The following is a 144,179-nucleotide window of genomic DNA, read 5'->3' on the forward strand; positions in this document are numbered from 1 at the left end:
CTTTAGCCTCTCTCTGTAATATCAGAATAAAAAAGGACAGTAAGAAACTTTCCCTTGTTTTTATACTTTCCTGGGCAACCAGCCAAAAGCCGCTGACAGCATCCTGACCACCACACAAAAATGGCCCAGGTGCAAACTCACAGGTGAAGGGTAACGGAACCAGCACTCCTGAAGGTGAGGCAGGTAGACGAGGAAGCGACCACAGCTCAGTGCCTACTTTTTACATAGAAGGTTTGAAATTGTGCCATGCTGAATCCTTCCTGTCCGTTTCTACATCAGGGTGGCCAGTGATTTGCATGGACTGAGGTTGTGTTGCACGCCTAAAGTCCCAGGTTCAGGGCTCAGAATTGCCAGGTGGGGCTGAGAATGTCCTCAGCCTGAAACCACAAAGACCTGCTGCCTAAACAAGGTAGACCAATGGTCTAAGCAATGGTCTAAGCAACGGGACTCTGTCACGTTCTCTGGTGCTGATGGGGGTCCAGCAACATCAGCAGAGCACCAGGTTTCCAATTCTTGTTCCAGATCATCTTCATCCCATGTGAAAAAGGCTAGTTATCTTCTGACTCTTTCTGATGACACTTGAGGTTGGGGCTGTTTGGTTTTTACAGTTTTGGTTTAGCGGAGTTTGCACTTATCTTACTTACGAGGTGGCCGAGATGTGTCAGGAAGATGTCCTCTTCCATTGCTGGATGAACATCTTTTGATGTCCTGCCGCAACACTCAGCCACAGCTTCCACTAAAGACCCATGAGGTCCTTAGCAACACTTTCCAGAAAGCATGGGCCCTTGCGGTAAAGGTTCAAGAGCCCCAGAGAGATGGCCTGAAGAATGCAAGGATGTCAGCAAAAATGACCTCAGCCACCTTGAATGAAAAATGCAACCGTGACAAAAAAAAGCAACCATCAAATGCAACCATCCCTGAGAATTCCACTGGAATCTGCCCCCTTCCAAAAAAAATTTTCTTATCAATGGAATATTTTTAAAAAGCAGAAGCTACTCTGAAGTTCAACTCCTGGCACCTCCAGAATGAACTTACTCAGGAAGCATCTGATGGGAAGGACTGGATCTGAGATGGAGATCCCAGAAAGCTGCTACCCACTGGACGATCCTGGGCCAGGTAGACCAACGGTCTGAGCTGGTGACGAAGGCAGATCTAGGGGAGCACAGCTGGTTTGGTTGCACTGGGCACAGAGCTTCCGAGACACCATTTCTGTCTGAGAGAAGTGGAGGGGGCGCCATTTTGTCCTTTGTCTTGAGCCAGCTATGGCGGCCTGAAGTCAATATAGGCCATATCATCCAATCAAAACATTGCCACTCTGGGGAAGTCGTGGCTTCCCCTAAAGAGTTCTGGGAGCTGTAGTTAAGGGTGCTGAGACTGCGAGCAGACCCCCTATTCCCCTCCCACAGCTACAATTGCCATAGCTTCCTGGGAAGAGGCATCAAGCCACTCTGGAAATTGTAGCTCTATGAGGGGAATACGGTCCGCCTAACAACTCTCAACACCCTTCACAAACCACAACCCCCAGAATTCATTGGGGGAATCCATGACTGTTTAAAGGGGCATCGTAGTACTTTAAATGATTGTGAACGTGGCTACTACAGCATGGCCCCCCATAACACCTAACCAATGCTTTTGTGATATGGGTTTTTTTTGTTTTCAAGTTTCAACACAGGTATAAGACCTAAGAAGTATGAAAATGTTGGATATCCCTACAGATGCATGCCGGGCCTGAAGCCACAGCGAGCATGACCTGGGAGATTTCAGGTGGGCATTTTGACGGTGCCGCCACCAACAAGTCCAAGCTAAAGGAGAGGGCTTTGGGGAGAACTAGCTCAACCAGCAAGGAAACCTCTCGAGTGCCAGATAAGCCACATGGCGCTGCCCCCATTTCGCCGAAGCTTCTGGGTCAAGCTTGCTCTTTGCTGTGCACAAGAAGGGCCCTGCACAAATATTGCAAATGCACCACCGCTCCAAGCTGCCTCTATCTCTGAACGTCTGAACCTTAGATTCTGGGTGTGCTCCAAAAACAGTAGGGCATGGTCAATGGGAACACCTCCTGGAACTTCCATGTATCATTGGACTCCAGATCCCATCATCCCTGACCATCGGGCCAAGCTGGCTTCTAGGGCTCATGAGAGTTGGACAACACCTGGAGGGCACCAGAGCAGTAACAGCTATCCTAGACAGGCAGCTGTCCTAGACAGGCTCCATTAACATGAACAGGACTTTGTCCAACAGCACCACACAGTGGGTGGGAGCAGAAGCACAGCATAATTTCTTTTTTTTAACTGGCCATTCAGCCCACGTAGTTGCCAAACCGGGAAGGAGGAAGGTGGTTCTTAAAAGTATCCGAGGTGGCACCTTGCACGCTGCTGCAGAAATGAATCTTGGCGGAATTACGTCTATGGCGGGTCGCGGAAAAAGGCGAGAGACCAAAGTGCGGCTAAGAGTCGGAAGCCCAAGCTTTCTACAGCGCAGGCGTTGGGTTTCCGAAAGACTTGCGCTATCTGGCTGGTTTGGTCTGGTTTCGTTTCAGCCGCCCCACATGCTCGGAGCAGCCGGATCAAAAAACCGTAGCCGTGCATTTTCCCATGAGCGATGCACAGAGTAGTTCAGGTGTGCAAAGAGGAGGTGAATGAATGCAACCTTCCACATGCCCAGGTGGAGACTGGAGGAAGGTGGGCAAGGAGGTCAATTCAAGGGCACTTAAGAGTACAAAGAGCTTTTCAACAGGTCAGGGAGAAGCACGGCGAGGTCGGGTCAGGTCAGGTGGGTGGGTGTCATTTAGCTGTCAGGATAAGCAGAGGCCAAACATAAAATATTTCCAGTGCTGGGCTATTGCTTGAAAAAGTCTATACATCAATGCACCCACGGCAGGAGAAGGTGGCGGTGGCAGGAATGGGTCACGATACAAAACATAAAAGAGAACCGTTATCCTTGGCGTGGAGAATAGAGGAGAAGAAGGAGAGAAGTTGCTTCCCAGAAGGAGGCAGACAAAGAAAGGGAAGGAAGAGAGAGAGAGAGAGAGAGGCGAAGGGAGGAGGAGCTGCTCCCTGAAGGAGGCAGGAGACGATGGAGAAGAAGAAGGAAAACAAGAAGAGAAGGGAGGTGATTAAGGAGGAGGAGGCGAAAGAGGCAGGAGACGAGAGGGGGAATCTTTTCCCCAGGAGTGAAAGAAAGACGTCTGGGAATCTACAAGGAGTTGGGTGGAGGAGGGTTCAGGTACGGTGGGGTGGGGGGCGGTTTCTCCTAATCGCTGGCCACGTGGTTCTCGTTCTGTAAGGCGTGCCAGCGCTCTATCTTCTTGTCCTTGTTCTTCAGACACTCATACCAGTGTTTCAAGCGCTCGCCTTTGGCTGTGATGCCCAGCTGGCACCCACCTGTAAGAGACAGAAAGGCAGCTGCAGAGAGAGGCGTTCTGTGCATCATAAGGTACCCCTGCCCGTACGGGCCAGTCGTGTCCGACTCTAGGGTTGTGCGCCCATCTCACTTAAGAGGCCGGGGGCCAGCGCTGTCCGGAGACACTTCCGGGTCACGTGGCCAGTGTGACGAAGCTGCTCTGGCGAGCCGGCACCAGCGCAGCACACGGAAACGCCGTTTACCTTCCCGCTATAAAGCAGAAACTATTTATCTACTTGCACTTAGGGGTGCTTTCGAACTGCTAGGTGGGCAGGCGCTGGGACCGAAAGACGGGAGCTCACCCCGCCGCGGGGATTCGAACCGCCGACCATGCGATCGGCAAGTCCTAGGCACTGAGGTTTTACCCACAGCGCCACCCGCGTCCCTCCGTGCATCATGGCAGGCCTCAAACCGGGACCCCACTTCCAGGTTATCTTTTTTCCCCTTAAATCTGACAGTTCGCATCTCATTCAACCAAAACTCAACAGTTGCCCTGGGTAACCTGGCTGAGATGAACCCCTGCAATGCCCACGGTCCCATCAAATATCCTGCGCCACCTACCCTAACCGGGTCTCCCCCCAGGGGCTTTGGACTGCAACTCCCATCAGTCCCCAGCCAGCAAGGGCTGAGTGGGGCTGATAGGAGTTGTAGTCCAAAAGCATCATTGGGTGGAGGAGGACCAGGAAGACCTTGCACTGAGGATACTGCAAAGCACCTCTTGAGATTGGTCTCAACTAGGGCCAGGGCCTTTTCAGTAGTGGCCCCGACTTGGTGGAACGCTCTGTCACAAGAGACTAGGGCCCTGCGGGACTTGACATCTTTCCGCAGGGCCTGCAAGACAGAGCTGTTCCGCCTGTCCTTTGTTTGGACTCAGTCTGACCCTTATGTTTCCCTGCCCTTATGGTTTTGATTTATGGGCTGCTATTAAAACGAGGCTGCATTTTAAATTATATTTTACACTGTATTTTAAATCGGTTCCCCCCACCCCTGCTGCCATTATGTTTTTATTGTAATTTTACTGGTGTTAACCACCCTGAGCCCGGCTCTGGCCAGGGAGGACGGGGTATAAATAAAAAATTATTACCGTATTTTTCGCTCTATAGGACGCACTTTCTCCCCTCCAAAAATTAAGGGGAAATGTGTGTGCGTCCTATGGAGCAAATGCAGGCTCCCTGGCTTCAGCGATAGCAACGTGAAGCCTCCGAAGCCTGCGCTCCGGAGGCTTCGCGTTGCTTTCTCTGAAGCCAGGAGAGTCTGGTCTTTGAGGCTGGCGGTGGGGGAAAGCAGTGCTTCTCCCCACCGCCAGCCCCACAAGCTCGGTCGAAAAGCCCGCAGGAGCCGAGCGCCCTTTAAAGGGTGAGCGGCTCCTGTGGGCTTTTGTGGGAGATGGGGGAATTCCCCCACCTCCTGCAAAAGCACGCAAAAGCCGTGCGCTATTTAAAGGCTGCCCGGCATCTGCGGGCTTTTCTACGAGGTGGGGGAATTCCCCCACCTCCAAAAAAGCCCTCAGGAGCTGCGCAGCCTTTAAAGAGCGCGCGCCACTCTTGGGGGCTTTTCCCCAAGGAGGGAGAAGGGACTGACTGGCCGAGTCAGTCCCTTCTCCCTCCTGTGGGCTTTTGCGGGAGATGGGGGAATTCCCCCACCTCCCGCAATAGCAGGGAGAAGGTCTGGGAGCAGTGCACAGGCTGCGTGCAGCCTGTCCGCTGCTCCCAGAACTGAGGGGGGGGATTATATTTTTTTCCTTGATTTCCCCCTCTGAAAACTAGGTGCGCCCTATGGTCAGGTGCGCCCTATAGAGCGAAAAATACGGTATTTTATTATTATTATTATTGAGAAAGAAACCTGATTAACAACGAATTCCTGGATATCCTAAGAACCTAAAATTCATTTTTTTTACACACCCACACACGACACCATGGTTTAAAAAAACCTAATTAAGCAAGCCTGTTGTTTCTGATAGCACTCACCAATATAGTCATTGGATTTCCCAATGTCGTAGTCCCAAACCGATATGTCGAGCTGCTTCTTAGCTAGGTCGCTGTGTTTGATATCGTAGAAAAACTCCTGCCAAAAAGATAACACTCTCCATCAGGGATCAAGTGGTGGGGCTTTGGGGAGGGGGCAGACAAGGCCTTCGTCCGCTAGCCTCCCCCTCCTTGCTCAAAGCAGCCTTCTGTCGATAACCAGGAAGTCAAACTTCGTTCAGACGAAGCGAGGAGGGGGTTCAGTTCTAGGGACGGATGGAACTGAGCATAGATGGGTTGAGGTGAAGGCAGCCCAGCATTCACTATCTACAATATATACACCACAAACTCATCTCTGCTTCATCACTGCCCCTTTCTGGGGATGCCTCTAAAGTATTGACTTCCTGACCACTGGCTATGTTGACTAGGGCTGATGGAAGCTAGAATCCTATCTGGGCCGGGCTGCAGCCCGGACTTTGGTGGCAAAGGGGTGGAAGGAAGAAGGAAGCTCCGACAATAACGGACTAACATAATAAACTACAAGAATTTGCTGAAATGGCGCAGTTGACAAATAGCCTGAGAGGCAATTCAAAACAAAAATTTATGGGGAAATGGGATAGATATAAGATATATGTTCAAAAATATAGTAAAGGTTCACTATCAATGCTAGCGTTCGTTTGACGTTGGAGAGAAACGTTGAGTTGAGAAACAAGATTAAGGGTACATATTGATATAGGAATGTATTAGATAAAATGTAAAGAAATATACAATAATAAGAGTACATTCATTTGTAAAAAAAGAATATACAACGAGATTGACAGGAAATCTGTAGTGCTGGTACAAATATTATTTTGAAATGGCTTTATGTCTTTTTCCCCTTTTTTTTTCTTTCTTTAGGTACATAAATTTGGTATATAAACTTTAGGTACATAAATTTGGTATATAAGCTTTGTATACACGTTGGAAATTATATTATAATATGCCCTGTAATGTAATATGATAATGTATATATATGTGACATAAGAACGTTAATAATAATAATAATAATGGAATCCTATCTGGGCCTTTTCAGTGGTGGCTCCTGGCTGTGCAATGCCTTCCCGAGTGAGGTGCACTGGTACCTCCCTCTTTATTGGCTTTCAGGAGGAATCTGACAACATTCCTGTTTTCACCCAGGCGTTTGGTGGCTGAAAAAGTACTGGATGGAAGAATGTTTTTGAACTTTGCAGAAACTGATTTTAGATGTTTTTAACAGTGTTTTTAGAATGTGTTAAACTGTTTGCTTTGTTTGTTTGTTTTTTTAATGGTACATCTGTTTGTCACCCGACTCCTTGGGGAGGAAGAACGGGAGGTTAATACAGCACATAAATAATAATGATGAATAAATATTCTGGAGAGCATCAGGCTGGGGAAAACTGGCGTGTGTGGCAAGCAGGCTCTGAAAATCTCAGAGATTCACGAACGCACCACATGGAATGTGAGAAGAGGCCTTAGAATCATAGCATCGTGGAGTTGGAAGGGACCACAAGGATCATCTAGTCCAACCCCCTGAAACACAGGAATCTTAGCCTTGCCTCACCTCATTAAACTCCGGGTTCAACGTCTTCTTTTTAATCTGCGTCTTCTGTTTCGCTTTCTTCCCCATGTCTGGCTTTAAGCATCTGGAAAGAAGAAGATGTGAGCGTTTTTCTCCAGAACGTGGAGGATTGTGAAAGACAGCTGAACAGCTAAAAGGGGCAAGTATCAGTCCACACGGAAGGAAAAAGGGTCTCTCTTCTGACCAAGTTTTTGGAATGTAACGGTGATGCATAATCGTGGAAAGAGAGAGCAGGGAGGTGGTTTGCTGAACTGTCAAGCTACCGTATTTTTCGCTCCATAAGACACACTTTTTCCCTTCTAAAAAGTAAGGGGAAATGTGTGTGCGTCTTATGGAGCGAATGCAGGCTGCGTGGCTAAGCCAGAAGCCAGAACAGGGAGAGGGAGCGCTGCGCAGCGCTCCGTCTCGCTGTTCTAGCTTCGGGGTTAGCGGTGCAAAGCCTCCGCAGGGCAGCGGGGTGCCTTCATCCTGCTGCCCTCTGGAGGCTTCACGGACTGTCCCACAAGCCTCCGCAGGGCACAGGGATGAAGGCTCCCCGTGCCCTACGGAGGCTTCGAACAAAGCTAGACCAGCTATCCCAGCGGCTATCCCAGAAGCCAGAACAGCAAGAGGTTATCCCAGAAGCCAGATCCCTCTTGCCGTACTGGCTTCTGGGATTCAGAACTTTTTCCCCCTTATTTCCTCCCCCCAAAACTAGGTGCGTCCTTTCATCTGGTGCGTCCTATAGAGCGAAAAATACGGTAATTCTTTTTTTTGGGGGGGAATATGAACAGAAAAACAGATTATCCCAGAGGTGAGGAATCTGTGACTCTCCACAGGTGACAAAGATGTTGGGCCACCGCTCCCACCATAGAAGGAGCAACTGCTAGGCATGTAGAAGGTTCAACACTCCTGCCTGAAACCCTGAAGAGCTGCTGTCGTTCAGTGTAGACAATACTGAGCTCATGCTGCTGCTTCCCCTCTGCTACTCCTCCTCCTTCTGGCTCCATCTCCTCCCAACAAGGATGGGGCAGAAAGTTGGTCCAGTCTGCCTTTTAACCAACCCCATTCACAGTTCCCAAAGCAATATGCGAACCAGAACACAGCCAAGCCCAAAAATGTGCACTTTCCCATATTTTGTGAGGCATCCCTCCAGCCAAAACAAATAAATGAATGTTTGCAAACATGGGTATTTAGAGGAAAGCGTGCATATAAATGCATATAAATCAGGGGGGGGACCCAACATTACTATGCATTCTGCTTGGAGAAATTCAGCTTTTCCTATTCTAAAAAGTCCCAAACACTGAAGCCTTTCTTCGTAAGGGAGCCACACCCTTGCCTGCCACTTCCGTCCTGGAAACATGGGGTTGGAGAGCAATATTTGCCAAGAGTTGCATTATCTCACGCTGGTGCCAGCTGAACTGGACGATTTGGTAAAGCGACGAGATTTAGTAGGAATAGGGAAGGTCCTGTGAGATTACATGGCAAAGCACCGAAATCTCGGGGAAAGAGGCACACTTTTCCTGAGCACTCTCAGAATTGCAAGCGACTAAGTAATTAACAGGGATCCGGGTGGCACTGTGGGTTATGCCATGGAGCCTAGGACTTGCCAATCAGAAGGTCAGCGGTTCGAATCCTCGCGACAGGGTGAGCTCCCATCGCTCAGTCCCTGCTCCTGCCAACCTAGCAGTTCGAGAGCACGTCAAAGTGCAAGTAGATAAATAGGTACCGCTCCAGCGGGAAGGTAAATGGTGTTTCCGTGCGCCCCCAGAAGCAGCTTAGTCATGCTGGGCACATGACCAGGAAGCTGTACGCCGGCTCCCTTGGCCAATAAAGCGAGATGAGCGCCGCAACCCCAGAGTCGGCCGCAACTGGACCTAATGATCAGGGGTCCCTTTACCCTTTACCTTTACTAAGTAATTGACAGGGACTGGCACTGTGGGTTAAACCACAGAGTCTAGGACTTGCCGATCAGAAGGTCAGCGGTTCGAATCCCTGCGACGGGGTGAGCTCCCGTTGCTCGGTCCCTGCTCCTGCCAACCTAGCAGTTCGAAAGCACATCAAAACGCAAGTAGATAAATAGGTACCGCTCCGGCGGGAAGGTAAACGGCGTTTCCATGCGCTGCTCTGGTTCGCCATGTGGTTGGCCACATGACCCAGAAGCTGTACGCCGGCTCCCTCGGCCAGTAAAGTGAGATGAGCGCCGCAACCCCAGAGTCGGTCACGACTGGACCTAATGGTCAGGGGTCCCTTTACCTAAGTAAATGACAAAGCCGGCCGCCAACAAAGCCCAGGAGTTTGTGCCCAGGACGTACATTTTCACAAAAGGGTCGGAGTAGCCGTTGGCGTCCATGGCCGCTAAATGGACGCAACGCACGATGCCGACAACGAGGCCTCCTTTCGGGGTGCTGTACATGAGGGACACCAGGATTTTGCCCCGTTCCTCTACGTCACCCGCTTGACCCATCTGTGGGGGACAAAGAGAGAGTCTGTATTTTGGGATAGAGTCATAGAATCACAGAATTGTAGAGTTGTATGGTCATCATCCGAAGCCCCTGCAATGCAGAAATCACCGCTAAACCATCCCTGACTGGAGGCTTGCCTATGTCAGTCTGCATTTCTTAGTGCAGAAAGTATTGATCTGATGTGCAGAGATCTTTCCTATTCTGATTACTTCAAGAGGGTTCTGGAAGCTTCTGGAAGTTTCTCTGTGTGAAACCAACAAGCAGAAGCTTCATGATGTTTGGGTTATTGCTTCAGAGAAGCTGAGTACAGCTGGTTTAAACTGGTTCTCTTATCTCTTTCTGTCAAGGTGATACTGGCTATAAAAGTAAGGCCAGATGGAGCCTGGGTTTCGCTTTCTCTTTCTATCTCTTTTTCTTCTGGTGTGGTGCTCTGTATACGGTGGTACCTCGGGTTACAGACCCTTCAAGTTACAGACGCTTCAGGTTACAGACTCTGCTAACCCAGAAATAGTATCTCGGGTTAAGAACTTTACCTCAGGATGAGAACAGAAATTGTGCGGTGGCAGCGGGAGGCCCCATTAGCTAAAGTGGTGTCTCAGGTTAAGAACAGTTTCAGGTTAAGAACGGACCTCCAGAACGAATTAAGTTCTTAACCCGAGGTACCACTGTATAGTGTTAAGGTTTAGACTTATTATAAGTTATTGTAAGTTTTAAGTTGTCTGCTGCTACTGGATTTCTTATAATACAGTGCCAATCCTGAATGTATTTGATTTGTTGACCCTTAGGCTCATTTGCCTTCAGTAGAAATAAAGCTCTGCTGGATGAAATATTAATTGCCTCTGGCCACATGACCCGGAAGCTGTACGCTGGCTCCCTCGGCCAGTAAAGCGAGATGAGCGCCACAACCCCAGAGTCGGTCACGACTGGACCTAATGGTCAGGGGTCCCTTTACCTTTATAAGCATGTGCTTAGAGCATCAAGGGGTTGGGGGGCACCACAGAAATTTTCCATTGTCGGATTTATCATGGACCATACGGTGCAGCTGAACAACGTTCCACAAAAAAGGCTCCCACAATAAATGAAAAAAATACATACATAATTACATTAATAATAATAATAAAATAGCAACAATAAAATACAGTCAAACCTCGGGCTGAATGTGCTTCAGGTTTGGCGTTTTCAGGTTGCGCTCCGCAGCAACCCGGACGTAACGGAGCGCGTTACTTCCGGGTTTCGCCACTCACGCATGCGCAGACACTCAAAATGACATCATGCGCATGCACAAAAGCGGCAAAACGCAACCTACGCATGCGTAGACGCGCCGTCGTGTCTTACGTTCCATTCAGGATGAGAATAGGGCTCCAGAACGGATCCCGTTTGCATCCTGAGGTACCACTGTAGTGACAACGATATTAATGATATACATTAATCTTGGGGATACAACAAAATTAGAATCTGGTAACTGGTAAACTGCCAGTCGGTCCACTGAGGCTCACATGATCATTCCAGATCTCCCAGGTCCAGATCTAACCACTGAACCATCACTGCCTTCCCCTGCCCTGCACTAACAGTCTGATAAAGGCACTGGAACTAAAAAATATGCTTTACTCTAAGAGGGCATCTGCTCAGAAAATAATTTAGCATTTCTCCTCAGCTGCTTAGCTGTGGCCATGGAAAACGAGGCAAAAGCTCCCGTCAGTCTAGATAATGTCTTACCTCATCTTCGTACAACGCCATCCCTCTCGATGATCCAGTTGTACCTCCACGCTTCATCTTGGGGTTAGCGGCGAGTGAAAGATGGGGGGAGGAAAAAAAGGGCTTAATATTGTCTAGAAGGTAGCTTGAGAGTCCCTGGGAAACCTGAATTAAAGGGGTCCTAGACCACTTTTTCCTCCTCAAATGTATCTCTGCCTTTCTCTCCCCCCCCCAACAACCCCCCACAACCTGTGTTTGAATGAAAGCAGGTTTATTAAATGCGCAGGCTGCTGCCCCAAACATTATCTCCCCAGAGGTATTTTCCCACTGAGTGCAATGAGGCTTTCCCCCCTACGTTTGTGTAACGGAAGATTCCTGCCTTGGCCAATTAATGGTACAACTTTCACAGCACACGCGTTCGCTCACAAGGAAATCCCACGTGTTTCAATGCACAGAGCCACTACGTAAAGGTGCTGAAGACCGCATCCTGAAAACATAGTGTCAGAAGACCTCCCTGTAGCTGGATCAGGCCCCAGGGGTCTAGAATTCTGTTCCCACAGTAGCCAACCAGATGCCACAATGGGAAGCCCAGGAGCAGGACCCAAACACAAGAGTCCTCTCCCCAACTCATATTCAGACTGGGTACAGTACGCCATGATCATGTCTAACAGCATTCTCCTCCATGAACTTGCCTAAACCACTTTTAAGGCCGGCAAAGTTGGCAGCCATTGGCACATCCTGTGAGAGTGAGTTCCATAGTTGAACTACCGTATTTTTCGCTCTATAAGATGCACCAGACCACAAGACGCACCTAGTTTTTGGAGGAGGAAAACAAGAAAAGAAATATTCTGAATTTCAGAAGCCAGAACAGCAAGAGGGATCGCTACGCAGTGAAAGCAGCAATCCCTCTTGCTGTTCTGGCTTCTGGGATAGCTGTGCAGCCTGCATTCACTCCATAAGACGCACACACATTTCCCCTTACTTTTTAGGAGGGAAAAAGTGAGTCTTATACAGCAAAAAAGACGGTCTGTGTTGTGTGAAGACTCCTTCCTTTTGTCTGCCCTGAGTCTTCTGGCCCCCAAATTCTACATTATAAGAGAGGGGTTTTCTCATGCATTTTTTTCCACACCGTGCAAGGATCACATCACCTTTACCCGACCCAGGGGATGGATCAAGGCTGCAGCGTTTACTCCAGAGAAAAGGCAAGTGAACAGGTGATAGCAAAGACGCTTATAAAATTATACACGCCATGGAGAAAGAGTAAAGAGAGAGAGAAAATGTTTTCTCCCCCTTTCACGGTGCTGCAAGCCACAGGCATGCAATGAAGCTGAATGTTAGAAGATTCAGGAAGGGCAAAAGAAACGAACTCTTCACACAGCACAAAGTTAAACTATGGAACGCACTGCCACAGGAGGCCATGATGACGGCGACAAACTTGGACGGCTTTAAAGGAGGACCGGGGAAATTCATGGAGAAGAAAGCTATCTAACTCTGATGGCTAAGCCTCCACAGTTTTGTTTGTTTGCTTGCTTGCTTGCTTGCTTGCTTGTTGATTGAATTTATATATTGCCCTATACCCAGGAGTCTCAGGGCGGTTCACAGAATAAAATCAAGATATAATACCACAAAATACATAATAATATTTTTTTTTAAATAAAAAGGGCATAGGAAGTAAATCAGATCAACTAAAGGCCTGGTTAAAAAGGAACGTTTTTGCCTGGCGCCTAAAGGTGTATAATGAAGGCGCCAGGCGAACTTCCCTGGCGAGAGCATTCCACAGACGGGGAGCCACTGCAGAGAAGGCCCCGTTCTCGTGTGGCCACCCTCTGGACCTCTTGAAGAGGAGGCGCTTGAAGGAGGGCCTCAGAAGATGACCTCAGGGTCTGGGTGGGTTCATATGGAAAGAGGTGGTCCTTGAGGTATGGCGGACCTGAGTTGCTGGAAACCACAGGGGGGTAGAGGGTTCCTGTGCTCGGATCCTGCTCATGGGCGTCTCAGTGAGGCGTCTCATTGGCCACTGTGAGAACAGGATGCTAAAATAGATGGGCCATTGGCCTGATCCCAGCAGGGTCTGCTTATGCTCTTATCTGTCTTTAAAACCAGAGGTGCCCAGTGTTGAAACCGTGGGTAGCATTTGCTTCCTTCTCCTTAACCCGCCGTGTTGATTCTTAGTTGGAAAAAGTCATCCTTCCAACTGTCTGCCCTGCAGACAACCTCTCCTACTATTCCCAACTCAGCTTCCCATCCCCTCTGTGCTACAGAGCAGGTCCACACATGTTCACGTAAGAAAAGACACACAAAAAATCACAATGAGTGGGACGAGAACATAAGAAGACGGTGAAATGTACCGGGATGACTCTTTCCAGACAGATGTTGAAATTCTTCTTCTGGTTGGCCTTCACTTTCTTCAGGGCCACCCTCGTCTCACCTATGAACTCGTTGTGGCCAAATTTGTCCTCGTCACACACAGAGATCCTGAAAGGAACAAACATGCATGCTCTGGTTAACTCCCACTTGGACTACTGCAACATGCTCTACGTGGGGGTACCTCTGAAGGTGACTCGGAAACTGCAATTAATCCAGAATGCGGCAGAGAGACTGGTGACTGGGAGCGGCCGCCAAGACCACATAACACCAGTCTTGTCAAAGACCTACATTGGCTACCAGTACGTTTCCGAGCACAATTCAAAGTGTTGGTGCTGACCTTTAAAGCCCTAAATGGCCTCTGCCCAGTATACCTGAAGGAGCGTCTCCACCCCCATCATCCAGCCCGGACACTGAGGTCCAGCGCCGAGGGCCTTCTGGTGGTTCCCTCACTGCGAGAAGTGAGGTAACAGGAAACTAGGCAGAGGGCCTTCTCGGTAGTAGCGCCCAACCTCTGGAACACCCTCCCATCAGATGTCAAACAACTATCTAATGTTTAGAAGACATCTGAAAGCAGCCCTGTTTGGGGAAAGTTTTTAATGTTTTTAATGACTGATGTTTTAATGTATTTTCAATCTTTTGTTGGAAGTCGCCCAGATTGGGGAAAGCCAGCCAGATGGGTGGGGTAGAAATAATAAATTATTATTATTATAAACAGCTATGACTGGTAGCAGCTCTCCAGGGTCATAGAATGATAGGACTGTAGAGTCGGAAAAGACCTCAAAGAGTCATCGAGCCCAACCCTCTGCAATGCAGGAATCTCAACCAAAGGATCCATGACAGGTGGCCATCCAACCTCTGCTTAAAAACCTCCAAGGATGGAGTGTCCACTGTTAGAATTCCTGCTCCATGATTGCAGTCATGGGATTGTTGTCTTTCACATGACGGTATATGTTTTGACTCCGCACAGTGGGAAGTGACGGAGACAGGATGTTTGTGTTCCTGTGTTCCATGAAGTGGGACTATTGTCCTTTGTTCATTTGTTGTCTGATGCTAGAGAGATTGGGAGCCATGTTGCAGTGCTCCGTGTGTGTTTATATGTAAATAAAGTAGATTAGCCAAAATGCTGAGCCGCTGAGGTCTGTCACGCTCATGATGCGCAAACTCTGCGGATCTTTAAGTGTGCCGGTATCGGTTGGCATCGGTCGCTGTGATGTTCGGGCTGAAGAAAGCTTATGAAGTTCCTGAACGATCGACCAGGAGGGAGGGAACATGCCAGTCAGGCATGTGTCTCTGCCAGAGTCCTACTCGAGTGTAGGCTGAACTCCTGAACCTCCAGAGGGAGACCGATCCTACTGTCACAACAGCCCTAGCTCCCGCCCAGCCCCATCTCAGAAGGACCTTTGAAGACGCTTTGCATCAGGTCTCCAGAGGTAACTTTGTGGATGTAAGCAGGAATGATCCTATCATGTTTGATTCAAAGTTTGATGCTTAACCCTTTGACTTGCCTCAATGTCTTCCTCTGCATGTCCTCATCCGTGATGCCATGGTACACCAGGGTCTCATTCCATGCAGGGTTCCGGGTGTTCCTCAAAGTCTTGGTCCTCAGCTTGTTTGACTGGAAAACAAGCAGAGCTATTAAAACATGCATGAGTCCTTACAAACCTCCCTGATCTGGTGGAAAGTATAAGAGCTTCGGAATGACGCAGTTAAAAATACCGTCGCCATGTTGGCAAGTTCTGTCGGAGGACTTGAGTCTGGGAGGAGGAATAGAGCTGCTTTTATATTGTGGGTGAGACTCCTCAGAGGGACTTAAGAACAACAGATTGTGAGATTAATGATGGAAAGAGCGATGTTATTTATGAAAGCAATGATATATGGAAACCATCTCGATATGAGGATTGGACGAACGGAAAAATTCACACAGGATTATAATTGGTGTTTATCTGCTTAAGGAGATTATCAGAAGAGATCATAAAGGAAAAAAGGAAAAAGATATATGAACAAGAAGAGATGTGGAAACAGCAAGATAAGACTGGATAGAGTTATGAACTTTATTTGGACTGATTTGGATATTAACGTAGTAGCAAGAAGATGATCGGAATCCCCCTTTGGAACTTGAAATATGGGTCCCCTCAAGAAAAATTTAAAATTCGGCTTTGTAATTCGGAATTTATGTGATGTGATTTGATTTGATTGGTCGGTTAATAAAAATTATTTTTTTAAAAAATACATACCTCCCTGATCTGAACGCCTTTGAATGGGCCATCGTGCCTGATGGACTATATCAAGCCACATTGGAGTGGTTTGGGTTTGTTTTTGCATACAAATGCACTATATTTTAACAGGTACCTTTATTCTGCAGGATTTATCAAGGCGGTCTGAGTAAGACACCAGAAGGAAACTTGCAAAAAACCTTGATCAATTGACCCAGCTGAGGTCTTATCCCCATTTAACTTTCCCCTGCTCAGTCCATGATTTAAAGCTCTGTGTCTGAGCATTTCAGAAAACTCGCTGACATTTCCTGTGGGTGGACAAAAAGTTTAAATTTGTTTGGCAAAGGGAAACGCCTCCTTGGTTCAGAATGGAGCAATCCTGTCCTCCCCAGAACTTTGTTGCATAGAATTCCCCTTGCCCCACAGAGCACAGCTTGGCAGAGCTGCTCTTTGATAGAGCAAAGAGGAAGAAAATCCATTAGAGGAGTTGAGTCACTCATCAGCAGGTGCTCCTTTTTTCCAAGGTACCAATTAGACCCGGATAAAAACCTTTGCAGCAAACCAATCTTTTTACACCCCCGGTAATAATTAGATTTTCGAGCAGAGGCTTCACCTTGCGGTAACAATGCCACTTTCTAGACCCGCCATTCTCATTAACCTGTTTCCCCCCACAGAGTGCAGCTACGAGCTTTGACAAAGGCTGTGGAACAGGCACGGAAAACTTCAGCCCCCAAAAACTGGGGATGGGGAAAGGTGTTGAAGGGGGGGAAAGGAACTACATTTAATTTGACCATGAACAAGAGTCAGTGGGTGGATATTCTGGGTTAATTAACACAGATGAAATAAGAAGAGACTGCTGCTTCAGGTCTATGGGGTCTCATCCAGTCCAGTATCCTGTTTTCAACAGGATAGCCAAACAGATGCCTATGACAGAAGAAGAAGAAGAAGAAGAAGAAGAAGAAGAAGAAGAAGAAGAAGAAGAAGAGGGAGGAGGAGGAGGAGGAGGAGGAGGAGGAGGAGGGGGAGAAGGGGAAGAGTTTGGATTTGATATCCCGCTTTATCACTACCCAAAGGAGTCTCAAAGCGGCTAACATTCTCCTTTCCCTTCCTCCCCCATAACAAACACTCTGTGAGTTGAGTGGGGCTGAGAGACTTCAGAGAAGTGTGACTAGCCCAAGGTCACCCAGGAGCTGCATGTGGAGGAGCGGAGATGCGAACCCGGTTCCCCAGATTACAAGTCCACCGCTCTTAACCATTACACCACACTGGCTCTTATAGGAAACTTGAAGGCAGGACCCAAACACCAGAGCCCTCTCCCATCCTGCGTTTTCCAGAAACTGGGATTTGGAAGCATTCTCTAGTTATCTTCAGCTTGGACTACTGCAATGCGCTCTCCGTGGGGCTACCTTTGAAGGTGACCTGGAAACTACAACTAATCCAGAATGCGGCAGCTAGACTGGTGACTGGGGGCAGCCGCTGAGACCACATAACACAGGTCTTGAAAGACCTACATTGGCTCCCAGTACGTTTCCGAGCACATTTCAAAGTGTTGGTGCTGACCTTGAAAGCCCTAAATTGCCTCAGCCCAGTATATCTGAAGGAGCGTCTCCACCCCCATCGTTCAGCCCGGACACTGAGGTCCAGCTCTAAGGGCCTCCTGGCGGTTCCCTCACTGCGAGAAGTGAGGTTACAGGGAACCTGGCAGAGGGCCGTCTCGGTAGTGGCGCCTGCCCTGTGGAACACCCTCCCATCAAATGTCAAAGAGATAAACAACTACCTAACATTTAGAAGACATCTGAAGTTCAGGGAAGTTTTTAATGTGTGACCTTTTAATGTATTTTTCATCTTTGTTGGAAGCTGCCCAGAGTGGCTGGTGAGACCCAGCTAGATGAGCGGGGTACAAATAATATATTATTATTATTATTATTATTATTATTATTATTATTATTATTATTATTTTCCTGTCTGCAGCTGCGGAGGCAGAGCACAGCTTCTATCGTGACTAGTAACCACCGAGGGCTTTCTCCTCTGTGAATTGGTCCAATTGCATTTTAATGGCTTCCAAGTTGTTGTTGTTTATTGAATTTATATACCGCCCTATACCCAGGGGTCTCAGGGCAGTTCACAGAATAAAGATATAAAAATACCTCATAAAAATAAAAACAACAACCCAATAGCCCCCCCAAAAATTTTTTTATAAAGGGGCATAGGATGTAAATCGGATCAACCAAAGGCCTGGTTTAAAAGGAACATTTTTGCCTGGCGCCTAAAAGTGTATAATGAAGGTGCCAGGCGAACTTCCCTGCGGAGAGCATTCCACAGACGGGGAGCCACTGCAGAGAAGGCCCCGTTCTCGTGTTGCCACCCGCCAAACCTCTCAAGGAGGAGGCACACGAAGGAGAGTCTCAGAAGATGATCTCAGGGTCATCTCGGTTGGTTATCGCTATTTCCCGTGGGAGCCGTTTCCACGGTTTAACTATGCGACGGGTGGAAAGGTCTTTTCTTTTATCCGTCCTGGACGTTCTAAGATTCGGGTTCGAGTTCTAGCCTTATGAGAGAAGGAGAAAGGAAGCTTCCCTTGTGTCTGTCTCTAAACCCTTTATCTGCCCCCACCTCACCAGCTCTTGAAATGTAAAAGCTGAAAACATGGTGGCATAGATTTGTGTTCTCCAAGGGGAACAGAGTAATCTGACAGGCGGTTAAGCTCGTTCTGGAGGTCAGGTGAGACGGGAGGAATGCCCTCCCTGGTCAGGGTCAGCTGACATCTCTGCTGATCAGGGTCATGTGCCCCGTCAAAAGTGTGTTATTTGCTCGGGCTTTTAAAAGCCGGTTTTAGTACTACCCTCAAGATTTCCTTTATTGCTATGGTGTGTCACTGTGACACTGTGTGCTGCTGTTTGGCTGACTCGACTAAGTTCATAAGTGCTGTAATTACATCGCGGTTGCATGTGCTGTGTTCTGATTTTGGAAAGGAGGGAGGATATTGGTTCATGTCTGCTGCTGCTTTAGGCCTTGGAGATATCCTTCTCTAAATCTCCGCTGAGACAGGAGTTCGTGCATTTCCCCTTAATTCCTCAAAATGTCACACCACTGTTTTCATACAGTCAGGGACGGATTTAGGTTTGATGAGGCCCTAAGCTACTGAAGGTAACGGGGCCCTTTATATGTCCAGCTGTCCTTTGTCAACAACAAACCATAGATGTTTTTTGTGTTGCATATATGCCATATGGTAATTTATGGACATAAAGCCATTTGCAAATAACAAAATATGTATTTTATCAAAGTAATTGTTGAACTGAAATACAATTAAGAAGTATATTTATAGTGAAATACAATTAAGAAGAAGTATATTAATAGTGAAATAATTATTAAGCTCTAACTGTATACTTTATTTTATTTGTTTTTTATCTTGTATTTTGGAAATGTACATCCAGGGTGCTTTTATCCTTTACAATTTTTGGGGGGGCCTCAAAAGAGTGGGGCCCTAAGCTATAGCTTGTTTACCTTATCTTCTTCTTCTTCTTCTTTGGCGATCCCTCACAGCCGAGTAAGATTGTCTTCCATAAACATGGTTTTACCAATGAGTCCGTAAGTGACTGTGGAGGCCAATTTTGGATCCACACGTCCTTCCACAGTGGGGACACTGGTTTCCAGGCGGGAGTTGATCACAGTGAGGGTTTGCCAAGCGTGCCTTCCTCTTAACATGTTTCTCCCTTGCGTCCTGAGTGTCTTCAAAGCCCATGACACCTTTTTGTTTTTTATCTTATATTTTGGAAATGTACATCCAGGGTTTTTTCCTTAAAATTATTTTGGGGTCCCCAAGAGAGTGGGGCCCTAAACTATAGCTTGTTTAGCTTATACATAAATCCAGCACTGCATACAATCATAGAGCTGGATGTGATCCATAGCTGTCAAGTGTCCCTTATTTGAAGGGACAGTCCCTTATTCCAGCACCATGTCCTGCTGCTGTCCCTTAAATGTCCCTTAAACGATGTCCCTTAAATTTCAAAGGAAGCAGCTCCTCTCCCTCCCTCCCTGCCGGCCAGGGAGGAGGGAGGCTCTAACTGTGTTGCTTGGCTGTGTTGCTCACCCAATAAGTAGTCTAAGAATGACTGGGGGGTGGAGCTTGCATGCCTTGTGTGTGGCTAGTTAATGCAAGCTGAGGGGGTTTTTGAATGCTGGACGCCATTTTGTTGCATGTGCTGCTGCAAACTTTGCAGTGCAAAGCCAGGCCGGGGAGCCATCTTAAGTTGAGGCTGCATAGGCCTTGTGATTCAGATTCTATTCAGCTGAACCTCTGGTTACAAAGTTGGTTGGACAGTGTTCTCGAAGCTACCAGCATGAGTTTGACCAGACTGCAGGAGGACAGGAAGACTGGAGTGCCTGGAAGAGGTGAGGCTGCAGGTCCCTTATGTTGGCTGCTGGTCCCTTATTTTCAAATCTGTAAGTTGACAGCTATGATGTGATCCCTCGAGTTATTTAGTCCAACCCCCTGAAAAGCAGGAATCACAGCTAAAGAAACTCTGGCAGATGGCCATCCAACCTGTGCTTCAAAGGCTTGGTTTCCAGACCCTTGACCATCTTGTTTGTCCTCCCCTGCACACCTCCCAGCTTGTTGTCCTGGAGACAGTTGCCTCTTATCAAAGGAGGAGGATGAAGGGACAAAATTAGCTTACCTTACTGGCCCCTGGCAAAAGGTGCAGCTTCACATAAGGGTCTGCCAACCCATTGGAGTCCATCGGTTTCAAGCCCTGGACAGGAATAAAATCAAGGCAGGCTCATTAACTCTGCCAGAGGCCAAGTTGTCTTACCATATTTTTCGCTCCATAAGAGGCACCTGACCATAAGATGCACCTAGTTTTTAAAGGGGGAAAGCCCCGTTTTTGGGGGGATCAGCTCAAGGTTGTGCAGCTTTTTGCAAAGGGGAAAACCTCATTTTTTGGGGGGGATCAGCTCACAGTTATGCAGCTGCTTTTGCAAAGGGAAAAGTCCCGGTTTTTTGAGGATCAGCTCAAAGTTGTTGAGCTTACTTTGCAAAGGGAAAAAATCCTGCTTTCATGGGGTTCAACTCACAGTTCTGCAGCTTCTTTAGGAAAGGAAAGGGAGCCCTTTCTACAGTTTCCAGACAGATAATCTAATCAGCCAGTCACACGTCGCTGGGGGAAAAAACAGCCTCCGTCTGCAGAACATTCAACAATGGAGGCCTGGGCAAGGGGGCGGGGGCGGAAAGGGAGCCAGCGATCGACCACACATTTGCTCCATAAGACGCACAGACATTTCCCCTTACTTTTTAGGAGGAAAAAAGTATGTCTTATGGAGCAAAAAATACGGTAACTCATGCAATGATCAAACAAGGATGGAATATGACGGGGTGGGGAATCCTTTCGGCTCTGTGGGCCAGATCTTTATCAGGATCTGCGTAATGGGCCACATTTGACGCTGTGATGGGGCACCCACCTATTAATCGCATGACTTAATGTGATTGACAGGTGGGCAGGGCTTTTTGCTCCAGTCTTAATGGCGTGGGGCTGCTTTAAAGCGCTTCTTCTGCGAGCTGGAGGGCAGGGGCAGAGGGGAAATCTTCTCTCGCTGCCCTCCGCTGCTGCTAGGGATAGGGTAGAAATTCAATTCAGTTTGCACTGGAAGGCAGATCTATCAAATCTGCACTTTCCAAAATAAGTAGCAAACTGAAACAAGGCTACCCTTCGAGATTCGCACACCCCCGTAGAACAACTGGAAAGGTTTGTGCAGAAGGAGAATAATATGCATTGCGGGCTCCCTCCGAGCCTGATAATCTTCCAGTTCTCCAGCTGATTTCCTCTTGAAGGACCCAAAGGGTGGTGCCAGCCCTGTGGAACACCCTCCCATCAGATGTCAAAGAAATTAACAACTATCCAACTTTTAGAAGACATCTGAAGGGAGCCCTGTTGAGGGAAGCTTTTAACATCTGGTAAATTATTGTATTTTAATGTTTGGTTGGAAGCCGCCAAGAGTGGCTGGGGAAACCCAGCCAGATGGGCAGGGTATAACTAATAAATTATTATTATTATTATTATTATTATTATTATTATTATTATTATTTTATTTACCTTTGCCTTGATGAGGGTGCAGTGCAAAGAGCTGTTCTCCTGGTCGTACAAAAGGCTGAATTCCAGAGCACCAAGAGTAGCTGGGGAGAGAGAAAGGTTAATGGTGACAACATGGTTGGGCCCGTGGTGTTGCAGGAAGGTTAGAGGGAAACAATTCTAGCATTTGTTTTCCAGGAAAAAACGACTTTGGTGGTGGGTGTTCCACTCAAAAACACATACAGTGGTACCTTGGTACTCGAACGGCTTGGCTCCCGAACGCTGCAAACCTGGAAGTGAATGTTCCAGTTTGCAAATGTTTTTCAGAAGCCAAATGTCCGGCGCGGCTTCCGATTGAGCACTGGAAGCTCCTGCAGCCAATTGGAAGCCGCGCCTTGGTTTTAGAACCATTTCGAGAGTCGAACGGACTCCCAGAACGGATTAAGTTCGAGAACCAAGGTACCACTGTAGTTGGGAACAGTTCACCTGTGAGATCACCTTACCCCAAGTATGCCCTCTCAACCGCTCCAGTCTGCAGAACTGGCACTATTACAAGGGGCACATAACACCCGTTCTGCACTGGTAAGAAATCAGTCTTTTAGTATGCTTCCCACAGCCTGGATCTCCCTGCATACCCACTTCTGTCTGCTCCATGTGCCTTTGCATCTGCCACTTCACCCTGCCCAATGGTAGAGCCGGCCCCGAACAAGAGGCTGAGCCAAAGGCTGTGCAAGAGAGATGCGTTTCGGGGGATGTGACACAACTCTGCAGGTGATTCACATCTCTTAGGTAAGTCCAAAGATGGAAGATTCCAGTTTTTGCCTTTCACCTCATGGGGCTCCCCACCCCCACCCCACGAAAGAGAAGAACTGCATAAGAATGCCTGCGGGCTCCTGCATCTTGGATGAATAATTGAAATCTTCCAGCGTGGGTGGGTGTTTTTTGTGGGTGTGGGCTGAGATGGGGTTGTCATCTTCCACCAGAGGAGAAAAACGGTTGCACTCCACCGTTCCTCTCCCCGATTACTTATTTACTAACCATTAAAAGCACTTAGGGAGGCTCTGGTACAATGTCACGAGCCCCCGGGATGGCAGCGACCATTACTTTGAAAAGGACAGCGGCCCGAGAAAATCTAGCACACTTTAAAAGTATAATCCTGCCATGAAAAATGCAGGAGACAAAACCAGGGAGAGAAACATGGGACTTCTGCAATGGCATCTTCCATTGCATCACAAAAACAAGGCAGTTCAGAATCTTGCACTGAATGATGGAAACACAACCACCAACTTCGGCTTCTGTTCTTCATTCTGCAGAAATAAACTTTAAAAGCCTATTGGTAGGAGGCTTGGGGAAAGCTACCAGGGCAGAGAGGCCTGGACATTGAGGGATCTAAGAGCTGCAGGATCCCTCTCTGATCCCACCCACCACATCTACAAAAGAAATCAAAAGAAGTGATTCATGTTGAGACAACCAGGATTGCATCTTATATGGGGGTTCGGGTCCAAGGCTCCCATGTATATGCAAAAACGTGTACTGTATTTTTCGCTCTATAAGACGCACCAGAACATAAGACGCACCTAGTTTTTGGAGGAGGAAAACAAGAAAAAAAATATATTCTGAATCCCAGAAGCCAGAACAGCATGAGGGATCGCTGCACAGCAATCCCTCTTGCTGTTCTGGCTTCAGCGATAGCTGCACAGCCTGCATTCGCTCCATAAGACGCACACACATTTCCCCTCACTTTTCCCCTCCTAAAAAGTGTGTCTTATAGAGCGAAAAATACAGTATATGCAAATACTCCATGGGGGTATATATTCGAACTGCCCCCTATGTAAGCATCCCTAGCCTTCCCGAGCAGGTGCTCTGAAGGGGCCTTGCCCCCTTGCAAGGCAGAGAGCTTAAAAGCTCCAGGCAAAAAGAGCTTTTGAGCTTTCTGCCTTGAGTTTAACTTGTGGGATTTCAGCCGGCCAGCCTTCAACCTTATGCAGTTGAAATCCCAGGAGTTAGATGCGTATAAGAGGCAATGGGACGTGGGTGGCGCTGTGGGTGGCGCTGTGGGTTAAACCACAGAGCCTAGGACTTGCTAATCAGAAGGTCAGCGGTTCAAATCCCCACGACAGGGTGAGCTCCCGTTGCTCTGTCCCAGCTCCTGCCAACCTAGCAGTTCAAAAGCACGTCAAAATGCAAGTAAATAAATAGGTACCACTCCGGTGGGAAGGTAAACAGCGTTTCCGGGCGCTGCTCTGGTTCGCCAGAAGCGGCTTAGTCATGCTGGCCACATGACCCGGAAGCTGTACGCCGGCTCCCTCAGCCAATAAAGCGAGATGAGCGCCACAACCCCAGAGTCGGTCACGACTGGACCTAATGGTCAGGGGTCCCTTTACCTTTTTAAGAGGCAATCAGACTGTATGCTCAGGCGTCTGTGTTTGCAAGGCATACATTCCTGGCCACTTCAGAAGGAGGCACTTCCCTGTAGGCTAAGGAAGAGCTGGATCAGGTGAAGCACCTTGGGCTTAGAGTCATGCAGCCCATTTTATGTGCCCTGCAGAGATAGGGTGCAGGGACAAAGAAAGGAGGTGGCATGGTGGATCCCTGCCATGTTGCAAATTCTATCCTCTGCGACTCTGGTCCCACTCACAGCCAATGTGCACCCACACACCCCAAAGCTAGTGGCCCTTGGCAGAAATCAGGTCAGCTGACACAAAAGTTGCTCATTCCTGCAATTTTCTTCTCCAGTTTTAAATTACCGTGTTTTTCGCTCTATAAGATGCACCCGACCATAAGACGCACCTAGTTTTTTGTAATGGTTATAGGGGTTGCTCGTGCGTAAGTTGCCGCCACTCCTGGCTAGGTTACCTGGTTGAACCCTTTCTGTCTGGACAGCCCTTCACTTCGTGGCTGTTTCAGTCGCTGGCAGAATCCGTCAGTGGGCGTTTCTTGAACTTCTTCCAGCAAAGAAGTTCTTTGACGCCAAGTCTCCTCCTACTCTCCCTGCGCGGAAGCCTTCTGCGCAGGGCAGGTGTGGGCAGCGGAGCACCCGTGCTCTCTCCACTGGTCTCCGGTGAAGAGTCCTCTCCGATTCCCCCATCTGCCCCCCTTCTCCACTGGTGTTACGCTGATTTCCTTCCCCAGCAGATGGGCTGCCTCTCTGCCTGCTGGGACCCTCTCCGGCATCCCTCTGGAGCCCTCCCTCCGCCTCTGGCTCCGATGGCAGTTCCCTGACATTTTTAGAGGAGGAAAACAAGAAAAAATATATTCTGAATCTCTAGCAAAGTGGGAGGAGAAATGGGCCTCCGTTTCTCCTCCCGCTTCGCTGAAGGGGTGCTGCGCAGTTTTCCCTCTCTGCACAGTGCCTCTCCAGCGAAGCGAAGTCAGAACAGCAAGAGGGACCGCTGCACAGCGAAAGCAGCGATCCCTCTTGTTGTTCTGGCTTCTGGGATAGCTGCGCAGCCTGCATTCGCTCCATAACACACACACACACACTTCCCCTTACTTTTTAGGAGGGAAAAGGTGCGTCTTATAGAGCGAAAAATACGGTATAAATTTCCCGAATAAAAAAGAAAGAGTCAAGCCATATCCTTGAAGCTTGAGTTGCTTAAGGAAGCAATCTTCTATCAATTGGAAATCACTAGAGACTAATCAGTGGGGACAGGTAAAAGTAAAAGATAAAAGACCCCTGGGTGGTTAAGTCCAGTCAAAGGCGACTATGGGGATGCGGCACTCATCTCGCTTTCAGGCTGAGGGAGCCCACATTTGTCCACAGACAGATTTCAGGGTCATGTAGCCAGCATGGCTAAACCGCTTCTTGCGCAATGGGACACTGTGATGGAAACCAGAGCACACGGAAATGCTGTTTACCTTCCCGCCGCAGTGGTACCTATTTATCTACTTGCACTGGCATGCTTTGGAACTGCTAGGTTGGCCGAAGCTGAGACAGAGCAACGAGAGCTCACCCAATCGCGGGGATTCGAACCGCCGACCTTCCGATCGGCAAGCTCAAGAGGCTCAGTGGTTTAGACCACAGTGCCACCTGTGTCCCTAATCAGCGGGGACAATTCTTAATTGGTAGGTCAAAGACTAGAGCACTTCCTTATCTTCGAAGCCGTGTGCCTCTTATGGGTTCCTCTTATAAAGTCATGGATAAGAAAGAAGAAAGAAAGAAAGAAAGAAAGAAAGAAAGAAAGAACGGGAAATGGCCTCTTTGCAACAAGAAGAAATGGCCTTAGCTCAGTCGTTGGAACTACAACCTACTTGCTTCATCCGAGTCGTAGCTGTTGGCCTCGTCTTCCTCCTCCTCTGGAGGAGGCTGCCGCTGGGGTGCAGGTGCAGCTGGAGGGGCACCAGTTTGGCTGTAGGGAGCCACCTGGCGCATAGGTCTCTCCCCTGCGGGTGACGGATATCCAGAGGCAGCTTTCTCATCCCTCGATGTCCCAGCTGCAGAGATGGGGGGATCGGCTTGGGGTGGAGCCATTGAAAGACTTCCTATGCAAGCAGAGAGAAAGACAGCGAGAGGAAGAAGGCTGGTCAAGGGTAAGAGTTCTAGGGTAGATTTATTTCCTTTTTTCTAAAAAATATATAGTATAGTATAGTATAGTATAGTATAGTATAGTATAGTATAGTACAGTGGTACCTTGGGTTACATATGCTTCAGGTTACATACACTTCAGGTTACAGACTCCACTAACCCAGAAATAGTACCTCGGGTTAAGAGGCCCCATTAGCTAAAGTGGTGCTTCAGGTTAAGAACGGACCTCCGGAACAAATTAAGTACTTAACCCGAGGTACCACAGTATAGTATAGTATAGTATAGTATAGTATAGTATAGTATAGTATAGTATAGTATAGTATAGACAGAATCCAAAAGGAAAAAGGGAAAGGAAAAACAAGATATGGTCAGGTTAACAAATATAGTCATACCTCATGTTATGTTTGCTTCATGTTACGTTCTTTCAGGTTACGTCCTGCGGCGACCCGGAAGTACCGGAAAGGGTTACTTCCGGGTTTCGCCGCTCATGCATGCCCAGAAGCGCTAAATCACGCTTCGTGCATGCGCACAAGCGCCAAATCGCGCCGTGCACCTGCGCAGATGCGGTGCTTCAGGTTGCGCTCTTTTCATGTTGCGAACGGGCCTCCGGAACGGATCCCGTTCACAACCAGAGGTACCACTGTACTCAAGACGGCTCGCGCACAGATAAAGTAGAACTAGCTAAAAACATAGAAAAGATCTTTAAAATGTAAACAAACATCAATAGTATTCAAATAATATAAACAGGTCCGTTAAAAACACAGGCAACAATTTAAAAAACCATCGCAGCATCAACCCTTTCCTCAAAAACATTCAGTCCCTAGAGCAACGTTACCCAAGCCTGGGTCTCCAGCTGTTTTTGGACTACAACTCCCATTATCCATAGCTAGCAAGACCAGTGATCAGAGATGATGGGAATTATGGTCTGAAAACAGCTGGAGATCTTGGGTAACACTGCCGTAGAGGCCAGATGGAATAAGAAAGTCTTCACCTGCTGGCAAAAGGACAGCAAGGAGGGAGCCAGTCTAACTTCTCCAGAGAAGGAGTTCCAAAGTCTCATCCCTCCCCTGATGATCCTGTAACCCCACCCCCTTGTTAATATACAAATCAGACACTTTGTACCTTGTCTTTCTGGAAAGCGACCTCCAGGGCCTGTCCCTGGCCTCCCCGCAGCAGCTGGGCCTGCAAAGCAAAAGTCTGCACTGAACTATAGGTATTCCCAACAAGGCACTTCTATTTCTCGCTCTTTACATCTTATATTTCAAAAGCAAAGAGGTGCATTTAGGAATATCCTAAGGCATGCCCGGGGAAAGGGGGTCCATCTTCTATGGGACAGCCCTTAAGATATTTGAATATGGCTCATATCTCCTCTTTGTCTCCTCCGTCTTCCAGGCTAAACATACCCAACTCCGCATCTTTTATGATGAACCAAATCTTTTACATCTCCATTGTGTCCAGAATTCACCCTTAAACTACAAGTGATATTCCAATCCTACTAGAAATTTTAACTGTTTACAATGGTCTTTAAGATAAGTTCTAAATTTCCCCCATTCCTTATTAAAATGTTGGTCTTCCTGATTTCTGACTCTTCTGGCCATTTCAGCCAGTCCATCAACTTCATCTGCCATTCTTCTCTGGTAGGAACGTTACCTTCTTTCCATCTCTGGGCCAATAACATCCATGCAGCTGTGGTCGAATACATAAATAGTCTTTTCTGCTCCCTTGATGACCCTTGATCATCCTGTCCACCCTGCTCTGCACACCTTCCAGCTTGTCAACATCCTTGCTGACAAACTGCTCTCTGTCCTTCCTCCATCCAGGTGACCAGAGCTCAAGGGTACATTTCAGCTGGGCAAAAACACTAAAGCAGGAAGGGAAGGCCAAGAAGGGAGGCAGTTTGGGGTGGGAATGGCCTCCAGAGTGCCCCAGGGGGCAGACAGAGAGGCCAAGGGGGCAGATTTGATCCTCCACTCCTATCCTAAGACCAAGGTCTCAAAGGGGCATTTCAGCTGGTCAAGGGAATGGGGGTGAATTTCAAGGGGCCTGCGTGTGCTGCCTCATGAAGCCACCTTGCCCCAGGGCGTTTGTAGAGATTCAAAATGGCAGCCAGCAACAGGAGAAGAAGAGGCCGCGCCAATGAGTTCACCTGCCTGCCCTCAAGATTCAGCCCCAGCACCCCAAAAAAAATACCAAGAGGGCAGGAGATCTTAGCCTCTGTTTCCTTCTGGAAACCCAGCCAGATGGGCAGGGTACAAATAAATTATTATTATTATTATTATTATTATTATTATTATTATTATTATTACAGACACACACACATATATCAGGGCATTCAGCCTGGCAGTGAAAACGAGAGACTCTACCTCCGGCTTCCTCAACCTCAGCCCTCCAGATGTTTTTGGCCTACAACTCCCATGATCCCTAGCTAGCAGGACCAGTGGTCAGGGATGATGGGAACTGTAGTCTCAAAATATCTGGAGGGCCAAGGTTGAGGAAGGCTGCTCTACCCCTTGTCCGATACTGTAAGGAAAATCAGCACAAGGTCTCTTGTTCCCATTATTCTGGTTTTAAAAGGCACTGTTGGAAGGGGAGAAATACCCTGGAACTCAACCATCACCAGGCATACCTTGTTCTGCCACCTGGGCAGGTGGATTCTGGTTAGAAGCCAAAGGCCTAGCACCTGCAGCCTGGGCAGAAGCGGGTTGCTTCACACCTTAAAAAAAGAAGAAAGTATCATTGTCAGCATATCACAAAGTCCCCAGAGCTTTTGTTACTGAATCTGTATTTAAATGAGAACCAGGACCTGGCAGATAAACCATTTTTGGGGATTCTCTTAATGGCAGCACGAAGGGTTAAAAAGGGTCACTTTTTTTTTCTTACTAACTGTTGACATTTTTTAAAACAATTACTAAGCATATAGTGTTGCCTTCCAGGACAGATTTTAAGCCTTGTGTGCAAATCATCCACATGGGAATCAACATGGAAAACCTTGAACATCTGCAAACTTGAACACTTGGTTCAGGAGAGTATGAGCCATTGCCGTTAATGGGGAAATTGACCCACAAATGAAGACTGGCGATGGGAACAAAGCACAAAGGTTGCCTTTAACAGTGAAGCTTTATTTCGTTCACAAATTCTCCAGAAAACCCACAGGATTAAACTAGCTTCTGGGTCACTTAGTAAGAATGTGTTTTACAGGTGTACATGGCTATAAGTTGTGGTGCATGTACAGGAACACAGGTTTTTATAATGTATTGGGGGGGTGACTGGGGAAATCTAAAGAATAAAAACTTTTTTAAAAAAAAGTGGGGGGAGAAAGCAGAGATCAGGGAGGAGCATCACATGTCTCAGGCGGAATAGTCTAAGTGCCACAGCTAAAGGGGCTGTTTCGAATCCATTACACCTTGGAGCCATAATACATAATACATAGTTGTATCAGTAGAGGTGTCCTCAGTTTTGTTACCAGAAAACCAACCATTGCCTGTACACTCCTCCATTAATGTGCCATCTTTGTTCTGCTCAGACTCCTCTGCGATGCGCGTCAATGAGTGCATCCAATTGTAGTCTCAAAGCACCAGGGCCATCTTTAGCATATGCGGCGCCAAGGTGCAAAGATCTGCCCAGCACCCCCAAATTACCATATTTCCCTGTGTATTAGACGAGGTCGTCCTATACACAGATAGTGGCATGGGGAGCTGCACACTGCCAGCCATCTGTCATGCCATTGCGAGAGGAGAGCATTTCCCACAGAGGCTTGGGAGGGAAGCTGCGTGCGCGCCAGCCATCTGGCGCCCCCCAGAATTCGGCACCGGGGTGCCCTGCACCCCTTGCACCCCCGGTTGAAGACAGCCCTGCAAAGCACTACGCCAGAGCTTTCCAAACTCCTTATGTCGGTGACACACTTTTTAGACATGCGTTATTTTGCGACGCAGGGGACACAGGTGGTGCTGTGGGTTAAACCACAGAGCCTAGGACTTGCTGATCAGAAGGTGGCGGTTCAAATCCCCGTGACGGGGTGAGCTCCTGTTGCTCGGTCCCTGCTCCTGCCCACCTAGCAGTTCGAAAGCACTTCAAAGTGCAAGTAGATAAATAGGTACCACTCCAGCGGGAAGGTAAATGGCGTTTCCGTGCACTGCTCTGGTTCGCCAGAAGCGGCTTAGTCATGCTGGCCACATGACCCGGAAGCTGTACGCCGGCTCCCTCAGCCAGTAAAGCGAGATGAGCGCCGCAAGCCCAGAGTCGGCCACGACTGGACCTAATGGTCAGGGGTCCCTTTACCTTTTTATTTTGCATCGCAGTAATTCAGTTTCACTAGCAAGGTGAAACGAACCCCTTAGAAGAGATACGGACCCATATCGTGCGACACACCTGCACACTGCGGCCGACACACTAAAGTGTCGCGACACACAGTTTGGAAAGTTCTGCACTACACACACCCAACCCCCTGCCATCCAATCTGCCTGCTATACCCAGTTATTTCCTTCAATAAAGGCTTGCGCCCCAGTTTCCCTTCTCATCTATCCAAAGCCACTCGCTCCACAGCCATTTAAAACTTTAATTCCCTCAGCGCCTCCAGCAGCCAGAAAAAGCAAGCAGCAGGCAATCGCAGCTCTATCCAATAGGAACCAGATGCATTATATTTAGGCCTTTAAAGCAAGGAAAGCTTGTTTTTCTCAATGAAACTTGTCAGGGAACTGCCATCGGAGCCAAGAGTGGAGGTAAGGCTCCCCAACGATGCAGCAGAATGGACCAGCAGGGAGAGAGAGAACATTTCCTTTGGGGAAGGAAATCGGCGTGACACCAGGAAGAAAGGGGAGCAGGGAAGGACTTCGGAGAGATGGCTCCCAGACTCTTCCACAGAGACGAGCGGGGAGAGCCCAGGACCTCCGCTGGCCACGCCCACTCTGCGCAGAAGACTTCCGCGCAGGGAGGCTAGGAGGAGACTTGGCGTCAAAGAGCTTCTATGTTGGAAGAAGTTCAGAAAACGCCCACTGACGGATTCTGCCAGTGACTGAGACAGCCATGGAGAAAGGGCTGTCCAGCCAGGGAAAGGTTTAGCCAGACAACGTTGCCTAGAGCTGCAGCACCCTTACGCAAGAGCAACCCCAATTCCCTTTACAGAAACCATGGATAAAACCGTTTGTAAATGTAGGATTCTTGCTTTTGGAACTTGAAAAGCTTGTGTGCCCCCTTGCATTATGGGAAACCTGATGTCTGCATGGTCTTTTTACCTTTACCTCAAAGTGTGAGACCACGTAGGCCAATACCCATCAGGGGAAGCACCTAAAGGGTTCTCCTTTCTTTTCCTTTTGATCAATGACCCTAGATAGTGTCAACGGTCCCCAAATATTCTACTGTTTGCCCAGGTGCGCTGCCTAAAGGGATCATCAAGGCCCTGCCAGACATCACAGTTGTCATGTCAACAAAACCCAGCAAAAACCTATTTCTAATGCCAATGCTTTGTGTAAACTCCGTCTGGAACTACAGTGGTACCTCGGGTTACATACGCTTCAGGTTACAGACTCTGCTAACCCAGAAATAGTGCTTCAGGTTAAGAACTTTGCTTCAGGATGAGAATAGAAATTGTGCTCCGGTGGCGCGGCAGCAGCAGGAGGCCCCATTAGCTAAAGTGGTGCTTCAGGTTAAGAACAGTTTCAGGTTAAGTACAGACCTCCAGAACGAATTAAGAAGAAGAAGAAGAAGAGTTTGGATTTGATATCCCGCCTTTCACTCCCCTTCAGGAGTCTCAAAGCGGCTAACAATCTCCTTTCCCTTCCTCCCCCACAACAAACACTCTGTGAGGTAAGTGGGGCTGAGAGACTTCAAAGAAGTGTGACTGGCCCAAGGTCACCCAGCAGCTGCATGTGGAGGAGCGGAGACGCGAACCCGGTTCCCCAGATTACGTGACTACCGCTCTTAACCACTACACCACACTGGCTCTTAAGTACTTAACCCGAGGTACCACTGTATGTAAATCTTGCTAATAATCAGGAACGTGACACACCTTGACCTGCCTGGCCCACTGTAACTCCACCAAATGTGTGGTGTAATTTTGACATTTACCCAATGACTCTGACTGCTTTCTTGTAACATCTCCTCATGTTGTCTTATGAGGAAAGCGACCCCAGACTCAGTGGGAGTTCTCCAAGTTGCCAATCTAGTCACTTAAAAATGGAAACTGATTATCCCTGATCTGTCTGTACCCACTGAGACTTTGGTCTCATCCACAGATGCCTAGAAAGCACTTTTGCTTTTCCTGAGCTTTCTTCGGCACGAGACCAAGTGGTTTTGAATTTGCTCCGCCACTTTCCCCTGGAAAACCCATTCTTTAGCGCTAATCGGAACAAACAGCAATCTGTAGGAGACCCAATTGCCATTTGTTCTGATTCAGCACTAAAGATCAGGTTTCCCCAGGGGAAATCAGCAGGGGAAATGGAGGTGTGGTTTAGCCCTCTCTCAGTACCAACGGGGCTATACCTGATGTGACTACAATTGGATTAAGTCCCAGACCCTTTGGGGGGGGGGAATGGATAGCTGGGTGCGGTTACCTGTGGAAGGTGGGGGGGACACTTAACACAATCTCAGAGGCAGTCATGTTTTGCCTATTCTAAAGGCTGACTCGTGGAAATATAAAATACTAGGTTTTGGAGCACAATATTAAGCCCCGGGACTTAGCTACAAAACTGTGCAGTTTTACTCCTAAAGAAGGCAGAAAATAATCTCTCGCTTCCCCCACCAGATAAATAACTCAAGTGGGTCAGCTATATTTAGGATAAAAGGAATAGAAACACATCCAGCGATCAGAAACGAGGAAGCGGATGAGAGAAACCCTGATCAAAAACACCTTTTTAGGTTGTTGTTGTTTTAAAAAAAAATCTGCATCCATTACTCTGAAAATCCCTGAAGAAAAGATTGAGAGGTGAGATGAGAGCTGTGATGGCCTGGGCCTCGGGCTTGGACTCGGAACCAGAGGAGACTCAGTCTGCACCGGATCCTTTGCCTCAGGCATCATCTGGACCAAGTCGGGGGCCTGATCCTGAAGAGTCCCAGTCTGCACAGGTTCCTCTGCAACAAACACCAGCTGGGCCGAGTCAGGGGCCTGAGCCTGTCCTGGCTCCAGATGCGGGGATGACCTCATTGCCTTCAGCTGTGCCATCACTTACAGCTGCTCCATTACCAGTTTGGTCAGGGGAGGCTGAGGCGGCCCCTGGGTCTAGTAACCCACCCACATCTCCCAAGCTACAGAAACTATGGTCTGAGAGAAGGAGAGACTTGAGTACTCACAGGAGGAGTGCTCGCCTTCGGGCGGGACAGGGAGGTGAGTCACCGGGGGATCAGGACCAGCTGTTACCCCAACACATAAAAGGCTGTCGGACCCCGCCCCAGGTTGCGGGAGCAACATTGCTGTATGCCAGATCCTGTACCTGTCCTTGCCTGGCTTCCTGTCTTGGCCCTGTCAGACTGACTCCTAGCAGAACCTTCGGATTCTGGACTGGTCCTGGATTGTGTTTCTCAGGTTACCCCCGGGCCCAGCACAAGAGCCATCTTCAAATATCTGAAGGGCTTTCTCATGGAAGATGGAGCAATCTTGTTTTCTCCTGCTCCAGAGTCTAGGACTCGCAACAGCGGACTCAAGTTGCAAGGAAAGAGATTCTGACTAAACCTTAGCAAGAACTTTCTGGCGTTAAGAGATGTTCAACGTTGGAATGGTCCAACTCAGAAGGTGATGGACTCTCCTTCTTTGGAGGTTTCAAAGCAGAGGTTGGATGGCCACCTGTCATGGATATTTTAGTTGTGATTCCTCTCTTGCAGGGAGTTGGACTAGATATCTCCTTGGGGGTCCCTTCCAACTCTGCAATTCTGAGTCTAAACAGAAACCCCATCAAAGGAAAGGAAAGAATTGCCCAACAGTTTGGTTGTTTTCTCCACCCACCCACCCATAGCTGTCAAGTGTCCCTTATTTGAAGGGACAGTCCCTTATTCCAGTGCCATGTCCCGCTGCAGTCCCTTATTGATGGATGTCCCTTAAATGTCCCTTAAATGATGTCCCTTAAATTTCAAAGGAAGCAGCTCCTCTCCCTCCCTCCCTGCCGGCCAGGGAGGAGGGAGGCTCCAACTGTGTTGCTTGGCTGTGTTGCTCACCCAATAAGGAGTCTAAGAACGACTGGGGGGTGGAGCTTGCATGCCCTGTGTGTGGCTAGTTAATGCAAGCTGAGGAGGGTTTTGAATGCTGGACGCCATTTTGTTGCACGTGCTGCTGCAAACTTTGCAGTGCAAAGCCAGGCTGGGAAGCCATCTTAAATTGAGGCTGCATTGTGGTGCATGTGATTCAGATTCTATTCAGTTGAACCTCTGGTTACAAAGTTGGTTGGACAGTGTTCTCGAAGCTACCAGCATGAGTTTGACCAGACTGCAGGAGGACAGGAAGACTGGAGTGCCTGGAACAGGTGAGGCTGCAGGTCCCTTATTTTGGCTGCTGGTCCCTTATGTTCAAATCTGTAAGTTGACAGCTATGCACCCACCCACTTTCTCAAACCTTCTCGATGCTCACCTGCCTCAAACAAACTTGAACGTGTTCTTATCACAGCTAATGAATCCCTGACAGGCGGCCACCCATCCAGCTTAAAAACCTGCAATGAACAAGGTGTAACGGAATGCAATTAAAAGGATTGATGGACCAGATCTGTAGAGAGGGAGAAAGGTGCCAAAGTGGATTATCTGGGGAAAGACTTGATGTCAAGAAAAAAGGCACTGTTTTCAGCCCGCAAGCAAGATGCTGTGGAATGTGATCATGTAAAAACAGCAAAAAAAAGGGAACAAGAAAAGGGACCCAATATCCCTCCGCAACAGGTCTGAGAACATGGATTTGAATGACTACACATGTGAAAATAAATTAGGCTTGATTTGTATCAATTTAGAAAACCAATAAAAATTATTCATTTTTTAAAGTAAACTGCAGCTCTTACTGTCATAAACGTCTTCCTGGTATTTAGTCAGAATCTCATTTCCTGTCACTGGAATCCATCAGTTCGGGTCCTGCCCTCTGGAGCAGCAGGAAAAAAAGTTTGCTCCATCTATTATGGGCCAGCCCTTCAGATCATTGAAGATAGCTCTCTGAGATACCTCTCAGTCTTCTCTTCTCCAAGCTAAAGAAACCCAACTCCCTATACCACTGTTTATCCAAAGAGAAGCCCCTGCGGAACTCAAGAGAACTTTTTATCCCCCAACGGACAGATGCAGGATTGTACTTTAATTGAGTTTGCACTGTGGCAAGATTTGGACAGGAGAGATCCTGGCACACAGTCAGCCAGTTTGCTGCCCCAGATCTTGAGATAATGAGATCAAACATTGCAGCATCGTTTTTTGCAATTCAGCCAAGATGAAAGCCAGCAGTCCATATGGCAGGAGACGAGGGGATTACATGATGGGTATATCTCTTCTGCGGCAGGCTGTTTAAACATTCCCTGCATAGCGGAGGAATCTTGGGTCCTTTCCAGTTTGTGTTTAGCTCACAGGGCAAAAACCTAGCCGCTTGGCTCCCCTAGCTAAGACCCCATCAAAAGACCCCGTCATCCTACAGTCCCCATCTAGGGAGACTCGCTCCTTGACAGATGCTGTCCATCATCTGTTAGCTTTTTGTCGTACCAGGGCAATTTCCAAGGCCGTATTACACCAAAGTCTAAAGGGACAACGCAGCTGCGAAGCAGGGAAACACAACTGACAGCATCACAAACACAGCAGCTGTGTTAATGTCAACTTGTGAAGCTGCAGTCAGTGCAGAATGCTGCAGCAAGATTGCTGGCAGGAGTGAGACCCCAACAGTATAGAACACCTGTGCTCAGAGAGCAGCGCTGGCTGCCAATTTGCTACTGGGCCAAGTCCAAGGTGTTTATATTGGTACATAAAACCTTTAACAACTTGGGACCAGCTTACCTGTGAGAACACCTTGCCTCATACACGCTCCCTCGACTGCTTTGATCTGCAAAGTTGGCATTGCTACAGAAGAGTTTGGATTTGAGTTTGGATTTGATATCCCACTTTATCACTACCCGAAGGAGTCTCAAAGCGGCTAACATTCTCCTTTCCCTTCCTCCCCCACAACAAACACTCTGTGAGGTGAGTGGGGCTGAGAGACTTCAGAGAAGCGTGACTAACCCAAGGTCACCCAGCAGCTGCATGTGGAGGAGCGGAGACGCGAACCCGGTTCACCAGATTACGAATCTACCGCTCTTAACCACTACACCACACTGGCTCTCAGGTGCCACATAATCCTTGTTACACATTTATAAGAAATCAGTCTTTCAGTATGGCACAAACTTTGGAACTCCCTACATATTGACATCAAGCAATCACTTCTTTTGGCACCTGCTAAAAATCTTTTTCTTTATACACGTCTACTCAGGTTTTTACAAAGTTGACGAGAGTTTTAATGTTTTTAGCTTCCTGCTGATGTTAAAAACCCTTTTCCCCTGTTTTTCAAATAGCTGTTTTTAACTGCATTTACTGTTTCGTTGTTTCTGTAAATTGCTTTGAAATTTGTTTGGGGTTTTCTTTTGCAAACAAGTGGCATATCAATTTATTAAATAAAAATAAATTAAGGCGTTATAAAGGCATTTTTCCTAAAAATCGTAGAACTGTAGAGTTGGAAAGGACCCAGAGAGGTAGAATGTGAACCTGTGTTTTCATCAGTTTAGGGCTTCCTGTTGGTTTTAATTATTACAGTGGTACCTCGGGTTACATACGCTTCAGGTTACAGATACGATACGATATCTTTATTGTCATTGTCCCATACAGAACAATGAAACTGAAAAATCTACTTAAGACATTCAAAACCCCTAAAAACTCTGAAACCCCATTTTAAAATACAATATACTATAGAGACTCCTTATGATGCGTTTAGAACCAGAATTGCATTTGGATAGAAACTGTTTCTCAGGCGGCTAGTCCTGGTCTTTATAACCCTGTACCTTCTTCCAGAAGGCAGAAGCTGAAAGCGATCATTTCCGGGGTGCGCACTGTCATGCGCTATCTCTGCAGCTTTCTTGTGACACCTGGCAGCATAAATTTGATCCAAGGTGGGAAGAGTGCACCCAATTATTCTCTCCGCAGTCTTTACAACCCTGGACAGCATTGTTTTTTTCCCTGGCCGTACAGCTCCCAAACCACAGACACAGAAATATTACCTCGGGTTAAGAACTTTGCTTCAGGATGAGAACAGAAATCGCATGGTGGCGGCAGCGGGAGGCCCCATTAGTGGGTGCTTCAGGTTAAGAACGGTTTCAGGTTACGAACGGACCTTCGGAACGAATTAAGTACTTAACCCGAGGTACCACTGTATCTGAATGTTTTAAATAGCTGTTTTTAAGATGGTGACAACTTTTGCCGGCCTCCACTCTGCAAGGATCTCACTGGTTCTCCCAGGTGAGCGGCATGGGGCTTGGCTTGAGGCACTAGAATATATTATAGGTGGAACATTCTCACATGAGTGCAGGTAGTTCTCTGCCTGCTTTTCTCTCACCTCCAGGGCTTTGACCAGCTTCATTCTCCCTAGTGTGTTCCCAGTTTTGGTTGTCCTCACTAATATATTCGCTGCCACCAGGTGCCATCTTGGCCTCGGAAGGTTTGCGGCTAATTTGTGGATAATTTCTCCGACTGGAAGCAGCTGTGGTTGGCTCAGCGCCTGCATAGACATCAGAAAAAGAGGGGCAGGGGCACAAACAGTAGGGAGGTTACTTTCCCATCGGAAGAGCAGATGCAAAGAAATTCAGCTGGAAGTCATGACAACTGCAAACAAGAAGGAAATGCTAAAAAGCTGCAGACTGCAGGAAGGAGGGCTATTTGCTTCCTGAAAGCTCACCGACTGACCTGTGGTGAAATCACAGAGAGGGCTTAGCATCCAGTGATGAAGGGAAAGTGTTAAGTTGAGGGTGAACATATCAGACGACGCAGCGATTCTTCAAACAGCTCTTGTTTATTCACAGGCCAGAACAGAACTGAACTGAAGGGTTCAGCCAGCCTGCTTATATAGAGCTCCACTACAATGCAACTGTAACACTTTCTGTAACTATCCAATCACTGAACGTCACTTTCAATCCCTTATTTGCATATGTGGACCTGAGTGAAAACTATCTACAGTATCCCCCTGCTGGCCCAGGGTGAGAACTTCAGTACATAACAGAAAGGATCAGTTGCAGAATGCTGACAACAAACATGACTCCAGTGCAGTGCAAATGGACAATATTTGGGCCGGGGGAATATCTTCATATAACCCTGTTCTAAAACTGTTCACTTTGCATATTGCTCAGCTTGAAATTTAGCATACAGAATAAGAGAACAGGAAGAACATAAGTTTAGAGAAGACTCGAAAACGTTTATTGAATATATGGGAAATAACTGTGTACAGCTGAAAACGTGGGCAACATTAAGATAAATTCAACAGCATTGATAAGTTTTGATGGATGTAATGGGGGAATACTGAATGGTTTAGCTTTTGTAAAACGTGCAGGGATTTATGCTATGCAAAACGAACCATGGAAAGAGAAGAAGGAAAGTCACTGATATTTTAAGGATGTAAAAGTGAGTGTTTTAAATTGTATCACAGAAAATTTAATAAAAATTATATTAAAAATTTAAAAAGCAAAACTGTTTATTTTGGCCCATGAATATACAAGTGTGAGTTGACCTCCTGTGCTGTTTCCCAGCTTGGCATGTAGTGTATCTTAAAGTCATTGCCTGTTTTGTAGGATCCCTTACCCCCAACCTGCAAACTGCCGATTCTGTAGAGGTTGCTTGTGGCTTTTAAGTTCTACGTGCAAGGAACTCTGCATAGGCCCAGAGGCTCAGCTCTGGCGCTGAAAACAGGTTCTAGGGCTAGAGCACTTGGGACCTCTAAGTTCTCTTAAAATCTCTTTTCTGATGAGAGCAGCTTTTGCATCTCATTTGGAAACCAAGGACCCAGAGTCTGGAGGAAGAATGGGAAGGGACACAATGCCAGATGCTTGAAGTCCAGTGTAAAGTTTCCACAGTCTGTGTTGATTTGGGGAGCCATGTCATCAGCTGGTGTTGGTCCACTGTGCTTCATTAAGTCCAGGGTCAACACAGCTGTCTACCAGGAGATTTTGGAGCACTTCATGTTTCCTTCTGCAGATGAGCTTTATGGGGATGCTAACTTCATTTTCCAGCAGGAGTTTGGCACCTGCCCACACTGCCAAAAGTACCAAAACCTGGTTCATTGCCCATGGGATTACTGTGCTTGATTGGCCAGCAAACTCGCCTGACCTGAACCCCATAGAGAATCTATGGGGCATTGCCAAGAGAAAGATGAGAGACATGAGACTAAGCAATGCAGAAGAGCTGGAGGCTGCTATTGAAGCTTCCTGGTCTTCCATAACACCTCAGCAGTGCCACAGGCTGATAGCATCCATGCCACGCCGCACTGAGGCAGTAATTGATGCAAAAGGGGCCCAAACCAAGTACTGAGTACATATGCATGCTTCTACTTCTCAGAGGTCCAATATTGCTCTATTTGCAGTCCTTGTTTTGCTGATTTCATTTAGTATTCTAATTTTCTGAGATTGTTACGTTTGGGGTTTTCATCAGCTGTACGCCATGATCATCACAATTATAACAAATAAAGTCTTGACATATCTCGCTTTGCATGTCATGAGTCTATCTCATATATTTGTTTCACCTTTTAAGTTGAATTACTGAAATAAATGAACTTTTCCATGCTATTCTAATTTTCCGAGTTTCACCTGTAAGAAACTGGGGGGAGCAGTTACCCTTTATTCCACATGGGAAGGAGGGAGGGAATTTGCAATAGACTGACTTTTTATAGATTTTTTTAATATTTATTTTTATATTTTTAGATTCTTACATCAAGCGAATGGCAATTTTACTGGCTCGCTGTGCCAAGGGGGAAGGAGATTCTTTGCAATTAGGAAAAGAGACTTGGCTCTCCAGCTGACAGCTAAGAGCCAGGCCACAATTGCAGTGTGCCAGCGCTTGCGTGCATCATCTGCCGCCAGAACGAACAAACTAATGACTGTCCTGACAGCATCAATCACCCAGCCAACGCCTGGCATTCCCGTGCGTGCCAGGCTCTTCCCTGCGATTTGCAGGCTGATCCAGATTTTAATAATGGGGCAATCACTCAAGATTAGCACCTCCTGATGAACAGCTGACAGCCCCTCAGAATGACAGCGGAAGACAAAAGCTCATCAGTCTCTCAGGCCCAAATGGTGGGAAGAAGGAAGAACCAGGGAACTCGCCTCCGGTAGAACAGTTGTGTAAGGCCAAACTGCCCCGGCTACTGGTTAGTTTACAAGGAGAAAGAGGTGCAGGGGCTGAAAGCTGCCGAGAAGTCAGGCTTTCACCCACTGAAGCCAGTAGCGAAAATTCACTGCACAGAGGGAGGGAGGGATCGGACAAGTTCAGTTCCTGATTCTTATTTTTCTGGTCTTAAGCTAGGTTCTCAACATTTTTGCATCAGTTTGTTAAAAAAAAAACCGAGTCCTCACAAAAATTTGCCACTCTTTTAGTGCACTTTTCTCCTAATACAGTGGTACCTTGGTTCTCAAACTTAATCCGTTCCAAAAGCAAAGCGTTCCAAAACCAAGGCGCGCTTTCCCATAGAAAGTAATGCAAAATGGATTAATCCGTTCCAGACTTTTAAAAATAACCCCTAAAACAGCAATTTAACATGAATTTTACTACCTAACAAGACCCTTGATCCATAAAATGAAAGCAATAAACAATGTACTGCAGTCACACAATCAATCCATCAATCAGTAGCTGAACTGGGTTCCACACAGTCACAGAAACAAAACAAAAAAGCCACAAAAACAAAAAAAGCAAAATAAATAGCAAAATAATAATAATAATAATAATAATAATAATAATAATAATAATAATAATAATAATAATTTATTTATATCCCGCCCTCCCCAGCCGAAGCCGGGCTCAGGGCGGCTAACAACAATAAAACAGTACAAAAGTACAACACAAACAACACTCTAAAATCATTCATTATAAAATTAATTAAATTCAAGCCACTGGCCACCATTGGGCCAGAGCTCCGCGAAGATTGCCGAGGGAGGGAGTCAGGCTGTGCCCTGGCCAAAGGCCTGGCGGAACAGCTCTGTCTTGCAGGCCCTGCGGAAAAATGTCAAGTCCCGCAGGGCCCTAGTCTCTTGTGACAGAGTGTTCCACCAAGTCGGAGCTCTAGTTGAGGCCAGCCTAACCTCTCTGTGGCCTGGGACCTTCAAGGTGTTTTTAAAAAAACAGACAGACCTCAGCGTAGCACTCAAAACGGAAGTGTGGCACTCAAAACGGAGCACATTCGGCTTCCAAAACATGTTTGCAAACCGGGACACTTACTTCCAGGTTTACAGTGTTTGGGTTCCAAGTTGTTTGAGTACCAAAGCGTTTGAGAACCAAGGTATATGCATTTTTGAAAGCAATTTCCCCTAATAGAATACAATGGAGAAGATACAAATGCAATGAAGAGGAATAAATATTCCAGAGAAGAAAGATTTCTTACCATAGGATTCCTGCTCGATGGGGGCAGCTGCCTCAGCTTGACCTTGGAAGCAAAAGGAAGGGATTGTTTATTGAAAGGAAGTGAACAGGGCTGTCTTAAGCTTATGCGGTGCCGGGGTGCAAAGCTCCACCTGGCGCCCGTCCCCCCTCCCCGGTTGCCCAGTCCCAGGCGCGCAGGAGGGCGGAACCAGCCAGCCGGCCACCTCAGCGTCTCGCTGGCTCGGTCGCCCCCGAACTTGTGGCACAGAAGAGCCCTGGACTCTTGGCCTGGTGCCCCTGAAATCCTGGCGCCCTGCACCCCTAGCCCTTATGGGTAAGACAGCACTGGAAGCGAATTCATGCAACAAAAAGGGAGTTTCAGTCCTGACCAGGTGCTATTGGAGGCAGAGCAAACACTGCTAAGGGATGCCCAAAGGTACCATCTGTAACTAAGCAGAGCCAGCACACTCTTTGAATGCTGTCAATCTGATCTTTTAAAATTATTGAAAAGTCAATGTAAGCAAACTACTGCATTTGTTCATTTATTTTTCTGAACACATTGATAGATTGCCTTCCATTTTGGAACAACACCGTGGTTTCCAGAATGAAATCAGTAAAAACTGCAAGAAACTAAAAGCAAATATTACAGATATACAACATTTTCAATAGCCAGTACAGTGGTACCTCAGGTTACATACGCTTCAGGTTACATACGCTTCAGGTTACATACTCCACTAACCCAGAAATAGTGCTTCAGGTTAAGAACTTTGCTTCAGGTTGAGAACAGAAATCGTGCTCCAGCGGCATGGCAGCACCAGGAGGCCCCATTAGCTAAAGTGGTGCTTCAGGTTAAGAACAGTTTCAGGTTAAGTACAGACCTCCAGAACGAATTAAGTACTTAACCCGAGGTACCACTGTACTAGAGAACGTCATGGCAGGTAAAGGTAAAGGACCCCGAACAGTTAAGTCCAGTCAAAGGCAACTACAGAACTCATCTCGTTTTCAGGCCGGGGGAGCCAGCGTTTGTCCACAGACAGCTTTCTGGGTCATATGGACTAAACCGCTTCTGGCGCAATGGAACACCATGATGGAAACCAGAGTGCATGGAAACTCTGTTTACCTTCCTGCCACAGTGGTACCTATTTATCTAGTTGCACTGGCGTGCTTTGGAACTGCTAGGTTGGCAGGAGCTGGGACCGAGCAACGGGAGCTCACCCTGTTGCGGGGATTCGAACTGCCGACCTTCTGATCGGCAAGCCCCAGAGGCTCAGTGGTTTAGACCACAGCGCCACCCGCTCCCTGCATGGCAGAACACTATTATTATAGGCACCACAGAATCTCATGCCACTGCATGGGGGCCACTGCAGAGAAGGTGCTCTGGCAATGCAACACCAGGTGAATCTCTGCCAGGAAATGACTAGAAGGGCCTTCTCCAGCAATCTCAGGCTGGATCTACACTGATCTGGAAAACGCTATAAAAAAATATAGCTCTCAATGCCATTTCCCATTGGTGACAGATCACTGCTCTACACTGCCCTCTGGTGTCACATTTTTATAACACATTTTTAACATTATAACTCACGAGTGTAGATTAGTCCTCAGTGAATGGGCTAGGCCAGGGTTTCCCAGACTTGCGTCTCCAACTGTTGTTGGACTCCAACTCCCACCATCCCTAGCTAGCAGGACCAGTGGTCAAGGATGATGGGAATTGTAGTCTATCAACGGTTTGAGACCCAAGTTTGGGAAACCCTGGGCTAGACTAAACAACAAGTGTACAATGTGCAAATCATCAAAACATGTGCAGCAATTTTATAAGCAAGGCTGAACATTTTCAGGAAAGGGAGGATCTTAATATCGAGCCAATTTCAAATCAAGCAGGGCGGGGCACCACAATTTTTAACCATTGCATCTCCCATGCCTCTCTTCTTTCTTACTGCATAAGCTTGCACTGTAAACTCCTTGCAGCAGAGACCTATTATTTTGGAGTTTTTGTTTTTTAACCTATGCTGAAACCTAATCTAATAATGTTGTATATTATCAGCGGTGCAATAATCAGCAGCACATTTTGCCTACCACGATTCTGGGGGCGAGGATACGGCTTCGAGTCCTGAGCAGGGACAGCTGCCTCGCTGGGCAGCGGCTGCTGTTTGCTCTTGCTGATGGGCATCGGTTCGGGGAGCATTTGCTTTGGCACCCCCTTGAAGAACCACGCCCCAGAGCGCTTCCATACCTGAAAACAGAGCAGGACAAAGAGGCGTGAGAACCGTGTGTTCAGAGACGGCTGATGCTGTACAGTTTTCTTCCTGGGAATTGTACCACTGGCAATATGGGTGTTCACCTGATTGAATGCTCTCGATTCCAGCATTGCAGGGGACTCAACAAGATGATTCTTAATCTAGAATGCGGCAGCTAGACTAGTGACTGGGAATGGCTGCCAAGACCTACAGTGGCTCCCAGTACATTTCAAAGTGTTGGTGCTAAATTCAAAGAAAAAGCAGTATTGTGCCTTTAAATGGGCCCCAAATGACAACTAAGGACACTACACTGGCTGGGTTTCATGTGCCCAAAGGAACCATATTGCTCACCAACTTGACCTCAGTGCTCTTTGATGAGGATGAGTGGGAAACACCCAGTATGTTTAATCCAGGCCATTTTCTATTTTTTTTTATAAATATTTATTAAGATTTTCCATTTTATACAAACAAAAAGAAGAAGAAAAAAAGCACAAAGAAAAAAGACAATATTAAAAACACATAGTTTTCAAAACCTAATTTCCAAACCCTTGTCCTTTGACTTCCTCGAACCTCCTCTTCTTGTTTTCTAGATCAGATTATTTATCAGCAAATCCTGATCTCCTAACTTCGCACTTATTTAACCCCTTATTCTCTATTCAACTTCTTAAATTATTGTAACTTAAACCTTATTAAAACAAGAGGAAAAAAAACATTTCTTCCATATTCTTTTACCATAACAGCTAGGAACCATTGATTTCAATCCAACTCCCTTCAAAATTCAGTAATATTACAATATTTCTTTAAATAATCCAGGCCATTTTCTAGAGAACAATCAGTTCTGGAAAAGGGAACCATTCCTGCCATTCTCTGCAGGAAGTTTGTCTTGGAGAACAATTGGCCAGGATTGAGTTTTTTCTTTTCTTCACTGCCCTACTTCAGAAGTTCACTTTCCAGGCTCCAAAAGGTGTGACATTAAGCCTTGACCATCGGTCAGGTCTTACATTATCCCCCCAGCCGTACAGGATATGTGCATTCTCTCACTGAGGGGACTCATTTTATGGCACTGCTCATTAAAAGAAGATGGTGAAGAATTTGGCCAGCACTGCCTCCTTAGTTTCTGTCCTTAGTGACAATCGGTTCCCTAAACTGCAGGGCCATAGCTCTATAATAATGCATGTCCGTTGTACTTAGAAGGCCTCAAGTTCAATTTGCATGACTGCTGTGTGGCTCTTCTCATAAATTATCTCAAGTATGTGACTTCTAAAATTGTCCCGGTGGCAGAGCTAGAGCAATGTCTTATAAGTATCACAATAAAAGAGCTCAGTTGGGGGGGGGGCAGGGTTGGTGCTGACGTTCAAAGCCCTAAACAGCCTCGGCCCAGTATACTTGAAGGAGCGTCTCCATCCCCATCATTCAGCCCGGACACTGAGGTCCAGCTCTGAGGGCCTTCTTGTGGTTCCCTCCCTGAGAGAAGTGAGGTTACAGGGAACCAGGCAGAGGGCCTTCTCAGTAGTGGCGCCCGCGCTGTGGAATGCCCTCCCAGCAGACGTCAAGGAAATAAACAACTATCTGACTTTTAGAAGACATCTGAAGGCAGCTCTGTTTAGGATTTTTTTTTAATGTTTGATGTTTTATCACTGCTAATGATGATGATGATGATGGGAGCCGCCCAGAGTGGCTGAAGAAACCAAGCCAGATGGACGGGGTATAAATAATAAATTATTATTATTACCCTGTTAGAATTCCTGCTCCATGATTGCAGTCATGGGATTGTTGTCTATCACATGACGGTATATGTTTTGACTCCACAGAGTGGAAAGTGACAGAGACAGGATGTTTGTGTTGCTGTCTTCCGTGAAGTGGGACTATTGTCCTTTGTTCTTTTCCTCTTTGCTGTCTGAAGCTAGAGAAAGATGGAGCCATGTTGCAGTGCTCCATGTGTGTTTATATGTAAATAAAGTAGATTAGCCAAAATGCTGAGTTGCTGAGGTCTCTCACACGCATGATGCGCAAACACTGCAGATCCCTAAGTGTGCCGGTGTCGGTTGGCATCGGTCGCTGTGATGTTCGGGCTGAAGAAAGCTCTTGAAGATCCCGAACGAAATACCAGGAGGGAGAGAACATGCCAATCAGGCATGTGTCTCTGCCAGGGTCCTACTCGAGTGTAGGACGAGCTCCTGACAGACCTTTGGGGTCCCTTCCAACTCTACAGTTCTATGATTCTTCCAACGGCAGGGCCAGATCTACATGGGCTTTGCCTTTTTCACAGCCGCCACACACTGGGCCGACATCTACATCTAGCTGTCCATTATGACCCCAAGGTCTCGTTCCTCATCCATCACCTCCAGATCAGACCCCAATGGCATATATGCAAAATTAAGACTTTTCGCCCCCAAATGCGTCACTTTGCAGTTACTTTGAACTGCGTTTGCCATTTTACTGCCCATTCACTCATTTTTGAGAGGATTACAGCCAAGGAAGGCTACTTGCTTGCAAACAGCTGAAGGAGAACAGGGGTGAGGAACCAGTGGTTAATTGCCAGAGTTTTTTCTCATTTGCTATTTTTAAAAAAGGTTTGTTTAAATAAGGGCTATCTAAGGTATCTAACTGTTGGAGATACAATAGGGATAATGCTTCTCTAAAACATATGTTCTTTTCATTGTCCTATATTGGAAGATTTTTGGCAGAAGGTAACTGAAACTATCAACAGAACTGTACGGAACAACCTTACATTTACAGAGCAAAATATCCTTTTGAATTATATGCCCAGCACATGGAACCTCACAAATGGACATTATGAGTGGACTCTCTGTGCCCTTACCACAGCAAAAAGACTGATACTGATGAATTGGAAAAATAAAAATGCGGCTCCCTTCTACGATTGGATTGGAGACTTATATAAACACATATTTGCCATGGACAAACTCAATGACATTTGAAATCCATACTTACAAATACTGTAATAGGTTAAGATCTGGTGAAGTACAATAACAACTTTGTAAAGTAATATAAACAGGTAAAGGGACCCCTGACCATTAGGTCCAGTCGTGGCCAACTCTGGGGTTGTGGCGCTCATCTCGCTTTATTGGCCGAGGGAGTCGGCGTACAGCTTCCGGGTCATGTGGCCAGCATGACTAAGGCACTTCTGGCGAACCAGAGCAGCACACGGAAACGCTGTTTACCTTCCTGCCGGAGCGGTCCCTATTTATCTACTTGCACTTTGAGGTGCTTTTGAACTGCTAGGTTGGCAGGAGCAGGGACCGAGCAACGGGAGCTCAGCCCGTTGCGGGGATTCGAACCACCGACCTTCTGACTGGCAAGTCCTAGGCTCTGTGGTTTAACCCACAGCACCACCCGCGTCCTGTAAATATATATATATATATAATCTCATTTCTCCATATGTTGCAATGCACTTCTCCACCCAAGAACTGTATACAAAAATGCATATCCCAGGGTTAAAGTGTGCCTAAAAATTTGTATGTCACTGAAAACAGCATATTAGAAGAAATCACTTTGCAAAAGATTGTACATATTAGGCAAATTGCTTAAGAAAGTAGGAGAAATTCACACTAAATGCTGGTGAATTTTCATTTAAGAAATCAAAATAAAAAGAATTGCCACAGGTAATAGGAGTTGTAAATCCATTGAAGCTGGGGAGGCCACGAGGTTCTGACTCCTCAAATAGGCATATGAGGATAGACCATCTGAATATACTCTTTGCATCGTTCATATATTTCCCAGGAAAATGCAGGTCTAACAAGCCACTTCCCGACTGACCTCTCTCTGTTCGCAGCAGATCTTACACAACCAGATGGAGTGAGGCCGGTTGTTGCTGGTCTGGGTGCCACATTTAGTGCAGACGTTCTGCATGGGAAAGAAAGATGCAAAACACTGTGAAAACAGCCAGAAAAGCCCTTATCAGAATGAAGATGGACTTCCATTATGTCTGTGTACGGGTGTCTAAACAGCCCACGTTGGTCTCCCAGATATGGCGCTGGAAGACAGACAGTGCCCATAATCACAGCACACATTTCAAATGCTATGGTCCTGCTTTAAGCAGTGATGGCTTCCCCTTAAGAATTCTGGGAGCTGTAGTTTCTTAAGGGCGCTGAGAGCTCCTCTAGAGCTACAGTCACTGTGAAAAGGGATTGATTGTCAAATCACTCTGGGAACTGAAGCTATGGGGGGAGGAATTGGGGGGGTATCCTAACACCTCAGCACCCTTAACAAACCACAGATCCCAGGACTCTTTAAAGTGGAATAAGAGTGCTTTCAGATGGGCCAGATGGCCGGGGTATAAATATTGGCATTTTTATTAGCAGTGCTTTTTTCTGGGGAGGGGGACGCAGGGGTATGCATACGCCTAAACATTTTGTGAATCTATTATTATTATTATTATTATTATTATTATTAAGTACAAATTAGAAAACATACATATTCACAACAAAAGAAAATACAAAAGAAAAAGAAAATACATCTAACCAAGGGGAAAAAATTAGAGAATATTTTGTCTCTTTTCTTATTTACAGTTATTTATACCTCTATAAAGTGCTATTCACAATAAAGCAGTGAAATGAAAGATAAGATATCAGAAAAAAGGAAAAAAGAACAAAGAAAGAATAAAGAAGTAAAAGAAAAAGGTCATAAGTGAAAATTTTTTAAAGTAGATACATTTTTAAAAGTAGATAAGTAGATAAAATCTGGTTGTGTTTAGAATAATCTTGTGCGTAATATAAAAAATACAAAGTGAATCTTTGTACTTCTGTCCATTTACTGCATTTATTTTTCCCAATTTGAACTATAAAATGGTGATTTTGGCAAAATGAACGTACCCCTAAACATTTTTTTTTGGAAAAAGCACTGATTATTATTATTATTATTACTATTATTATAATTATTTGGATGTGGCCTGTCTGAAAGCTGTGCACACGCGCGCGCACACACACACACTTTCCAATAACAACAATCAAGGAGAGTCACGTTTCTGACAGAAACGGCGCCAGACATTTTTTGGCCCGGTTGCAGAAGGTCGACTGCAGCAGATGGGGGAGCCTTCTCATGCCATCTGTGCCACGCAGCCCTGGCGCTGCCACTCGCGCCCTTGAGGGGAGGCTGCCTCCAGCTTAATTAAGGATGTCATCTTTCCACCAAATACCTGGCACAGCGAAGCTTGCTTTCGAGATGGCGGGCAAGCAGGACTGCCTGGCCACCTGAGCGAAGCCGCTCTGAGGCTTTGGTGAGGAATACAGAAGGAACGGTCCAAGGCGCAGGGGGCGCTTCCCCCTCCAAAATAAATAAGAACACAAGGAGAGCACCTGCAGGATCAGGCCAAAGGTCCATCCAGTCCAGCATCCTGTTCTCACAAGCGGGACTGCCTCTGCTCTCTGCCCACCTGTGACTTCCAGCAACTGGTATTCAGAAGTATGACACTTCTGGCAGTGGCGATAGATCTGTCAGTTTGCATTTCTTAGTGCAGAAAGTATTGATCTGATGTGTAGATCCTATTCTAATTAATTCCAGAGGGTTCTGGAAGCTTCTCTGTGCGAAGAAGCAAGCAGAAGCTTCATGATGTTTGGGTTATACTTCCAGAGAAGCTGAGTACAGCTGGTTTAAACTGGTTCTCTTATCTTTTTCTATCAAGGTCACGCTGACTATAAAAGTAGGGCCAGAAGGAGCCTGGGTTTCACTTTCTCTATCTCTCTTTCCTTCTGGTGTAGTGTTCTGTATACAGTCATACTGAGGCAAAGAAGAAGGGCTACCCCTATGCTATCCATATAATCAGTTATCAGTAATCAATATATTCATATATGCTCACACATAATCAGGGCTTACAGTATTTTATAATCCATTTTGAATCAAAGGGAAGCCGTGCCTTAGCTAATTGCATACTGCTTGAAACAGCAAAATTAGGAGCCGACCTTTCCCCTACAAACATCCGTGTACCCTGGACAAGGGGAAGACGTGAATCAGAGACTCTGGTACAAAATCCCCTCAGATACAGGCTAAATTAATCCACAGAACAGGAAGAGCAAAACCACAAAATCTCCAAGCTCCCTGTCCTGTCATAACTAGGGGAGAGGTTAGACAGAGCATCACTGGAAGCATTGGAAAGCAGAACTAGAACTCCATGCTTGACCAGTGCTTGACCAGGAGCTGGTAGCATGGCAAGAAGCTTGCTAATTGGCTAATTTTCGCTGGCAATATCGTGACTGCCTCATGGTTGTCTCATGATCTATGATTTGCTGTGATCTGCTCAGGTATAAAGACCTCTGGATTTCTGTGAATCGGGGTCCCAGTTCCTTTTGGAAGAGATTCCAAACTGGGTCCTTATTGCCTGGCAATAAACTTCACCTTCTTATTCTCCATTGCTGAGTCTGCCTGATCCTTATTTAACACCAAGCGAGTACCTGCTTACGTTCACATGCTTCAATACCTCATGTTACGTTTGCTTCAGGTTGCGCGTTTACAAGTTGCGTCCCGCAGTGACCCGGAAATATCGGAAAGGGTTACTTCCGGGTTTCGCTGCTCGCGCATGCGCAGATGCACAAAATGACGTTGCGCGCATGCACAGAAGCGATGAATCGCGACCCGCAGGTGCAAGTTGCATTCTTTTCAGGTTGCGAACGGGCCTCCGGAACAGATTCACAACCAGAGGTACCACTGTATAGTGTTAAAGTTTAGACCAGGGTAGGTAACCTAAGGTCCGTGGGCCGGATGCGGCCCAATCGCCTTCTAAATCCGGCCCGCGGACGGTCTGGGAATCAGCGTGTTTTTACATGAGTACAATGCGTCCTTTTATTTAAAATGTATCTCTGGGTTATTTGTGGGGCATAGGAATTTGTTCATTTTTTTTCTTCAAAATATAGTCTGGTCCACCACATGGTCTGAGAGATGGTGGACCGGCCCACAGCTGAAAAAGTTTGCTGACCCCTGGTTTAGACTTATTATAAGTTATTCTAAGTTTAAGTTAAGTCTGCTGCAACTGGATTTCTTATGGAGAGTGCCAGTCCTGAATGTATTGGATTTGTGACCATTATACTCATTTGCCTTCAGTAGCAGTAAAAGCTCTGCTGGATGAAATATCAATTGCTTCTGGTCTATTTTTGGGGAATTCCTGCAATGTATTTTAAGTTGTTACTCTGCTAACTATACATTGGAATCTACTCTGGATCAATACTGAGTAGAATTTCATGACAAGATCATCTCCATCCTTAGCGTTTAAAGGCCAAAATGCCACAGGCCCCAAATATTTGACAGGCCGCCTCCTCCCCTCCAGACCCTCTTGGGTGCTGAGGGCGGCTGAGGGTGCCACCTTGGTAGTTCAGTCACCCTCAGAGTCCTGCCCTTTGTCCCAGGAAGCAAAAAAAGCACTGGGCCACCCCTGGAAGAAAGCATGCGAGGGCAAGGGAGGCGGTAAAGGGGGCAGAGATTTGGGATCCTCACCTTTTTGCAATCTTCGCACACCACACAGGCTGACCCCAGGCGCCCCAGCTGTTCGCCGCACAAGATGCAGCGGTTGACCCCGTCACCGGCCACGTTTCGGCGCATGTCTTCCAGGCGGTTCATGAGACGCCTAAAAGCAAGGAGGCAAGGCAGCAGAATCAACAACAACAAAAAAAGGATGCTTTTGGCCAAGTTAATTGATTAAATCAGCCTATTTCCAACCCAGAAGATCCATAGCTGTCAATCGTCCCTTATTTGGCGGGAAACTCCCTTATCCCAGCGCCGTGTCCCACTGCTGTCCCTTATTGATGATGTCCCTTAAATTTCCGGGTTTCAAAGGAAGCAGCTCCTCTCCCTCCCTCCCTGCCAGCCAGGGAGGAGGGAGGCTCCAACTGTGTTGCTTGGCTGCGTTGCTCACCCAATAAGGAGTCTAAGAACGACTGGAGGGTGGAGCTTGCATGCCTTGTGCCGATCAAATCGGCCGCGTTGCCTGGGGACTCGCCCTTGCTCAGCGCTTCCCAGCGGAGAGGTGACGGTGGTTTTCCTTGCTGCATCCCCTTTGCCGGGTTGCTGCGCTGTGGGAACCACCGCTTGAGGCTTTGTTTGGCTGCTGGCTGGGCTTTCTGCCTTTGGCTCGGAGGGGCTCAGAAGCTGAACATACCTGTGCTCTGAAAATCCCTTATTTTGGCTGCTGATCCCTTATTTTCGAGGCTGCTGGTCCCTTATTTTCAAATCTGTAAGTTGACAGCTATGAGAAGATCTTGCTGAACTAGTAACTCCCATCAGCCCAAGGCTGCGCAGCCATGCTCCCACCAGCCTTAAGTCACACGGCTGTGCTCAGAGCGGTCTTTCCCATTGGGTTTACCTGGCGCATTGCGCCAGGGCGCCGGTCTCTCAGGGGCGCCCCAGTGAATGGAGGAGCTGTGCGGCTTTGCCGGCGGCCTCCCCTTTCTTTCCCTCCTGCACACCCACCAGCTGCACCCCATCAACAATATGAGCCAATGTGGTGTAGTGGTTCAGAGAGGTGGACTCGTAATCTGGTGAACCGGGTTCGGGTATAAATAAAACATTATTTTTAATTTATTATTAATGCTATTCTAGGCTGTATCAACAGAAGCCTAGTGTCCAGATCAAGGGGAGTCATAGTACCACTCCATTCTGTCTTGGTCAGAATACTGTGCCCAGTTCTGGGCGCCTTAATTTAAGAAGGATGTTGACAAGCTGGTGTGCAGAGGAGGGCAACCAAGATGATCAAAGGTCTGGAAACCAAGCCTTATGAGGAACGGTTGAAGGAGCTGTGTATGTTTAGCCTGGAAAAGAGGAGACTGAGGGGATATATGGGAGCCAACCTTCAAATATCTCAAGGGCTGTCATATGGAAGGTGGAGCAAGCTTGTTTTCTCCTCTGGAGGGTAGGACCTAAACCAATGGCTTCAAGTTACAAGGAAGGGGATTCCGGCTAAAGATCAGGAATAATTTTCTGACAGTAAGTCCTGTTTGACAGTGGAATGGACTACCTAAGAAGGTAGTGAATTCTCCTTCAATGGAGGTTTTTAAGCAGAGGCTGGATGGCCATTCTGTAGCTGAGATTCCTGCTTTGCAGGGGGTTGGACTAGATGACCCCTGGAACCCTTTCCAACTCTACAATTCTGTGATTCTATTTTTTAAAAATGGCATAACAAGTGGCGTATCAATTTATTTATTGCAAAAAAAAACCTTCAAAGCAATTTAAAGAAACAATGAAACAATAAAATTACAGTGAACAGAGTTAGAAACAGAAAAAAATAGTTAACACCAACAGGAATCTAAAAACAGATTAAAACTCGAACCAACTATGTAAACATCTGAGTAGGCTTGTCTAAACAAAAAGCTTTTTAGCAGGTGCAGAAAACAGTACAGTGAAAACTCCTGCCTGATATCAACAGGCAGGGAGTTCCAAAGTGCATATGCTGCCACACTAAAAGATTGATTTCTTACAAGAAATGTGGAGCAACGATTGTGTGGCACCTGTAACAATGCCAATTCTGCAAATCAAAGCGGTCAAATGAGCATATATGAGGGTAAGAGGGTCTCGCAGGTAAATTCTGCAAGGTGTGCTCCTGAGATCTAGTATGTAGGGGAGCAGAGAATACGCTGTTCATCTTTCCTTGCACCTCTGTGCATTTGTGGCCAACTAGGGATGAGGGTGGCGCTGTGGGTTAAACCACAGAGCCTAGGGCCTGCCAATCAGAAGGTCGGTGGTTCGAATCCCCGCGATGGAGTGAGCTCCCGTTGCTCGGTCCCTGCTCCTGCCAACCTAGCAGTTCGAAAGCGCATCAAAGTGCAAGTAGATAAATAGGTACTGCTCCGGCGGGAAGGTAAACGGCGTTTCCGTGCGCTGCTCTGGTTCGCCAGAAGCGGCTTAGTCTTGTTGGCCACATGACCTGGAAGCTGTCTGTGGACAAACACCGGCTCCCTCGGCCAATAAAGCGAGATGAGTGCTGCAACCCCAGAGTCTGCCATGACAGGACCTAATGGTCAGGGGTCCCTTTATCTTTACGTTACTGCTATGCAGCTTAGACTAGGAGGAAGAATCCTACCAAGGCAGAAGGTTCATTTGCCTTTTTCCATTGAGAAACAAACTAAGTAGGGCTTGCAGGGGGGTTGCAGCCTGCAAAAACCCCTACCCCACCTGTCAATTGCACAGGCAGCCCCCCCCCCTGCCAGCAAGGTAGGAGCTTCACAAACACCCCCAGCAGCCTCTCTCCCTGCAAGTTCAGTTGGGCAGGCATGCTGTGTAAAATCCCAAGCAGATAAAAATAGTGCATGCAATAAAAAATCTATTATTTATTCTGTTCTGAAGGGAATATATAAAGAGAAGGAGGGGGGAGCGGGGAAAAGAGAAGCCCTCTGGAGAGGTTTTCCAGAACATCGAGCCTGCAGGATATTTCATCCCCTCCTGTCGCGGTGTGACCCAAATCTGACAAAACCGTTAAATCAGTGTGCGTTATTTGGGGAAGTGTTGTTAGTGGAGACACACTTGCCTGAGCCAGTCAGCTTATGAAATTAAAACAGGAGCTGCAGGTAAAGGCTTTGCACCAATCCTGACTTTGGGACTGGGCTCCATTCAGCTTATTTCGCAATTCTAGGCACACCCCGCGCTGAGCACATTATTAGCAATAAATGAACAGGTGATTTTTCTCATTATCTGTTCCGCTGATATAGGCGGACCATTTTCAAATAAATCAATTGCAGACTAATTGATTCATCTGAAAAAGGCTTACCTGTATTAGCAGAACGAACGAGGAGGGAAAAGTGGAATGCAGGATGTAAATTAGCTTTTACGTTCATCAAACAGTGAATTTTTAAAATCAAACTCTGAAGTTAAAAGTTTCTGAAGTTTAACATCATTTGAAAAGGTGGTTTTACATACAAAAGAATATACAATAACTTTTTTATCATGTAATTAATGAGTACAGAGGAGTTTAGAGGATAGAACCCTGTGTAACCGCGATGGGAGTCTGATCTGGGGACAGAGATTGCGGAGGTAGATCGGAATAATTTGTGGGCTAAACCCCATCCCACCCTCACTAAAATCAGTATCAACTCGGATATGAGGAAATAAGTTTACATTATTTATTTAAATTATTTAAATACATTTAAAATATTACACCGATGGCACTAGGTTTTCCCAGGAGGCCAGTAAGGGGACCAGTTTCTATCCTCTAGCATCTGTCTATTTTTCTGACTTTTATTATAACACTAGGTCTCGTAAAGGGACGCGGGTGGCGCTGTGGGTTAAACCACAGAGCCTAGGACTTGCCAATCAGAAGGTTGGTGGTTCAAATCCCCGCGATGGGGTGAGCTCCCGTTGCTCGGTCCCTGCTCCTGCCAACCTAGCAGTCCGAAAGCACGTCAAAGTGCAAGTAGATAAATAGGTACTGCTCCAGTAGGAAGGTAAACGGCGTTTCCGTGCGCTGCTCTGGTTCGCCAGAAGCGGCTTAGTCATGCTGGCCACATGACCCGGAAGCTGTACGCCGGCTCCTTCGGCCAATAAAGCGAGATGAGCGCCGCAACCCCAGAGTCGGCCACGACTGGACCTAATGGTCAGGGGTCCCTTTACCTTTACCTTTAGGTCTCGTAGACATCCAACGAAGCTGAAATTTGGAAGATTCAGGACAGAGCAAAGACTATGCAGCGCATAGTTAAACTACGGAACCCCTTGCCACTGGAGGAAGCGACGACCACAAACTAGGGTGGCTTCAAAGGAGGATTAAGCAAATCCGTGCAGAATAAGGCTACTGTAACACGCAAACAGCCCTGAGTGCTCACTGAAAGGACAGATCCTGAAGCTGAGACTCCAATACTTTGGCCACCTCATGAGAAGAGAAGACTCCCTGGAAAAGACCCTGATGTTGGGAAAGATGGAGGGCACAAGAGGAGAAGGGGACGACAGAGGATGAGAGGGTTGGACAGTGTTCTCAAAGCTGCTAACATGAGTTTGGCCAAACTGCAGGAGGCAGTGGAAGACAGGAGTGCCTGGCATGCTCTGGTCCATGGGGTCACGAAGAATCGGACACGACTAAACGACTAAACAACAACAACACGCAAACAAGACCCAAGCACAAGAGCACTTTCTAGCGGTTTCCAGAGACCGGTACTCAGAAGGAGTGCTGAGCTTCAGTTGTGCAACGCTATTTGTGCGAGGCCGACAGCAGGAGAGGGAAGCCGGTTTTAAATCAAACATGTTTGCAAAGAGAACACGTAGCTGGCATTATGTTAAGTTGCAGCAGTGGCGAAATGCCCCCCCTCCAAGAGTCTCCCCACCCCCCCTTTACAAACAATATTTCTTAAGCATCCTGGCAAATTCCCATGCATCCCAGCGAGAAGTTGTTTCCCACTCCCTGCTCCTCGTGAGAAATGGTGCACTGCAGCAGCTTATGGCTGGAAGATAAGTCAAGCGTACCAGCTCCTCCTTGCTGACTGGGCTGCTGGTGAGCAAGGGAGATGGGAGGCCTCTTGCAGAAACACGCACAGAGGTCACTAGTCCCACCTACAAGCTCCCTCAGTGACAAAATTCTATGTCTCCTGGTGGCCTCGTCCTGGGGAGGCAGTGGGGTGGCTTCCAGCACTGACGGGGATGGGAGCTGAGTTCGAGGGCCCCTGAGTTCCCTGTGAAAAGGGACTGGTTGTTGAACCACTCTGGATACTGCAGCTCTCTGGGTTGAAAATAGGAGTTGCACAACCACTCTGGATAAATGACAGGTCCAGGATTCTTTGGGGGAAGCCAATATTTTTTTACAAGTGCTCTCATAGTGCTTGAAATGCATGCATGTGGCCCAACTCTGCATTTTCTTGCTTGCTCCCCTCTCCCATTTTGTTCACATACCTCCTCAAATAATAACAATGGCAATAACAATAATTACAGTGGTAAAGGTAAAGGGACCCCTGACCATTAGGTCCAGTCGTGGCCGACTCTGGGGTTGCGGCGCTCATCTCGCTTTATTAGCCGCGGGAGCCGGCGTACAGCTTCCGGGTCATGAGGCCAGCATGACTAAGCCGCTTCTGGCGAAACAGAGCAGTGCACGGAAACGCCATTTACCTTCCCGCCAGAGCGGCACCTATTTATCTACTTGCACTTTGACGTGCTTTCGAACTGCTAGGTTGGCAGGAGCTGGGACCGAACAACGGGAGCTCACCCCGTCGCGGGGATTCGAACCGCCGACCTTCTGCTCGGCAAGTCTAGGCTCTGTGGTTTAACCCACAGCGCCACCCACGTCCCAATTACAGTGGTACCTTGGGTTAAGTATTTAATTCGTTCTGGAGGTCCGTTCTTAACCTGAAACTGTTCTTAACCTGAAGGACCACTCCCGCTGCCACCGCACCGCTGCTGCACAATTTCTGTTCTCATCCTGAAGCAAAGTTCTTAACCCGAGGTACTATTTCTGGGTTAGCGGAGTCTGTAACCTGAAGTGTATGTAACCCGAGGTACCACAGTAATTTGTATGCTGCCCATCTGACTGGGCCGCCCCAGCCACTCTGGGCGGCTCCCAGCAAAAATAGGGAAAAAACACAATACAACATCAAACACTAAAAACTTTCCTGACCAGGGTTGCCTTGAGATGGCTTTTAAAAATCTGGACTACAGTGCCCATCATTCCTGTCTGCCGTCCATATTGCTAGTAGGGGGTGAGGGGAGACGGAAGACAACGACATCTGGGAGACCCCAGGCCACCCACCCCTGTTTCTGCTTCAGGCAGAATTGGCTTGTGGTCTCCTAGCTCTGGAGCAGAGAAGACCAGGAGTGCAGAACACACAAAGAGAGAGGTGCAAGCCCTCCAACAAAGCAAGCTGCCCAGCACCACGGAAAGGATGTTGGGATGGTAGAACAGTAGAGTTGGAAGGGGTCCCCAGGGGTCATCCAGCCCAACCCCCTGCAGTGCAAAGATGCAAACAAGACCTTATGGCCATCCAGATGTTGATGGAAGAGAACAAACACTGGCCTTGTTGGTTGGGCCTGATGGGACCTGTGTCTGGGAACATCTGGAGGGTAACTTCCACCATACCCAACCACTGGCCATGTTGGTTGGGGCTGATGGGACCTGGTGTCTGGGAACATCTGGAGAATAAGTTCCACCATACCCAACCACTGGCCTTGTTGGTTGGAGCTGATGGGAACATCTGGAGGAATACAGATTTGCTACCTGGAGACAAATGCACACAGAACATGACTCCCAACTCACGTGGCCTCCTTACCCAATGCGTTCCTGCTCCAACTCTTCCATCTTCTCGGCGCGAGCAATGACCCGGTTGATGATCTCCTTCTCCTCATCCGTCAGCTCTTCGTTCTTCCTCCCTCGGTCTGGCTGGGTCCCGTGAGCTGACCAGCTGCCGGGGGCTCTGCAGTGGGCATAGGAAAGAGGGGGATCTGGTCAAGGAGGGCATCTGAGGAGGAGATCAAAGCTGCTGCAAGTGGAACCCAACGCAGCACATGAGCCAAGGCGGACGGTTGCCTTCATAAGGGCATCGAGCCAGCTTTAAAAAATGAAAAAACTTCTCTACCATTTAATAAAATATAAAAATCTCCCAACAGGTCACAGGGAATCCAAGTAGTTGACATTTCTGCTGCTCTGCGTGAAGAAACATATTTGATCCGGAAAGCGGAGGGTTGAAAGGGGCGGTACCTCAAGTGGTCATCTAGTCCAACCCCAGGACAATGCAGGAAATCCACAACTGCACCATCCCTGCGAGGCGGCCACCCAGATTCTGCTTTCATGCACACGCACAGCTATTACAAACTACAGGATAACTTCTAGGACCAAACAAGATGTGACGGCAATGAAGATGTGTCACTGCATTACGGTCTCATTTTATTTTATTATTTTATTTATTTTAGGATATAGTCTATGAGGGAGACGCAGGTGGCGCTGTGCGTTAAACCACAGAGCCAAGGACTTGCCGATCAGAAGGTTGGTGGTTCAAATCCCCACGACGGGGTGAGCTCCCGTTGCTCGGTCCCTGCTCCTGCCAACCTAGCAGTTCAAAAGCACGTCAAAGTGCAAGTAGATAAATAGGTACCACTCTGGCAGGAAGTTACCGTATTTTTTGCACCATAACACTCACTTTTTTCCTCCTAGAAAGTAAGGGGAAATGTCTGTGCGTGTTATGGAGGAAATGCCTACGGGTGGCATGCCTACGAATTTTCCTCCTCTAAAAACTACGTGCGTGTTATGGTCGGGTGCGTGTTATAGAGCGAAAAATACGGTAAATGGCGTTTCCGTCTGCTGCTCTGGTTCGCCAGAAGCAGCTTAGACATGCTGGCCAATGACCCGGAAGCTGTACGCCAACTCCCTCGGACAATAAAGTGAGATGAGCGCCACAACCCCAGAGTCGGTCACAACTGGACCTAATGGTCAGGGGTCCCTTTACCTTTTAGTCTAGGACGGAGGGCTACCCCCCTCCCACACCCTGCACTCCTGGTTCCAGATTGAACCCCCATTCCCCAGCGCCTACTACTGGCACACAAAAATCAAAAGAGAAAGATACCTTTATGCATCTTTGTTGGCAAGGCTTGTGGTGGAGCTAGTGTGTGAGAGACCCAGCGCTACTCAGAGGAGTCTGCCTCAGGTGTTTCTGCATGAGTCCCTGTTCTGGGCCTGCCGCTTCTTTATTACGTGCACTAGAAGCAGGATGAATAACCAAAACGCCCCCAGTGCAGGGAGATGGCAGACCTGCCAGCCCACAGCAGTGGCCGGTCACAAGGAGAGCAGTAACTCATGCAGATCTGCAACAGGCAGCCTCCAGTCCTATGCAGATATATGCCATAAGAGCTTCAGTTACTGAATGCCATACAAAGGACGAACAAGTTAAATCTGTGATGATTCATTGGGAAAGAGATGTTGGACACAATCAAATCAAATATCTTTAATACGGTCAGTGACCAGGAAGCAATTTATAAAAATATGACATTAAAAGTAGTATTGTGCTACAAATAACAGTAGAAATATGGCCAATTCACAGAATTGGTGCTTATATTTATGACCAGGTTTCGACTTTTAAAGTTTTAAAAATTCAATTCAGGTGTCGCTACTGTTTATTATCGTTCCTTCGATGTTTACAATTTGAACTCCGTTGTTGACATCATTGCTCCTCTTATTCTTGTTGCAATGTAACAGTACTTTGCCACGGACCTGTTAATTTCGGGCTCTTTGTCAGCTAAGAGGTGTCTAATATAGGTGTCGTCTGTACTACGAGGTATTTTCCTCAGAATCGGTTCGATCAGCTCTTTTCTTGAGTCTCGATATAATGGGCAGTATAAGATGACATGCCCAATGGTTTCGATTTCATTGCTGTTACAGGGACATAATCTTTGTTCGATCGGTATTTTATTGTATCTTCCCTCTAGGAGAGCTGAAGGGAGAGCGTTAAAGCGGGCCCTGGAAAATGCCCATCGGTGTTTAGCGTTGTCTAGAACTTTAAGGTAGTTTGCTAGATGGGGCCTTTGGGGGTTGTATAGAAGTTTATAAGTTATCGGAAGTTGATTAAAGTCATTTTGGGCTTCAATGTCCCTGAGTCTTTCTTTGATTATGTTCTTGGCCCTTCCCCTTTCTAAACTTAATAGATACTCTGGGGAGAGACCAGATGTGGCCAGTTTTCTGAGAGTGCCCTTCAACCAACTAGATTGGAATTTGTCAAGAAGCATCAGGGAAAGTAGTCCAACCTGCGAGTTGTTAAGTCTTAGCCAAGTGCATAAGGTTCTTATCCATACTTTGGCTTTAATGCTGTATAAGCCCGCTTCCAGTCGTAGGGCGGCGTTTGGGACGCATTTGGGTGTTTGCAGGAGTGATCTAAGGAAACCTGATTGTATCTTTTCATATGGGTCTAGATTAGAGAGGGAGACGAGTGGTGCGCCGTATAGTATTTGTGCTGTTGGTTTTGCAGCGAATAGTTTAATTGTAGCAGGAATGAAATTTCCTCCCGTTGTACGATGGAATCTTAGGATTGCTGTTGTACTTTTTTTGTGCTGTAGAGGAGCTGTAATTTATGTGGGCAGTCTTCTTCCTTTATGCTTGGAATATAACTCCTAGATATTTAAAGCATGTCACTTGTTCAATCTCCTGATTGTCTAAATTCCATCTGTATATTTTCCTTTTGTTAGAGAAAACCATGATTTTTGTTTTTTGGTAGTTCACTGCTAGTTTCTCTTCTCTACAATTTTGGGATAAACTGTTAAGAGCTCTTTTGAGGCCCATCTGAGTCTGGGACAATATAACCCCATCGTCTGCATAGAGTAGGATAGGCAGTTTTTTGTCTACTAATTTTGGGGCGTGTGTATCCGCTCCTTGTAGGTGGTCTATTAGGGAGTTTATATAGATGTTGAACAAAAAGGGGGCCAAAATGCATCCTTGTTTAACTCCCTTTGTTGTTCTAATGAAATTAGAGAGTTGACCTTCTTGGCTGCATCTTATGCGAAGTCGTGTGTTGTTGTACAGTTTGTATATTAGTAGCAGCAGACGTCGGTCTATGGATGATTTGTTAAGTTTGTCCCAGAGTCGGGTTCTTGGGATGGAGTCAAAGGCTGCTTTAAAATCTACAAATGCTGCGAATAGGTGGTGATTGTGGTGCGACGTGTATTTCTCAGCTAGGTGCTGTAAGATCAGGCAGTGATCCATTGTGGATCTCCCCTGTCTAAATCCTGCCTGTGCATCATCAAGAATCTTCGCTCTTTCTATCCATTCGCACAGTTTCTCGCTGAGGTGTTTAGCGTATAATTTACTTATTATATTCAGGAGGCTTATAGGTCTATAGTTGGAGGGATCGTCCCTTGAGCCTTTCTTGTAAATGGGAATAATGATGGAAGTCCCCCAGTCGTATGGAATCTGTGCAGTTCTATCTATATATGTGAACAGAGAGGCTAGCAAGGGGGCCCACCAGTTCGCATTGGTTTTAAAAAGTTTCGCTGGTATACAGTCAATTCCGGGGGCTTTCCCGTTCTTTAGTTGGTCAATCAGCAGATGAGTCTCTGTTATTGAGACTGCTGGCCATGGCTGTATCTGATCTTCCGGTATGTCTAATGCATAGGACTCATCGCTAGATTCCTCGTAAAGATTATGGAAGTGTGTTTCCCAGGCTTTCATTGATATGCAGCAGGATAGTTGTGATAGGCCCCTATCCGGCTGTACATCTATGATTCTCCAGAATAATGGTGGGTTACTTGATTTGGAGGCCTCTATTAGTTGCTGCCATAATAACTTCATTGCGTATCTTTTCTTTTGTGTCAGGAGTTTTTTGTAACTTCTTTTGGCTTCAAGCATCTTTTGTCTGTTATCCTCTGTTGGATTATCCTTATGGCAGATGAAGGAGTGGATCAATGATTTCTTGGAGGTTATACACTCATGATCGAACCACTCCCTGGAAGTTTTCCTATGGTGGGGAGACTTGGAATTCGGTTTTACAACAAACTCTTGAATTTTTTGTATAAGCATTTCATATGTTGTCATCATGTTCAGGGCGCTCTCCTCTATTTCTAAGCACCCTTTCATAATTGCTTTTGAGAGACGGTAGCTCTCCTCAGATTTGTACCAGTTAGATATCCGCTCGCTCACTTGTCCATTCCATCTGATTTTCTTGAGGCCTGTTCCGGGTGTTAGATCTGGTTGATATCTGTGTTGTGGTTTGGGCAGATCAAAGGGTAAATCACACACGAGGGATAAAGGTAGGTGATCACTTTCAGCTCTTGCTCTAATGTTGAATTTTGATATCCTAGGGATCAGGTCCTGGGAAACAATGCAATAATCTATCGTTGACAGTTTGTGTCCTGACCAATATGTATATTGACCAGGATAATCTCCTTGTATAGCCCCATTCAGTAAGTGTAGATTCTGTCTGTAGGTCATCTGTGCTAAATGTAGTCCTCCAATGTTGCATGTCTTATCGTAGGATGGTCTTGTCATTAGGGGTGGGATAGTTTCCAGAAGGCTGATTGCCGAAGAATTGATGCTTTTGAATTATGGTGCTGGAGAAGACTCTTGAGAGTCCCATGGACTGCAAGAAGATCAAACGCATCCATTCTTAATGAAATCAGCCCTGAGTGCTCACTGGAAGGACAGATCGTGAAGCTGAGGCTCCAGTACTTTGGCCACCTCATGAGAAGAGAAGACTCCCTGGAGAAGACACTGGTGCTGGGAAAGATGGAGGGCACAAGGAGAAGGGGGCGACAGAGGACGAGATGGTTGGATAGTGTTTTCGAGGTTACCAGCATGAGTTTGACCAAACTGTGGGAGGTAGTGGAGGACAGAGGTGCCTGGCGTGCTCTGGTCCATGGGGTCACGAAGAGTCGGACACGACTAAACGACTAAACAACAACAAAGTTTCCATTTCTGGAGGCCATTGGTGAAAATGTGCGTATAGGGCGTTGTCGTTGGGGCCCACTCTTGCGTTTAGGTCACCAGCTAGTAATATCATGGCTGACGGGTGTTGTCTCCTCCATTGCACCACGTGGGCTTCCACTTCTTTCCATGGTTGTTCTACTTGTGCCTGCCGTCGACATGTAGGTAAGTATAAGTTTATGCATAGCAGTTTGCTTTGTCCAAAATCTAAAACTGCTGCTACAGACCATTCATCATTGGAGGGTAATTGGGTAATATTAGCTTGTATCTGCGTTGAGAACAGTAAAGCTAAGCCTCCTTTGGGTCTGCCCCCTCTTTGACTGGGTGTTGCTCTTTTTATACACGAGTGGTAATTATCCAGGTAGAGCTCGTCTATCGACCAGGTTTCCTGGATGAATAGGATGTCAAATTTAGTGAGGAAGTCCATTAGATTGGGATCTTTGCTTTTAGCTCCCCACCCTGCGATGTTCCACGTACAGGTGGCCAGCTTGTGATTTTTGATTGTCAGACATCTCAAGGGACAATCAAGCTTAGGTTTATGGCCAATTTGGGATTTATCATTCATTATGTCCCTTTTGGGGTGTGTAGTGGGACATTTTGGCACGGTGTGTACTTGGACTTATTTTAGTGTCCCGGAGGGGCGTTCTTTCCCCGTGACCTTATTTCAGTCATCCGTGTGAATGGTGTCTAGGGCTCCTAGATTGTCCACAAAGATTGAACCGTTCTTGCCTGGTGGTACCGCTATTTCAGCTTGATGTGTTATTGTTTTCTTTGTTATAGATGGTTCTGTAGGTCCGAGTTCCTCTGGCGATAGGAATAGCCTTAGTATCCACTCACTGTTGGATAAAGGTTTTGTGGTATAAGTTGCATAGTTAAATTCCCTGGTGACGGGTGTGGCTAGGAGTGTAATAGATTTCCTTATGGATGCTAATCTTTCAATTAGTGCGTCCTGAGCTTTATGTATTTGTTCAATAGTTGCTATGAAGCGGTTTTCCTTCTCTATGCTGGAGCTTTCGTCTGGTACGTGATTTGGGGATAGGGTTTTTGGTCTTTTAGCCAGCTGGTTTGGGGCTTTATCTGCCTCTAGTTGAAGCATCTTACAGTTTTCGTCCATCATAGATATTGTCGGCTTTATTTTTATCTTATCAGTCTTGATTGTTTCGATGAGAGGAGTGGGAGTACCGGACACTTCGAATAGGCGAGTCACCTGCAATCCAACCCTTTGTAGCTTATCCTTATTGTCTGAAACTAGTTTGGTTGTGTGCCAGTCTCTGAATGTTACCACAACTCTGTTTAGGTCCTTGTCTGATGGCAGAAATTTAACATTAATGATGTTTTCTGCTGGGACGAACCCTCTAACGGCTAATTCAGTTTTCTTGAGAATATAGATTCTCTGTTGTGCTGGGGAAAGGAGATCTTTGTGCATGTATACAGGTAGGATGATAAGTTTTTGTTTATTTAGAATTAGATTTCTGCGAGAGTATGTTGTTTTAGGAGTAGTTTCTTGCTTAGGGATCGGGTTTTCCCTTGATTTTCCCGCGGTTCCATTCGGGAGCGCTAGTTGCTCTGTTGAATTATGAAGCCTAGCCTTGTGGAGTTCCTCTGTTGAATTGAAAAGCCCAGTCTTATGGAGGTTTTTATTTGGGCTTGGGCTTGGGCTTTTATCAAGGGGTGGCAGAACTGGGTTAGCTGGGCTCGTTGGATTTGAATTCTCTAATAGCTTAAATAGTCTTGTGAAGTTCGTTTTCTTTGTTCGAGATGGGAGCTTTGTCTTTCTTCCCATTTTTACGTTCTTGGGCTTCTTCTCTTTATTCCTGGGACACTTCCCCTTTAAGAGGGGTTTCTTAGGGTCAGTTAAGTTTCCCTTCTGGTTTGCTTTGATCCTAGATGTTTTCCTTTTTTCCACATCATGTCGGGTTTTATTTTCCTTAATGCTGTTATCGTTTGGTGTGCTAGAGAGAACTTTATATGAATGCAAGTTGTCTATTCTCCTAGTTATTTCAGTCAGGGTGGTAAGTAGGCCCAAGCATTCTGAGAGGAAGTCTTGGACACAATATAATGTTGGAAGATTGGGAAAGGCTGTGGAAGAAAGGGGTTAAGTTTACTGCATGTACTGTATTAAAAGAAAATATTATGGAAATGATGTATAGATGGTACTTAACCCCGGTGAAATTAGCAAAGATGTATCATACAAATGATAACTTATGTTGGAAATGTAAAGAAAAGGAAGGTACTTTCTATCATATGTGGTGGACGTGTCCTAAGGTGAAAGACTTCTGGGAAAAGATATATAACGAGTTGATAAAAATACATTTATTAAAAAACCAGAAGCCTTTCTACTTGGAATAAAAGAATTGAAATTGCCCCAAAAAGATGTTAGAATGTTTTTGTATGCCACTACAGCGGCAAGACTTTTATTAGCCAAAAATTGGAAATCGCAAGAGATACCAACAATGGCAGGTGAAGATGATGGACTTTTTGGAGCTGGCCAACCTGACTGGAAGAATCCGCGACCAGAAAGAAGAGGAGACACAAAAGGACTGGAAGAATTTTAAAGAATATTTGGCTAAATATTCTAATATAAGATAAAGATAAATTTCTGGGAAGTAATAATTAGGGTTAGGGGTAGAATAAGAATATGTTGTTAATAAATATTAAGGATTAAAATGTTAATAAAGGAGAAGAAGTTAGTAAATGAAAGAAGTTAATATTATTAGAAACTGCTAAACTGGAGATATAATGAAACTCAGTTAGAGGGGATTCGAGGAAGTCAGCTATCAATGAAATGAAATTAGGATTTGGAAGTAAAAATCCTTTTTTATGTATTTTTCTTTGTTTCTGTGTATTGTAATGTTTTTCTTTTTTCTTTTTTATGTGATAAATGAGAAAACCAATAAAAAAATGGGGGGGGAGCTTCAGTTATTTGTCCACCATAGATCTGATGGATGGAAATTTTTTCAATGGCAACCATCTTTTATCTAGTGTAATGTTCATAAATGTACCAACCAAGCACGTACACAGATATGTGGACCACATGTCTGGAGCAGCACAGGAAGACCACCCTGAAACCATTTTGACTCCCAAACTGACCAAATGTTTTCTCTGCAAGGAGGGAGGGCAGGAATTGGGTAATCACCATCTCAAAGGAATGGCCAGACTACCAGGAAAGGCAATCAGATAAGGCATTATCAGATAAACTGGCAGACAGGAAAAACAACAACATTCAAATTTCTGTTGTAGACCGCCTTTTCTGTGATGTAGGTATGATGTTTGTGGGGGGTGGTCTTGGGTTACACCCCTGCTGTGATGTATGTAGGATGTATGGAGCTCCAGGGCAGGGAATTTAAAATGTCTATATCAGGCCTTGTGCACCATTGTTCTGGGTTCCTCCTCCTTTCCTGCGTGTGAGTGAAGCACCCTGTTGCAACAGATCAATAAAGATCAGGCTGACTAGCTGCTTTGCTTCTCAATATTCTCTGGTTGGCCTCTGTTATTTTCTCCTACCGATGGAGAACCTGCAAAGGACTCTATAAGGGTTCTTGTGACCCCATAAGGGAATAAGGGCAGATTTTGTTTATGACACTAGCTAGTCTTTCAATGTGGGGCAGGTCATTTTGGTCTTCCAGTATTTAGCGATGCAACGTCTGCCGGTTGCTAGGAGAGCTGCGACTGAATCTAAGTCCATTTGGTCTCGCCTCTGACCTCAGACAGTTTTCAGAGTGTGTGTCAAGCTGCTGTAGCATGTGCTTCCCCCGTATTATCTCAAATACGCTATTCCAGAATTTGGAACCCCCTTGTCCTGACACTTGGGGAAATAAAAAAAGGGGGTGTCGTAATAAGAGAAACAGCAACAGCAAACCCGCCTCCAGTGTGCAGGAATCGAACCAATGGATTAAAGTTACAAGAAAGGAGAATCTGACTCAACATCAGGAAGAACTTTCCATTCAACTGTGGAACAGGCTCCCCCAAGAGGTGGTGGATTCACTTTCAATGGAGGTTTCTAAGCAGAGGACGGATGGCCATCTGTCTTGGATTCTTTAACTGAGATTCCTGAATTGCCGGGGTTGGACTAGATGACCCCCAGGATCCCTTCCAAGTCTACAATTCAATGATTCTATGAACAGCAGGAGGAGTGCTTCATCACTTTGCAATCTGCATCCAGCTGATATTATTTGTTGTTTTTATTATTGTTGTTGTTGCTGTTGTTGTTACAGTGGACGCTCGGGTTGCGAATGTGATCCATGTGGGATGCACGTTCACAACCCACAGCGATCGCAACCTGCAGCGGCACATCTGCGCACGTGTGGGTTGCGATTTGGCGCTTCTGCGCATGCACAAAGCGCAATTTAGTGCTTCTCCGCATGCACGGCCCCCAAAACCCGGAAGTAACCCGTTCCGGTACTTCTGGGTTTCAGTGGGTCCGTAACCCGAAAAAATGCAAACTGAAGTGTCTGTAACCCGAGGTATGACTGTACTACTACAGTGGTACTTTGGTTCTCAAACTTAATCCGTTCCGGAAGTCCATTCCAAAACCAAAGTGTTCCAAAGCCAAGCCGCACTTTCCCATAGAAAGTAATGCAAAACGGATAAATCCATTCCAGACTTTTAAAAACAACCCCTAAAACAGCAATTTAACATGAATTTTACTATCTAATAAGACCATTGACCCATAAAATGAAAGCAATAATCAATCTACTGTACTATAAAATAAATAAGACAGTACTGTATTGTAGACAATAAAAATTAAAATTATTTTTTTTCTTACTTAGACTGATGATAGTCATTGTTTGTTTTATCCATTGCCACAGTCACACAGTAGCTAAACACAGTCAATCAATAGCTGAACTGGGTTCCACACAGTCACAAAAACAAATGAACCGAAAAAGCCTCAAAAAACAAAAATTCAAAATAAGGAGCAAAAACAAAAGCGCCAAACTTAATCCGTTCCGGAAGTCCGTTTGACTTCCGAAATGTTCGGAAACCAAGGCGCAGCTTCTGATTGGTGCAGGCGCCCCAGAAACAATAGCCGACAGCCGCATTGGATGTTCGGCTTCCGAAAAATGTTTGAAAACCAGAACACTTACTTCCAGGTTTTCAGCGTTTAGGAACCAAGGCATTTGGGAACCAAGGTACCACTGTATTATTATTATTATTATTATTATTATTATTATTATTATTATTATTATTCCCTTCACCCTAAAGTCCCAGGGCATGTGTCAGCATTAAAAACAATGTTAAATACCATTTAAAACAATGATAAAGAAAGCCTAAAAATAATTCAAGTGCTTTCATGCCTTCCATATTGCCAGTCCTCTTTTTTTTGCAAACTGTGAGTAACACACAGCAGGACCAGAGGCGGATGCCAAGAGGGTCAGGGCCTGGGAGACAGAGTTGTCACTCGCCTTTGCTTTTTCCTCATTCAAGGCTTTGCCAGCCAAGGGGTGGGGGGAAACTACCACCACCAAAAGGGGGGGGGAGGAAGGGGGGCTGAGAAGCCGCTCAGCAAAGTGCAAAATTACTATTGTTGCCAAAAGCCCGTTTCCTTTTAATAATCAGTTTGTCCTCTTGGAATAATAAGCAAGAGCATTTTGGCCGAGGAGCTGTCAGCTTGTTTCCCTTGCGATGGCAGCCTATATTTTGTCGACTATAAGGAGAATTAAGTCTGCAACCCAGCAGCGGCTGCTTCTAAGGAACGCAGGAGAAAGGGGGTTTGCTGCAGCTAAACTGAGTCACAGCCAAGGCAGCGGGCCAACGGCAGAGCAGAATGGCGACACGGGAGAAGCTCCTTCGCAACTCCTTGCTAAGTCAACATCACGGAGCAAAAGAGAAAGAAAGTTCAGGGCTAGCCCCAAAGCTAGACACAGAAAGGTCCCAGCTTTCTGGGAGCTAAGGGTACGGGATGCCCGTAACTTAAAGGTAAAGGTAAAGGGACCCCTGACCATTAGGTCCAGTCGTGGACGACTCTGGGGTTGCGGCGCTCATCTCGCTTTACTGGCCGAGGGAGCCGGTGTACAGCTTCCGGGTCATGTGGCCAGCATGACTAAGCCGCTTCTGGCGAACCAGAGCAGCGCACAGAAACGCCGTTTACCTACCCGCCGGAGTGGTACCTATTTATCTACTTGCACTTTGACGTGCTTTCGAAATGCTAGGTTGGCAGGAGCAGGGACTGAGCAACAGGAGCTCACCCTGTTGCGGGGATTCGAACCGCCGACCATCTGATCGGCAAGTCCTAGGCTCTGTGGTTTAACCCACAGTGCCACCCGCGTCCCTTATAGGAGACCTTAGAATTCCTATAACACAAGGAATTTGCTTTGTGGCAGGGCTGTCTCCTCAAGGATGAGCAGCTTTCGCCAGGTTCTTCCAGGCGTGAGACCTGCCTTGGTCCTAAAAGGCCTTGAGATGCTCCTTAGCTAGGAAGTGGTACGTTTCATGCCTGGCTGGCAGATGTTTTCCTCGTGGAGTTCCTCCTCTCCTCCTTTTTCTTCCTTGCGCTGTGGGAGCGAGAGAACCTTGTTGGCTCATTTCACAGACACTCTCAGCCCGGATTGCAGAGGAAATTGCTGCATCAAATCCCACTGCAGGATGAAAAGCGTGAGCAGCCTCAGATCCGGAGAACAAGCCCCGTCTCTCTCCGCCTGTCTTTTTGCAAAAAGACAACTCTTTTCATGTCCACATTTCCTGGAACGCCGGTAGTTTTCTGGACGGCCTTTATAAAGGTGGGTCATGCAGGCTCACAGCTCACGTGCAGCAACATGTGGGGAGTGACGGCGTGGTGCAATGGTTAGAGCATCAAGCTAGGACCTGGGAGGCCAGGGTTCAACCCCCACACACACACTTGGCCATGAAGCGCACTGGGTGTGACCTCAGGCCAGTCCCTGCCTCTCAGCCTAGCCTATTTCATAAGGCTATTGTATAACTCCGCACTCTCCAACCCTTCTCCAGTGGAAATAGGAATGTTCTAAGGAAAAGCAGGACGCTGCAGGATCAAATTGGAAAGCGGGACAGTTTCGGTAAATCTGGGACTGTTCCTGGAAAATAAGGACACTTGGAGGGTCTGGATAGCCTGCAACTTAAAAGGTAAAGGTAAAGGGACCCTTGACCTTTAGGTCCAGTCGTGGCCGACTCTGGGGTTCCGGCGCTCATCTCGTTTTACTGGCCAGGGAACCGGCGTACAGCTTCCAGGTCATGTGGCCAGCATGACTAAGCCGCTTCTGGCAAACCAGAGCAGTGCATGGAAACACCGTTTACCTTCCTGCCGGAGCGGTACCTATTTATCTACTTGCACTTTGAGGTGCTTTCAAACTGCTAGTGGAACGCAGGTGGCGCTGTGGGTTAAACCACAGAAGGTAAACGCTGCTCTGGTTCGCCACATGACCCGGAAGCTGTACGCCGGCTCCCTCGGCCAATAAAGCAAGATGAGCGCCGGCAACCCCAGAGTCGGCCACGACTGGACCTAGTGGTCAGGGGTCCCTTTACCTTTACCTTTAAGGTCTCATATATATATAAATCAAATGTTGCTAAGGCAAGCACATACATAAGTATATAAACTATGTGTCTGAAATAGTACAGGAGAGCAATCCTGAAACCATTTTGACTCTCCCAAATTTACCTCAAATGTTTCTCTGCAAGGAGGAAGGAAATGGGAAAACCTCCCCATTGTCTCTTTGCTCACAAATCCTGTCTTAAGGGCATATTTGTGTATGAATAGGGTGAACCTGTGACCTGAATTCAGGAACTGAATATTTACCATCACAAAAGAATGGCCAGGATGCCCAGGTAAAAGCAATCAGTAACCATTATCAGGTATCCTGGCATACAGGTTTTCTGCTGTAGCCCGCCTCCTTCTGTGATGTATGTATGATGTTTTGGGGGGTGGTCTTGGACTCCAGGGGAGGCAATTTTCAAGTGTCTATATAAGAGCATGCACACCAATGTTCTGGGTTCCTCCTCCCTCCTGCGTGAGTGGGGACCCTGTTGCAACAGTTTGATAAAGATCAGGTTTATTAGCTGCTTTGCTTCTCAATATTCTCTGGTTGGCCTCTGTTATTTTCTCCTACCGGCAGAGAACCTACTTAAGGACTCTACATGGGCTCTTAGATAACGCATAAGGAAAGGGAGCAGTATTTTTCTTATAACACTTGAGAACAACATTTCCAGATTTCCATTAAGAAGCAGCCCTCATAGCATTGGTCTTTGCTAAATCGCTTGGGAAGGTTGTCGTGTTGCTGCACATTCCCCCCTCTCCCCTCTGGTTTGTGTCTAAAAAGTCGGTATTTGCAAGCAGACAAACTCCCTGGTGGAAGGAGCCGAACCCCACGTCTCAGTTTCAAATTGCAAGCCAAGCCTTTGGCTGCAGCTCTTATCGACCAAATTGTATTTCATGTACAATCATGCCGTCAATAAATCTCTTCCCACCACACACCCTGCCTATTCCCAGGCCCTCATCTTGGATTACCAAAGTAAGCAGTTTATCCGCCAGATCTTTGCAACCGAGCAGAATCCCATCAGGTGTTTTTCTCTGTTCCAATCAATAAACCATCTTTGTTTGGATTCCTCGGTTTATTAGATACTCGTCAGAAGGGCAATTAAAAAAACAACAAGAACGGGTGAACATTCCTGGTTGTAACAAATAGGTCGCAGCAACAGAACCACAAAGCGAGCTGTGGTTCAAGCAACATCAATGACTTTGGGGCCAAAATCTACCTGAGCAATTGTAGCTTTCTCAAAGCCATAGGTAGTCAAACTAAGGCCCAGGGGCCGGATCTGGCCCAATAGCCTTCTAAATCCGGCCTGAGGACAGTCCGGGAATCAGCATGCTTTTACATGAGTAGAATGTGTCCTTTTATTTAAAATGCATGTCTGGGTTATTTGTGGGGCATAGGAATTCGTTCATTTCCCCCCAAAAAATACAGTCTGGCCCCCCACAAGGTCTGAGGGACAATGGACCGGTCCCCTGCTGAAAAAGTTTGCTGACCCCTGCTCAAAACCATCAGTGAAATCGAGGGCTTTTTTTCTGCCCTGATGTGTATCACTTTGCCACACACTCCTAGTATCCCTATTTTCCAGAGACAGTTCCTGATTTACAGAAGCCATCTTTGGTTTCTGATTTGATCCCAGAATGTCCCACTTTTCCATAAGACATCCTTATTTTAATCCGAGAAATGTTGGAGGGTATGGAGCTATGTGACTCGCCCCCCCCCCCGAGCCAAGGAGATAAGTACAGTGGTACCTCGGGTTAAGAACTTAATTCATTCTGGAGGTCCGTTGTTAACCTGAAACTGTTCTTAACCTGAGGTACCACTTTAGCTAATGGGGCCTCCCGCTGCCGCCGCGTGATTTCTGTTCTCATCCTGAAGCCAAGTTCTTAACCCAAGGTACTATTTCTGGATTAGCGGAGTCTGTAACCTGAAGCGTCTGTAACGTGAAGCATCTGTAACCTGAGGTACCACTATAACTAGACAACCCTTAAAAGACATCTGAAGGCAGCCCTATATAGGGAAGGGTTTTTTAATGTTCAATGTTTTGTTATGTTTCTACATATGTTGGAAGCTGCCCAGAGTGGCTGGGGCAACCCAGTCAAGATGGGGGGGGGTGTTGTTGTTGTTGTTGAATAGGATGTCCCTATTAGAAGATCGCGGGTGGCGCTGTGGGTAAAAGCCTCAGTGCCTAGGGCTTGCCGATCGAAAGGTCGGCGGTTCGAATCCCCGCGGCGGGGTGCGCTCCCGTTGCTCGGTCCCAGCGCCTGCCAACCTAGCAGTTCGAAAGCACCCCCGGGTGCAAGTAGATAAATAGGGACCGCTTACTAGCGGGAAGGTAAACGGCGTTTCCGTGTGCTGCGCTGGCTCGCCAGGTGCAGCTTGTCACGCTGGCCACGTGACCCGGAAGTGTCTCTGGACAGCGCTGGCCCCCGGCCTCTTAAGTGAGATGGGCGCACAACCCTAGAGTCTGTCAAGACTGGCCCGTACGGGCAGGGGTACCTTTACCTTTACCTTTTTATTAGAAGATCAAACCTATCCATTCTGAAGAAAATCATCCCTGAGTGCTCACTGGCCACCTCATGAGAAGAGAAGACTCCCTGGAAAAGACCCTGATGTTGGGAAAGATGGAGGTCAGAAGGAGAAGGGGACGAGAGAGGACGAGATGGTTGGATAGTGTTCTCGAAGCTACGAACATGAGTTTAACCAAATTGCGGGAGGCAGTGGAAGACAGGAGTGCCTGGCGTGCTCTGGTCCATGGGGTCACGAAGAGGCGGACACGACTAAACAACAACCACAACATTTTCATCAGAGAAATCTTTAAATTGAACTGCAATTGCCATTTTCTGGTCACCTTTACATCTTCTTGCCTCCTTTTTGAGAGGAGGCGACCAGAAATGTAGGGAACATATTCCGGGAGACACCTCAGAAAGGGGTACGGATGGCAACCCTCCAAATTCTCTCCGCCTACAGGCTCCCGTTACAACTGGGGAAGGCACAGGGATGAGATCTTGCCCACCCTGAGAGGACAAAGCCCTTTGGGAGCCCCCTCGCAGATCCACACCCACCCAATCGAGCAGAGCTCCTACAGATGGAGCCCGCCCCGCCCCGAATCCAAACTGCCATCTGCATTTCTATTCTGTCGGGAACAAGCAGAAATTTGCAGCTGAATCGAGGAACAAAAGCCAGCCGGCGCAGGCAGGGAGCTAAATAGGGCACGTATAAATAGTGCCAATTGTTCGTGCCCGCTGCTCACATTGTGAAATTGAGGGGGGCTTTGAAAGGATCTCGTCTCCCATTCTTCCCCTCGCCAAGCCGAGGCGAGGTGTTTTTTTGAGGGGAAATCTAGACAGAGATGCCTCCTCGCAGGCAGCAGGCATTAGGAGGGGGCTAGCAGATGAATTTCCCCATTCAAGGAGGTTGGCTCCTTTCAAAGTCTAGCAACGTTCTTGTGATGGCATCCTGGACACTGAGCCAGACCTTTGGTCCATCTACACCAGTGTTGTCTACCTGGAGGGCTTGTCCACGCTTAACTTTTGCCCTGCTCTTTCCAGACACAGGTCCACACTGTACAACTCCAGGTCCCCCGGTGCCAATTTAGGGGGCCCTGATGGCCTGAGCACCCACCCAAAAATAGTTGTGGGTGCTTGGCACTCGCACAGCAGGGCCTCCAACGCTACTTCTGGTGCCTTGCAAAGCACCAGAAGTCAAATCTGAGGCCTCTCAGGGACTCAGAGGTGGCGTCTAGGGTAAGGTTACCAGATTTTTTTCAATGAATCTGGGGACACTTTTAAACTTCAATGGATTTTGTATGGGGACTGATTTGTAAATCTGAGGACTGTCCCCGGAAAGCGAGGACGTCTGGTAACCTTAGTCTAGGGCCTTGAGAGGCCTCAGAGAGGGAGTCCGAGGACTCACAAAGCCTTCTGACGCAACTTCACACCCTTGATTTGCATACCAAATCAGAGCCTAGGGCTTGCCGATCAGAAGGTCGGTGGTTCGAATCCCCGCGACGGGGTGAGCTCCCGTTGCTCGGTCCCTGCTCCTGCCAACCTAGCAGTTCGAAAGCACATCAAAGTGCAAGTAAATAAATAGGTACCGCTCCGGCAGGAAAGCAAGTGGCGTTTCCGTGTGCTGCTCTGGTTCACCAGAAGCGGCTTAGTCATGCTGGTCACATGACCTGGAAGCTGTACGCCGGCTCCCTCAGCCAGTAAACAAGATGAGCGCCGCAACCCCAGAGTCGTCCGCAACTGGACTTAACGGTCAGGGGTCCCTTTACCTTCATCATGATATTAATTGGCAGTTTATTTTCACTTCATTTCCTACCGATCTGTAACACTTGTGTCCCCATTTTCATCAAGCTATCAATCAGTCCCCACCAGCCAGATGCCATGAGTGTATATGTGAACTAAATGCACAACAGATAAACAGAGGACTTACTGTTCTTTTCCGCTTCAAAGCAGCGTGGGGGGAGGAAAGGAAGAGGGAAAAAGTCAAATACATTATTGCAGCAAACAAACATCATCAAAGGACACTAATATTTCTCGGCATCGTCTGAATAAGGGGAGGCTGATCAAGTCCTGGACACACGTCTGCAGTTAGTGACGGGCTGGGTAAGGGCCAATCAACCCAAGGAGATAACTGTAAAATGGAAGTCCTGTGTGTGAGTGGTTCTCAAGTATGGGAATTGGGCAGGTTGATGTCATGCCTTGCCCTGACCTGGTACCAGACAAAGAAACCTCAGAGGACATCCCACAGGCAGGAACGAAGTCCGAGAGCGATACTCTCCCCTCCTGTGGCTTCCAGCAACTGGTATTCAGAAACAGCTGCCTCCAGCTGTAGAGACATGCCAGAGTCATCCTGGCTGGTAGCCATCGATAGCCCTCTCCTCCATGAATTTCCCCAAGCTGGTGGCCATCACTGCCTCCTGTGACAGAGGGTATGTGATGCACAAATTTCCTTTTATGTGCCCTGAATCTTCTAATAATTCACTTTCTTTGGATGTCCATAATAATAATAAATTTTATTTATACCCCGCCCTCCCCGGCCAGAGCTGGGCTCAGGGCGGCTAACACCAATAAAATCACAGTAAAAACATAATGGGGGAGAAAAAGGGGGGGGAACAATTTAAAATACAAGTTAAAATGCAATTTAAAATGCAACCTCATTTTAAAAGCAGCTGATAAATCAAGACCATAAGGGGAGGGAAACATAAGGGTCAGACTGAGTCCAAACCAAAGGCCAGGCGAACAACTCTGTCTTGCAGGGCCTGTGGAAAGATGTCAAGTCCCGCAGGGCCATAGTCTCTTGTGACAGAGCGTTCCACCAAGTCGGGGCCAGTACTGAAAAGGCCCTGGCCCTAGTTGAGACCAATCTAACCACCTTGCGACCTGGGACCTCCCAAATGTTGTCAGTTGCGGACCTTAAGGTCCTCCGCGGGGCATACCAGGAGAGGCGGTCCAGTAGGTACGAGGGTCCTAGGCCGCATAGGGCTTTAAAGGTCAAAACCAGCACCTTGAGTTCCAGAGTTATCAGACAGGGAGAAAAAACTTTCTTCTCTAAACTAAAAACTCTGAAATATCCCTTTTGAAGGGAGACGGCCAGAATTTTACACAGTACTCCAAATGCAGTTGCACCATAGATTTGTATAATGGCATTGTGACAATTATAGAATGGCAAGGTGGTTGGGAGGGACTCTGAGGGTCATCTAGTCCAAACCCCCCCCATGCAACACAGGAATCCAACAGATGGCTACCCAACCTCTGCTTAATAACCTCCAAAGAAGGAGAGTCCACAAACTCTTGAGGGAGTCTGTATGTCAGGTGTGCATGCAGGAGCCAGGTCCTGTGACCAATAGGACTTTGCAGGACTGGGGCCTTCCTAAGTTTGTTCTGAAGAGGCAAGGCGTGGCCACACAGGTGAGGCCGATTGGTAACTCACAGTACCTGGTGGCAAGAGCCGGGAAGGGATATAATGTGAGTATTTCCCTTTGGCTCTTTGCCACAGCAATACATTCCCTGCACTGCTGCATTTGGCTCCTTGCCTCTTGATCCTCGGACCCCTGACTTCGTGACTCCTTGCTTCTTGATCCTCGGACCCCTGACTTCGTGACTCCCTGCTTCTTGATCCTCGGACCCCTGACTTCGTGACTCCTTGCTTCTTGCTCCTCGGACTCTTGACTTCGTGACTCCTTGCTTCTTGTTCCTCGGACCCTTGCCTTCGTGGCTCCTTGCTTCCTGACCCTCGGACTCTTGGCTTCCTGACTCCTGGCTTCTGGACTCCCGTACCTGCTCCCACCCCGCCATCTTGCCCCCGGTCCTGACGTCCCCAGCCGGGACTTCGATCGCCCGTGAACTGGACCATGACAGTGTACCACTGTTGAACTGCTCTTGGTGTCAGAAAGATCTTCCTGATGTTTAGTCTGAATCTCCTTTCTTGCAAGTAACTTTCTGGAGTAGGAGAAAACAAGCTTGCTCCATCTTTCATGTGACAGCACTTTAGATATGTGAAGATGGCTATCATATCTGCTCTCTAGTCTATTGGCAGTATCATTTTTAATCCCTTGCCTAATGATCCCTAGCGTGCAATTTGCCTTTTTTTTTTTCAAACCTGCCACACACTGTGTCAACATCTTCACTGAGCCAGCATGGTGTAGTGGTTCAGAGAGGTGGACTCGTAATCCGGTGAACCGGGTTCGATTCCCAGCTCCTCCACCTGCAGCTGCTGGGTGACCTTGGGCCAGTCACACTTCTCTGAAGTCTCTCAGCCCCACTCACCTCACAGAGTGTTTGCTGTGGGGGAGGAAGGGAAAGGAGAATGTTAGCCACTTTGAGACTCCTTAGGGTAGTGATAAAGCGGGATATCAAATCCAAACTCTTCTTCTTGTTGTCCACTGTGACCCTGAGGTCTCCTTCCAGGTCTGCCACTGCTAGTTCAGAGCCCATGAATGTGCACGCTGGAACTCTGGGACTCCCCAATTAAACCCACGCCAACTTGGCATTTCCCCACGGTCAACCAACAACATCAATGGGCCCATGGCTATCACAGCTTCCTTACGTTCTGTGCCCTCTGTCAATGATCTGCAAACAATTTAACATCTACTGGACTCTCTGTCTCTCTCCCCCTCCCCTCGGGTCATTAGCAGCTCCTGGAATCCAGTCTGATAAGGAGCAAACACTTCTGGCAAGGGAATAGCTGCATACATTATTTAAATTATTTGAATTTAATCCCACTGCCAAGCTGAGGGATGACTTGAGATAGATGGCAGTTTAAGGATCGGAATTAACGGGCAAAATTAAATTAGGCCACGGGTGGCTGGGTGAAGAGAGACTCGCGTCACAATTTTAGCTTTTCCAGCAACGCTTCTGATCACTGCTGGTGGATGAGAGGGGCTGTTGGTTTTTAAGAGTCTCCTCACTCCATAAACACCCACCACAGTTGCTGTCAGGATCTGCCAAAGCTGGAATTAGCAAGGCTCTTCTTGGGTCCTTCTTTGAAGGGTATCAACATTCTGCAACCAGACAGGCTTAATTCCGCAACCTGATTTCATGATCCCTGTTTCCCCTTCTTTTGCACAGTGTTCCGACCATTCTGTGCATTTTATTCTGGTTTGCTTTGCTTATCACAGGAAGGAAGGAAGAAGCTCTGCAGAGCACTGAAGAACACACACACACACACACACACACACACACACACACACACACACAAGCTCCCTTGATCAACTACCTCCTCAGGCTGCTGATATTTCAATAGGTGACAGCCATAATGCATAATTCAGACAGATCTTTGCAGCGTTATAAGAACCATTAAAGCTGAGAACTGCTGCATGAGCTCACTTTTCCCCTCCTCCCTCCCCATTCCCTTTTCCTTGTGTGTCGTGTCTTTCTTATTGTAAGTCTTTACGACTGATCTTGTAAGTCACATTTTTTTGGCCGAAGAGTGGGGTGAAGCTGGTTCTCTAAAGAAATAAGCCTTAGAAACGTGGAATGAAACCTCTGGTTCTCTGGCAGCTAAATTACGCAACTGATAGCACATTCTTCCAGGTCCTGTGCACGCCTGTTGAATCCCAGCAGGCACGCACACAACACACACATTATTAAGCAGTATGATCACATCTTATGCACAACTAACTTGCACAATTTCAACCTTGCACAGTTGAAAACTGGCTGGTGTAAGGCAGAGAGCTTAAACGCTCCTTTTGCATTGGGTTTTCCCCACGTGGAAATAATAATTTATTATTTATACCCCGCCCATCTGGCTGAGTTTAAGCTCTCCGCCTTGCTTTCCAGGCAAGTTCCACTTGGAGAGGGGCTCTGGGGTGCTCTCACGACTTCTCATGGGAACTCAGACGCCTCCAGGAGATCTCATGAGAGCACCCCAGAGTCTGTGCGCTGAACGGGCCTTGCCTGGAAAGCAAGGAGGAGAGTTTAAAAGCTCTCTGCCTTGCCTAGTGAGGTGCAGGGATAAGGCCCACTCAGTTTGCCAGCTCTGGAAAATCAGGACGGGGTGTGCGATTCGAGTATGTGTGTTTTTTTGTATACGGGCCACCCCCCGGAACGTAAGTTCCACACAAGCTGTGATATAATATACAAATCAGCTGACAGGTGGGTGGTGGAAGTGGAAAGAGTCAAAGGCCAGGAAATCCTCTTACCCGCCCCGAAGAGCCATCTGTCTATCATTCTGATACATCCACTGACCAGTGCTGTTGCCAACGACCGTGTCCGTCATGGCTGAATGTTGAGGCTCCCTGGAAGACAACAAAGCAGTAAGAGCTTGTAAGTCAGCAGCGAGATCGAGGGTTGAAGAGGTAACGATTGCAGCAGCAAAGAAGAGGGTGTGAGCTCTTCAGAATAGTTGGAAGGGACCAGGAGGGTCATCTAGTCCAACCCCCTGCAATGCAGGAATCTTTTGCCCGACGTGGGACTCGAACCCTGAGATTCAGTCTTGCGCTCTGCTGACAGAGCTACAAGGCAACAAGCCCTTTAGGCAGAGAAGCTCCCAGCAAATAATCTTCCTCTTTCACCCCCATATTTGCAGGTCACTAACCGGTCCCTTCCCCAGAGTCGCATTTAAGAGACGTGGGTGGTGCTGTGGGTTAAACCACAGAGCCTAGGGCTTGCCAATCAGAAGGTTGGCGGTTCAAATCCCCGGACGGGGTGAGCTCCCGTTGCTCGGTCCCTGCTCCTGCCCACCTAACAGTTCAAAGGCACGTCAAAGTGCAAGTAGATAAATAGGTACCACTCCGGCGGGAAGGTAAACAGCGTTTCCATGCACTGCTTTTGTTCGCCAGAAGCGGCTGAGTCATGCTGGACACATGACCCGGAAGCTGTACGCCGGCTCCCTCGGCCAATAAAGCGAGATGAGCGCTGCAACCCCAGAGTCGGTCACGACTGGACCTAATGGTCAGAGGTCCCTTTACCTTTACCTTTAACAGGTCCCTTCTCAAAGAACCATTGGGCACCATAAGTGGATAGGAAAGAAACTGCCTTTCTGGTCTAGAGAGATTTTGCCAAGTTGCGATTTTGTTCACAAGGTGGGCTTCCTGGAGGGAAAACAGCGCGGGGCATTTTATCTGATGCAAGTAAAACAATCTCTGAGCGCTGCAACCGGTCAGTTTGACATCAAGTCTGCACGGACGTTTATATGGGAGCAACCGAGAGCTAAACCATGCGCAGTGCTACAGTGCGCCAGCCGTATGTTGGGTATTGCCTTGCTATGTCAGCGCTGAATCTTGATGCTAGATTCCTGCCGCACACCACGCCATTTGCACGAGGAAACCCAGTACGCATGGGAGCTCAGAAAGCAGCTCCTGGGTCGGAAGAGACGCAGAGGTGTGGACTCAGAAAGCGTCGCTGCACAACAGCACAAAGAGGCACAACTTTAAACAAGCAAAACAGACTGTGAGTGGCATAGAATTCAGTGAGCTGGCTTCCTTTTCCTGTTTCAGGGTTCAGTCCTGCATAATGGCGCCACGCTGGAACACGGACAACAGCTGCATACCCTCCAACATTTCTCTAATGAAAATAGGGACGTTCTATTTGTTGTTGTTGTTGTTGTTGTTAATACTCCAGATATCTGCCTGCGTTATCCCAGCTACTCTTGGTGCCTTCCAATATACATAAAAACATGATGAAACATTAAAAAAACATTTTAAAACCCCCCTTACAGGGCTGCCTTCAGATGTCTTCTTAAGGTTTTAAAGGTAAAGGTAAAAGGACCCCTGACCATTAGGTCCAGTCATGACCGACTCTGGGGTTGTGGCGCTCATCTCGCTTTACTGGCTGAGGGAGCCGGCGTACAGCTTCCAGGTCATGTGGCCAGCATGACTAAGCCGCTTCTGGCGAACCAGAGCAGCACACGGAAACACTGTTTACCTTCCCGCCAGAATGGTACCTATTTATCTACTTGCACTTTGACATGCTTTTGAACTGCTAGGTTGGCAGAGGAGCAGGGACCGAGCAACGGGAGCTCACCCCGTCGCGGGGATTCGAACCGCCAACCTTCTGATCAGCAAGCCCTAGGCTCTGTTCTTCTTAAGAACAGCCGTGATCTTCTTAAGGTTTTAGAGTTACTTATTTCCTTGGCTTGCAGGTTGCATATCTCCTTACCCGCCAACATTTCTCTCATGAAAATAGGGACGTCCTAAGGAAAAGAGGGATATTCCGGGATCAAATTGGAAACCCGAATAGCTTCTGTAAATCTGGGACTGTTACTGGAAAATAGGGACACTTGGAGGGTCTACTTGGAGTAATTTGCAGTAACCACCTCCATATTCCAGTTGACCAACAGATACATTTCAAAAGAATTATTACCAGGGTTTAAAACACCCTGATGTTGGGAAAGATGGAGGGCACAAGGAGAAGGGGACGACCGAGGACGAGATGGTTGGACAGTGTTCTTGAAGCTACCAGCATGAGTTTGACCAAATTGCGGGAGGCAGTGGAAGACAGAAGTGCCTGGCGTGCTCTGGTCCAGGGGGTCATGAAGAGTCGGACACGACTAAACGACTAAACAACAACAACAAAACATGTTCAGAAGCTCACATTTTCTAGGGCATCTTTGCCGCATTCCCCTTAGGCTTCCTACTATACTGGATTTTATCTGGTCCATTAATTTCAATGGGTCTACTCTGAGCAGGACTAACCTTGGGTAAGTCCAAGTGCATGCAACTTAATCAAAAAGTTATCCAGGAAATTATTTAATCTGGAATTTATAATTGACAATGTATATGATTTGATTTAATTTAATAATTGGAAGATGCTTATTGGAAAATGAATAAAAATTATTTACAATTTTTAAAAAGTTATCCTTTCCACTCCATAATCTTGACTCCATTTCCCTCTTCTTTGTCTGTTGTTTCCTCTGTTCTGAATCACAGACTGTAATCTCATCGGGGCAGGGACCCACCCTCTACACTTTGTGCAGCCGCAGGCAAGTTAAGGGTGCTGTGTGAAGAAATGGTGACAAGGCTAGGCCTACTAGCTTGGATATTTTAAAGGTTTCATAAAATTTATATACACTGGATCGTAAGGAGAGGGAAAAACCCTCAAAGCCGTTTCCAAAAATGAACAAAACAAGAACATTATCGATAAAACCAATTAAAGCAGCTGTTGAAATAATGCAGTGATGATTGCAATTAACGATCAGTGAAAAACAGATTAAAACACATGTCAACATTCTATGTATCTGGGCAGGCTTGTCTGAGTAAGCAGGAGCTAAAAAGAGTACTGTGAAGGGGCCTGCCTGGTAGCTCAGTTGGTTAGAGCATGCTGCTGATAACGCCAAGGTTGCAGGTTCGAACCCCCTATGGGACAGCCACATATTCCTGCATTGCAGGGGGTTGGACTAGATGATCCCTTCCAACTCTATAATTCTATGTTATCAATAGGCAGGGAGTTCCAAAGTGCAGGTGCTACCACAATAAAAGATCAGTTTCTTGTCAACACAGAACAAGTCTTACATAGCACCTATAATAGAACCTGTTAAGTTGTGGGTGAACATATCAGACGACACAGCGATTCTTCAGACAGCTCTTGTTTATTCACAGGCCAGGCCAGAACTGAACTGAAGGGTTTAGCCAGCCTGTTTATATAGAGCTCCAGTACAACGCAACAGTAACCACTTTCTGTAACTATCCAATCACTGAATGTCACTTTCAATTCCTTATTTGCATATGCGGACCTGAGTGAAAACTATCTACAGTATCCCCCTGCTGGTGAGAACTTCAGTACGTAACAGAACCAGTTCCGTAAATCAAAGCGGTCAAGTGGGCATTCATGGGGTAAGGGGATAACCTCCCATCTCTGAGATTTGCAGTGGAGGTGGAGGCACTTACACCAAGCCAAAAGGATTTTCCACTAGCTTGCATTAGGAAGTATTATACCAGACCAGAACATTGGTCCACGGAGCACAGTGACGTAGCCCAAAGGATTTTCCAACCCTCTGGACTCAAGCTCTTTTTCACTGGACATGCCATGAACCTTACGCTAACAAAAGAAAAGGCGCTCTGCTCTCTGTGTGTTTTCAGTACAGTGGTACCTCGGGTTACATACACTTCAGGTTACAGACTCTGCTAACCCAGAAATATTACCTCGGATCAGAACTTTGCTTCAGGATGAGAACAGAAATTGTGCTCCGGCGGCTCCATTAGCTAAAGTGGTGCTTCAGGTTAAGAACAGTTTCAGGTTAAGAACGGACCTCCGGAATGAATTAAGTACTTAACCCGAGGTACCCCTGTATTGTAAAATCTATATTTACACATCTTCACTTTTCTTTTACATACCGACCATATCTATGATGCATGTTTTCGGTGGTGGTGGTTTTCCCCCCAAAGATGTACAGTGGTACCTCGGGTCACAGACGCTTCAGGTTACAGACTCCGCTAACCCAGAAATAGTACCTCAGGTTCAGAATTTTGCTTCAGGATGAGAACAGAAATTGTGCAGCGGCGGCGCAGCGGCAGTGAGAGGCCCCATTAGCTAAAGTGGTACCTCAAGTTAAGAACAGTTTCAGCTTAAGAACGGACCTCCAGAAAGAATTAAGTACTTAACCCGAGGTACCACTGTATATCCATACCTGAGCAGAGGACGGAAGGACTCACAGCCTTAAGGCCTCAACAGAACTTCCTTCCCCATTAGAATCATAGAGTTGGAAGGGACACACAGAGTCATCTAGTCCAACCCCGTGCAATGCAGGAATCTCAGTTAAAGCAGCCATGGTAGACAGCCATCCAACCTCTATTTTAAAAACCTCCAAGGAAGGAGAGTCCACAACCTTCTGAGGGTGACTGTTCCACTGTCAAACAGCTCTGACTGTCAGAAGGTTTTCCTGTATGTTTAGCTGGAATCTCCTTTCTTTTAACTTTTTTTTTAAAAAATAACTTTTTTTATTCAAAATTAAAACAAAACATATTATCCAGAAACATATCATCCTCATTTCCCCTCCATTTTTCCTCCCTCCCTCTCCCTCCCCCCACAGAACCCACCCACCCGCCGACTTCCCTCAGTTCCAGTCTTTGATTTCTTTAAAATGCTGTTTTCTGCATGTTACACAGTTGTATAGATCCTCAAACTATTTAGCTGATTATTATCAATAAAAAGTTAGTGAATGTTTATTCAAAGCCAGCCAAGGAGTCCAGTTCGCTTTCTTGCGTCTTCAAATACTTTGTAAAGGGTTCCCATTCATCTTTAAAATCACAGTTATCCTTGTCCCGTAGCTTGTATGTCAGTTTTGCCAGTTCTGCGTAGTCCGTCAATTTTTCTTGCCATGATTCTTTAGTTGGGGTTTCTTCAGTCTTCCATCCTTGTGCTATTAAAACTCTCGTGGCCGTTGTTGCATACATGAAGATGTTTTTCAGCTTTTTTGGCAGATCTTTCCCTACAGTCCCTAACAAAAATGCTTCAGGTTTTTTAACAAATGTTAAATGGAACATTTTCTTCAATTCGTTGTATATCATTTCCCAAATTTTTTAATTACAATCCCACCACATATGATAACATGTCCCCTCCTTTTCCTTTCTTTTAACTTGAAGCCATTGGTTCGAGTCCTACCCTCCAGAGCAGGAGAAAACAAACTTGCTCCCTCTTCCATGTGACAGCCCTTAAGATATCAGGGTTCCAGGGAAGCCTGAATTCACATCCCTTGAGTCCATCACAGAGCAAGACATGTCTCTGCCTCCTCAGCTTCCAGCTCCAGCCAAAAACTGAAGCACACAAATCTCACATACAAAGCCCTCTTACCATTGTGCCTGTTGTTCTCCATCTCAAGATCCAGGCAGGTGAGTTTGAAAAAGACCCACCCATTTATCTTAATAATAATAATAATAATTAATAATTTATTATTTATACCCCGCCCATCTGGCTTGGCTTCCCCAGCCACTCTGGGCGGCTTTCAACAAAATATTAAAATACAGTAATGCATCAAACATTAAAAGCTTCCCTAAACAGGATTGCCTTCAGATGTCTTCTAAAAGTCTGGTAGTTGTTGTTCTCTTTGACATCTGCTGGGAGGGCGTTCCACAGGACGGGTGCCACTACCGAGAAGGCCCTCTGCCTGGTTCCCTGTAACTTGGCTTCTCACAGTGAGGGAACCACCAGAAGGCCATGGCAACAGAGCAACCTCTTTGGTAAGTAGCAGTATTTACCTGGTCGGCCAAAGCCAGATTGGACTGGTTCTGCCGTCTCTAGATTTTTAACATCACTGGATGCTGGCTTAGAAGGGACCAGGACATCATCCAGACTGACCCCGCAAACCTATAATGGTTTTGTCATGGGTTGAACAGGTGTTGTGTACAGGGGTTGCAGAAGCAAGCCACAAGACCGGCACAGCAGAACCCTGAAATCTAAAAACTTAAGGGATCTGTGAGAACATAATCAAGCTTGATTAATTGGGGGAGTGAACAGCTTCTACTGTGAAAGAGGGCGCTGCACACTTCAAACCTCAACCAAACCTGCCTGCCTTCCCTGCCAGGTGAGGATAGTTTTAACTACCTTGCAAAGTAGCTTTTGGGAAAAGCCCAGTTCACTTTGTGACATTCTCACCCATCAAACAACTTTTGTACTTTCCACCTCGGAATAGCAGAAACACCGTTAATACCCTCTCCATCAAACAGCAGCAGGAGACATCCCTGCACATGGATCATTAAAAGAAAAAGCTGCCAAGATTTCGCCAAGTATCTCATTTCAGGCATGTGAAAAACATGATCAAAGAGGAAATGCTGTTTTCCTTTTGTTTTCTCCCTTCCTCAAATCCCCAGAGTGGGGGGAGGGGGAGAGGCTCCGGTTTGCTTCCTGCATCTTCAGAGAACAGATGTAAACGAGGAAGGAAGGCAGCATCTCTGAGTGATGCCAGCTCTGTGGGGAACAGCCCTACATCTTGCTTCAGCCTTTCTGACCAGCGTCAAGGACTTGGGCTCCAAACTCTTCCATAAGGCAGCAATGGCTGCAGGTTGATGTAAACAAGAAATGGGGCAGAGAGATCCTGTGAGAGGGACCAAGTGATTGTGGCTAATAGCCAAAGCAGAATCCAAAGCCATGTTAAAATGGCTTATGGATAATAGTCACATAAATGTAGAATTGTATAGCTGGACCATAAAGAAGGCTGATCGCCGAAGAACTGATGCTTTTGAATCGTGGTGCTGGAGGAGACTCTTGAGAGTCCCATGGACTGCAAGAAGATCAAACCAATCCATTCTGAAGGAAATCAGCCCTGAGTGCTCACTGGAAGGACAGATCCTGAAGCTGAGGCTCCAGTACTTTGGCCATCTCATGAGAAGAGAAGACTCCCTGGAAAAGACCCTGATGCTGGGAAAGATGGAGGGCACAAGGAGAAGGGGACGCCAGAGGACGAGATGGTTGGACAGTGTTCTCGAAGCTACCAGCATGAGTTTGACCAAACTGCGGGAGGCAGTGGAAGACAGGAGTGCCTGGTGTGCTCTGGTCCGTGGGGTCACGAAGAGTCGGACACGACTAAATGACTAAACAACAACAAAATAGCTGGAAGAGACCCCGAGGGTCATCTAGTCCAAACCCCTGCGATCCAGGAATTGCAACTAAGGAATCCAAGGCACATGGCCCTCCAAACTTTCTTTAGACACCTCCAATGAAGGAGAGTCCATCACCTTTTGAAGGAGTCTGTTCCACTGTCAGATATCTCTTATTTTTCAGAAACGTCTTCCTAATGTCTAGTCAGAACCTCCTTTCTTGTAATCTTAATCCATTGGTTTGGGTCCTAGCCTCCAGAGGAGGAGAAAACAAGCTTACTCCATCCTCCATGTGACGGCCCTTGAGATATTTGGAGATTGTAACCTCCTCTCAGTCCCCTCTTTCCCAGACTAAGCATAACCAGCTCCCTCAACTGTTTCTCATAAGACTTGCTTTCCAGACCCTTTATCATCTCACTCGTCTAGACACCTTCCAGCTTGTCAACATCCTTCTTAAATTGCGGTCCCCAGAACTGGACACAGGACCCCTGGTGTGGTCTGACCAAGGCAGAAGAGAGAAGCCTGTACCTTGGTTCTCAAATGGAGTCCATTCCATAAGTTCTTTCGATGCCCATAACGGTTCGAAAACTTAGGCGCAGCTTCCGATTGGCTGCAGGAGCTTCCTGCACTCAATCGGAAGCTGCAGAAGCCGCGTCGGATGTTCGGCTTCCAAAAAACATTCGCAAACCAGAAGACTTGCTTCTGGGTTTGCAGCGTTTGGGAGCAAAACGTTCAAGTCACAAGGCATTCCAGAACCAAGGTACGACTGTATATTGATGATGTTGGTGGTGGTGATTTAACTACCCTTCGCTGAGAGACCCAATTGCTTAAGACTCCAAGAGGGAGCTTAACCTGGTTCGGAGAATGCCAACACCAGCAGCATTCCCACAAGACAAAAGAGAGAGGCAGCTTCCACAGCAGTTAACTGGGGGGAGGGTCTACGGCTTAGGATGTCTGCCTCACATGCAGAAGCCCCCACGTTCCAGCCCTGGCATCTCCAGCCTAAATGGCTGAACTGGGAAAGCCTTCACTCTGTTCACACTGACATGCCACACGTCTGATGAAGTGGAGGCAGTGTGGTGTAGTGGTTAGAGGGTCTGCCTAGGGCCTGGAGAGACCAGGGTTCGAATCCCCACTCGGCCATGAAGCTCACTGGGGGGTGACCAGCCACTGCCTCTCAGCCCGACCCACCTCACAGGGTTGTTGTGGGGACTAAATGAGGAGGGGGAGGACCATGCAAGTCATCTTGAGCTCCTTGGGTGAAAAGGTGGGATGGAAATGCAATAAACAGATATCATAAGCTTGCCAACCTGGTGCCCTCCAGATGTTTTGAACTACAACGCCCATCAGTGCTAGCCAGTACAGGCAGATGGAAGCCTGCAAAGAACATAGGAAGAGCCTGCTGGATCAAGCCAATGGCCCAGCCAATCCGGCATCTTCTCATATTGACCAACCAGATGCCCCAAAGGGAAACAAGCACAAGAGCCCCCTCTACTGGCATTGCTGCCTCTGACCATAGAGGCAGAACATCAGATAAAGGTAAAGGGGCCCCTGACCATTAGGTCCAGTTGTGGCCGACTCTGGGGTTGCGGTGCTCATCTCGCTTTATTGGCCGAGGGAGCCGGCGTACAGCTTCCAGGTCATGTGGCCAGCATGACTAAGCCGCTTCTGGCAAACCAGAGCAGTGCACTTTGACGTGCTTTCGAACTGCTAGGTTGGCAGGAGCAGGGACTGAGCACAGGAGCTCACCCCGTCACGGGGATTTGAACAGCTTCCGGGTCATGTGGCCAGCATGACTAAGCTGCTTCTGGCAAACCAGAGCAGGACACGGAAACGCCGTTTACCTTCCCGCCGGAGCGATACCTATTGAGCTACTTGCACTTTGATGTGCTTTTGAACTGCTAGGTTGGCAGGAGCAGGGACTGAGCACAGGAGCTCACCCCGTCACGGGGATTTGAACCACCGACCTTTTGATCGGCAAGCCCTAGGCTCTGTGGTTTAACCCACAGCGCCACCCACGTCCCGAACATCAGAGCCAGGAGCTATAAGGCTACATGAGCTTGAAATGGGGGTCGCTTTTCCATTTTGCCTTACCGAGAGCTGAGCAGCACCCAGACCCTGGCACACCCTGAAGCAGCCTGGTCCCGTAGGAAAACCTGGAACTTGGGCAGGGGTGAAAAGGAGAGGCGCAAGGGATGCTTCAGGTGCAGTTCCCGGGCACGGCATTTTCAGAGTGGGAGCAACCTGGCGACCAGCTTCTTTCCATCCCTTTCCCAGCTCTGCAATGCAGCTTTCTTAAATATTGAACAGGCTGGCTGATGCAACTCTGGCGGGTAAAGCCAAGACTGAGGGACCGCTTGGCTTTCTTTTCTCCCCCACGTTGAGGAAGCCTGAACGCAATCAATCTTCATTCAGGAAAAGAAGGGGGAACGACCAAAGAGGACGTGGCGAGAGGAGAAGAAAAGTAAGGGGGAGAGATCCGCAGAGCCTCTCCCTTTGCACGTGCCAAGAAGGTGCACCGAGGGGCAGGGAAGGCGGTCGGCTTTTTTCGGGGCCCATTTCCCCGCAAGGAGATGGGCATAGGGCTGGGCGACTGTCCAGATGCTGGTGGACTCTCAGGGATGCTGGCTGTTGAGAACTTCTGGTACACAAGGTTATTATGTAATAGGTTAATGAGAAAATATGCAAGCTGTGGAGCAGGTAGGCACCCAGATGAGCAGCGCTGGGCTTTTAAAGCAACTTCAGCTCCGCACAAAGCGATCTGCCAAGCTGGCTCCTTGCCACCCACATGCAAAAACACAGAGGCATCTGCATTGCAGGGGGCTGGACTAGATGACCCTTGGAGTAGCTTTCAATTCTACAGTTCTATTATTCTTCAAGGTGGCGCTGTGGTCTAAATCACTGAGCCGAGGGCTTGCAGATCAGAAGGCCGCAGTTCGAATCCCCGCAACAGGGTGAACTCCCGTTGCTCGGTCCCTGCTCCTGCAAACCTAGCAGTTCAAAAGCACGTCAAGTGCAAGTAGATAAATAGGTACCACTCTGGCGGGAAGGTAAACGGCGTTTCCATGCGCTGCTCTGGTTTCGCCAGAAGTGGCTTAGTCATGCTGGCCACATGACCCAGAAGCTGTACGCCGGCTCCCTCAGCCAGTAAAGCGGGATGAGCACCGCAACTCCAGAGTCGTCCACGACTGAGCGGTGAGGGGTACCTTTACCTTTATTATTCTTCACTGGCTATGTTCAAAAGAGCTGAACGCCTTAACTGCAGCCTCCTGAACCCAACTGGGAGAGGGCTTGCAGGAGCCCCAGCCCCCAGTGAATCCCCTCTCCCCACTGTCAGCTATTAACGCTGGACAGGTAATGTCCACACCTGTTAGGACCCTATGGGCATAGCAGAATGAATTCAGTTCAGCAGATAGACGGTCTTCGGGGGAGAGATGGTTGCAGGCAAACCCCATGGTCCAAATCTCCCAAGAGCGGGGCAATATTTTCAGCCTGAGGACGACATTTCCTTGTGGGGTATAAAGGTAAAGGTAAAGGAGTCTTGCACAAAAGTCCAGTCAAAGGCGGCTGAAGGGTTGCTGTGCTCATCTCGCTTTCAGGCCAAAGGAGCCAGCGTTTGTCCACAGACAGCTTTCCGGGTCAGGTGGCCAGCATGACTAAACCACTTCTGGCGCAACGGAACACCGTGTTGGAAACAAGAGCGCATGGAAACGCAATTTCATTGGCCCCCAGTACGTTTCCGAGCACAATTCAAAGTGTTGGTGCTGACCTTTAAAGCCCTAAACGGCCTCGGTCCTGTATACCTGAAGGAGCGTCTCCACCCCCATCGTTCAGCCCGGACGCTGAGGTCCAGCTCCGAGGGCCTTCTGGCGGTTCCCTCGCTGCGAGAAGAGAGGTTACAGGGAACCAGGCAGGGGGCCTTCTCGGTAGTGGCGCCCGCCCTGTGGAACGCCCTCCCAGCAGATGTCAGGGAAATAAGCAACTATTTTACCTTTAAAAGACAACTGAAGGCGGCCCTGTTTAGGGAAGTTTTTAATGTCTGATGCTGTATTGTTTTTAATATTCAGTTGGAAGCCGCCCAGAGTGGCTGGGGAGACCCAGCCAGGTGGGCAGGGTATAATTAATTAATTAATTAATTACCTTCCCGCCGCAGTGGTGCCTATTCATCAACTTGCACTGGATTGCTTTTGAACTGCTAGGTTGGCAGAAGCTGGGTCAGAGCAACAGGAGCTCACCCCATCAAGTGGATTCGAACTGTCGACTTTCTGAACAGCAAGCCCAAGGGGCGCCCTGCCCCACCCAGAGCACAAATGACCCCGCTCCCCAGCCCACTGTGCACACACACACACACACATGCCCCGGGCACCAGCAACGGATGCTACGCCACTGCTCAAAGACTGCAGAAGAAAAATGAGCATCAGCTGCTCTTCCTCCAGTATGAGCTAGGCATGCAGACATCAAACCCAAGCCCTCTGCCTGCTTTGCTATCAATCTCTGCCCAGCATTTTCCCAGGAGCTGGGAACAACCTGCAGATTTTGCCAGTGCCAACACTCCTCTCAAACGGGTGGGGGGGCCCTCCTCCATAAACAGCCCCCCTTCCTCCTCCTCCTCCTCCTCCTCACACCCTAATTCTTAGTCACCATCTATTCCAGGCACAGGAGGTATCTCAAATTGGCTCTCAAAGATGCCCCACAGCTCCCAATTAGCAATTTAATAAGCCGTTGTCTGGTGCATCCATCTAAGCAAAAAATGTATTTCAGAGAGCACAGAGGTTTCGAGGCCTATCAGCACACGGCATCTCGCTTTTAATGATGCTCCAGCTCCTCTATCAGAGCTGCGCATCCCAATTAAAACCATGCTCAACAAAGACCCCCTTGGCAGCGAGGGCAGCGGCGCAGGGCGGCATTTGCTAAGAACACAACGCCAAAATGGAAACAGCCGTCAATAAAAGCAGATCAACAGCACGGCAGGACCGTCTTCTCCCATATTCTCAACTGGGCGTTGGCTTGCCGTGATTGCTCAGTACCCAAAGAAGGCACTCTGCACATGCTCCTGTCGACTGCTCCACACCGTTCTGCCTAAGCGTCTGCCCTTGCAAAGCCGCTGCTGTAGAGGTGAGCAGAAATAGATAAGAACGCCCAAAGAGCTTGCTTGCCAATGGCCCACCTCGTCCAATCTTATCTTTGTCAACCTGGTAACCTCCAGATGTTTTGAACTACAACTCCCATCAGCCCTAACCAGCACAGGCTGGTGGGCACCTGTGACCTGGCAAAGAACATCAGATGAGACAATGACCCATCCAGTCCAAATTCTGTTCTCACAGTGGCCAACCAGAAGAAGAAGAAGAGTTTGGATTTGATATCCCGCTTTATCACTACCCGAAGGAGTCTCAAAGCGGCTAACATTCTCCTTTCCCTTCCTCCCCCACAACAAACACTCTGTGAGGTGAGTGAGGCTGAGAGACTTCAGAGAAGTGTGACTGGCCCAAGGTCACCCAGCAGCTGCATGTGGAGGAGCGGGGAATCGAACCCGGTTCACCAGATTATGAGTCCACCACTCTTAACCACTACACCACACTGGCTCGTGGGAAGCTCGTGGGAAACTCGAAAGCAAGACCCAAGCGCAAGAGCACTCTCCCTTCCAGTGGATTACAGGAACTGGTTTTCAGAAGCACTCCTGCCTCTGAAGAAGAAGGCAGAGCAGAGCCATCCTGGCTAGCAGCCATCAATAGCTTGGACTACTGCAATGTGCTCTACGTGGGGCTCCCTTTGAAGGTGACCCAGAAACTACAACTAAGCCAGAATGCGGCAACTAGACCGGTGACTGGGAGCAGCCGCCAAGACCACATAACACTGCTCCTGAAAGACCTTCATTGGCTGCCAGTATGTTTCTGAGCACAAGTCAAAGTGTTGGTGCTGACCTTTAAAGCCCTAAACGGCCTTGGCCCAGTAGACCTGAAGGAGAGCGTCTCCACCTCCATCATTCCACCCGGACTCTGAGGTCCAGTGCCGAGGGCCTTCTGGCGGTTCCCTCACTGCAAGAAGTGAGATTACAGGGAACCAGACAGAGCGCCTTCTCGGTAGCGGCACCCGCCTTGTGGAATGCCCTCCCACCAGATGTCAGGGAAATAAGCAACTATCTGACTTTTAGAAGACATCTGAAGGCACCCCCGTTTAGGGAAATTTTTAATGTTTGATTTTTTTTATCGTGTTTTTAATATTCTATTGGGAGCTTCCCAGAGTGGCTGGGGAAACCCAGCCAGATGGGCAGGGTATAAATAAAATTATAATTGTTGTTGTTGTTACTACATGAAGAAAGACTTCATTTTATCTTCCAACATTTAGCTTTACTGCATGCCCACAAATTCAAATGCTATGAGAGAGAAAACCATTTCCGCCACAATCAACTGGCCCTCTGGAAGACACTAGGCATGCATTTAAAGAACGTCCCACGCACATTTAAAGCACATGACTACCCCCAAAGAATCCTGGGAACTGTAGTTTGCTATGGGTGCTGGGAATTATAGCTCCGTAAGCTACAGCTTCCAGTGGAATTTATGGTGCGGATCTGCCCATAGGTAAATGTTTCAGAGGGAAAGGAATTATGTTGCCCAACTTAGAGGCAAGTTCAATGTGTCAGGATAAAGTACGAGCCCCAGGCCCTGCTTTGTGCCCCTGTTGCTCTCTTCCTGGAAACACAGAAGATGGCAGGCCTGGAGTTGCAAGCCAGGGGTGGTGTGGTGTTTAGAGTGTCCGACTAAGGCCCGGGAGATCAGGGTTCGAATCCCCACTCAGCCATGAAACTCCCTGCAATTAATGCTCGCGACTGCTTTGCACTGGTGTTTGCTTTAGGGAAAGAGGTCGCTTTGCTAACCATTTCACGGCATCGCTTGAGTTTGATTTCCTGAGTGCTGCCGCGAGCAGGTGTCTTCTTGTTCCAGCGCAGCGCAAAGAGCTGGAAGGGACTTAAAGGCTCATCCAGTCCAACCCCCTGCAATGAACGAATCGCAGCTAAAGAACCCCTGTGTTCCTCTTCTGAATGCAATGCAACCTGGGAGAAGGAGGGGCTGGAATGTGGGGTTAAACCCCTCCCTTCTGCACCATGAAGTCAACAGCAACCAAAGGACTGGCATCACCTCCAGTCTGTTCCCAAGGTCGAAGGATGTGTTCATGGAGTCCTCCTAAATGTGGCCCTCAAGGCCTCTTTCTCTGGCCCCTGGGTCTCTCCCTGGGCCACAACCCTTCCGCAAACCACACCCCCTTCCCTGCCCCTGTCACGGGCTGCCCTCAAGTGTTTGTGCCTGGCTGGAAGGTGTCCCTGAACTGCTGTTTTGCCTCTCTCTTGCCCAGATGGAAGACACGAGAAATCCCGGGGGAAGCTTAGTGCACAAAGGGAAGAGTTGTACCTGATGCTCCACCGGGTCTTGCGTCTGGCCCCACCGACTGCAGGCGTTTGTCATTATTTTGCATTTACGTATTTATATCCTGCCTTTCTCCCAAGCCAGGAACAACTTGGTACTCGTACGTTTTGGCTCCCGAACACTGCAAACCCGGAAGTGACTCTTCCAGTTTGTGAACGTTCTTTTGGAAGCCGAACGTCCGACAGGGCTTCCGCGGCTTCCAATTGGCTGCAGGAACTTCCTGCAGCCAATCGGAAGCCACACTTTGGTTTCCAAACGTTTTGGAAGTCAAAGGGACTTCTGGAATGGATTCCATTCAACTTCCAAGGTACGACTGTACATTTAGAACCAGCAGTTAAAGTGCAGTTTGCCCTGACAGCAGCCCAGCCGTCTGCGCCATCTGCTTCTCAGTTTCCAAAGGCCTGTTGGAGCACAAAAGGTCTCAGCCTTAGGCAGATGGATAACAGGGAGGGAGCCGGTCTGCCCTCTGCTGGGAGCGAATCCCAGAGTTTGGGAGCAGCCACAGAGAAGGCTCTCTCGCATGTCACCACCAGCCATGCCTCTGATGTTGATGGGACAGAAGGAAGGTGCTCAACCGAGGATCTTAGCACCCAGGCAGGTTTGTAGAGTCACGCCTTGGGTTACAGACGCTTCAGGTTGTGTGTTTTCGGGTTACAGACATGCCGAAACCCGGAAGTACCAGAATGGGTTGCTTCTGGGTTTTGGCGCTCGTGCATGCGCAGAAATGCTAAATCGCACTTTGCGCATGTGCAGAAGTGCCAAATCGCAACCCGCTCGTGCACAGACGTGGCACTGCTGGTTGCAGACGCTGCGCGTTGTGAACGTGCCTCCCGCACGGATCACGTTCGCAACCCATGCGTCCACTGTATAAGGAGATGCCTGGGCCCCAGCCTGGCCAGCGTCCCTGGGAAAGTGCCCCATCAGGTAATGTGGTCCTTCGTCCGAAAGAGGCTCCCTGCCCTAGAGCCTGCGGGAGTGGGGTCCTTTCCCTCTTTCCTGGGAGCCAACCACACCCTGGGCAAACCCCAGTTACACTGCAACAGCAGATCCCAAGAAGCTGAGGCACTTCATGGGATTCCTGAACGGCTGCCCAGCCTCCCTTCTGCTGCGGCAGAAGGCGTCTAGGAGCTGCGCTCTGCTCACAGAAGGGAGAGGCAAAATTAAACGAAAACAGCGCAGGAGCTTTTCAATGAAACACGGCCTTCTTTCCTCCTCCTCCTCCTCCCCCCCCCCACCTCAAAGCTCATTCACAACTCACGTTCCATTCTTGAGAACGAGGAATCCAGTGTGTTCCCGTTCCAGTCCGTCGTTGCCGAGAGAGCGCAAGGGAGCCGCCTCTGCTGCAATGTGAATTTCCTCCTGCTTGGTGCAGACATCTGCAGGGTGGCGAGCAAATTCGCCAGGCGTGCCCACCCCCAGGAAGAAAGAAAGAAAACCCCTGCGATTGGCAACGGCTGCAGAGGAGAAGCAAAGCACAGCTCCCCGGCAGGTAGATCGCAAGTCACTCAAGAAGAGAAGCTCCAACTCTTACCCCAGCCATCATTGCAGGCACTGGGAACATTGGGCATCACAGCCTTTTCCTGCAACCCCCTGCATACAGAAGAGGTCTATCAATGGCTACTACTAGCCTCTGCCTTCCACAGTTGGATGCAACAGTGCTTCCAAGTTGCTTGAAGCCACAGGAAGGGAGAAGGCTCGTGTTCAAATCTTGCTTCCCAGTTTCCCACAGGCATCTAGGTGGCCACTAGGATGCTGCACTAAATGGGCCACTGGCTGATCAGAAGGTCGGCGGTTCGAATCCCCACAACGGGGTGAGCTCCCGTTGCTCAGTCCCTGCTCCTGCCCACCTAGCAGTTTGAAAGCACGTCAAAGTGCAAGTAGATAAATAGGTACCGCTCCGGCGGGAAGGTAAAAGGCGTTTCCTGTAACCTGAAGCGTCTGTAACCTGAAGAGTCTATAACCTGAAGCGTCTGTAACCTGAGGTACCACTGTATTGAATTAGCAGCACCAAAATGGCAAGTTTGGACAGGGTGGCCAGCCTGGCCAGTCAAAGCTGCTCCTACCGTGTGGCCGCTGTTGCATGCTGGCAGCTTCTAGCAGCCACAGGGGAGAGCTGAGTGCGAGGTGGGGACCAGAGATGGACAAAGTACCCCAGAAGGAGCATACATGTCCCCTAGCAGAAGGTGAAAAAGCTAAAGGACCCCTGGGTGGTTAAGTCCAGTCAAAGGCGACTATGGGGTTGCAGCGCTCATCTCGCTTTCAGGCCGAGGGAGCCGGCGTTTGTCCACAGACAGCTTTCCAGGTCATGTGGCCAGCAGGACTCAACCGCTTCTGGCACAACGGGAAACCGTGACGGAAACCAGAGCGCACGGAAACGCCGTTTGCCTTCCCACTGCAGCGGTACCTGCTTTTCTACTTGCACTGGTGTGCTTTCGAAATGCTAGGTTGGCAGGAGGTCCCTCCATCTTGGGGATTCAAACCACCAACCTTCTGATCGGCAAGCCCAAGAGGCTCAGTGGTTTAGACCACAGCGCCACCCACGTCCCTTGGCCTCCAGCAGAGGTACTACCCCATCCTTAGTACCCCATACGCCCCCTCTACAAGCACCAATCATTACCAAACTTCAGTCTACTAAAATCTTCCTAGCAGCCCCTTATGAATGGGATTCCCTCTGCAGACCACCTCAGAGGGCAACCCCTCACAGTTCAGGTGACCTCGTCTCTAGTGACCCTGCAGAAGAGCAGAAGGAGGGAGTCAAGCAAGCTCTCTCCAGGAGGCCTTGTTCTGTAGGCTTTCTGCTCCCTTTCTCTGGAACTGAACCCCCTGCTTTTCTCTCTCTCCCCGTCCCTACCACCCAAATTTGGGGCTTTCTGACACTTTACACTAGGGGTAGGCAAACTAAGGCCCAGGGGCTGGATCCGGCCCAATCGCCTTCTCAGTCCAGCCCAAGGGCGATCCAGGAATCAGCGTGTTTTTACATGAGTAGAATGTGTCTTTTTACTTAAAATGCATCTCTGGGTGATTTGTGGGGCCTGCCTGGTGTTTTTACATGAGTAGAATGTGTGCTTTTATTTAAAATCCATCTCTGGGTGATTTGTGGGGCCTGCCTGGTGTTTTTACATGAGTAGAATGTGTGCTTTTATTTAAAATCCATCTCTGGGTTATTTGTGGGGCATAGGAATTCGTTCATTATTGTTTTTTCCAAAATATAGTCTGGCCCCCCACAAGGTCTGAGGGACAGTGGACCAGCCCCCTGCTTAAAAAGTTTGCTGACCCCTGCTTTAAGCTATGCTGGAAGAAGAAGGCACCCACTCACCCCAGCGCAGAGGAAATTAAGCCTGAGAGATGCAGGACATTGACATTATTGGCGAGGTAACCTCTTTCCCTAAAGCAAACATCATCACAGAAGAGCCGTGAGCATTAATTACAGGGGAAACAGAGCAGCTCTCAAAGTACCTGTGTACACAGGTAGATAGGAAGGTAAACAAACAGATGTGGAAAGGAAGAGGTAGATCTAGAACAGGAGGGAGGGGGCCACTTTATCCAGGATAGCTAGATTCTTTTGCAATGGGGGGGGGGTCTCAGAATGTGCACCACGACAGCAGCACTGCAGCATTTCGGGGAATGCCATCCTGACAATCTCGTCTAAGCTCTCCAGCGCACGGTTCCTGGAAAATGTGTCTCTGTGGACCTTGAGTCCTGCAGCGTGTTTTGTTTTTGTTTTTTTTAAATAATTTTTATTCATTTTCCAAACAAATTTTATACAATCAACAAATTATTTTGCACTCATTCTTCAATTTTTGACTTCCCTCAGTTTCTCTGTCAAACTTTCGTGAAATTTCTATTTATTGACGCATTTCTAAACATGATATTGCCTTTCCCAACTCCTTTTCCTCTTACTCTCTTTTTTGCAATATTTCTTACTATCTCACAGAGTCTCTTCACCTGCAGCGTGTTTTGGGCACCCACTGCACTGAGAAAGCTGTGGGTGCAGGGCAGCGGGCAGTGGGGGGGGTGGACTCACTAGGGTTCAGCCTTAAGGTTTTCAAAATGTCCTAAGGCAGGAGGAGAAAGGAAGCAAAGTCTGCAGTTTTAAAATAGCGCTTTGCCCACCCTTCTCAGGCCCCCCAGCTGGGGAAACAATTAAAAATCATTTTTTTAAAGTGAGAGCTGGACCATAAAGAAGGCTGATCGCCAAAGAATTGATGCTTTTGAATTATGGTGCTGGAGGAGACTCTTGAGAGTCCCATGGACTGCAAGAAGATCAAACCGATCCATTCTGAAGGAAATCAGCCCTGAGTGCTCACTGGGAGGACAGATCCTGAAGCTGAGGCTCCAATACTTTGGCCACCTCATGAGAAGAGAAGACTCCCTGGAAAAGACCCTGATGTTGGGAACGATTGAAGGCACAAGGAGAAGGGGACAACAGAGGACGAGGTGGTTGGACAGTGTTCTCGAAGCTACAAACATGAGTTTGACCAAACTGCGGGAGGCAGTGGAAGACAGGAGTGCCTGGCGTGCTCTGGTCCATGGGGTCACGAAGAGTCGGACACAACTAAACGACTAAACGACAACAAATACATCCAAATGGCAAGCAGTACAGTAAGCATAAAAATCCATCACAGATGATGAGGCCATCACACACACCTTCCCAAAGCCAGAATGAAGACCTTATAAATCAGCTCCTCCTGCCCCCCCCCCATACACACACCAAAAAGAGAGAGAACATTATAAGCAGCACTCAAGCAGGCAGAGACAAAGACAGAGATAGTGATGTTATAAGAATTTAAGGTCTCAAATATATAAATTAAACGTTCATAAATTTACAAGGCAAACACATACCTAAGTATGTAAACCACTTGTCTGAAATAGTACAGAACCATCCTGAAACCATTCTGAGTCTCCCAATTTTGCCATTTCGGCATAGTCCCTCATCTTCATCAGCCATTCTTCTCACAGAAATAAGGTGGGTCGTGAAAATGGACACCTCAGGTGTCAAGAGCCAGGGTGAAGAGATGTGTCTTCATCAACCTCTGAAAGCTGTGCATTGAAAGCACCAGGCGCACCTCTGTGGGGAGCGAGTTTCTAAGCTCAGGGGCCACCACAGGTTTCCAAGCGGGAGCTGATCACGGTGAGGGTTTGTCAAACGTGCTATCCTCCTAGCACGTTTCTCCCTTTCGTCCTGGGGGGTTCAAGCATCTTCAATTGGAGCCCTTGCAGGCCAGTGTTACCCACTTGTCAGGGTTTATACTACATTTTCTTTAGTTTTGCCTTGAGAGAGTCTTTAAACCTCTTTAGTTGACCACCAGCATTACGCTTTCCATTTTTAAGTTCGGAATAGGGTAGTTGCTTTGGAAGACGATAATCAGGCATCCAAACAACATGACCAGTCCAACGAAGTTGAATAGATTTGATGGCACATATATACAGTGGTATGGGACGCGGGTGGCGCTGTGGGTTAAACCACAGAGCCTAGGACTTGCCGATCAGAAGGTTGGCGGTTCGAATCCCCATGACAGGGTGAGCTCCCGTTGCTTGGTCCCTGCTCCTGCCAACCTAGCAGTTTGAAAGCACGTCAAAGTGCAAGTAGATCAATAGGTACCACTCCGGCAGGAAGGTAAACGGCGTTTCCGTGCGCTACTCTGGTTTGCCAGAAGCAGCTTAGTCATGCTTGCCACATGACCCGGAAACTGTATGCCGGCTCCCTCGGCCAATAAAGCGAGATGAGCGCTGCAACCCCAGAGTCTGCCACGACTGGACCTAATGGTCAGGGGTCCCTTTACCCTTTATACGGTGGTACCTCTGATTGCGTACTTAATTCGTTCCAGAGGTCTGTTCTTAACCTGAAACTGTTCTTAATCTGAGGTACCACTTTAGCTAATGGGGCCTCCCACTGTCGCCATGCCACTGCCATGCAATTTCTGTTCTCATCCTGAAGCAAAGTTCTTAATCCGAGATACTATTTCTGGGTTATCAAAGTCTGTAACCTGAAACATATGTAACCCGTGGTTCCACTGTACAATCCCAGCATAGGATGTAGGGGCTCACAGCAAGAACACCCCAACAGATCTTGCTTCTCCAATTGTGGCATGGAGCAAACAGGACTCTGCTGTCTCCAGCCCACTCCCAACTCTGCTTTCGCTCACACAACATTTGACTATTGTGCTGCTACCTAGGAGCTAGAACAACTCCTTTGGTTATGCTAGTCATGGTGGCCAAAGCCATTATCAAAGGGGTTGGTTCGACAAGCTTGTTCTCTTTTGTTATAACACCCCTCCCCATACAGGATCCCCAAAATAGGAAGGGACTTGAGGCATCTTCCAGGCTGACTTCCCCCAAACCCACAACCTCTGGATTTTTTTTAGAAAGGGGAGGCTGTTACATCAAGAATGGCTTACATAGAGACATGCCAGGCGCACGCATAATCTCTCTCCAGCATTTATATTTATGCCACAGAACGCAAACAAAGTCCTTGGCATTAGCAATTGAACCAAATTATTTATCTGTTATCCTCTTAATAGCAGGTGCAGATTGTTCCTCTCCTCACTGGAGAATTATGTCCTTATTTTGTTATGATGATTAAACCAGGAAAAAAATCCCATTGTAGGGGAAATTCATCACAGAAGAGCCCCCCCTTTTCTTTTCTCAGACGGCACGACAGCAGCAGAGTTCAGAAAGAGAGAAAATAAACATTCTGCTGCTCCATATGCTTTGGATTTCTGAAAATGGCAAAGCAAAGCAAGGAGAAAATTCATGCCTGGGGTACAACTAAAGGAATACTACCTGTGCAAGTAGAACGGCCATAGCTCAGTGGCAGAGCTCCTCCTTGGATGAAGAAGGTCCCAAGTTCCAGTGTTGGTGGGGTTGGGAGAGACTCCCTGCCGGAAGCCCTAGAGACCCACTGCTGCCTGTCAAGTGTAGACAGAAGGAGCTAGACCAGTGTTCCCAAACTTGGATCTCCAGCTGTTTTTGGACTACAACTCCCATCATCCCTAGCTAGCAATTCCCATTGTAGGGCCATAAGAAATACTCCCTCAAAGGCCTTTCTGAGAAAGGAGAGGTCCGTCAGGAGAACACGGCTGGCATTGATGGAACAGGCTTAAATGTTTCTTATTGAAGGTTGTAAAGAGATAAGCAAACTCAGGGATGCACATGGCCGTGGTGTTTTTGGGGGGGCCATGGCAGGAAGGAGGGAGGCCAAGACCTTGCATGGTAATAGGAACTTACTATAACTTTCGATTTCCCAGAAATCAGGTGGTTTACAAGAAATCAGGTGGTATTGTATTCTGCAAATGTATAAAAAGCTGGCTCGTTCAGAATTCGGGGGGCAGACATCGGGCAAACGCTTGTCTGTACCGTTTTTGTCATGACAAAATAAACGATTCTGTTACTGCTGTCATTTTGACTCTTTGAAGCAACTCCCTGATTGCTCCGAGGATCCCAGGAGAAAACAAAACAAAGGAAGGCTCCTTCACCATCGTCAGAGGTCCTGCTCCCTAGTAGAGCAGTCTTTGCCAACCTGCTGCCCTTCTGATTTTGTTGACCTACAACTTCCATCAGCCCCAGGATGACAGGGCAATGCCGGTTGGGGCTTATGGGTCTCCAGCAGAGAAGGGTCTTCTTCCCCCTGGTACCTTGATCCATGTGTGAAGTGGGTTCTTGGCCTTAGAGATAGGCTCCTTTTTTTGATCCACTCACACGTCAGGAAGTCCTGGGTCTTCATAGAGGAATGGGGCAAAACATGCCCCCTGAATTTCAGCGGATCCAGTGTGTGGGGCAAGGGGAAGCCCCACCCCCCAACCCTCCACTCATTCCCAAACTGCAGCCTCTGCAATTTGTCCCTCCATGTTCATCATCATTCCATAGCAGAGCCTTCTCTGTGGCTGCTCCCATTCTGTGGAATTCCCTCCTAAGGCTGGCTCCCTCTTTGCTATCCTTCTGCTGGCAGGCTGGGAGCTTCCTTCTTCAGACAGGCCTTTGAGGGTCAGAAAATGCTAAGCAGTGGACCACAGTCAAGGTTCAAACACTTTTCCCCCCGGAAGCTGCCCAGTAGATCATGGGAACCGCTGAATTTTTACTTATTCATTTATCTTGCTAGTTCTAAATGCATTCCGATGCATTTTCACTATTGTTTTTAACTTTTTTTGCTTCGCATTTTACAACGATGCTTTTAAATGTTGGAAGCAGCCTTGAATCCCATCTAGGGACAAAGGTGGGATATAAATCTATTAAATAAATCCTTCTTCCTCTCCCCGTTCCCTACAAGCCCTTAACAAGGGTAGAGGAGACCCATGAAAGATACCCAGTTCTTATATTAATATTACCTCTTCTACTATTGCTACTATGATTAGCCGCAATGCAATGCGGTTCTTTGCACAGAAAAGCAAGCGAGAGGTCTCTGCCCAGAGGAGCTTAAAAGCTAAATCTCAATTAAGGAGGAGAAAACTTGAGGGGAAGGGAAACTGAGCCAATGTCACAGAAAAGACCTCTTATATGCACTTATATGTCCCTTAGCTCTCAAGGCCTCCAGGCCTTTGGTATTTTTTGAGAGGGATGAATGCACATAGTCCAAACCTTTAGGCGGATTAAAGTGCTCTGACACCTTAGCAGGGGGAAAAATCATGTTTAAAAGTGGGGGGTGGGGTTGCTTTCTGCATTTGGAACGGGATGGGGAAACGAATAGGAAAGTTTGGGGTGAATGCACGATGAACACCCCGTACGCAATCAGGATGAAGTCTCATTGTTGTAACAGCCCTGCAAACGTATCCAAACAAACGCTGGAGAATCTGAGCATGGAGTGAGCTTTGTGCAAGCAAATCAGGGTGAATTCTGAATAAACAGGTCATCGGCAGGGGTTCTTCATTTCAGCAGGGAAGAGGGCAGATCATCTCAGGAATTAAGCAGGACAAATGTCCCTTTACTGTTCCCCACGCTCATCCTGGTGTGATTTTTGCTTAGTAAAAACTCCCTGGGACTTGTCACTTCACAGCTGCTGCCCATGTGTTGGGCAGGGTGTTTAAATGGGATTCTTTAATGGTGCATTTTAATTATGGTGTATTTCAATAGTGTTGTGCAAGCGGTTTCTGTATTTTGTAAACTACTTAGATGCCTATTTTGGCATTACGCAGTAGTGCTTTTTTCTTTAAAAAAATGTTTAGGGGTACTCTCATTTTGAAACAAGAAAACCACCATTTTATAGTTCAAATTGGGGGAAATCAATACAGTAAATGGACAAAAGTACAAAGATTCACAATAGGTTTAGGGGTATGCGTACCCTGGCGTACCCCCAGAAAAAGCACTTATATTGTTATTATTATAATAAAAATATTTTATTATTTTAAAAATATTGTTATTATTATAAAAAGCAGTATATTGCTATTATTGTTATTGTTATTAGCTAGATCAGGGGGCCATAAGCTTCTTTAGATCCTTCCAAGAAGCTCACAAAAACCAGGCATGGAAGCAACAGCCCTCCCTCGCTTGTTTTGTCTCCAGCACTTTTGATTCGGTGGTTGTGGTTGTTGTTTAGTTGTGTCTGACGCTTCGTGACCCCATGGACCAGAGCACGCCAGGCACTCCTGTCTTCCACTGCCTCCCGCAGTTTGGTCCAACTCATGCTTGTAGCTTCGAGAACACTGTCCAACCATCTCGTCCTCTGTCGTCCCCTTCTCCTTGCGCCCTCCATCTTTCCCAACATCAGGGTGTTTTCCAGGGAGTCTTCTCTTCTCATGAGGTGGCCAAAGTATTGGAGCCTCCGCTTCAGGATCTGTCCTTCCAGTGAGCACTCAGGGCTGATTTCCTGAAGAATGGATACGTTTGATCTTCTTGCAGTCCATGGGACTCTCAAGAGTCTCCTCCAGCACCAGAATTCAAAAGCATCAGTTCTTCAGCGATCAGCCTTCTTTATGGTCCAGCTCTCACTTCCATACATCACTACTGTAAGTTACCAGTTTAAACAGGGACATTGAAAGCTGCCTTCGACTGCGTTCATTTAGGTCAGTGTCGTCTGCACTCGCCAGCAACAGCTCTCCGGACTCTTGAACGGGAGTCAGGAATTGAGGATGAGGCCTTCTGCATGCAGATCATATGCTCTGCCAGTAGCTGTAGCCCTTCCTTCCCCAGTGTTGTGGTCCCAGTCCGAAATGCAGGAAGCTCAGTCGCAAACGGTGGCAGACCCTCCAATCACCCCTATTTTCCAGGGACAGCCCCAGATTTACAGAAGCCATCCTGGTTTCCGATTTGATCCCAGAATGTCCCACTTTGACTTAAAGGTAAAGGGACCCCTGACCATTAGGTCCAGTCGTGGCCGACTTGGGTTGCAGCGCTCATCTCGCTTTATTGGCCGAGGGAGCCGGTGTACAGCTTCCGGGTCATGTGGCCAGCATGACTAACCCGCTTCTGGTGAACCAGAGCAGCGCACGGAAACGCCGTTTACCTTCCCACCGGAGCAGTACCTATTTATCTACTTGCACTTTGATGTGCTTTCGAACTGCTAGGTTGGCAGGAGCAGAGACCGAGCAACGGGAGCTCACCCCGTCGTAGGGATTTGAACTGCCAACCTTCTGACCGGCAAGTCCTATGCTCTGTGGTTTAACCCACAGTGCCACTTAGGATGTCCCTATTTTCATCAGAGAAATGTTGGAGGGTATGGAACTATGTGACACCCACACACCCCAGCCAAGGAGATAAGTACAGTAACTAGACAACCTTTAGAAGACATCTGAAGGCTGCCCTGTAAGGGGAAGTTTTTTTTTATGTTTTGTTATGTTTTTATATATGTTGAACACTGCCCAAAGTGGCTAGGGCAACCCAGTCAGAAGAGTTGAGTATTATAATAATAATGATGATGATGACATCCCTATATTCATCAGAGAAATGCTGGTGGGTATGCCGTGGTGACACCAGAAAAACATTTGGAGGGGGACACAGAAGGGATAAGTATGTAGGCAAGTTATGTTCCCCATGTGAATATAGGTCTCTGAAGTGTCCATTAATGACAGATGTCCATCAATGGAGGGGAGGGGAGGCGAGGGGGGTGAGCCCCTTTGGGGGGACACCTTGCCCCCTCCTCTAGTGCCACCCATGGCCACAAATCTCTAGTCATGTAGCCTGGCCCACAGTCCATCTTGTAGACTCAGAGAGAAGGCAAAATTCGAACCCAAGACTTCCCGGTCTCGCGCAGGGCCCCTTATTCCAGGCCTGAGCCCCGTCTCTTAATAACAGCACAGTCCTAGAGTTATATAAACCCTCGTGATACGCTGCGCTTTCCGAAACACAGCAGCGACCTGGTGGGGGGGAGGGGGGGTCTGGAGGAAACCCAAAAGCTGCCACATTGGATCTCTTTTATCTTTTACCCCGTCGCCGTTCCAAAGGGCCCACCGCCCTCTCCATCCCAAAAGAGCTTCGGTGGCAGCCTCACCATGGCAACCACATCCACTCCCCCCCCATCATCCCCCCCCCCCGCAAGCCAGTGAACCACTAAATGCCAGAGAAAGCCAGGCGGAGAGATGGAGAGCTGTAAAAATAACCCACTACGACGACGGGGCTTAGAAGAAATTTGACGTGCTGCAAATCTCTGTTGAAAATCCAAAAGCGGGGCACTGAATACCTGCTGGGCTGAATTTTAAAATCCATCACAGGCAGTTAAAAGGGGAGGAAAGTGAAGACACCTGCTGGCTCCCCCTTCTCCTCCTTCCCTCCTCACTGCACCAATTCCTGAATTGAGCCACGTATCGCATTGCTAAAGATTTGACCAGCAAACCTTCCCAGCTTCTGATCCTCACCTTCCAATGATGGCGAGGAAGGAGAGGTTTCAGTTTGAACCCACCTGGTTCGCTCTCCACCAAGCAAAGCACACCTCTCCTTCAAAATCTGAACCAGTCGAGATTTTTGGTGCCGAAAATAATATATATAATAATCGAGGTAATATGTAAAAAATGCATTATATTAGGGAAAAAATATATTAGGCAAAATTGGTTCTATTAGGATGACTGTGCATGAAAGCGCAAACAAAATTCCATTTTTTAAAAAATAACGAATGAATGCAGAAATTGGGGAAACTGGGTTTAAGATTAGGAAATCGGGAACTGGAGGTATAGAAATGTTCCTCCATCCCTGTCTCCAATCCAGAAGATTATTCTGGATGATAATTTGCTTAATTTGCAATTCTGCCTCCTAAGAAGACACTCAGGGTGTAAGTATAAAAGGAGAAAGATACTGAAATGGAGAGGGGGGTAGGATCCAGCGCCAACAATATGAGAAGCCAACAACTGAGCAATTAAAAGGAGAGCTAAAAACCTTAATGAGGACAAAAAGGCTTAAAATGCCAAGAAACAAAAGCAAATTAAATGAGGAGAAGGGATCTAAAAACAAGACATTTCAAAGCAGCAAATTTTAAAAGCCTGGGGAAACGTAAAAGTCAGCAGACGATAAAAAGATCTTAAAGGAGGGATGGACAAACGCATCCTTTTCAATCTCTCAGATTTCATAGAATCATAGATTTGGAAGGGACCCAAGGGTCATCTAGTCCAACCCCTAAAATATCTTCCTCAGTCTGTGATATATGCTAGACCTCATGAAAATTCAACCCACATTTTAAGGCACATGTGCAAACAATTTCCCCCAATAAAATTCATTTGTGTATGTTATTTTCATCACCATATACATATAGGCTACTTCCCCCTGTTTACACATTTTCCCTGAATATACATTTTTGTACACATTTGGGGGTTGAAAATTCAGAGAAGCGTGGATTTCAAAGGACACCTGTTCTGTTTCAGGAAGTGCAAATTAAGCAAGTCCACATTAAAGTCAACTGAGCAGAAATGGAGCCACCAGCAAGAAGGCCCTTTGCTTGTATTGCAGAGATCAGCCTGCACCAACCTGGTGCCCCTCCAGATGTTTTGGGAATTGTAGCCTGCATCGGGAGGGCATCAAGTCAGTCGGTGGAATCTGGTACTTGAACGGCGGTACCTGGATCAAAAAACGTCAGAGGTATTTACTTTTAGGACTAACTGATCAACAATTCCATACCTTTGAGAGGTAGCGTGGTGCAATGGTGAGAATGTTGAGCAAAGGCCTGGGGAGACCTGGGTTCGAATCCCCCACTACGCCATGAGTATCGCTGGATGGAATTGGACCAGTCAAAGGCATATCACACAACTGCACAGGGTTGTGTGTGGATAAAATGTGACCCTTGGAAGAATATGTAAAGCAATAAAGCAGTAAGGTTAGGTATCACACTGTTTAGGAATTCTAGAAACACAACACTGCCAAGCCCCTTCCCCACCTGTGCTGCATTTGGGGGGCTGTGTCAGATATCTGGGCCTGCAACAGAGTAAGTCACATTCCAGAGTTTTGCTGGATGAGATCCAAGTTCAAATCCCTGCACAACTATTACACACGAGACAGAATCAGAGAATTGTAGGACTGGAAGGGACCGCATGGCGCATCTAGTCCAATCCCCTACAATTTCAACTAAAGCATTTACGTAACCTCTGCTTAAAAATCTCCAATGCAGGGAAGCCCACCACACTCCAGAGCCTCTTACAGCCAGAAAGTTTTTCCATAGGTTTAGCCGGAATCTCCTTCCTTGTAACTTGAAGCCATTGGTTTGAGTCCCACCCTCCAGAGCAGGAGAAAACAAGCTTACTCCATCTTCCATATGACAGCCCTTCAGATATTGGAAGATCATCTCTCAGTCTCCTCTTTACCAGGCTAAACATACCCAACTCCTTCAACCGTTCCTCATAAGACTTTGATTCCAGAACCTTGATCATCCTGTTTGGATTCCTCTCCTCAGCACACCTTCCAGCTTGTCAACATCCTTCTTAAATTGGCTGTGCTCACTATATTGGATGCCCCTGAATTAAAGGATCGGTCAAATTTATGGTGGAGATCCATGAGCCTCCATATTCCAAAGCACTATACCTCTAAGTACCAGCGGGAACCCAAGAGGGGAAAGTCATCTTGCCATTGTACCCTGAGTTTCCATGGGCTTCTGGCTGTGCGCTGTTGGAAACAGGCTACTAATTCAAATGGACCTTGATTTGATTGAGTAAAGCAGTTATTAAGTCCTTTGAGGGGACCCTTGCCATGGATTGATTTGGGGGGGGGCATGAGTGGAACCAATGGGAGTTAAAGCCCATAAACATCTGGAGGTCCATAGACTACTCTCCTGTGATTTGTTGCATGCTCTTGCTCTTAGCCTCAGTTCCCCCAGCTGTGAAGTGGGCATAAATAATGATGCCTCTAGCCTAACAGATGGAGAATTAAAGATAGATAGATGATAGATAGATGATAGATAGATAGATGATAGATGATAGATAGATAGATAGATAGATAGATAGATAGATGATAGATAGATAGATAGATAGATAGATAGATAGATAGATAGATGATAGATAGATAGATAGATGATAGATAATAGATAGATTGATATAGACAGATAGACAGATGATAGATAGATAGAGATATAGATAGATGATAGATAGATAGATAGATAGATAGATGATAGATGATAGATAGATGATAGATAGATTAGATAGATAGATAGATAGATAGATAGATAGATAGATAGATGATAGATAGATTCCAGCCTCCATCAAGCACTTCCACAAAGATGAACAAGAGAGGCCCTTTTATTTTATTTTTGCTGTGGAAACAGTCATTACGGCACCCCTTCTGCCCCCCCCCCCCCAGCAACAAACTGATTTGCACAGAAGAAATTTTCAGAGCTGTGCTCCTGGGAAAGAAACCCACATTCACTGAAGGGGCTTTTTGGCAGCGAACGCTCAGTCCATTTTCGACACTGTACATTCTGTATGTGTACAAACTAGTACTAGCTCTCTGCGAGGATCTGCATCCATTAACAGACCCATTTAAGAGCAGGGCATCTTAGAGAGCAAGCAGTAGCGCCATGTAGCAAGCCAGATCGATTCCACACTCCTGATGTACCAGAACCACCCCTGTAGCCTGTGGCACGAGACCTAGGGGGACCTGCGTGGAAATGTCACGGCTAATTCTGAAATGGATTAAAGTACCTTTCAAGCTCAGTTAGTAAGTGATGTCTCTCTGGGATTAAAAGGGGGAGCAAGCAGTAACTGCAAGGTTCGACTCGGCCCCTAATTCATTAGGTAGTCCTAGCACAGATGATGCTGCCATACACACAAAGACAGCAGTATAGCGGTACCTCGGTTTAAGAGCAGTCCAGTTTAAGAACGACTGGGTTAACAAACTCCGCAAAACCGGAAATAGTGTCTTGGTTTGAGAACTTTACCTCGGTCTAAGAATGGAAGCCGAACAGTGGAAAGGCACCGGCGGCAGGAGGCCTCATTAGGGAAAGCGCGCCTTAGTTTAAGAACGGTTTTGGTTTAAGAACGGACTTCTGGAACAGATTAAAATTAGCTACCTTTGATGGTGACCCAGAAACTACAACTAATCCAGAATGCGGCAGCTAGACTGGTGACTGGGAGCGGCCGCAGAGACTATATAACACCGGTCTTGAAAGACCTACATTGGCTCCCAGTACATTTCCGAGCACAATTCAAAATGTTGGTGTTGACCTTTAAAGCCCTAAACAGCCTCGGTCCAGTATACCTGAAGGAGCGTCTCCACCTCCATCGTTCTGCCCAGACACTGAGGTCCAGCTCCGAAGGCCTTCTGGTGTTTCCCTCATTGCGAGAAGCAAAGCTACAGGGAACCAGGCAGAGGGCCTTCTCGGTAGTGGTGCCCGCCCTGTGGAACGCCCTCCCATCAGATGTCAAAGAGATAAACAACTACCTGACATTCAGAAGGCATCTGAAGGCAGCCCTGTTCAGGGGAGTTTTTAATGTGTGACATCTTAGTGTATTTTTGGTCTCGTGGAAGCCGCCCAGAGTGGCGGGGGAAACCCAGCCAGATGGGTGGGGTACAAATAATAAATAATAATAATAATTATTATTATTATTATTATTATTACTACTACTACTATTATTATTATTACTATTACTATTATTATTAGTAAACCTAGGTACCACTGTACTGGGCCATCGCTCAGTCCCCAGGTAGGGCTGGGACTGAACCCTGCTTGAAACTCCATATGATAGCCTGAGACAAGCCACTGTCGCTCAGCTTCAAATTCACCATCTCCAGCGTTAGAGATCAGAACACCCACTCACTTTACAGCAGATAAGAACACTTTATACAGATGTTATACAGATGTTAAAGGTAAAGGGACCCCTGACCATTAGGTCCAGTTGTGACCGACTCTGGCGTTGTGGCGCTCATCTCACTTTATTGGCCAAGGGAGCCAGCGTACAGCTTCCAGGTCATGTGGCCAGCATGACTGAGCCGCTTCTGGTGAACCAGAGCAGCGCATGGAAACGCCATTTACCTTCCCGCTGGAGCGGTACCTATTTATTTACTTGCACTTTGACGTGCTTTCGAACTATTAGGTGGGCAGGAGCAGGGCCCGAGCAACGGGATCTCACCCTGTCATGGGATTCGAACCGCCGACCTTCTGTTTGGGAAGTCCTAGGTTCTGTGCTTTAACCCACAGCGCCACCGGTGTCCCTATATAGATGTTGTTGGAAGACAACTCCCACAATGCCTGTCTACTGGAGATCCTGGCTGGGTCTGATGGGATTCGGACTTCAACAATAGATAGAGAACCACAGCCCTGCTTTGCAAGGTTGTCGGAGGGTTGCAACTGTATAACACACTTTGAACAGTCGGAATAATTATTGCATTCCGTCTCCATCGCGGAGTCCCTTGGGCAAGCCTCGGTTTCCCTTCCGTGGTGTGCAACCACCTCAGGCCTTTTTTTGACACAGAAGCCCATCCTTTTAATCCCAGATGTATTCTTTTGCAGAACTGTAGCACTGGAAGGTGCATCGCCATTCTAGTCCAAGCCCCTGCAATGCAGGAATCGTGCCTTTAAAAATCCCTGACGGATGTTCAAAATCCTCTGTTCAAAAACCTCCGAGGAAGGAGAGTCTTGCACCTTCTGAGGGAGTCCATGATCCGCTCTTACCATCAGAAAGTTCTTCCTGGTGTTTGGTCGGAATCTCCTTCCTTGCCATTTGGCTCCACTTGGTTTGTGTCCTACCCTCCGGAGCAGGAGAAAATAAGCTTGTTCCATCTTCTATGAGACAGCCCTTCAGATCTTTGAAGATAGCTATTCCATCACATCATCCAGGCTAAGCAAAGCCAACTCCCTCATCTGTTCTTTAATGTTATACACCCCACTTTTCTTCCATTGGTAGATGGAAGATGGCATACATTGTAAGGCCCTGTGGGGGTTAATTCCCAAGTGGCCTCTCATTCAGACAATGACCACCCCATCTGCTTAGCTTCAGGAAGGCCTCTGCACTACAGTGGTACCTCGGGTTAAGTACTTAATTCGTTCCGGAGGTCCGTTCTTAACCTGAAACTGTTCTTAACCTGAAGCACCACTTTAGCTAATGGGGCCTCCCACTGCCGCCGCACCGCTGCAGCACCATTTCTGTTCTCATCCTGAAGCAAAGTTCTTAACCCAAGGTACTATTTCTGGGTTAGCAGAGTCTGTAACCTGAAGCATCTGTAACCTGAAGCATATGTAACCCGAGGTACCACTGTACACACATTCAGGACAATCCTCTGTGACATGGGCTGTGAGAGGAAAACACACTCTGTACATCAGGCATGGCCAAACGTGGCCCTCCTGATGTTTTGGGACTACAATTCCCATCATCCCTGACCACTGGTCCTGTTAGCTAGGGATGATGGGAGTTGTAGTCCCAAAACATCTGGAGGGTCAAGTTTGGCCATGGCAGCTGTACATGGTCAGGCGCATCTCAGGAACAAACTCCAGAATCCAGAGCAGGGCCCACGGCCAAGCGCATCCCTTAGCTAAGCCTTGCTGCTCCGCTGTTGGAAAGACCACTGCCATATAACTGCTGCAGACTCCCGTGACAAAAAGCCAGGCTCATCGGCAGCCTTTTGCACGGCTGCCAACGAGCAGGCGGGGAAGTGTTTCAAAATCTAGAGCTTGGTCAGGAAGATCAGGACCAGAATTGACAGCTATTGCAATGAGCTCCTTGCGCACACACAGCTTATGACTCCCCAGAGGATATGGTCCACAGAGCAAAGAAAACAAAACCCCACAGGTGTGATTCTCAGGTGCAGCAGCAGGGCAACCAAGTGGGTCACATGTCATTGTCACGCAGACACGACTTCCATGCAGGGCAGGAGCCAGGAGCCTTTCCTCTGTCACCTGGGGACAGGCGAATTTGTTGGGGACCCAAAACTGGAGCAGAGCGACAGCAAAGGGGGGCAAGGGAATCTCACAAAACTCTTTCTTGTTAGGGTTAAAGACCAGCATCACATAGAACACATCGTCCAAAAGTGTGTCGTAGGATAAAATAAGAATAAAGTCAGGATACTAGGAAGGGCATTGAAGGTGTGAAGAGGACGACAACCGAAGGGATCTGGAAACCAAGCCCTGGGAGGGATGGTTGGGGGAAATGGGGGTGTTTAGCGTGGAGAAGAGAAGGCTAAGAGGAGAAGGGCTGTCCCATGGAAGATGGAGCAAGCTTGCTTTCTGCCGCTCCGGAAGGGAGGACTCGAACCAATAGCAAGAAAGGAAATTCCGACTAAACATCAGGAAGAATTTTCTGGAGGTGGGAGCTGTTTGGCAGTGGAATGGACTCCCTTGGGAGATGGTAGACTCCCCTTCCTTGGAGGAGTTTAAGCAGAAGGTTCGATAGCCATCGGTCAGAGATGCTTTAGTTGAGATTCCTGCATTGCAGGGGGGTTGGGCTAGATGGCCACTGGTGTCCCTTCCAACTCGACAGTTCTGTGATTCATGAAAATAAGATAAAAGAAAGGGAAAGCTTTTTCCTCTCATTTGCAGGGGGCTTTCCCTTCCTTCCATTATTCCATCCATTTCCGTTACCACCCACCCCCATTTCCCTCTCCTTCTCAGAGGTCCGAACTAAACTGATTACTTGCAGACGACTTTCCTCTCTTCCGTTTCTCTGTCCATTTGGGTTTAACACCATCACGACCCGCCATTTCCCAGGGTTCTGTTCTGCCTCCCATTTCCCATCTTCATGCAACTTGGCCAAGGCTCGGAACCAGTTTCCCCGCCTAGCACAGAATATCTTTCCCAATATTCTTGCATTCCTTTTTTCTTTTCTTTTATGTATCTGTTAACTCTGCATGAATCCCGTTTAAATAGGAATGTGCCTTCAATTGCACACGCTCCCATGTTAATCATTTCTGCAGAACACAATGCGATGTACAGGAGTTCCCATCGGTTCGTATTGGAGCTACGAGCACTAGAACAAAATATCCAAACCACATTGCACCTGGGGTGCATCCCGTTTCCAGCAGGGGCCAGTCAGGCAGCTTAGCCCTTTGTTCCCAGTAGACTACCCCTAAACAGGGAGGCTCCATCCTTAGGGGTGAACCCCATTGACAGACCTGACCTCTGAGAGTTTGTCCAAGTCTTTACAAGAACTGCCTTGCTGGATCCTAGCAAATGCCCATCTAGACCAGCATCCTGCGGCCACTGGTAGCAGCCAAATGAATACCTCCGTAGAGCCCAGAAGGCACACACACACACACCCCCATCGGTTATTTCTACATGCCCATTTGGCAATACAGACGCACCTCCTTGGCCCCAGGCCACAGCCACCTCCTTCAGAAAGCACTCAGTCAAGGAAAGAGGGTGGACAGGGCTCCTGTATCATCAATAGATGTGAGGTGGGCAGCTTGCCATTAAAGGTGCAAGGGCCCCGTTCTATTTTATACCTGGCCAACCATCAGGAAGCTGTCTACCTCCATCCCTCTCAAGGCATTGCAGATCACAGCCTCCTTCATCGTCACCCCTCAAACATATTGCCACTCCAGGTGTACTCAGAATGGGATGTGGGCTTTTGCCCTTTCTCGGCTCCACAGCTCTGCGGGCCTGGGGATCAAAGATGAGCAGGGAGGAATCTGCAAGCCCCAGTAAGTCTGCAGCAAAGCGGGGGCACCAGCCAAGACAACACACACCCTCCCGCTCATTTTGAGGGACGCAAAGCCAACCTTCCACAAGCTTTCCCAAAGCAAGAGAATTTGTGCTTTTTCCTTTCCCTGCATCCCATTCACATACCAGAACTGTAGTTCCCCACGCCCAGCACTTCAGGCCCCAGCACCCTCGACAAACTACAGTTCCCAGGATTAATTCGGGAAGGTGATGCACTTTAAATGTATGACAGACGCGCCCAGGGATTAGGGAGCCCTTTGCCGCCAGCTGCCAGCTGAGACTTGGCTGGCTTTGTTGTAACAGGCCGACACTGTTCAGAAACCTGGCTTGAGATGCTTAATCACAGGGTTGTGGATTCAAGTCTCACGTTGGGCAAAATATTCCTGCATTGCAGGGGGTTGGACTAGGAGACCCTCAAGGTCCCCTCCAACTCTACAATTCTTTGATTTAACACCTGCAGGTCAAAATCTCACTGATCCAACCCCCTCAGCCCAGTTCAATCAGGTTTCGGGCAATGGAAGGCAGTTCCATGCCCAGTCAGCCAAGAGCCTGTTGCTGGCAAAGGTGGGGGCAGCACTTCAGGCTTCCTGCATGCAGAATTGAACCCCAGCGCTAGGACCCCTCCCCATTTGAGGCAGTGGACCAAAGGGGGGGGGCAAGGAGGAGCCACAAGAAGCCACTTGGAGCATCTGCCCAGTCTATCAAAGCAGATCCGCCTCGTACTGTATATTTAAAGCACACTCAACGGGCATTTGACTTCCTCTAAAGACTCCCGGGAGCTCCAGTTTGTGAAGGGTGTTGGGAATTGTAGATTGGTGGGGGAACTACAGATACTTCGGAGGAGCTTTCAATGGGTGTTGAGTGTGCTTCAAATGCTCTGCCCCCAAACCAGACGCCTGCCAGGGAGCCCCCTCTCCTTTTGGGGGGGTTGAACTAGATGACCCTTGGGCCACCTCTTCCAACGCTGTGATTCTTTGCAGGCTACCGAGGTGAGGTTGCTGAGCTTTCCCACGGCGGGAATGATCGTTCCCGTGTTTTCCAGCAGGAGGCGGGGTGGGGAGGAAACGTGGGAATGCCCCTGCCTGCAACCCGCGCCCAGATACCTCCCGAGCGCCTAGCGGCGTCGCCCGACCCGTGACACCCAACCGGCCAGCCAGCCCAAACAGGCGGGTGAGAGCGGCTTACCGTTAAGGCAGGCAAGGCTCTCCTTGCGCAGCGGATCTGCGGCAGCGGTTGTGACCGAGGGAGGGAGGAAAAAAAGAAAGTCCTCGCTGGCTGGCTGGCGCGCTTGTTTCCCGCTCCCTGCTGAGCCGAACGCGGAGATCAAAGGGAACCTGGAGAAAGGCGAGCGGGGGAGAGGTGACGTCGCCCGGGGGAGACGCCCGTGCGCAGCCGAAAGGGAGAGTGCATGCCCTGCGCGCGCCTCGCCGCCTCTCCGTCCAGCTGTGGCGCGAGCCCTCGCCTTCCCCGCATGCGCGAGCCTCCCGGACTAGTCGCAAGAGGCACATCAATCGCAAGCCCTGCCCCGCCTGCCAGGCGAGGCTCCCGCTGCGCAGAGCTCGGGGGGGGGGAGAGAAAGCGGGGGGGGGGCGGGCGGAGGGACTGGCCAGCCGCGTGGGAGGGGCTGGGGAGGGAGCAGATGGACCGGGTGCAAGGGAAACCACAATATACGCGCCGTTCCGACGTGACGGCCAACACGCAGGTTCCTCACTCTGACGCGCAGGCGGACACGTAAGCAGTTGCTGTCCTCCGCCGGAGGTTTCTAAGCAGAGGTCAGGCGGCTACTACCTGCCAGGGATGCTTTAGTTTAGCTGCGATTCCTGCACGGCGGGGGGTTGGAGGGACTGGCCAACCGCGTGGGAGGGGCTGGGGAGGGAGCAGATGGACAGAAAAGGAACCCGGGCCGGGTTTAAGGGAAACCACAATATACGCGCCATTCCGACGTGACGGCCAACACGCAGGTTCCTCACTCTGACGCGCAGGCGGACACGTAAGCAGTTGCTGTCCTCCGCCGGAGGTTTCTAAGCAGAGGTCAGGTGGCTACTACCTGCCAGGGATGCTAAAGTTTAGCTGCGATTCCTGCACGGCGGGGGGTTGGACTAGATGACCCCTGGGGTCCCTTCCAGCTCAACAATTCTGGGATTCTAATTCTGGGGTTCTAAGCGCACGGTGTTCACAAACAGCCGTTGGGCTCTTCCCTCCCGAAGGTTTTTTTTAATGGATCACACCACATTTCAGCTTTCCGCAGGACGGCAGGTTTGGGGAGGGGAGAGAGAAAGCCGAGGCTGCAGCTCAGGGGGAGAACATTTTCCTTAAATGCGGAAAGTGCCTGGTCCAATCCCTGATGGCGACCCCAGCCTGAAATTCCGGAGAGCTTCTGGCAGTCACTGTGTAGACAATACTGCACTAGGTGGACCAATAGTCCGACTCAGTGCATTATATATATATCCTAAAATATATATATCCCAATGTGTCTCAGAAACCCCATCCCTCATTTTTGCTGTTAAGCCTCCTTGGATATATATATGGCTTCACAACAAACATTGCAAAATCTTGGGGAACGTTCCGCCCAAATTCTCAGGCAAATTCTGTCTAAACTTAGACGGCGTCCCTGCCCACATTCTTCTCTCTTGCAACGCTTTCATCCTCCGCCACCCCCAGGTCACCTGCTGTCCCGCTGCCCCCACCCCTAGGCTACAGGCACCCGCTGTTAACTCCTCAGTCCTCCTTCCCTGCTCTCCAACTGCATTTTCTTGCATTCATCCCGTTTCTCTTGTCTGCGTGGGGCTTCCCAGTGCTTGATCCGGAAGCTGCAGTTAGCGCAGAGTGCTGCAGCACGATTGCTGACAGAGTACAGTGGTACCTCGGGTTAAGTACTTAATTCGTTCCGGAGGTCTGTTCTTAACCTGAAACTGTTCTTAACCTGAAGCACCACTTTAGCTTATGGGGCCTCCTGCTGCCACCGTGCCGCCGGAGCACGATTTCTGTTCTCATCCTGAAGCAAAGTTCTTAACCCGAGGTACTATTTCTGGGTTAGCGGAGTCTGTAACCTGAAGCGTCTGTAACCCGATGTACCACTGTATAACACCTGTGCTCAGGAACCTTGCAGAGTTTGGCTGTTCGCTGCCTGGCAGATTCAAAGTTCAGCTTGGGACCAGTTTACCTGTGAGATCAACACACCCCATATCTGCCCACTGAACTGCTTTGATCAGTGGAACCGGCGCTGTTACAGATGCCACATAGTACCCATTCCACTTTTGAAAGAAATTGATCTTTTTGTGCTCTTTGGAACTCCCTGCCACTTGACAGCTGGCAGACACCTTCACTATCTATTTCTCCCACAGCGCCTACTAAAAACATTTTTTGTTCAGGCAAGGCTACCCAGATGTGCAGAATGTTGCCGGGTCTTAATCTGCTTTTAGCTTATCACTTGTTTTAATTATTTTTAAAAAATATTTAGTTGTTTTTAACCTGTGTGTGTGTGTGTGTGTGTGTGTGTGTTGTAAACCATATTGAGGTTTTTCCCTTTTTTTACAATCAGATAGGGTGTTTGTACGGCAGCCATGAAACTTTGTGGTCCCGATTTTAGGGATAGAAAACAGCCCCTTTTTTAAAAAAAAGTGGGACTTTGTTGCAGAGAGAATGACAACAGCTGCTGCTCCCCCCCCCCCACCGCCTTTTGAATTCAAACACCTGCCAGTTTTCACTGCAAACGCCTGTTTAATGTTTAGAAATCAATACGGGAGAAACAGAAGCAAGTAAGGGAATGTTAGCTGCATGGGGACAGAAACCGAATGGCCAAGTGTTACAGCCACAAGGCAGCCTTGAGACTGACACCCTCTGGCTTCTGAACTGTGGTGCGACCAGCTACCGTATTTTTTGCTCTATAAGATGCACCAGACCATAAGACGCACCTAGTTTTTGGAGGAGGAAAACAAGAAAAAAATTATTCTGAAATCTATACAGAGTGAGAAGAAATTTGATGAGGTGTTTCATTTCCCAGAATAAAAGAATTGTAGAGTTGGAAGAGACCCCAAGGGTTATCTTGGGGGGTCAGTCTAGATGAAACCATGGGTCCCTTTCAGTCCTGCTTAGAACCTAGAACAAGAGGCAGCTGAACAAGACAAACCAGTGTCTTTGTTAAGCTAATGGGCCTTCGCCTGGCCAGTTAAGTACAGTGGTACCTCTGGTTAAGAACTTAATTTGTTCTGGAGGTCCGTTCTTAACCCGAAACTGTTCTTAACCTGAAGCACCACTTTAGCTAATGGGGCCTCCTGCTGCTGCCGCGTCGCCAGAGCACGATTTCTGTTCTCATCCTGAAGCAAAGTTCTTAACCTGAAGCACTATTTCTGGGTTATCGGAGTCTGTAACCTGAAGCGTATGTAACCTGAGGTACCACTGTATGTTAAATGTTCATAATTGTACCAACCAAGCACATAGATCAGCTCAGGAAGACCGACCTGAAACCATTTTGATTCCCAAACTGAGCAAATGTTTTCTCTGCAAGGTCAAAGGAAAATGGAAAAGCTTCCCCATTGTCTTTTCCTTCACAAATCCTGTCTTAAGGGCACATTTAAGATATGAATAGGGTGTGAGCCTGTGACTTGGCTCAGGAACTAAGTACTGTATTTATCATTACAAAAGACTGGCCAGGCTCCCCAGGCAATCCAATCAAGTGACCATTAAACAGGTACCTGGCAGACAGGAGGTAAACAAAGCACTCAGATTTCTGCTGTAGACCGCCCTTTCTGTGATGTAGGTATGATGTTTCTGGGGGTGGTCTTGGACTCCAGGGAGGGAATTCAAAAGTCTATAGAAGGGTTTGCACACCATTGTTCTGGGTTCCTCCTCCCTCCTGCGTGTGGTGAGTGAGGACCCTGTTGTAACAGATCAATAAAGATCAGGCTTACTAGCTGCTTCGCTTCTCAATATTCTCTGGTTGGCCTCTGTTATTTTCTCCTACCAATAGGGAACCTACGTAAGGACTCTATACAGGCTCTTGGATACCCCATAAGGGGGAAAAGGGCAGATTGTGGTTTATAACAAAGTACCCACCTGAGCGCTGTTTCACCCAAACACACCAGAGGCCTGGTCCTGCAGACACGCTTGCTTCTTCCTGCATTAATATTCAGCTGCTGCTCCCTCAGTGTGCGTCCACTCTCTTCTCCCCAAGAACAGGGCGTCTGAAATTACTTGGCATCCTTTGTAACAGATGAAGTATTGCTTGTCTTTGCTGAAGAACCTCTCCATGGGACCAGGAATGGCAAGGGCATAGCAGGATGTCTGGAGGGGGACGTGTGGAGTAGAGAACAACAAACTTATAAGCAGTGCCGGATTAACGTATAAGCCAAACAAGCTATAGCTTAGGGCCCCACTCTTGGGGGCCCCAAAAAAATTAAAGGGGGGGGCAAACCCTGGATGTACATTTCCAAAATATAAGATAAAAAACAAATAAAATATAACCTACATACAGCAACAGTCTTTTGTGTTGTGTAGGCTCCTGTATTGTAAGTAATGGGTGCCGCCTGCTAGCCTGCTCCCTAAAATATCACATATTCTGTTATGTGCAAATGGCTTTAGATACCTATTAGGCCAGTGGTGCCCAAACTTTTTTCAAAGAGGACCAGATTTGATGAAGTGGAAAACAACCAGAGTTGTTGACCTTTTTTAGGATTAGGATTCAAGTTGTTGAGTTTTTTTTTAAGACCTCAGGAAATAAACTGCCACAGGGGCCGAAACGGACTTTGGGCATGCCTGTATTAGGTCCATAAATGACCATATGACATATATTCAACACAAAAAACAGCAACAATTTGTTGTTGACCAAGGACAGCTGGGCATATACAGTGGTACCTCGGGTTAAGAACTTAATTCATTCTGGAGGTCCGTTCTTAACCTGAAACTGTTCTTAACCTGAAGCACCACTTTAGCTAATGGGGCACCCCCTGCCACCGGAGCATGATTTCTGTTCTCATCCTGAAGCAAAGTTCTTAACCCGAAGTACTGATTTCTGTTCTCATCCTGAAGCACTATTTCTGGGTTAGTGGAGGCTGTAACCTGAAGCGTCTGTAACCCGAGGTACCACTATAAATGGCCCCATTACCTTCAGTAGCTTAGGGCCTCATCAAACCCAAATCCAGTCTTGGTTATAAGGCAGGATTCTGCAAAGCATTTGTGCAAAATTTCAGAGGCCTGATTATGCTTTCCCCCACCCTGCCCATCCAGATACAGTGAGAGGCTAATGAGAACCTGGCACCATCAGGATTTCACCATAGCTGTGGTTCCTGCCCTGCAGGGGTTGGTCTACATGGCCGCCCGGGTCCCTTTCAGCTCTTCGGATTCTATGCTTCCAAAGCATTTCTTGTTATGCCTTTGCCAAGTGTCAGGTCTCATCTCTGCACACAAGACCCGGCTCTCCTTTGAAGCAGCTTTTCAAAAGGAAATCTATGCATGGTTTGACACCTCAGTGGAACTGGGTTGCTGTCCTCCCCCACCCCCCCAACACAGCATGACTAAGCCGCTTCTGGCGAACCAGAGCAGCGCACGGAAATGCCGTTTACCTTCCCACTGGAGCGGTACCTATTTATCTACTTGCACTTCAACGTGCTTTCGAATTGCTAGGTTGGCAGGAGCAGGGACCGAGCAACGGGAGCTCACCCCATCGCGGGGATTCGAACTGCCGACCTTCTGATCGGCAAGTCCTAGGCTCTGTGGTTTAACTCACAGTGCCACCCGTGTCCCTCCCTGAGCTACAGCGTGGGCAAGTTCAAAAGTCTATATAAGGGCTTGCACACCATTGTTCTGGGTTCTTCCTCCCTCCTGTGTGGACATGTGGATCCAGAATTGGCCTCCACAGACACTTACGGACTCACTGTTAAAACCGTGTTTATGGAAGGCAATCTTACTCAGCTACGAGGGATTGCCAAAGAAGAAGAAGAAGTAACAGCTGTAATAAAGATCAGGCTTAATAGCCGCTTTGACCATGGTTGATCTCTGTTTCCTTCCTCCGACCGATACGGGTTCTTATACGGGTTTCCCGATGAGCCTCCTACAGGCAGGGAAACAGGTGTACTGAATTCCCTTTTTAGTTGTTTTGTCTATAATATTGAGTGCATCCCAGATTCCAGGCAGGGGAAGATTTCACAGATGTCTACACCTTTCCAGAGTGTCGTTCTTTGGAATAAACAAAAAAAATTTTTCCTTCCAGTAGCACCTTAAAGACCAACTAAGTTAGTTCTTGGTATGAGCTTTCGTGTGCATGCACACTTCTTCAGATACACTGAAGATACACTGAAGATACACTGATACACAGTGTATCTGAAGAAGTGTGCATGCACACGAAAGCTCATACCAAGAACTAACTTAGTTGGTCTTTAAGGTGCTACTGGAAGAAAAAAGAGAGAAAAAAAATTTTGTTTTGACTATGGCAGACCAACACGGCTACCTATCTGTAACTGGTTCTTTGGAATGAACATAAAGGAAGATGGCGGTGACTTGAGGACATATAGTTTTTGTTTTTCATTATTTAGTTCATATTATTGATTGCCAGAAAGAAAAAGAAAAACTCAAAGCAACCTGTTCATAGGATAGAGGGGTTTGCCAGCATTAATATTGCCGCTTCCCTGTTAGGTTTTCAGGGAAGCCGTAGGCTCACAGCTTGGGTTCCAGCTCACAGCAAGCCTGCATCTCTGTTCATTCAGCTTCTAGCTGCACCCCAGTGGAAATAAATTGCATATATATGACATCACGTCTTCAGAGCATGTGGTACCAAAGTTGGGGTTGCGTTTTTCTATTTACAGTAGGAGCATCCAGACGCTCAGGCATGATGGCTGGAGGTGCATGGAGTCACTTCACAGGTGACCGAGTGAATCATGGGGCCAGAACCCAGTTTTGCATTCTGGATCCCACCCACGCACCCACGCACCCTCCCCACTACCCACCCCCACCCCCAAAAAATCCACAAAGAATTAGTATAGTTGATGCATGTGGCAGCCCACACAAGAGACATGTGGAGACAGTGATGCCAAAAGGCTCAGTCACAACCATCTGGCCAGCGAATTCACAACGAAGGATAACTTCACAGAAATTGTAACGGAAAAACCTGAACTCTCAACTTTGCTTATTTCCCCCTCCCTCCCAATCTACTTTCCTTTTGTGTTGTGTCTTTTAGACTGCGAGCCTGAGGGCAGGGACTGTCTTTTCCTTCTTCCTTTTATTTGCAAGCTGCTGTGTGAGACTTTTTCAGCCCGAAAGCATTTTTTTCAGACAAAACTCAAAGTAAATTAATAGAAATGGTGTTTCCTTTTATACATTTAAAAAACGAAGTGTGTGGACCACCAGCAAGACAAGCATCATTCCAGACAGATCTACTCTCTTGAACAGGAATCTGCTAACTTGAAATGGTTTTTCACTCAGTTTTGAACAACGGAGGCCAATTGTACTGATTGCTTTTATTGCTAAACAAGGAAGTTTACAATGAAAGCTACGGTATATATTTAAACAGTACATGCTCAGGGGCAGATTGGGCTCGTCAACCATATAAGGTAGCCAATCCAGGAGAAGGGAAACTCTCATCCTAAACCACTGCTGTCTTGCGGGTGAAATAAAAAGATTAAAGTCTTATATATATAATAAATGTTCATGGATATGCCAGACAAAAGGTAAAGGGACCCCTGGCCATTAGGTCCAGTCGTGGCCAACTCTGGGGTTGCAGTGCTCATCTCGCTTTATTGGCCGAGGGAGCCGGCGTACAGCTTCTGGGTCATGTGGCCAGCATGACTAAGCCGCTTCTGGTGAACCAGAGCAGCGCACGGAAACGCCGTTTACTTTCCCGCCGGAGCAGTACCTATTTATCTACTTGCACTTTGACGTGCTTTCAAACTGCTAGGTTGGCAGGAGCAGGGACTGGGCAACGGGAGCTCACCCCATCGCGGGGATTCGAACCGCCAACCTTCTGATTGGCAAGTCCTAGGCTCTGTGGTTTAACCCACAGCACCACCCGTGTCCCTAATGCCAGGCAAACACATACATAAATGTATGGGCCACATGTCTGAGGCACCACAGGAGGCTATTTTGGCTCCCAAACTGACCAAATGTTTTCTCTGCAAGGTCAAAGGAAAATGGAAAAGACTCCCCATTGTCTTTTCATTCACAAAACCTGTCTTAAGGGTATATCTGTGTATGAATAGGGTGAGCCTGTGACCTGGCTCAGGAACTAAATATTTGTCACTACAAAAGACTGGCCAGGCTCCCCAGGGTATCCAATCAAGTAAGCATTAACAGGTAACCTGCCAGACAGGAGATAAACAATGACAGGAGATAAACAACATACTCAGATTTCTGTTGTAGACCGCCCCTTCTGTGATGTAGGTATGATGTTTCTGGGGATGGTCTTGGACTCCAGGGTGGGCAATTTAAATAAGGGCAGGGACCCCTTGGTTATATATAAGGGCAGGGACCCCTTGGTTCAGGGTCCTCCTCCTTTCCTGCATGTGAAGGGGGCACCCTGTTGCAACAGTTCAATAAAGATCAGGCTTACTAGCTGCTTTGCTTCTCAATATTCTCTGGTTGGCCTCTGTTATTTCCTCCGACAGATGGAGAACCTGCACAGGACTCTATAAGGGCTCTTGTGACTCGCAAAAGGGAAAAAGGGCAGATTTTCGTTTATTCCACGGCCATCTTCTGGAGAATAAAAGGCGAAGGAGTAAACCCGACACAAATCTAGAGTGGAGTCCCTAAGGTGGGCTTTATTAGTCTGAGCAAAGCCTTATCACATATTCCAGCCAGGCCAAAGCAATGGAGGAAGGGTGCAGAGCAGGGCCTCTGACTAAGGGGTGTGTCTTGGGAGAGTCCCCAGGGCCAATTAGAGACGTCTGAAGAGCCACAATCTGCCCCCCCCCCGGACTGAGAGCCAAACTTCCTTATTCTGAGAGTTCAGCCTCGCCACCACTTTTTTCTGCTGCTTTTTAAATAAAGAGTTTATTCAGCATGCCTCCAGGAACCTGGGCGCTTGCATGATTTAAAGGCAGCAATATCCGCACCTTGAGAATACTAAAAGGGAAGTCTCAAAATAAAATGAAAGGACATCTGGTTCCTTGCAGGCCAGAAGGAATGCAGGAGGAGAATATATTAGAAGACAGCTGTCCCTCTCTCCATAATTATTAAATAAAGATTCTTTTTGGATGCTTACAAATATACTGTTACACTTACCTCAAACTCCAAACTTCAAGAGACCCCGGCGCTTATCCAGGGTTCAGTTTCCTTGGAATGAAGGTCATTGGAGACTGTGGTGTCTTTAAGATATCTGGTTTTATTTACACATGTAAACAGCCTGAGCAGAGGATGGCATACCCTCCAACATTTCTCTGAGGAAAATAGGGAAGTCCTAAGGAAAAGTGGGGGGACGTGGGTGGCGCTGTGGGTTAAGCACGTCAAAGTGCAAGTAGATCAATAGGTACCACTCCGGCGGGAAGGTAAACGGCGTTTCCGTGCGCTGCTCTGGTTCGCCAGAAGTGGCTTAGTCCTGCTGGCCACATGACCCGGAAGCTGTACGCCGGCTCCCTCAGCCAATAAAGCGAGATGAGCGCCGCAACACCAGAGTCGGTCATGACTAGACCTAATGGTCAGGGGTCCCTTTACCTTTAAGGAAAAGTGGGACATTCCAGGATCAAATCAGGAACCAGGATGGCTTCTGTAAATCCAGGACTGTCCCTGGAAAATAGGGGTGCTTGGAGGGTCTGGGATAGAAGGTCTCACAATAGTAACACCCCAGGATATCTTGCTTCCTCTGACAGGTTAAGTGACCTATGATATTCTAAGCCTTCTTGATACACAATCACTCACCTGACTTGTCATTCTGACTGGCCCCGCAAACCTATAACACTATCTTACAAGCAGAAATCAACCTGGGTTTGGGGCGGCGGGAATTCTCCACATAGTTTGATCCTGACTTTCCCTTTGTAGTGTGTTTGACTCTGCGGCAGTTCAGATACATCTTCAGTTGTCCATCTTCCACAACCCTGCTGTGATTCAGGGTAGCCTTAAAAAAAAACATTTTAAGTACCGCTTACCAGTTTATTCAATGGAATAAGCTCATAATCTTTTTTCCCCCTTTTTAAAGACACACACACAAACAAAACAAAAAATTAAATTGAAAAAACCTGATTGGGAAAAGAAAAGGACTCTTGGCGAAGCAGGTGCTAGCCAATCAGTGCTGTGCACAGTCAGCTTCACTTCACTTCCTCCCTGGGCAGACTGCTGAGTGAATAAAAAATGTGGCAAGCTTCCATCTGCAGTTTCTTCCACCTAGACCCTGCACTCTCATTTTAAATCCCGCTTCCAAAACCATAAGGACTAGGAACCCACTTGGCTTTCAATGATATCAAAGATTCAGAAGGCTGGATTCAGAGAGCCTTATTATGCATGCAAGGCATACTCTCCTTGAACCATTAGAGCTGAATAGGTGGGCTGCTCCTGTTCCACATGTATTTTGGCTAACATGCTCTCATTTGTTCTGTTGCCAACTGCAAATTATCAGTAAGCTGTTCCCACAAGTAGGATGAGCATGGCAAGAGACATTGGGATTTATTGCCATCAACGGAGAATGAAGGGGAATTATTCCTGGTCTATTTATGCTGGGTGGTTGGTGACTTTCCAGAAAGCAGCCACTGAGGCCCACGTCCCCTGCTAACATCACTATAGTTTTATGGCGCAGACCCACTCCGAGCACAGATATTACCCTAGCCTGCCCCAGGAAAGGGAGATCAGGAAGGTAGACCAGCTCAGGTTGTTCTCAATATGCCCTTCACATTCTGTGGCCACCAAGCAAGCATCTCTATTTGTCCTGGCTGCCTCCACCTATGGGACCCGGCCAATACACTGTACTCAGCAGAGCAGGGAGGTGATTTTCATATTTTCACCTGACATACTCGGTTCATGTTGCTGTTTAATTACATTAGCAAGTTTCCCGAGAACTTTTTTCTGATAATTCAGCAATAAAGCAAGCAGATATGGAGAGGTTCCAGAGTTGAGTAATCTGCAATTAACCTGAGAATTGCGTGCAGTGAAGGCAGACCAGAAATTAAACGATCTCTCGGAAACACTTTCCAACTTTTTATCATTAGCATCAGTTGTTTTAGCCAAGGATCTGATTGCTGAAATCGTTGCTCTTTCTGTCTTCTGAGGAAGGGGACTCGGAGGAGTTCCCTCTGCTGAATTTTCCGCTTTCCTGGTTGCGTCCACGCTTGTCTCCTTCTTTGGGTGAAATCACCCGGTCTCTTAGGCCACATCCACACCAGATATTGAAAGCACTTTGATACCCCTTTAAACCCTCTTCCCCTCACTGAGCTACAATTCCCAGAATTCCCTGTGAAGAGGGGTTGGTTGTTAATCCATTCTGGGAATTTTGTAGCACTGTGAGGGGAATAGTGGTCCCCTAACAACTCTCTCTTTTTTATTTTTAAAGATTCTTTATTACAAAACAATTTACATAGAACATAAACACAACAAAAACTGACATAAACAGACCATAAACACTGACTAACAATACCTCATTTGACATTACATTAGGGACGCAGGTAGCGCTGTGGTCTAAACCACAGAGCCTAGAGCTTGCCAAGCAGAAGGTCGGCAGTTCGAATCCCTGCGACGGGGTGAGCTCCCATTGTTCAGTCCCTGCTCCTGCCAACCTAGCAGTTCAAAAGCACAAAGTGCAAGTAGATAAATAGGTACCACTCCAGCGGGAAGGTAACCGGTGTTTCCGTGCGCTGCTCTGGTTTGCCAGAAGCAGCTTAGTCATGCTGGCCAGATGACCTGGAAGCTGTACGCCGGTTCCCTCAGCCAATAAAGTGGGATGAGCGTCACAACCTCAGAGTTGTCCGTGACTGGACCTAACGGTCAGGGGTCCCTTTACCTTTACCTTTACCCTTTAACTTCTGATTCACCTCATTGTGCTTTTTATACCTTACTAGTCTATACACACTTCATTTTTATTGTTCTTTTCAATTAATTATCGGGGGGGGGGATATAGTTTCCTTAAACTTCAAGATTCAATCCAAATCTGTCAGAGATTTGTGTTAGTACAGTACTTTTTAAGATATTCTTTGAACATCGTCCAATCTTTGCTAACTTTCTGGTTAGAATTTCCTCTTATTCTTCCAGTCATCCTTGCAAGTTCTGAATATTCTATCATCTTTGCTTGCCAATCAGTTTTTGTGGGGATTACATCACCCTTCCGTTTTTTTGCTATTAAAATCCTCACCGCTGTGGTTGCGTACATAAAGAGGGTTCTGTGATAATAATAAAAAATTGTATATCAATGGATATAATGCCTAACAAAAAGGCTTCAGGGGTGGGTTGTTGTTTTTGTGGTTTTTTTTGGAACGAGAATTTAAAGATCTTTTTGAGTTCATTGTATATCGTATCCCAAAATTCTCTTATCTTTGCACAGTCCCACCACATGTGCATAAAGGTACCAACCCCTTTTTTGCATCTCCAGCAAATGTCAGAGCTTTTCTTGTACATCTCGGCCAGTTTGGCCCCGGCCCCTAACAACTCTCATTACCCTTAAAAAATGTCAGTTCCCAGAATTCTTTGATGGAAGCCATGACTGTTTAAAGAGGCATCATAGCGCTTTCAATGTTTGGTATGAATGCGGCCTTAGTGTGTGGTCAGCTCCCTAGACTGCCTCCGCTTGCAGGGGGTTGAACTCGATGATCCTCACGGTCCCGTCCAACTCTTCAATTCTATGATTCTGAGATTGCCCATAATACACATTTCTGTCTTGGGCAGGTGCGTCAAGACAGGCAGAGTCTGGGTGCCGTCAATTGCTGTGTCAGAGACCATGTTTAGCCATGGGTACAGTCTGGAGGGATGCGGGTGGCGCTGTGGGTTAAACCACAGAGCCTAGGACTTGCCAATCAGAAGGTCAGTGGTTCGAATCCCTGTGACGGGGTGAGCTCCCGTTGCTCAGTCCCTGCTCCTGCCAACCTAGCAGTTCGAAAGTATGTCAAAGTACAAGTAGATAAATAGGTACCGTTCCAGCGGGAAGGTAAACGGCGTTTCGGTGCGCTGCTCTGGTTCGCCAGAAGCAGCTTAGTCATGCTGGCCACATGACCCGGAAGCTGTACGCAGGCTCCCTCAGCCAATAAAGCGAGATGAGTGCCGCAACCCCAGAGTTGGCCACAACTGGTCCTAATGGTCAGGGGTCCCTTTACCTTTATCTTTTACAGTTCTGGATAATTCTCTGCCCATCGCTTCATCTGCTTGCTGCAGTTTGTGAGGATCTCTCCCAACAAGATTTGCAGCGGTGCAGTTTTCCCACCTGTTGGACTAAAGACTTTCTTCGTGCATTCATATAGATATAAAGTGTGTTTTTGTCTTTGTAGTTAGAAATCTAAAAATGTAACAGGCAAATGAGGCAAGAGCGCATTTAAAAGGAGGTGCGTCAATTTAGAACAAACACCATGAGCACAATGGAAATTTGGCATGGATAACTCTATTTTATGACAATTTGAACTTGAAACTATTTAGCGGGTTGGTAGACTTACTTGTTAGTTTTTCCTTTCCTTTCCTTAATTCAAATATTCTTTCTGCTCCTTGCTTTGTTTGCTTGGAGAGAAACACACACACGACTAGAGTGAAGTAGAGGGTTTGTTCTAATATATTCCCCTTCAAAATACTATTTTATTTTTTTAACAATTGGATGGTTGGGGGCCAGATACCCTTTCACTCCTCCTTCCAGACAGTTAAGAAAATATGCCCGTAGAATGAAAACAATGAGTGCTGTTTAATTGGCAAATAGGCAAATAGCTCAGCAGAACAATAATACCACCATGCTGAGTTTTGTTCATATGTACAGGAGATGGAACCGCCGAAGGCATGTAAGGGAGATGTCTGGGTTTTGAAAAGGACAGGAGAACAACAGTGCATGCATGCTCATTAATATACAAATGTGTATGCTAAAAATGGAGAGGAGAGTCAGTTTTATGGATGGATGAATTGTATTTATATTTATATTTACCATACCTGTTTCTTCTCCCTCCTCATTTCATCCCCACAAAAACCCTGTAACGCAGGATGCAGCAGGCCAGGAGGTCTTCCGCAATCTGCAACGAAGGAGGGTACCTGGGTGATTATCAATGCAATGAGCACCCATAGGGAGGAATAGTTCTATTTCCAGTTGGGAAAAGTGGTCAGGTGGGAGCCTTTGGTCTGAGCCAGCCAGGTGATGAGTATGTACTTAGCACAAGCTCTTCCAAAAGGGACAAGTAAATTATTCTGAGCTAGTATTTTGAGAGCACCTCAGAAGGGAGATGGATCAGCGTGGAGAACCTGCAGCCCTTTAGATGTTGTTGCACTCCAAATCCCTTCACCACTGACCATAAGCCATGGAAGTCAGGGTTCTTGGTGGGAGGGGAATGCAGGCATTGGTAATAATCGGGGGGTAATCATGGTGCTGGCTCGCCCGAGCAGCTTCGTCACGCTGGCCACGTGACCCGGAAGTGTCTTCGGACAGCGCTGGCTCCCGGCCTCTTAAGTGAGATGAGCGCACAACCCTAGAGTCGGACACGACTGGCCCGTACGGGCAGGGGTACCTTTACTTTTACATTTAATCATAACCCCATCATTGTGATTCTCTTTATTAAGAGGTACATGTTCATTTGTTGTTGTTTCCCTGAAATGCCCAGCCTTTGTGGGAAATTTTGTTAGCTGAACCAGTTTCCTTCTCCCCTTGTTCTCCGCTCGGTGCCCTGAAATCGTTGCTATGGAGACTCCCGCTGATTCTGGCTTGATGAGCAGCGAGCAAGAACGCTGCAAGGTACCTTCTGATGGCACATGAGGGAGCATCAGCCACAGGTCCCAAGGCCTTGCCCAGCCAGCGGCAGTAACTGGGAATTCAGCTGCCTGGCAGGGAAGGTAGAAAATTACAACGACAGCTCAATTATTGTGGGAAAAGATCGGCAACTTCATTTCCTCCTTCAGCTTAACCCTCTGGGAAAAGCAACAGCCTGCGTACAGAGATTAAGCCAACGAAACATCCCCATTGCTTTGTTTCCCAAGAAGGGAAAGAACCAGGAGCATGTTAGGTCAGGGACTAACAACTGCCGCCTGCCATCGTACCCACAAAGGTTATCTTTGGTGACCCTGAGCTTTCATTTAAAAAGAAAAAGTTAGGAAGCAAAATGTGGAGGTTGGTGAAAGGTGCTGAGAGATTTTAGGAAGCCCCTATTCCCCTCATATGGGACGCGGGTGGCGCTGTGGTTAAACCACAGAGCCTAGGACTTGCCGATCAGAAGGTCGGCGGTTCGAATCCCCGCGACGGGGTGAGGTCCCGTTGCTCGGTCCCTGCTCCTGCCCACCTAGCAGTTCGAAACACGTCAAAGTGCAAGTAGATAAATAGGTACCGCTCCTGCAGGAAGGTAAACGGCGTTTCCGTGCGCTGCTCTGGTTTGCCAGAAGCAGCTTAGTCATGCTGGCCACATGACCCGGAAGCTGTACACTGGCTCCCTCGGCCAATAAAGCGAGATGAGTGCTGCAACCCCAGAGTCGGTCACGACTGGACCTAATGGTCATGGGTCCCTTTTGTTGTTGTTGTTGTTTAGTCGTTTAGTCATGTCCAACTCTTCGTGACCCCATGGACCAGAGCACACCAGGCACCCCTGTCTTCCACTGCCTCCCGCAGTTTGGTCAAACTCATGCTGGTAGCTTCGAGAACACCATCCAACCATCTCGTCCTCTCTCGTCCCCTTCTCCTTCTGCCCTCCATCTTTCCCAACATCAGGGTCTTTTCCAGGGAGTCTTCTCTTCTCATGAGGTGGCCAAAGTATTGGAGCCTCAGTTTCAGGATCTGTCCTTCCAGTGAGCGCTCAGGGCTGATTTGCTTCAGAATGGAGAGGTTTGATCTTCTTGCAGTCCATGGGACTCTCAAGAGTCTCCTCCAGCACCATAATTCAAAAGCATCAATTCTTTGGCGATCAGCCTTCTTTATGGTCCAGCTCTCACTTCCATACATCCCTACTGGGAAAACCATAGTTTTAACTATACGGACCTTTGTCGGCAAAGTGATGTCCCTTTAACCTTTACCTATTCTCCTCACAGAGATATACCATAATTCTCTGTGAAGTTCCCTGTGAAGAGGAATTGATGGATGGATGGATTGATTGATTGTTAAAGCATTATGGGGAATTATAGCTTCGGGGAGGGAATAGGGGCCTCTCTCATCATCCTTAACAAACTATGGCTATCCTTTGGAGGAATCCATGACTGCTTAGAGCAGTATCGTAGCACTTTAAATGTATACTGTGAATGTGACCTTAGACTACTCAGAACATCTGGGCCTGCTCCCAGATCCCTGGGGTCAACCTTTGCATTCTATATCATGTATTTGTTTTAAGTATTTTAAATTTCCAAACTGCCTTGGGTGCCGTGGCAGAGATGTAATATACAAATGCAAAGAACAAATCAATAAAATTGACGAGGCCTCATTATGGGACACTGCAAGGCTTCCCCTTAAACCTTGAGCTCTTACTGAGAAGGACTCACATTTACGTTCGCTTTATTTTGTTAATTTTCACGATTCAGTGTTTTCCACCACCAATGCCGAGCATACGTAAGATATTATTATTGTTTCACCAGAGCAAAGGCAGCATGTTTCCCCAACACACACAATCTAGTTCTGGCCCTCCAAGTGTCCCTGTTTCCCAGGGACAGTCCTGGATTTACAGAAACCGTCTGATTTGATCCCGGAATGTCCCGCTTTTCCTTAAGACGTCCCTATTTTCATCGGTGGGTATGGTAGTTGGAGAATAGGACTACCCACCTGCCTGCATACCTAAACACAACCAGGAAGGAATAATCTATCGATCTCCAGTCTATGCTAGATGCTGAGAAATCACAAAATAGGAGCAAGTTAAACTTTAATTTGGACAACAGTGCTGTATCTGTAAATTGCAAAACTAAATCAAAGATGCTTGTGGAGCATTAAAACAACGCATCATTTGGCACGCAGCCTTCTGGAAAAAATCTGATGGTGAGAAAAACTAAACTGGACTCAACTACAGTGGTACCTCAGGTTACAAACGCTTCGGGTTGCAAACACTTCGGGTTACAGACTCCGCTAACCCAGAAGTAGTACCTCAGGTTAAGAAATTTACCTCAGGATGAGAAGAGAAATCGCGCAGCGGCGGCAGCAGGAGGCCTCATTAGCTAAAGTGGTACCTCAAATTAAGAACAGTTTCTGGTTAAGAACGGACCTCCGGAACGAATTAAGTTCGTAACCCGAGGAACCACTGTATAGTAAAGGTAAAGGGACCCCTGACTATTAGGTCCAGTTGTGACCGACTCTGGGGTTGCGGCGCTCATCTCACTTTATTGGCCGAGGGAGCCGGCGTACAGCTTTCAGGTCATGTGGCCAGCATGACTAAGCCGCTTCTGGAGAACCAGAGAAGCACGGAAACGCCATTTACCTTCCCGCCGGAGCAGTACCTATTTATCTACTCGCACTTTGAGGTGCTTTCGAACTGCTAGGTTGGCAGGCGCAGGGACCGAGCAACAGGAGCTCACCCCTTCACGGGGATTTGAACCGCCCACCTTCTGATCGGCAAGTCCTAGGCTCTGTGGTTTAACCCACAGCGCCACCCGTGTCCCTAACCACTGTATACAGCTGCAAATAAAACGTTAGAAGTGTGTTGTAAAGTGCATTATACAAATGTGACACTAGATGGCGATGGTGAGCTATGGCAACTTCAATATATATTTTCAAAACATTTTTTTAAAAAGCGTTTTCACAACTTTTTTTACATGTGTCAAGACTCAAAAGCAGCCACCAAATCACCACACAATGAGACCTTACCTTAGGGCAGGGGAGAGGACCGTGTGGCCCTCCATGTTGTTCCCATCAATCTCAGCCAGCAGTAGCCAGTGTGGCTGGGAGTTGCGGTCCAGCAACAAACGGAGAGCAGCAGGTTCCCCATCTGTACCTTAGGCTGCATCCCATAATCATTTGCAAGAAATACAGACATCCCAGCTAACGGCCGGAGGATGCTTCTAATCGTGGGAAAGTTCCTAAAGGGTAATAAATGTGAGAATCACTTCGATTTCATATTCCGGTGATCAATCTGGCATCCTCCCAAACATCCACAGGAATTTCCCAAGGAGCTTATTTAGCAGCCGAAGGGCAAAGGGTCTCAGTTACAGTAGCCCTCTGCAGGAATCACAGCACTAACACCCACTCTTCTTGGGTCCATTACTGTGCTGGAGAGAAATCCCACTTTCCCCACGGAGCAAAGCAGCTGTCAGATAACCCCAAAAACCAAATAGCCCCAATTGCTGCCATTAATAGGAAACCACAGTCGCTGTAATTAAAAGCCTCCCGAGAGAAGCTGGTGAGGGTTTAGGAGGAAAGGAAAGTCTTTTTCATCCTGACAATGGAGCTGGATTTTCTACAAAGCAGAGGGAGGCGACTGTCTTGGGCAGCGGGTGCTGGGATGGGGATGCAGGATGCAGCCCCCAGTCTGCTGTTCTGGAGCCTCCCAGTCATTCCCCATGTAGGATGTAACATAAGCAGTCTAGAGTGGACATGCAGGGGAATGTTGGTCCAGCAAGTTGAACTTCCTGTTACACCTGGTCTGGAGCATCCTTCCTTTGCATGTGAGGAGGTAGGTGGGCGTGACCCTTCCAGACCCCACAAAAGGCCCAGTCACGGAGCCACCTTCCTCAAAAGGTCCTCACGCAGCACATGGGATGAGTTCCTACATGGGATGTGTTATGTACTGAAGTTCTCACCCTGGGCCAGCAGGGGGATACTGTAGATAGTTTTCAATCAGGTCCACATATCCAAGTAAGGAATTGAAAGTGATGTTCAGTGATTGGAAAGTTGTTACTGTTGCTTCGTAGTGGAGGTTGGCTGAACCATTCAGTTCAGTTCTGTTCTGGGCCTATGAATAAACAAGAGCTGTTTGAAGAACCGCTGTGTCGTCTGATATGTTCACCCACAACTTAACAGGATGAACTCAAACCCTCTACTGTAACTCTAAGCTAAAGCCTGCCTTCAGGGATGCAACTGTGAACTGAATGTGAGTAAACTTCTTACTACTTTTAAAAGAGGACTATTGTGTCTTTATTCTTTTTGGGGGGAGTCAAAGGGGTCTTCCCAGGAATAATAAAACTTAAGAGATTCTAATCTGCAACTAGCTTTCTGCTGTGTAAAGAGGGGAATGTACTCTGCTGTATGAATAAACTTTCTAGTGTGAGTTAGGAAGGATAATATCTAATCAACATATCCTCTCCTGCTACCCACAGCATTCCCACACCCCATGCATTGGAGAACAGCCTGTCCTGAGACCCCTAAGCTGGGCGGCCACCAAAGCTGGAGAAATATTCAGCTAGCTGCCGCCCTATCTGTTTTATTTGGGGGGGGGGTCTGGGGAAGAGGAGCCATCTTCTTCTTTTTCACCAGAGGCAGCAAAATGTCTTGGGTGAATCCTGCCTTGCAACCAATCTGTAGTCTCCCCAGCCACACACCCCCAAACATTTTTTGTCTGCTACAAATAAAATGCCACACCTACATTCAAAAATAAGGGACGCGGGTGGCGCTGTGGGTTAAACCACAGAACCTAGGACTTGCCGATCAGAAGGTTGGCAGTTCGAATCCCCGCGACGGGGTGAGCTCCTGTTGCTCAGTCCCTGCTCCTGCCAACCTAGCAGTTCGAAAGCACATCAAAGTGCAAGTAGATAAATAGGTACTGCTCCGGCGGGAAGGTAAACGGCATTTCTGTGCGCTGCTCTGGTTCGCCAGAGGGAGTTTAGTCATGCTAGCCACATGACCCAGAAGCTGTACACCGGCTCCCTCGGCCAATAAAGCGAGATGAGCGCCGCAACCCCAGAGTCGGTCACGACTGGACCTAATGTTTAGGGGTCCCTTTACCTTTACCTTTTACATTCAAAAATATTGGACTGATAAAATCGAAGAGCTAATCCAAGATAAGCCAAGCGAAAGAAAAGCACAAAAGCAAGGGCTGTGATTCTGAGATGTTTTAAAACGACTTAGATATTGGGTTTTAATTGTTGTTAACCTGCCCTGAGACCTTAGGGTGATGGGTGGGTAATTGATAGATACTAGACATAATAATTGGAAACCAGTTCTCTAACACAAATGGAATAAACAAATTTTAAACCAAACGCCATAACAATTTGGTTTTAAAAAAAATGGATACAGAGGCTTTCTTTTTTGCAGAACTGTGGGAAAATTTTGCAGAAAAACCAGAGGGAAGTGGGAAGATGTGTTAAAACCACCTGCCAGAGGCCTGAGCAACCTGTTATTGGAAACTGTTATAAGAAAAACTGCTCTGGGGTATTCCAGAGCCTGTATAGAGTCCTTAAGTGGGTTCCCTATCAGTAGGATGAAATAACAGAGGCCAACCAGAGTACCATATATTGAGAAGCAGAGCAGCTAATAAGCCTGAGCTTTATTAAACCGTTGCAACAGGGTCCCTACTCACCACATGCAGGAGGGAAGAAAACCCTGAACAATGGTGTGCAAGCCCTTATATAGACTTTTGAAATTGACCACCCTGTAGCCCAAGACCCCCCCCAAAAAAAACCCATCATACATACATCACAGAAGGAGGCGGTCTGGCCATTCTTTTGTGATGGTTAATACTTTAGTTCCTGAGTCCAGGTCACAGGCTCACCCAATTCATACACAAACACATACAACATACACTGCGAGAAGCAAAGTTACAGGGAACCAGGCAGAGGGCCTTCTCGGTAGTGGGACCTGCCCTGTGGAACGCCCTCCCACCAGATGTCAAAGAAATAAACAACTACCTGATATTTAGAGGACATCTGAAGGCAGCCCTGTTTAGGGAAGTTTTTAATGACTGATGTTTTAATGTACTTTTAATCTTTTGCTGGATGCTGCCCAGAGTGGCGTTACCAGCACCATGCTCCAACCGACCAGGAGAGATGTCTGTTTCTAATCCCATCATCCCATTTCCCTGAGCGCTCATTTGGTCTTCTCCTTTACTAACCTTGCTAGTAAAAACAGCCGCACACACCAGTGTGTGGTTGCTTGAGAGCAGGGCGGGGGGCAGAGGGGGGGGGTGCCGGAGAGAGAGCTCAGGTAACTGTTTTGTGTGCATGTTTGAAATTGCTACAGCATTTAATTGGTTTTCTTAATTGCCGCTTTCCTGCCTGCCTGCTGGGAGTTAATGTACAATGAAACTGGCTTCTGCTCCTCACTGACGGATGGGAGAGATTTTACACATGCTGTATTATTCGCAGCAACCAGCCTCTTCTAAATGCAAGTTCTCTGAGCCGCGCTCTGCTCACTCTGCCTTGCAGACAAAGCATGGTGTGTTGCTAAATATACCCCACCTTCCCTTTCTCGGTTAAAAAACAACAACACAAATAAAAACGGTTGTTATGAAATTGGTTGGAAGCTACAGACCATAGCTGTCAAGTTACAGATTTGAAAATAAGGGACCAGCAGCCTCGAAAATAAGGGATCAGCAGGCAAAATAAGGGATTTTGCTTACCGTATTTTTCGCCCTATAGGACGCACTTTCTCCCCTCCAAAAATGAAGGGGAAATCTGGGTGCGTCCTATGGGGCGAATGCAGGCTTTCGCTGAAGCTTGGAGAGCGAGAGGGGTCGGTGCACACCGACCCCTCTCACTCTCCAGGCTTCAGGAAGACATCCGCAGCCTAGGCAGCCCTGCGGGAGGTCCCAAAGGGATGTCTAGGCTGCGGATAGCAGCCTGCTTCCTGGAGCGTCGGTCGCTCTGCTTTCAGGGCGCCCGGTGCTTCGGGAACTCATCCGCAGCGTGGGGAGCCCTGCAGGAGTTCCCCGCAGGGCTCCCCACGCTGCGGATAGCAGCCTGCCGCCCAGCGGGCGGGGCGCCCTGAATCAGAGCGCCCCTCGCGCTGGGCAGACATCGGCCAGCCCCACAAGCTCGGGGCACAGCAGGGAGGCGCAGCGCCGCCATCCTGCTATTCCTCGACCTGGTTCGGTTTCTCCGACCTGCTTTTTTGGGGGGAAATAAAGGGGAACAAAATTTCCTTTATTTCCCCCCCAAAAAACTAGGTGCGTCCTATGGGACGAAAAATACGGTAACTTATACCTAAATCCGGCACTGATGGAGCCATGCTGCTTTTGCTGCGACTGACTCTGTTTTGCAGGGGGTTGGACTAGATGATCCTAAGGGTCTACAACTCCCACCAAAGAAGAGGGGCAGACAAAACTGATGAACGACGTCGAGATGGCAAAGCTTACAGGTAGAATTAGAAACCAGGAAGAGGACCTCTTTAATAAAGAACGGGGAAAGTTTATAATTTAGTTGAAAAGCTATTGTAAAGAGTTACATACATTGGTAGGATTGACAGAAAACTTGTAGTAAAAATTTGAACTATGGATGGACAAATGATTTATAAAAATAGAGTTATGAAAGGAATGCAGAGGGGGAAATCACTACACTAAGATGCTGCACTGGTTGGAGGGTATGCTAAGCAGTACGTCGGGGCTGCCGTCGTCCTGGCGCCAGGAGTTCCATCGGCCCTTCCCCACCCGAGAGAGAGGGAGGGAGGAAGAGAGACTCTTGCCCATGCCACCTGCAAGCCCAGCATGAGGCGGTTGCGGTGCCGCCGCAGCCGCTGAAGCACCGCCCTTCTGCATCCCTCCCCATCCCCTCCTCTTCCTGCTTCCTCAGGCCGCCTTCTCAAGCGCCACCACCGCTGCCACCTCCGGCTTCCCCTGGCAGTGCGGCGGAAGTCTCGCAAGAGAGGGGCTGCCTGCCCACCGGCCACCACCCGTCTCCTCACGACGCACCCCTGAGGGGGAAAAGGGGGAGACAGAGACGCGGCAGCTCGTGCGCGCTCTCTCTCTCGCTCTCTCGAGGCGGAGGACCCTGAGCCACTGCTTCCCTCCTGAGCCGGGCGAGCATGAAACCCAGGAAATTTAAGGGACATCATCAATAAGCGACAGCAGCGGGACACGGCGCTGGGATAAGGGACTGTCTCGCCAAATAAGGGGCGCTTGACAGCTATGCTACAGACAGATTTTTTAAAAAAGGACTTCGTCATGCAGCACGTAGTTAAAACTATGGAACTCACAGTGAGGCCCACCACCAACTTGAATAGCTTCAAGGGAGGACTGGATAAACAGACGGAGGAAGAGAAAGCTATTTGGATGCTGTCATTGATGCTTTAGCTGAGATTCCTGCATTGCAGGGGGTTGGACTAGATGACCCTTGGGGTCCCTTCCAACTGTACAATTCTATGATACTACTAGCCACCATGGATACGTTCCTCCTCCACCATTGCTCTTGTGTTCAGGTCCTGTTTTTGAGCTTCCCTTTGGAGCATCTTTGGCCACCTCATGAGAAGAGAAGACTCCCTGGAAAAGACCCTGATGCTGGGAAAGATGGAGGGCACAAGGAGAAGGGGACGACAGAGGACGAGATGGTTGGACAGTGTTCTCGAAGCTACCAGCATGAGTTTGACCAAACTGCGGGAGGCAGTGGAAGACAGGAGGGCCTGGCGTGCTCTGGTCCAGGGGGTCACAAAGAGTCAGACATGACTAAACGACAAAACAACAACAACAATTGGAGCATCTTGTTGGCCAGGCTCATCTTATGTTCTCACTTTTGATATAAGTAAAAAAAAAAAAACCTGCTCCTTTTTCCTTATGGGGTACCCAAGAGCCCATATAGAGTCCTTTTGTAGGTTCTTTATCGGTAGGAGAAAATAACAGAGGCCAATCAGAGAATATTGATTTTTTTAAATAAGATATTTATTAAAGTTTTAAGGATTTATATAAAATAGAAAAAACAAAAGAACAAACAGAAACAACAAAAATACATACAAAACACATACAACAACAAATATAATTTCAATCCCCTATATTCATAAAACTTACTTTCCCGACCTCCTCATACCTCCCCTCTCTGTATTCCAATCTCTAATTTGTTCAATTCAGCAAATCCTTCCCCTAATTTCTATATAGTTTTGGACCTTTCTTTTCTTATTTACATTTACATATTTACATATTTACACCAAAGGTGAAAGAATGTACCTTCCAATCAGAGAATATTGAGAAGCAAAGCAGCTAGTAAGCCTGATCTTTATTAACTGTTGCAACAGGGTGCTCCCCTCACATGCAGGAAGAGGACCCAGAACAATGGTGCGCAAGCCCTTATATAGACTTTTGGAATCGCCCACCCTCAAACTCTAGACCACCCCCAATACATCTTACCTACATCACAGGGGGTTGTCTAAAACAGAATCCTGAGTGTGTTGTTTATCTCCTGTCCAGCAAGTTTCCTGATTGCATTATCTGGGTTTTGGCCACTCTTTTGTTATTATAACCACTTAATTCCTGAATCTAGGTCACAGGCTCACACCCTGTTAATATCTTGAATGTGCCCTTAAGACAAGATTTGTGAGGAAAGAGACAACGGGGAGGAATATTTGAGGCCAATTTGTTCAGGACCTAATCTGTGGCATAGCTGTCAACTTTCAGATTTGAAAATAAGGGATCAGCAGCCTCACCTGTCCCAGGGACAGTCTACGGGATATTTAACAATCCAGGATAGCAGCAGAACGATGGAGAATGATGGGGGTGGAGACGCTCCTTCAGGTATACTGGACCAAGGCCATTTAGGGCTTTAAAGGTCAGCACCAACACTTTGAATTGTGCTCGGAAACGTACTGGGAGCCAGTGTAGGTCTTTCAAGACCAATGTTATATGGTCTCGGCGGCCGCTCCCAGTCACCAGTCTAGCTGCCGCGTTCTGGATCAGTTGTAGTTTCCGGGTCACCTTCAAAGGTAGCCCCACATAGAGCGCATTGCAGTAGTCCAAGCGAGAGATAACCAGAGCATGCACCACTCTAGTGAGACAGTCTGCGGGCAGGTAGAGTCTCAGCCTGTGTACCAGATGGAGCTGATAAACAGCTGCCCTGGACACAGAATTAACCTGCGCCTCCATGGACAGCTGTGAATCCAGAATGACTCCCAGGCTGCGCACCTGGTCCTTCAGGGGTACAGTTATCCCATTCAGGACCAGGGAATCCTCCAAACCTGCCCGCCTCCTGTCCCCCAAAAACAGTACTGCTATCTTGTCAGGATTCAACCTGATAGCAAGAGCCAGCATGGAGTTTTTCCTGGCCCCACTGAATTCACTCCATCAACCCCAGTCCCTGTACAGTGCTCTTCCTGTCTTCCAGATAAATAGAAGTGTCAGTTCCAGGTTAAACAGGCCACATCAGAAGCGGGAGGACGACATTGCCATGGCAACCAAGGGACATTTCTGCCACTGGTATTCACTGACGTTAAATGAAGGCGTGGAATGCTTCTTCCAGCCATAAGCAACTATGCTTCTAACAAGAATAGCAGCTTGTTGTTGTTGTTTTGTTGTTTAGTCGTGTCCGACTCTTCGTGACCCCATGGACCAGAGCACGCCAGGCACTCCTGTCTTCCACTGCCTCCCGCAGTCTGGTCAGACTCATGCTGGTAGCTTCAAGAACACTGTCCAACCATCTTGTCCTCTGTCGTCCCCTTCTCCTTGTGCCCTCCATCTTTCCCAACATCAGGGTCTTTTCCAGGGAGTCTTCTCTTCTCATGAGGTAGCCAAAGTATTGGAGCCTCAGCACAGTGGGTAAAAAAGCAAGTTTAAGGACTACAGGTAAGTCAAAACAAAAGAAAACCAAGCACCTGCTAGGTAGGTAAAAATATGTATTGTTATGAGTTTTGGGGGGGGTGTCAGACTCCCCTAAATTTCTGGATCCGGTAAGTATTAGAGTTAATTTAAGTCTCCTAAACCCCTGGATCCATCAAGGGTTAAAATATAAGCCAGGCTAGCTTCCTCATGAGGGAATCGCCTGAAAGGTGAGCCATTCAGAAAACAAAGGGCAGGTGATGGTCCATTAAGAAAACTAAGGAGAGGGGGCTCTGTGCCAGAGGGCAAATGAGTGGGGCCCCTCCTCAACTCACAGTTAGTTAGAAAACAGAGTTTGAAGCACAGTTTTAGAGCTGGCTGTGGAAAAAACAGGGGTGGGGGGGAGAAAGAGGGAGAAAGGTTGCAGGCCAGCAAAGGCAGCAAGCTGGAGAGTTGGTCAGAGCGTGATGGTTTGAATCCAAGGCTGCGGTTATGGGAGAAACAGGACCCTTTGCGCATGTTGATGCTGTGAGCCCCTCCATTGTAGGCCCAGGTTGTAAAGGTAAAGTAAAGGGACCCCTGATCATTAGGTCCAGTTGTGACCGACTCTGGGGTTGCGGCGCTCATCTCGCTTTATTGGCCGAGGGAGCCGGCGTACAGCTTCCAGGTCATGTAGCCAGCATGACCAAGCTGCTTCCGGCGAACCAGAGCAGCGCACAGAAACACCTTTTACCTTCCCACTGGAGCGGTACCTATTTACCGGTATCTACTTGCAGAGACATTACCTTGTCAACAAAGGTCCATATAGTTAAAGCTATGGTTTCCCCAGTAGTGATGTAAGTGAGCGCTGGACTGAATTGATGCTTTTGAATTATGGTGCCGGAGGAGACTCTTGAGAGTCCCATGGACTGCAAGAAGATCAAACCTCTCCATTCTTAAGGAAATCAGCCCTGAGTGCTCACTGGAAGGACAGATCGTGAAGCTGAGGCTCCAATACTTTGGCCACCTCATGAGAAGAGAAGACTCCCTGGAAAAGACCCTGATGTTGGGAAAAATGGAGGGCACAAGTAGAAGGGGACGACAGAGGACGAGATGGTCGGACAGTGTTCTCGAAGCTACCAGCATGAGATTGACCAAACTGCAGGAGGCAGTGGGAAACAGGAGTGCCTGACGTGCTCTGGTCCATGGGGTCACAAAGAGTCGGACACGACTAAACGACTAAACAACAACAACAACAACACTTTGACGTGCTTTCGAACTGCTAGGTTGGCAGGAGCAGGGACCAAGCAACAGGAGCTCACCCCATCACAGGGATTTGAACCGCCGACCTTTTTTTATTATTATTATTAAGGATTTTCTTGTTTTACAGAAGTGTAGTGCCTCGTATTTTTTTTTCTTCTTCCATGTAACATTTTTACAAATCCGTTTCATTTGTTGAGGCATTAGGGGGAGAAGAAAAAAGAAAGAAAAAAGAAAGGGGGGTGGAGAGAGGGAAGATGGATGGGGGTGGGGTCGGGTAGCGGTGTTTCTATTATGTTTAATGTATGTAGAGTTTGGTGTCAGCGTTGCTTGTGCTGTTCACTTGTGTTCCTTTGGTGGTGAGAGAGGTTGGGGTTGGCCTAGGGTGTGGTTGTTTGTTTGTGATTGGCTGTGGTGATCTTTGTTTTCGTGTGTGAGTGAGGTGTGTGTGTGTTTTGTATCAGGTTAGCCATATTGATTTGTATGCTATTGGTGGATTATTGTCACTGTCCTGTTGGGCTGTGTATGTGATAAAGGGGAGCCATACCGGGGTGAAGAACCGCCGACCTTCTGATCGGCAAGTCCTAGGCTCTGTGGTTTAACCCACAGCGCCACCCGCATCCCTAGGCTCAGGTTGTATATATGCGTAAATAAGCCACATATCATAAAGACCCCCGAGTCTCCACTGTGCCTGACTTCCAAGAGGAAACACAGACGTCTAGAATCCCTAGAATCACACACCACCCAGAAATTGGGATGGCAGGCAACAGAATTGCTACACCAACCCCCCAGTCCAAGCAGCAAAAGACTCTTGGGGTCCCAGCACTAACTCAAGGCTCAGTTTCCCTGGAGGTCAATGGGGGCTGCATTGTCTTTAGGATATATGGTTTTCTTTACACATATATACAAGCTGAAGATAGGATGGAGAGGCTCGCAGCATTAAGACCTCATCTGATTCCCTGGGAGTTCCAGGGAAACTCCCAACTCACAGCTCTTGGGACCCACACATGGCGGACATATCTTTCTCCAGATATCAGCATCAGCCTGGCTGATGCAAACAACTCTCCCATACACAGCCCCTTTCCTCACCTATTGTTCTCCATCCTAGGATGAGGTGGCACCCAACCAGGCGAGGTGGGAAAAGGCCCACCCACTTGTCTCTATGGCAACAGAGGTCACTCTTTGGATACGGCAAATGGCAGTACAATGGTACCTCGGGTTACAGAGGCTTCAGGTTACAGACTCCGCTAACCCAGAAATAGTACCTCGGGTTAAGAACTTTGCTTCAGAATGAGAACAGAAATCGTGCTCCGGCGGCATGGCAGCAGCAGGAGGCCCCATTATCTAAAGTGGTGCTTCAGGTTAAGAACAGTTTCGGGTTAAGAACGGACCTCCAGAACAAATTAAGTTCTTAACCAGAGGTACCACTGTACTTAACTGGCCAGGCGAAGGCCCATTAGCTTAACAAAGACACTGGTTTGTCTTGTTCAGCTGCCTCTTGTTCTAGGTTCTAAGCAGGACTGAAAGGGACCCATGGTTTCATCTAGACTGACCCCCCCAAGATAACCCTTGGGGTCTCTTCCAACTCTACAATTCTTTTATTCTGGGAAATGAAACACCTCATCAAATTTCTTCTCACTCTGTATAGATTTCATAAGCCTTAACCATTTCTGCATTTTTGTCCAGCTCTAAAATGTCTTTTTTTTCTAAAACTGAGGAAAAATGGAACCTTACAAGGTGTTCCGGACCTTAGCTTTTCATATTTCTGCCCCCACCCTTCAAAGCAAGTTCCTAACCCTCAGGGCAATGCTTGGAGAAGTGTGGGAAACTGTGCGGTCTAAGATTCCCAGTCAAGCCCCGATGAGGGAGTGAGTGTTGTGTTTTAACAAGAGGGTTTCTAGACAAAATGGGATTTGCAATTCCCGGGAATACTGGATTTCTTCCAGTTCAGTCTTGAGGGCTTGCTCATTCAAACCACCCAGCGGAACTTTGCAAGCCATTTAAAAAATGCCAGAACCGGTCCAAATATTGGGCAGGTGGGACAAGTGTTACGTTGAAGATGTTCCTTCTTAGCCAAGTTTCCAAACTGGAAGGGA

The 144,179-nt window shown here is 47.6% G+C and overlaps 1 protein-coding gene across 5 annotated transcripts; it reads right to left on the bottom strand.

The window, feature by feature from the left end:
* Nucleotides 1–3,132: 3,132 nt before the first annotated feature.
* On the bottom strand, nucleotides 3,133–119,424 carry RPH3A (rabphilin 3A). Of its 5 annotated transcripts, none has more exons than XM_053401216.1 (21): nucleotides 119,252–119,424; nucleotides 79,457–79,552; nucleotides 75,247–75,258; nucleotides 58,200–58,343; nucleotides 51,466–51,595; nucleotides 47,800–47,886; nucleotides 43,862–44,018; nucleotides 41,811–41,852; nucleotides 37,788–37,949; nucleotides 28,896–28,982; nucleotides 27,392–27,451; nucleotides 25,996–26,226; nucleotides 21,769–21,848; nucleotides 20,356–20,430; nucleotides 14,972–15,081; nucleotides 13,448–13,574; nucleotides 11,121–11,177; nucleotides 9,255–9,406; nucleotides 6,943–7,024; nucleotides 5,367–5,463; nucleotides 3,133–3,380 (listed from the first exon to the last, which is right to left on the bottom strand). In XM_053401216.1, exons 2-21 carry the CDS (start codon nucleotides 79,531–79,533, stop codon nucleotides 3,250–3,252), a joined length of 2,100 nt encoding a protein of 699 aa, XP_053257191.1. In that variant the 5' UTR covers nucleotides 79,534–79,552; nucleotides 119,252–119,424; the 3' UTR covers nucleotides 3,133–3,249. The 5 variants fall into 5 exon arrangements, with proteins under 5 accessions (XP_053257191.1, XP_053257192.1, XP_053257190.1 ...); XM_053401217.1 differs by lacking the exon at nucleotides 119,252–119,424 and adding an exon at nucleotides 100,990–101,046; XM_053401215.1 differs by lacking the exon at nucleotides 119,252–119,424 and adding an exon at nucleotides 95,465–95,630.
* Nucleotides 119,425–144,179: the final 24,755 nt, after the last annotated feature.

The sequence above is a fragment of the Podarcis raffonei genome, chromosome 8, assembly GCF_027172205.1.
Source record: "Podarcis raffonei isolate rPodRaf1 chromosome 8, rPodRaf1.pri, whole genome shotgun sequence".
NCBI classification, from domain to species: Eukaryota; Metazoa; Chordata; class Lepidosauria; order Squamata; family Lacertidae; genus Podarcis; species Podarcis raffonei.

Excerpts from the sequence above, each read along its gene's own strand:
- RPH3A (XM_053401216.1), bottom strand. The coding sequence starts at position 79,533 with ATGACGGACACGGTCGTTGGCAACAGCACTGGTCAGTGGATGTATCAG. Across the intron at positions 41,853-43,861 it reads TCCTCGCCCCCAGAATCGTG|GTCAAGCTGAGGCAGCTGCC; the intron begins GTAGGCAAAATG and ends TTTGCTTCCAAG. Across the intron at positions 37,950-41,810 it reads CATCGAGCAGGAATCCTATG|GCGCTGAGCCAACCACAGCT; the intron begins GTAAGAAATCTT and ends ATGTCTATGCAG.